General features: G+C 40.9%; 2 protein-coding genes, 1 long non-coding RNA gene and 1 pseudogene across 15 annotated transcripts in view; 2 read left to right on the top strand and 2 right to left on the bottom strand.

The window, feature by feature from the left end:
* LOC699786 (NBPF family member NBPF6-like) overlaps positions 1 to 62,179 on the top strand; it is a 67,903-nt pseudogene extending 5,724 nt beyond the window's left edge. The window contains exons 2-15 of the transcript XR_013414480.1: positions 39,851 to 39,943; positions 43,282 to 43,364; positions 44,956 to 45,533; positions 45,636 to 45,848; positions 47,411 to 47,513; positions 49,162 to 49,376; positions 50,406 to 50,478; positions 51,350 to 51,564; positions 52,605 to 52,656; positions 53,731 to 53,894; positions 54,944 to 55,004; positions 55,766 to 55,935; positions 59,738 to 59,974; positions 61,977 to 62,179. The product of XR_013414480.1 is annotated as an NBPF family member NBPF6-like (transcript). The remainder of the gene's footprint in view (positions 1 to 39,850; positions 39,944 to 43,281; positions 43,365 to 44,955; positions 45,534 to 45,635; positions 45,849 to 47,410; positions 47,514 to 49,161; positions 49,377 to 50,405; positions 50,479 to 51,349; positions 51,565 to 52,604; positions 52,657 to 53,730; positions 53,895 to 54,943; positions 55,005 to 55,765; positions 55,936 to 59,737; positions 59,975 to 61,976) is intronic.
* A 26,095-nt stretch (positions 62,180 to 88,274) lies between these two features.
* HRG (histidine rich glycoprotein) lies at positions 88,275 to 101,161 on the bottom strand. 3 transcript variants are annotated; one of them, XM_015131401.3, is made up of 7 exons: positions 100,858 to 101,161; positions 97,984 to 98,100; positions 97,001 to 97,091; positions 95,228 to 95,394; positions 93,804 to 93,884; positions 91,308 to 91,409; positions 88,275 to 89,462 (listed from the first exon to the last, which is right to left on the bottom strand). In XM_015131401.3, exons 1-7 carry the CDS (start codon positions 101,038 to 101,040, stop codon positions 88,626 to 88,628), a joined length of 1,578 nt encoding a protein of 525 aa, XP_014986887.3. In that variant the 5' UTR covers positions 101,041 to 101,161; the 3' UTR covers positions 88,275 to 88,625. The 3 variants fall into 3 exon arrangements, with proteins under 3 accessions (XP_014986887.3, XP_077848160.1, XP_077848159.1); XM_077992034.1 differs by having other exon boundaries at positions 97,984 to 98,142; positions 100,804 to 101,063; XM_077992033.1 differs by having other exon boundaries at positions 97,984 to 98,142; positions 99,747 to 101,058.
* Positions 101,162 to 101,532: 371 nt separating this feature from the next.
* On the top strand, positions 101,533 to 125,842 carry LOC144339105 (uncharacterized). The gene is made up of 2 exons (XR_013413777.1): positions 101,533 to 101,613; positions 124,996 to 125,842. It is a non-coding gene; the product is annotated as an uncharacterized LOC144339105 (long non-coding RNA).
* Positions 108,098 to 133,853, bottom strand: FETUB (fetuin B). Of its 10 annotated transcripts, none has more exons than XM_077992036.1 (10): positions 133,572 to 133,853; positions 124,705 to 124,996; positions 123,002 to 123,456; positions 120,076 to 120,301; positions 119,620 to 119,730; positions 118,189 to 118,276; positions 115,826 to 115,995; positions 114,696 to 114,797; positions 109,746 to 109,829; positions 108,098 to 108,783 (listed from the first exon to the last, which is right to left on the bottom strand). In XM_077992036.1, exons 4-10 carry the CDS (start codon positions 120,298 to 120,300, stop codon positions 108,415 to 108,417), a joined length of 1,149 nt encoding a protein of 382 aa, XP_077848162.1. In that variant the 5' UTR covers position 120,301; positions 123,002 to 123,456; positions 124,705 to 124,996; positions 133,572 to 133,853; the 3' UTR covers positions 108,098 to 108,414. The 10 variants fall into 10 exon arrangements, with proteins under 10 accessions (XP_077848162.1, XP_077848163.1, XP_014986888.3 ...); XM_077992037.1 differs by lacking the exon at positions 133,572 to 133,853 and adding an exon at positions 130,290 to 130,341; XM_015131402.3 differs by lacking the exon at positions 123,002 to 123,456 and having other exon boundaries at positions 133,572 to 133,774.
* Between the last annotated feature and the right edge of the window lie 10,326 nt (positions 133,854 to 144,179).

Here is a 144,179-nt window from a genome sequence, read left to right as displayed (position 1 = left end):
CCTGGCAATCAATGGGGTGACAGATGTTGCAGCAAGATCACCGTCACATCCTTTTTGTCTCCTTGTTAACTTTCTTTTCGATCCTATTGTAAGTGGGATTGCATCAACTTTTTAAACATTTATTTATTTAGTTAGTTTTTTTAATAAGTTGTTGGGATACAGGTGGTATTTGGTTACATGAGTAAGTTCTTTAGTGGTGATTTGTGACATTTTGATGCACCTGATTGCATCAAATTTTGGATGTGTGCCCTAGAGGTGGCATTGCTAGATCATGTGATAGTTTTATGTGTAATTTTTTGAGGAATGTCCATACTGTTTTCTAATTTTGTTTTTGAAGTGCTAATTTCCTAATTAAAAAAAAATTTTTATTGCTTATTTTTAGTGTATAGAAACACAATTGATTTTTGAGTGTTGACTTTGTATCCTGCAACTTTGCTGAATTTTTTTATTTGTAATTCTAACAGTATTTTTGTGTGGAATCTTTAGGATTTTCGATATATAAGATCATGTCATCTATGAACAGAGATAATTTACTCCTTTCTTTCCAGTTTCCATGTCTTTTATTTATTTTTTCTGTCTAATTGCTCTGGCTAGAACTTCCAGTAGTATGCTAAATAGAAGTGATGAAAGTGGGCATCCTTGCCTTGTTCCTAATCTTAGAGGAAAAGCCATGTTTTTCACCATTGCATATGATGTTAGCTGTGGGCTTTTCCTATATGATCTTTATTATGTTGAGGTAATTTTCTTCTATTACTAGTTTGATGGTTATTTTTTATCATGAAATAATTTTTAACTTTGTTAAATGCTTTTTTTTCATCAATTGAGATGATGAGTTTGCTAGTATTTTGTTGATGTTTGTGCATTAATATCCATCAGAAATATTGCTCTATAATTTTCTTTCTTGTGGTATCTTTGTCTGGCTTTGGTATCAGGGTAATTCCAGTCTCATAAAATCAGTTTTGAAATCTTCCCTTCTCTTTATTTTCAAGAATTTGAAAAAAATTGACATTAGTTCTTTAAATGTTTCATAGAATTTTCCAGTGAAATCATCTGGTTCAGGGCTTTTTTGTTGGGAGGTTTTTGATTATTGATTAAATTTCCTTATTAGTTATAGATCTGTGCAGATTTTTTATTTATTCATAAATCAGTCCTGGTAGATTGTATATTCTAGAAATTTATTCATTTCTTCTAGGTTATCTAATTTGTTGGTGTATAATTATTGATAGTAAGCCCTTATAATCTTTTTTATTGCTGTGGTATCAGTTGTAATGTTTCCTTTTTCATTTCTGATTTTAGTTATTTGAGTCTCTCTGCTTTTCTTAGCTAATCTAGCTAAGGACTTACCAATTTTTTGATCTCATAGAAGTCCAGCTCTTAGTTTTCTTGTTCTTTCTTATTGGTTTTCTGTTCCCTCCTTTATTTTTGCTCTAATTTTTACAATTTTCTTTCTTTTGTTAACTTTGGGTTTAGTTTGCTCTTTTTTTTTGCTAGTTTCTTGAGATGTAAATTTTGATTTGAGACTTTTTTTCTAGTTTAAAGTAGACATGCTATAAACTTCCTTTCAGTGCCACTTTTGCTGTATCTTGTAAGTTTTTGTATGTTGTGTTTTTGTTGTCATTTGCCTCAGGATATTTTCTTGTGATTTATTTTGACCCATTGGTTGTTAAAGTATATTGTTTAATTTCCACATATTTGTAAATTTTCCAGTTTTCCTACTACTTTTTATTTCTAGTTTTATTTTGTTGTAGTCAGAAAAGATACTTAATTTGATACCAGTCTTCTTTAATTTGTTAAAACTTGCTTTGTGATCTGACATATAATCTATCCTGGAAAATATTCCATGTGTGCTTGACAAGAATGTGTATTCTGCTGCTGCTGGATGGACTGTTCTATATATGTCTGCTAGGTCCAATTGATCTGTAGTTTTATTTAAGTCTTGTGTTTCCTTATTGATTATCCACCTGATTATTTGATTCATTGTCAAAAGTGGTGGGGTATTGAAATTTCCTACTATTATTGTGTTGCTGTCTATTTCTTCCTTCAACTTTCATCAATTTTTGCTTCATATATTTGGATGTTGTAACATTTGTTGTCTATATATTTATAATTGTTTTATCTTCCTGTTGAAAGACTTTAATTCTTATATAATAAAATAACAATATAGTGTTCTTCATTGTCTCTTGTGACAGTTTTTGACTTAAGTTCTATTTTGTCTGATGTAAATATGATTACCCTTTCTTGTGGTTTCTATTTGCCTGGACTATCTTTTTTCAACTTTTCACTTTCAGCCTGTATATACATTTAAGGTAAGTCTCTTGTAGACAGCATATAGACGAATCTTGTTGTTTTTCTTTAATTCATTCAGTTATTCTGTCTTTTGATTGTGGAGTTTAATAATTTACATTTCAAGGAACTATTAAGAAAGAAAAACTTACTATTGTTTCTATCTGCCTTGTAGCTATTCTGTTCCTCGTTTCATCTCTTGATACTATACTTTGTGTTTTGTTGATTTTTTGATTGTCATGCTTTGATTTCTTTTTCATTTTATTTTGTGTATTTTCTATAGGCATTTCTCTGTGGTTACCATGGGCTTTACATGAAACATTTTATAGTTGTAACATTCTTACTTTAAGCTGGTAACAACTCCAATTGTGTACAAAAACTACTCTTTCACATCTCTCTACCCTCACTTTATGTAGTTAATGTCATAAGTTACATCTTTATGTATTGTGTACCCATTAACATAATTTTATAACATAATTAAAAATGTTATGTCTTTTAACTTCTATGCCAGAATTAAAAGTGCTTCACGCACCACTGATATGGTTTGGGTCTGTGTCCCCACCCAAATCTCATGTCAAGTTGTAGTCTCCATGTGAGAGGTGGGGCCTAGTGGGAGGTGATTGGATTATGTTCCCCCTTAGTGCTGTTCTCGTGACAGTGAGTGAGTGCTCATGAGATTTGGTTGTTTAAAAGTGTGCAGCACCTCCCCCCTCTCTCTTTTCTCCTGCTCTGGCCATGTAAGATGTGCCTACTTCCCCTTTTGGTATGATTGTAAGTTTCCTGAAGTCTCCCCAGCCACACTTCCTGTACAGCCTGTGTTACCATGAGCCAATTAAATATCTTTTCTTTATAAATTACCTAGTCTTAGGTATTTCTTTATAGCAGTGTGAGAACAAGCTAATACAGAAAATTGGTACCTAGGATAGGGGCATTGCTATAAAGATATCTGAAAATGTGAAAGCAGCTTTGAAGCTGGGTAACAGGCAGAAGTCAGACAGTTCGGAGGGCTCAGAAGAAGACAGGAAGATGAGGGAAAGTTTGGAACTTCCTCGAAACTTGTTGAATGGTTTCAAACAAAATGCTGATGGCGATATGAACTGAGATGGCCAGGCTTATGAAGCCTCAGATGGAGATGAGGAACTTATTGGGAACTGGAGTAAAGGTCTCTTTTGTTATGCATTAGCAAAAAACCTGGCAGCATTGTGCCCCTGCTCTAGGGATCTGCAGAACTTTGAGCTTGAGAGAGATGATTTAGGGTATTTGGCAGAATAAATTTTTAAGCAGCAAAGTGTTCAAACGGTATTCTGGCTGCTTCTAAAAGCCTATTCTTATATGCATGAACAAAGAAATGACCTGAAACTGCAATACATATTTAAAAGGGAAGCAGAGAGTAAAAGTTTGGAAAACTTGTAACCTGGCCATGTGGTAGAAAAAAAAAAACAATTTTCGGAGGTGGAATTGAGGCAGGCTGTAGAAATTCGCATAAGTAAAAGGAAGGGAAGTACTAATAGCCAAGATAATGGGAAAAAGGCCCTGGAGGCATTTCAGAGAACTTCACGGCAGCCCCTGCCATCACAGGCCCAGGGGCCTATGAGGGGAGAATGATTCTGTGAGCCAGGGCACTGCCCTGCTGCCCTGAGTAGCCTTGGCACACTGCTCCTGGCATCTTGGCTGCTCCAGCTCCAGCTGTGGTGCAAGGGGGCCCAAGTACTTGGGCTGCTGCTTCAGAAGGTGAATGACATAAACATTGGCAACATTCATGTGGTTTTAAGGCTGCGGTTGTGCAGAGTCCAAGAGTTGAGGCTTGGGAGCCTCTGCCTAGATTTCGGAAGATGCGTGGAAAAGCCTGGATGTTCAGTTAGAAGCCTCCTGTAGGAGTGGAGCCCTCATTTTGAATCTCTACTAGGGAAGTGCAGAGGGAAAATGTGGGGTAGGAGCTCCCACACAGAGTCCCCATGGGGGCACTGCCTGGTGGCACTGAGGCAGAATGATAGATTCATCGACAGCTTGCACCTTGTACCTGGAAAAGCTGCAGGCACTCAACAGCAGCCCATGAAAGCAGCCGTGGGGGCTGTACCCTGCAGAGCCACAGGGACTGTCCAAGGCCTTGGGAACCCACCCCTTGCATCAGTGTGCTCTAGATGTAAGACATGGAGTCAAAGGAGATTATTTTGGAGCTTTAAGATTTAATCACTGCCCTGCTTTGTTTTGAACTTCCGTGGGACCTGTAATGACCTTCTTTTTTTCCAATTTCTTCCTTTTGGAAAGGGAGTATTTACCCACTGCCTGTACCCTAATTGTATCTTGGAAATAACTAACTTGTTTTTGATTTTACACGAAGAGACTAGTTTTGTCTCAGATAAGACTTTGGACTTTTGAGTTAATGCTGGAATGAGTTAACTCATTGGGGAACTGTTGGGAAGACATGATTATATTTTCAAATGTGAGTCAAACATGAGATTTTAGAGAAGTCAGGGGCAGAAAGCTATAGGTTTGGTCTGTGTCCCCACCTAAATCTCATGTCAAATTGTAATCCCCAATGTGGGAGGTGGGGCACTGTGGGAGGTGATTGGATCTGGGGGTTGGTTTCCCCTGAGTGTTGCTCTCATAGTAGTGAGTGAGTGCTCATAAAATTTGGTTGTTTAAAAGTATGTGGCACCTCCCCCATCTCTCTCTTCCTCTTGTGCTGGTCATGTAAGATTTGCCTGCTTCCCCTCAGCCTTCCACCATGATGGAGTTTCCTGAGGTCTCTCTAACCATGCTTCCTGTAGAGGCTGTGGAACTGTGAGCCAACTAAATGTGTTTTCTTTATAACTTAGCCAGTCTTAGGTATTTCTTTATAGCAGTGCGAGAGTGAACTAATATAACCACTAATAAAGTATTATAGTATTCTGTATTTTTTATGTATTTATCTTTACCAGCAAGCTTTATATTTTAATATACCTTCATATTTCTCTCTACAGTAGTCCCCAATTACCCACAGTTTCACTCTCTACAGTTTTAGTTACTTGCAGTCAACCACAGCCCCAAAATATTAAATGGAATATTTTAGAAATGAACAATTCGTAAGTTTTAAATTTCACTCTGTTTTGAGTAGCATGATGAAATATTGTGTCATCTTGTTCAGTCCTGCTTGGGGTGTGAATCATTCCTTTTTTCAGCATCTCTACACTGTACATGCTCCCTGCTGCTTAGTCATTTAGAAGCTGTCTCGGTTGTGATAATGACTGTCGTATTGCAGTGCTTATGTTCAAGTAATTCTTATTTTACTTAATAATCGCCTGAAGCACAAGAGTAGTTATGCTGGCAATTTAGATTTGAAAAAAAGCTGTAAAATACTTTCTTTAAGTGAAAAAGTGAAAGTTCTCAACTTAATAGGAAAAAAATTGTACATTGAGGTTGCTAAGATCTGTAGTAAGAACAAAACTTCTATTCATGAAATTGTGAAGAAGGAAAATCAGATCTGTGCTAGTTTTGCTGTAGCACCTTAAATTGCCAAAATCATGGCCACAGTGCATGAGAAGTACTTAATTAAGATGCAAAAGGCATTAAATTTGTAGGTAGAGGACATGAACAGAAATGTGTTCAATCGACAGCAATAAGATTTGTTACTATCCATGGTTTCAGGCATCCCCTGGGCATCTTGAAATGTATTCCCCACAGACAAGGGTGGACTACTGTAGAAATCTTATATTTAAACTAGTAGGACTTCCTGTGGCATTTCTTGTAAGGCAGATCTAGGATAATAAACTTCCTCACATTTTATTTACCTGGAAAAATCTTTATTCATCATTTCCAATGGACAGTTTTGTTGGATAGAGTATTTGCTAGCATTTTTTTTTTTCTTTCAGCTCTTTGAATATATTATCTCACTCCCTTCTTTCCTGTGAGGTATCTGCTGAGAAATCCATTGATAATCCTACGGAATTTTCATTGTACATCATGAGTCACTTTTCTCTTGCTGCTTTCAAGAATCTCTCTTTATCTTTGACTTTCGACAATGTGATTATAATGCATCCTTGTGTGGACCTCTTTGGGTTCATGTTAGTCATTATCCTGGTTCTTTATGTTTGGCTGTCCATTTCCTACCTTAGATTTTGGAGATTTTCAGCAGCTATTTCTTTGAATAAACTCTCTATTCTTTTCTCTCTTTCTCTTCTCCTTGAATTCCCATAATGTAGATGGTGTTCTGCTTGATGGTGTCCCATAAGTTTCTTAGGAGTTTTCATTTTTCTTTATTCTTTCTTCTTCTGTGACTCAATAATTTTTTATGGTCTATTCTCACATTTGCTAATTCTTTCTTCCTTCTTGATCAAGTCTGTTGTTGTATGTTGCTAGTATATTTTTCAATTCAGTTATTGTATTTTTCAGCTCTATAATTTTTGCTTGGTTGTTTTCTATAGTTTTACCCCTTTGTTGATATTTTCATTTTGTTTATGAATTGTTTTTCTGATTTTGTTTTGTTGTTTATCTGTGCTGTCATAAATAATTGAACCTCTTTAAGACAGTTATTTTGCACTACTTGTCAAGTAATCAATAGATCTCTATTTCCTTGGGGTTGGTTCCTGAAAATTTATTTTGTTTCTTATTCCCTGTTTCTTTGTATGCCTTGTGATTTTTGGAGTGGGGGGACATGGGAGCTGACTTTTATGCATTTGAAAAAACAGTGACACTTCCCCGTCTTTATGGACTGGCTTTATTGAGGGAAGAACTCACCAATCAGCCTGGCTATAGATTCTGGGGGGCCTCTGAAACCTTTTTTGGGGGATGCGACATTTCTGGGCTTGTGCACATAGTTTCCCAATTAGAGAAGTTTGCTAGTTTGTTTTTCAGGAGCTTGTAATTTCTTGCTTTTTCTAGTGTCTGTCTCTGGTACTGCAGGTTCTCTGTTGCAGCAATGAGCCACTCTCTTCTTTGTTTTCAGGTTCCCAAGCATCCAAAGTATGACAGCTCCTTGTATGCACATAGAATCAGGTTAAATAGACACTAATCTTTTAGGTAGCTCTCTGCAATGTTGGAATGCCTGACATATGCTTACTCTTCTCACTACTCCCTAGGGGGAAGCCATGAGTTTGGTGCCTTCTTCTGATTGTATTGAGATGTCTCAACTTCTCTACGTGGTCTTGTAGGCTCTTTGGTGCTGCAGCAAGCTGCCTCATCTTTTCCTTGCTTCAGTGGCTCCCAGGCATGCAAACTATGTCAGTTCTGTTAGTGCTCCAAGTTAGTCAAGACTGAAACCTGTCCTTCAGGAAGCTCTCTGAAAGTATTAGAATATTGGATACACATTCTACTCTTCTTACCCACCCCCCAGAAGCTGTGAGACAAGCTGAGTTGTGTTGGCTTGGGGGAGGGGAAATTAGGAATAAAGTGAAACAGGCTCTTATCATCTATAGCAATAGAGCTATTCTAGGCCTTCAATCCCTTGAGGCTGCTGTATGTCTTCATTGGTTTCTGGAGTTCTCATAAAAGCATTTTGGTCTGCATATTGTTAAGTTGTATTTTCTCTGGGGAATAAGGGCTGGGACTTTCTATTTTGCCATTTGTCTCTGAAACAACTACTTTTATGCCAAGATTTTATTTAATTTGAGATTTTAAAATAATGCTATACTTTAATTTCTTTTAAGCCACTTATCCCTGAACTAGTTTTTTGAGATATTTTAACCAAAGAAGGTTAAATGACCAAGTAAATTTGGGAAATGCTGGTTTAAACAAGGTTAAATCGATTTCCATTTTGAAAAAAGACCCAGAATCTTTAATATGCTAATAAGCACTGTGAATCTGCAAGAGAGCAAGTACTTTCACAACCCTATTTGATTGTGGAAACCCTTTTCTTTTTCTTCCTAGAGCATTTGATAATATCTAAGGAACACACAAAACATTTCAAAACAGCAGACAGGACACATGGTTGAACCTGCTCTTGGTGTGTTCAGCATTCCATGACGTGTTTAATGAGAGCTTATGTCTTTGGTGTATGTAATGTAATAGTCTGAGATTGGTTAGTGGGCTTGGGACACTTTTAAGCTTGACTCCCTAGGAAAAGGGTAAGTCGGTTCTGTATTTATACAGTAGTAAGGAGACCCTGAGTTTTGATGGGAGGCCAGCTTTTCAAGTAAGTAAAAGCAGGAAGGAGTGTGTAGCTTGAGTGATTCAGGAGAGGCCAGCTGATGGCATGAGTTTATAGAAGCAGACCTGATCTCTTGCAGGGCTAAGAAGAAAGTTCCTGGGCAAGGCCTCGGCAGGCTTCAGTGAAGTGGCAACAGCTGTGGCAAGATACATTTTATGATGACCTTTGGGTGTCGATAAACAATAGTCTTAAAGCTTAGAGGACCGTTTCTGGAGTTCTCATAAAGGCATTTTGGTCTGCATATTGTAAATTTGGTCATGAAACTGCCATTGCAAAATTATAATTGAGACAGTGGAAGAGATCCCACCTAACCAACTCCAACTTGCTTCTAACCTCCAAGCTGTCCTTGTTCATTCCTGGGAGTAGGCTGAACTATGGGAGGAAAATAGTTTATAGTTTGAAACAAAGCCAATAACAGCCTTTCCCCAAAACAAGCCTCCTTCTTGCCTGAGGACTAGGTTACCTTTCTAGGCCTAATAAATTAGCCACAAGATTAGAAATTATGGTTTAGGAATCATGAAGGTGGAAGTGACAAGATTCTGATCCTTCTCAAATTGGTCCTGGGGATAAAATCACTTATTTTAAAAGCTAAGATCAGTGCTTGAGATATTTTGCAGACCCTGCACCACCCAGATCGGTAAAATGACTCATCTGATCTTGTGGCCCTGACCCAGGAACTGACTCAATGCAAAAAGATAACTTCGACTCCCTATGATTTCTTCTCTAACCTGACCAATCAGTACTCCCAGCTCACTGGCTTCCCCCATCCACCAAGTTGTCCTTAGAAACTCTGATCCCCTAGTGCTTGGGGAGACTGATTTGAGTAATAATAAAACTCTGGTCTCCCACATAGCTGGTCCTGGATGAATTACTCTTTCTCCTTTGCAATTCCCCTGCCTTGATAAATTGGCTTCTTTCTAGGCTGTGGGCACGGTGAACATGTTGGGTGCTTAGAGTCACACCATGTGTTTCTTGGGTTAGTGGGGGTGATGAATAAATTCAGTTATAGCTACATGATTTCTCCTGCTACAAAAACTGTGCTATACAGTAGTTCACCTAAAAATGAAGGCCCTTATTTGGATTTTGAACATGAGATGTTGGGTAAAAGAAGTTTGTAAGGTGGATGGCAGCAGCCAGGGAAGTTAAATGGGGGTATACAGCTTTGAATGGGATCCCAAATGGACCCATTTGCATGGAGCCCATGTCCTTACTGCCATCTAGAAGATTGCTTCCTACCTGTACACTATTTACCTGGGATCTTGTTAAAAGGCAGATTCTGCAGCAGACCTGCAGCAGGTCCTGAGATTCTACCTCTCTAACAAGCTCCCACTGTGGATGCTGCGGGTCCATAGAATATATTTTGAATACAAAGGATCCAGAATACCAGAGAGGGAAGGAATCTGCAGCACTGTTTTATACACAGTAACTTTTCTTCTTTTTTTTTTCACCCCCTTATGGACTTAATTAACCAAGGCTGAACCTAGAATATCATTTTATAGAAGGGGGGAAGCTAATACCTAGAGAATTACCTGGGTCTTTCCAAATCATTTGATTAATCAGTGATGCTGGAAGCAGAATACAGCATGTTTTCTAAAAAAACAAACAAAAAAATGTAATTTGAGAACAGTTTTAGATTTACAGAAAAACTACAAAAACAGTATTATAGTTGCTTGTTATTGCTGGGTTTCTCACCTTCTCCCAATAGGTACCAATAGAAAAAGAAACACATTCTTTTATTTTTAAAGTTTTTTTTTTTTTTTTTTTTTTTGAGACGGAGTTTCACTCTTGTTGCCCAGGCTGGAGTGCAGTGGCACAATCTCGGCTCACTGCAACCACCACCTTCCAGGTTCAAGCGATTCTCCCACCTCAGCCTCCCAAGTAGCTGAGATTATAGGCGCTTGCACCACGCCCGGCTAATTTTTGTATTTTTAGTAGAGACGGGGTTTTGCCACATTGGCCAGGCTGGTCTCAAACTCCTGACCTCAGGTGATCCGCCTACCTCGGCCTCCCGAAGTGCTGGGATTACAGTCATGAGCCACCGTGCCTGGCCTAAAAGTTGTTTTTATAGATTTAGGGGGTACAAGTGCAGTTCTGTTACTTGTTACTGCACTTGTACCCCCTGAATTTATAAAAACAAACTTTAAAAATTATATATATTGTGTAGTGGTGAAGTCTAGGCTTTTAGTGTAGCCATTACCCAAATAGTGCATATTGTAGCCATTACCCAAATAGTGCATATTGTACCCATGAAGTAATTTCTCATCCTTCACCCTCCTCCTACTCTGCTACCTTTCTGGGTCTCCAAGGTCTATTATTTCACTGTCTATGTCCATGTGTACACATTATTTAGCTACCACTTACACATGAGAATATGCAGTATTTGACCTTCTGCTTCTGAGTTATTTAAGCAAAAATTACAAGTAAAGAAGCGAAGAAGACATTTGTATTTGTTCTTTTGAAAAATATCTGTTCATGTCCTTTGTCCACTTTTTAGTGGGGTTATTATACTTGTAGATTCTGGATATTAGTCCTTTGACAGATACAGAGTTTGCAAATATCTTCTCCATTCTGCAGGTTATCTGTTCACCTTGTTGATTGTTTTTCTTTCTTTACTGAAGAAAATGGCCTCCAGTTCCATCCATTCATGTTGTTGCAAAAGACATGATTTCATTGTTGTTTTTATGGCTGAGTAGTATTTCATTGTGTGTGTGTGTGGGTGTATGTATATATGTGTGTGTGTATACATATAATGAAATATATATAATTTCATTGTATATATGTATATTATATGTATTTCATTGTATTATATATGTATATATACCCAATGAAATTATATATATTTCATTATATGTATATACACACACACACACACATAAATATGTATATCACATTTTCTTTATCCAGTCATCTGTTGATGTACACTTAGGTTGATTCCATATCTTTGCTATCGTGAATAAGGGTGAAATAAACATACCAGTGCAGGTTATCTTTTTAATAAAGTGATTTCTTTTCCTTCAGGTAGATACTCAGTAGTGGGATTGCTGGATTTAATGGTAGTTCAATTTTTATTTCTTTGAGAAATCTCCATACTGTTTTTCATAGAGGTTGTACTACTTTACATTGCCACCAGTGGTGTGTAAGCATTGCCTTTTCTCTGCATCCCCACCAACATCTGTTACTTTTTGACTTTTCAATAATAGTCGTTCTTACTGATATGGGATGGTATCCCATTGTGGTGGTAATTTGCGTTTCTCTGATGATTAATGACGTTGAGATTTTTTTCATATGCTTGTTGAACATTTGTATGTATTCTTTTGAAAAACGTCTGTTCATGTCATTTGCCCACTTTTTAGTGGGGCTGTTTGTTGTTGCTTTTGTTGTTGTTGGTGAGTTGTTTGAGTTCCTTGTAGATTCTGGATATTAGTCCTTTAACAAGTGTAGAGTTTGCAAATTTTTTTCTGCATTCTGCAGATTATCTGTTCACACTGTTGATTATTTTTATTTGTTTATTTTGCTGTGCGAAGATTTTTAGTTTAATTAAGTCACTTTGTCCTTTTTTGTTTTTATTGCATTTGCTTTTGAGGTCTTAGTAATGAATTCTTTGCATAGGCCAGTGTTCAGAAGAATTTTTCCCAGATTTTCTTCCAGTATTTTTATAGTTTCAGTTTCAATACATCTTGAGTTAATTTTTGTGTATGGTGAGAGAAAGGCGCCTCGTTTCATTGTTCTGCATATGGCAATTCAATTTTCCCAGCACCATTTATTTAATAGGGTGTCCTTTCCTCAGTGTATATTTCTGTCAACTTTGTTGAAGATCAGTAGGTATGTGGCTTTCTTTCTGCATCGCTTTTCTGTTCCATAGATTGATTGTGTCTATTTTTATACCAGCACCAGGTTATTTTGGCTACTATAGCCATGTTGTACAATTTAAAGTACAAATGCCGGGCCGGGCGCGGTGGCTCAAGCCTGTAATCCCAGCACTTTGGGAGGCCGAGACGGGCGGATCACGAGGTCAGGAGATCAAGACCATCCTGGCTAACACGGTGAAACCCCGTCTCTACTAAAAAATACAAAAAACTAGCCGGGCGAGGTGGCGGGCGCCTGTAGTCCCAGCTACTCGGGAGGCTGAGGCAGGAGAATGGCGTAAACCCGGGAGGCGGAGCTTGCAGTGAGCCGAGATCCGGCCACTGCACTCCAGCCTGGGCGACAGAGCAAGACTCCGTCTCAAAAAAAAAAAAAAAAAAAAAAAAAAAAAAAAAATAATAAAGTACAAATGCCTCTAATTTTGTCCTTTTTGCTTTGGATGGCTTTGGCTAGTCAGGCTCTTTTTTGGTTCCATATAAACTTTAGGATAGTTTTTCTAACTCTGTAAAATATGATTTTGGCATTTTCATAGGAATTGCATTGAATCTATAGCTTACTTTGGGAAGAATGGTCATTTTAACAATATTTTTTTCCTCTAATCCATAAGCATAGGATGTTTTTCCATTTGTTTCTGTCATCTACAATTTCTTTCATCAGTGGTTTGTAGTTTTCCTTGCGGAGATCTTTTATCTTGGTTAAAAATATTCTTAGGTATCTAATTTTTTTTTTTTGTAGCTATTCTAAATGAGATTTGCCTCTTGATTTTGTCCTCAGCTTGACTGTTGTTGGTGTATAGAAATGCTACTGATTTTTGCCAGGCGCGGTTACTCATGCCTGTAATCCCAGTCTTTGGGAGGCCAAGGCAGGTGGACCACCTGAGGTCGGGAGTTTGAGAGCAGCCTAACCAACATGGAGAAACCCCGTCTCTACTAAAAATACAAAATTAGCTGGGTGTGGTGGCGCATGCCTGTAATCCCAGCTACTCGGGAGGCTAAGGCAGGAGAATTGCTTGAACCTGGGAGGTGGAGGTTGCAGTGAGCCAAGATCGTGCCGTTGCACTCCAGCCTGGGCAACAAGAGTGAAACTCTGTCTCAAAAAAAAAAAAAAAAAAAAAAAAAAAAGAGAATTGCTACTGATTTTTGTATGTTGATTTTGTACCCTGAAACTTTACTGTATTCATTTCTCAAAACTAGGAGTCCTTTGATAGAGATTTTAGGGTTTCCTAGGTATAAGATTACATTATCAGCAGAGATGATTTGACTTCCCCTTTTCCAATTTGAATGCCTTTTATTTCTTTCTCCTGTCTGATTGCTTTAGCTAGGACTTCCAGTACTATGTTGAAAAAAAGTGGTGAAAGTGGGCATCCTTGTCTTGTTCCAGTTCTTAAACATGATGCTTTCAGCTTTTCCCCATTCAGTATGATGTTGACTGTGATTTTGTCATGCATGGATTTATTATTTTCAGGTATGTTCCTTCAAAACCCAGTTTGTCGAGAGTTTTTATTACAAAGGGATGCTGAATTTTATCAATTGCTTTTTCCACATCTATTGAGATGATCATATGGTTTCAGTTTTTAATTTTGTTTATGTGGTAAATCACACTTATTGATGTACATATGTTGAACCATCCTTGCAACCCTGGAATAAAATTCACTCGATCATGGTGTTGTGAATCAATATTGATATATTATTATTAAATAAAGGCCATATCTTATTCAGATTTTCTTAGTTTTTACCAAATATTGTTATTCTGTCCCAGGCCCCCATCCAAAATGTCACATAACATTTAATCATCATGTCTCCTTTGTCTCCTCTTTGCTGAGACAGTTTCTCAGATTTGTCTTGTTTTTGATGACCTTGACAATTTTGAGGAGTACAGGAGTACTGTCCAAGTGTTTTGTAGAATATCTCTCTATTGAGATTTCTCTGAATTTTTTTTTTTTTTTTTTTTTTTTTTAGTAGATTGGGAAGGAAGTCCACAAAGGTAATGTGTCATTTTCATCATTTTATATAAGGGTATACATACTATCAACATAACTTATCCTTGATTAGCTGGCTGAGCTCAACTTGACCTTGTCAGCTGGCTGAGATAGTGTTTGTTGTCAGTTTTCTCTCCTGTAAAGTCACACTTCCTCACCACTGTCCCCCTTCCTTTTATACTGTACTGTTTGTAAGAACATCATGTGCAACCTACACTTAAGGGGTGGGATGTTATGCTCCACCTCCTTGAAGATGGAGAGTCTACATTAATTCTTTGAACTACTTCTGCATGGGATATTTGTCTCCTTTTATTCATTTACTTATTTATTCAGTCATTTACTGATAGTATGGATTCATGAGTGTTTATTTTATATTTTGGGTTATAATCCAATGCTACTTTATTTCTTGTGGCTCAAATTGTTTCTGCTTTGAATATTTGGAGCTCTTTCAGTTGGCTCCTGTGTCCCTTTGACACACCCCCATCATTGTGAGCTTGTTTGTTTTGAGTATTGAGATTCTGGCACTTTAAGATGATCCAGGCTCATCTTGTATATTTCCTGCCTCAGTCTTAAAATTAGCCATTTTCCCAAGGAACCCTGGTTCCTAATATTGGAGAATGATATTAGAAACTGTGATGATTAATTTTATGTGTCAAACTGATTCGGTCAAGTGATGCCATGATAGCTAATAAAACATTTCTGGATGTGTCTGTGAGGGTGTTTTTGGAAGAGATTAGCATTTGAGTCAATAGGCTAAGTGAAGAAGATCCACCCTTACCAGTGTGGATGGGCATCATCCAATCCATTGAGGGCCTGGATAGGACAAAAAGGCAGAGGAAGGGTAAATTCTCCCTCTCTCTTTAAGCTGGGACATCCATCTTCTTCGTCCTTGGACATCAGAGCTCCTGTTCTCAAGCCTTCGAACTTGAACTGGCTTTCCTGGGTCTTCAGCTTGCACATATTTAAAATATTTCTACATGTAACCATCTGTATCTATATAAGCTAAACCTAAGCTCATATTGATGTCTCCAGCTCTAATCTATTGCCACATAAGTCATTCTAACCTCCTCCCTTGCTTAACTGTAACTTCCCATTCCAACAGTGAGAAAACTGGTTCCCATCATCTGCCACCCGTTTACTTAATTGTTTAATTCCAGCACCCATGTATAACAGTACCAGAATTGTTTACTTGCTACCTCCTTGTTTGTTTACTTGCTACCTCCTTGAGAAACAACTTTATAAACCACAGTACAGTGCCAATTGTATAGTTTCTTCTGCCTTTAGTTTTATAGACACTATTCATTTCCAAAAATATTAGGTCAATATTATTTCCTCCCATCCACTTTAGTAAGGTTATTTCTTACAGTTGTAAATTCTCTCTCTCTCTCTTTCTCTCTCTCTCCCTCTCTCTCTCTATGTATATATAATATATATAATATATTTATATATATTATATATATATATATATTTACATACACACACACACATATATATATATTTAAAACTATGTTCTGCATTCTGTCCTAGGATTTTCCTGACTTCCTATGTGATTGTTTTTATTTTTTTAAATTTGCTTACATTAAAGTCCACTCTTTGTGCTGTTATGTTCAATAGGTTTTGACAAATGCATAGTGTTACATGTGCACCATAGCTCCCATAATCCCCACATGTCACGGGAGGGACCTGGTGGGAGGTAATTGAATCATGGGGGTGTGTTTTCCCATGCTGTTCTCTTGATAGTGAATAAGTCTCATAAGATCTGATGGTTTTATAAAGGGCAGTTCCTCTTTTGGCCTGCCACCATGTAAGACGTGCCTTTGCTTCTCCTTTGCCTTCCATCACGATTGTGAGGCCTCCCTAGCCATGTGGAACTGTGAGTCCATTAAAACTCTTTCCTTTATAAATTACCCAGTCTCAGGTATGTCTTTATTAGCAGCATGAGAATGGACTAATACATCTATCATGACAGCATTGTACAGAATAGTGGATGACATCCTAAAAATCCCCAATACTTTACCTATTCATCTCTCCTCACAATATAATTGATGTGGGTCTGTTTTTGGACTCTCAATGTCCGTATTCTTTTACCAGTACCATGCTGTCTTGATTTCTGTAGTTTCATAAGACCTCTTGGAGTCTAGCAGTGTGAGTTTTTCAATTTTTTTCTTCAGATTTGTATTGCTATTCTAGATGTTTTGCTTTTCTATATAAACTTTGGAATAAGTTTGTGGATATCTACAAAATAATGAGTTGGGAATTTTTTTTTTTTTTTTTGAGACAGTCTTGCTCCATTGTCCAGGCTGGAGTGCAGTGGCACGATGGCTCACTGCACCCTCCACACCTCGGGTTCAAGTGATTCTCATGTCTCAGCCTCTCGAGTAGCTGGGATTATAGGCACCCATCACCACACCTAGCTAATTTTTGTATTTTTAGTAGATACGGAATTTCACCATGTTGGCTAGGCTGGTTTCAAACTCCTGACCTCAAGTGATCCACCTGCCTCAGCCTCCCAAAGTGCTGGGATTACAGGCGTGAGCCACGGTGCCTGGCCAATAATCAGTTGGGATTTTGATTGGGGTTTCATTTAATCTATAGATCAAGTTGAGAAGAACTGACATCTTAACAACATTGAGTCTTCCAGTGTGTTAACACAAATCTCTTTCCATTTATTTAAATCTTCCTTGATTTTCAGCAGTTTTATAAGTCTGCATGTGTAGTAGATATTTTGTTAGACTTATACTTAAGTATTTAATTTTGTTGGGTGCTAATGTAAATAGTATTATCTATGTATTCTAAATTTCAAATTGTTAATTGCTGGTATGCAACATACATTTTGATTCCAGGCCATCTCATGATTTTTCCACTGAAACTTGATATCTGGACAGCATCAGGAGGAAAAAGACCCTATGTTCTTAAATATGAAAATAACATTTGATATTTTCAATGCTATTAGAGTAGGAGAAAGGCTGGCACCCTCTTCCTCTAAGCTTTTGGAAGGCAGCTTGGCTTTGGTCCTTGAGTTCACCTTTGCAGAGGACTGGGTCTCTTATTACCTTGTGATCTGCACTTGTAGAGATATTTTTTCCTGTTAACATTTCTCAGTGACACACAACATTAGCACTACATGGAAGGTAGCAGCTGGCTCAGTGCCTATGTCTGGGTTCTTTTCTCAGACCCCACATTTTGCACATAAAAGTCGGCTTGACTTTCCACTAGAAGTGACACTGAGATTTATGCTGGTTCATAACATTTAACTTTACATTTCTTTCTCCAAAAAAATATTGGAATGGGAGCTATGTCACATTCCCCAGAAACAGGCCTCCAGATAAGGATTTGTGTATAAGTGATTTATGAAGAAACTGTTCCCAGGACAAGCAGGAGAGGGAGTGGGGGAAGCCAACCAAGGATGGGGTTTCAGGGCAAGTCCTCACTTAAGCCTAATTCTGGGGTGTAAACCACACAGCAGAGTTTATCCAGCTTGAAGACAGGGAGCTAGATTTTGATGCTCCTGCACCTGCCAATCACTGGTCATGGACCACCTCAGGAGGATGTAAGCTCCTAGGAGCTTCTGGCAACTCTAGAAGCCTAAAGGCAGTGCTCTGAAGAGATTGCAGGTATAAGCTGTTAGGAATGAGGAATGAAGAGGCTAGGGGCAGGACATGATTAATCAGTGAGAAGATCCAGGGGATATGGGCAAAACATTGACAGCAAATGCCTCCTTTAAGTCTTACATATAGAGAGTGCATGGTGGGTACAGCAGTTAAAACAGGGTTTGCCATTTGATAGTCTTTTCCATTTTCATTTCTCCCTTCTGATCTGAGGTTGTGCCCACAGCCTTTCTCCTCCCATTATCTGATACAGAAAAGATACGTTTACTGTATATTCCTTTGCATGTTTACTCTGGAGACAGACCATCGGTCCATATTTCTTTCTTTCTTTCTTTTTTTTTTTTTGAGACAGGATCTATCTCTGTCATTGAGGCTGGAGTACACTGAAGTGCAGTGGCATGATCATAGCTTACTACAGCCTCAAACTCTTGGGTTCAAGTGATCCTCCCACCTCAGCCTCCTGTGTAGCTGGGACTAAATGTGTGTGCCACCAGCCTGGCTGATTTTTAAAGTTTTTGTAGAGAAGAGATCTTGTTATGTTGCCCAGGTTGGTCTTGAACTCCTGGCTTCAAGTGATCATCCCTCCTCGGCCTCACAAAGTGCTGAGATTACAGGCATGAGCCTCTGCACTCAACTCCTGCTTCCTTTTCTTTACAAGGTCATAGGGCTGCCCACTCACTGTATCACAGCCCAAAGTTTTAGCAAATGAGTATATTTCCAAAAATATATAGCCACTTCTCTTTTTACTGGAAGGTGAGGATTTAGTTTTTCAATTATCCGTGCAGTTTGATACCATTTTACTTTTAATTATCACATCCATAGGGAAACTGGGAGGTGAAAAGTGAGAGGCTAACACTCAAAGGGCCCTAAAATTCCAATGAGCCAGGTTAGTAATGCCCCCTTATTATTACATGTTGACCCCTTCTCCATGGTGTTTGATTAATATGACTCATTTCAACAGGACACATTTCCCTAAAAGTAGTTATAATTTGCAGTGATGTTATTAGCAATTTTCTTACTGATTTTGGATGATGAGAGCCAAAGCACATTATTGATCAATTCTAGAAGCTAAAATTAGTAGCTGAAGGGAGTGGACAAGTGACTCCTTTTCTGTTGGGAGTAAGGGTAAGGAGGTGGCAGGACCTTCAGACCATCTCTCATTCTTGCCTCCTTCAGCTCTTCCCTCTTGCAGGTAGGCAAGACATTGACAGAGGGGGCTGGGCTGATCCATCAATTCCACTCTCCACTTCTGCTCAACATAATTTATATTGGTAATACATCTGTATCCACTGTCTTTGCCATGTTACTGCCTACTAGGTCTGTATTAGTCCATTCTCACCTTGCTATAAAGAACCACCTGAGGACTGGGTAATTTATAAAGAAAAGAGGTTTAATTGGCTCATGGTTCCGCAGGCAGACAGGAAGCATGGTTGGGGAGGCCTCAGGAAACTTGCAAACATGGTGGAAGGTGAAGGGGAAGCAGGCACATTTTCACATGGTGGAGCAGGAGAGAGAGAGAAAATGGGGAAGTGCTACACACTGTCGAACAACTGGATGTCTTGAGAATTCACTCACTATCATGAGAACAGCAAGGGGGAAATCGCCCCATGATCCAATCACCTCCCACCAGGTTCCTACACCAACATTGGGGATTATAATTCAACATGAGATTTGGGTGGGGACACAGAGCCAAACTATATCAGTGCTTCTATCATTTTGGATGCTTCAGGTGTTTTTCAGCAACTAGAACAAATACAAATTAACATATGTGTATACTATCCTGGAGTAATTTCAATGCAAAGAATGATTGTTCTCTTAAGTACTTGTCCAAGACATTATGGATCAGTTTAACACTTTCTTCTTCTTCAAGAAGTCAGACCTCATGCCAAAGCTCTGCCAGTAAGCGATTCTCAAAAGGCAGTTTAAATGTGTGCATTGACAACTATAAATCTTTTATGTTTCCTTGAAGATAACATGAGTTATGCCACAATATTAAAAACTGTGGTAAGTGGATATCTAATCCAATTAAATTATTCTGCTTTACATTTTCTACTACACTTACTTGTAATGAATGGTTGCAAGCTAACACATACAAAGACAGGATTCATGGAGGATTGAGGAGTTTCCTTAGACTTGAGACTTTCAATGCTAAAACTGGGAAATTCCCAGGTGAACCACAACTCGTTGGCAACATTAGATTACGCATACATTGACCTGTGGCACAAAGCAGGCACTGAAGCCAAAGAAGCAGGTTTCTGAATTCATTCTGATGCCACTGCTGTGGGCCAGTGGATGACTCAATTCTTTTCTCATTTTCCACTGTTCAAACTGCTATAAAATCTTTGTGCAAGAGGGTTCCAAATTTACCTCCAGCAGATTCAGATGTGAAAAGTTAACTCCTTTACTTTGCTACTATAGATCCAACTTTTCTCCAGAGCTTTCACCCCTACTAGGGGCTAAGAAATGCCTGGGTCTTCCAGGGCTAATTGGGTGGGCTTATTTTTTCTCTTGTTGGGCACGGACTCCTCTCCATTATGTTCTCCTCTTGGCTGAGACAGCATTTGCCCTGGTCTCTTCTCAGGCTGTGAAAAATATGGTGCAGGCAGAGAAACTGGCTTACTACTAAGAGGACATGAATCAGAAAATATTTAGAAAAGTTAAACTCATATTCATTCAATGTGCCAGGATAAATTTTTCATATTCAGTGTGTTGGTATACATTTTTGCTCTTGGGCCAAATTCAAATATAAATATAACAATGTGGTACAAAGACAGATTTTTTTTTGCTGGTGTTTTATTACTGGGTAGCTGTAGTAGAAGAAAGTGAAAACCAAGGAAGATTAGAATGAAAGTTTTGGAAGGTTCTTCAACCTCACTGATAACGCTCCTCTTCCCCGCCTCTGAGGAAGGCACAACTGGGTTATCTGCCTGTGATCCAGCAAGCTTGCTCTTGTTATGGTGTTTCTGGATTTGGGAAGCTGGCGCAGGGCTCCTTTTTCTATTGCCACTGTGAAAGCATCTTGACTATAGCAGTATATCTGTTGTTACTGATAAGGAAACTTCATCTCTCATCGGCGGTATGCTAGTCATGTATGAGTGTTTTTAAATTCTCCTCCAACAGAATGAGTATATGAAGTTTCACACCTCCTAGAGAATAATTTTATAAAGCCTTTTCTTTAAGAGGCACATTTTTACAGTTAGTTGAATTTATTATCCCAGCAGCAACAGTTAAAGATATTTTTCAGGGGATATTCATCCTTCCTGTCATTCATGCCCAACTGCTAAAACTGTAGATTTACATTTGGCATTTTGTGTTTCTGACTTTTACATATTTAGCTCTCTCTTTTAGCAGGCGAGCATCTTCCAGAGGAGATGCTATGTGAGTTTTGGATGCAATCATGACAAGAGGGATGCTCCAAATGACCCCTGTTTTTCAAATGCAAATTTGATATACAGAAAATCCTTTCCTTTGTCCTCTTTGGCTCTAGAAACATTTACTACTCCTTTTTGAGGCTTTTATTTTCCATTCAAAAGTTCAATATTTGTAACTTTAAGAATCAGATGGGGATGACTATGAACTACATGTCCTATTTGAAAGCAACTTTGTTTTCTCAGTTGATAAACCCTTCACCAAGCCAATCACAGCATGTTCTGCACGTGTAAATTTGTGTCCAGTCATTTAATTATGAAGTGAAACAAAATTTGTCCTCAATCTTATTATTTGGTGTGTGTGAATATTTTTATTTTAAATCCAAGACTGGCATATTCATTTTCTATTGCTGCTTAACAAATTTCTACAAAGTTAGAAGTTTAAAACAACACCATTAATTAGCTCACAGTTCTGTAGGTCAAAAGTCTAGCAAAGCATGGCTGGGTTCTCTGCACAAGGTCTAAAGTACCTTCCTATCAGGATGTTTTGGGAAGAGTTGGTTTCCAAGCTCATTCAGGTTGTTGGTAGAATCCAGTTCCCTGTGGCAGCAGGACCGAGGTCTTGTTTTCTCACTGGCTGTCGGCTGGAGGTCACTCTCAGCTTCTAGATGTTGCTTTTAATTTCCTTTCACACGACCTCTTCTACCTTCAAAGCCAGCAGTGGCAGCACATGGAATCCTTCTTATGTTTGAATCTCTGACTTCTTCTCCCATCAGCTGGAGAAAATTCTGATTAAGTTAGCCCCATCTGGACCATCTCCTTTTCTTAAATTTAACTGTGCCATATAACAAAACTTAATTGTGGGAGTAATATTTCATCATATCACAAATTCCACCCTTTCCAAAGGGCGGGGCTTCTAGAAGGGCGAATGTCATTGCAGGGTCATCTTAGAAGTCCGTCAGCCCCAGCTGGTGATAATGATTAAAAATGATGATCAGTTTCTCATGCATTGAAAAAAATCTCTTGAGTATAGAGATCAGCTGTTCAGAATATGATAATAGGAATAAAAATGTTTAATTTTTATAAAGTAGAAAGGCACCATTACATTCTCTCCATAGAATAAGAGGGAGAACTAGAGAAAAGCAAGATCAAAGAAAAAATAAATTGCTGAAGGGGTGATAAACTTCTGATGTGTGATTCTTCTGTATGATTTTATGATCTTGGAGCTTACAAAAATAACGCATGTCTACTTTGTACTCTTTGTGCTTACCTCTTTGAGCTGAGACAGGTCACTTGAACTCTAGTCTCTTGGCTCTTACCTGAACTTATAGACTCTGGAAAGTCTGATCTTCATTTGGTTCATGAGGATAATTATAGTTCACTCTCTTAAAGATAGCAACTTTGAGGCCCTGTCTCACTCTAGGATGCAGGTACTTGGGTGTGACTGAGATGTGAAGGATCCACTCACTTGGGCAGGATGGAAGACGTGTGGTTTGGGGTGTTTAAGAGATGTATATTGTATTTCCTCTCAGGGTCTTCTCCAGTCCGGGAAACTGACTGACTCTGTGGACTGTTGTTAGATCTCAGGCAGTTTCCACAGGGGGCAGGCTGCTCTCCCTCCTCCATCTGGAAAAGTGAAAACTTCAGACACAACTAAAATTTTTCTTCTCTTTCCAAATGATATGTATGTTGGAAGCAGAACCTAAATGCAAGTCTATTTACAAAGCCATTAATATGTGATGGGTGGGATAGCAAGGTCCCATAGAGGAAGAAGACTTTTCTTAGTCCCTCCGTGATACAAGAGTTCCAGAAGAATGTTCAAAGCACTTAATTATTTCAAACTTGAATCATCTTCTGTAATTCCCACACAGAATCCTCCTGGAGTGGAGAATTGGGAGAGGAGGTGGGCTTTAGCTTTCCCTCCTTGCGTCCCCCTTGTTACCAGCTTTCTTTTTCTCAGCCCCTAGAGGAGCTTTCCTCCTCAAGAGTCCCACTCTGTCTTGCTCCACTCCTTTTAGTTCCTTCAGTTTTTAAACTGTCTGCTTCCTCATCCTTCTTGCCAGCTATCAATCACTCGTTTAATTTTCGTTTTTTGTTTTCTTAGTTGAAACTCTGGAAGGGTGAAGATCCATGAAGGTAGGGGAGGGAATTAAAAAAAGTAATTTGCTGATCTCTGGTCAGACATTTATAAGATAATCAGAGGTTTATACTGCCAATAGAGGCTTAACAAAATTCTTGTATACCATTTTTACATCTATAGAACCACTGATTCTTCCCAGTGTGATTTGAGTTGTTCTTTTTGGTTACCTCAGCACATGCCAAGTCCTACCAATGAGTTGTCTTGACCTTTTGTTTGGGAATAGTGTGTAAGTTTTTCTATTCACAAGCTGTTTCAATAACTGGGCACACATCAGCTTTAGTGTTAATGTCTGTGGTTTTCATTCTCCTTGGACTTGGGAACACCATTTTATTTACAAAAACTTTGGTTTCCAAAAGTTAAATCACATTTTGCAAGTGGTCAATATTAATAAATACAGGATGTTCAACTCAGATCTTTTAAAAGTGATCTAGAAAGAAATAGGATCAAATTATTCTAGACTTATTGCATTCCAAATTGAGGTGTGTGTTGGAGGAGCCTATATTAACATATTTGTTTGACTTTCATGAAGTCAGATTCTTTTTTTTTTTTTTTTTGAGACGGAGTCTTGCTCTGTCACCAGGCTAGAGTGCAGTGACATGATCTCAGCTCACTGCAACCTCTGCCTCCTGGGTTCAAGCGATTCTCCTGCTTCAGCCTCCCGAGTAGCTAGTAATACAGGTGCGTGTCACCACACCCAGCTAACTTTTGTATTTTTAGTAGAGATGGGGTTTCACCATGTTGGCCAGGATGGTCTCCATCTCTTGACCTCGTGATCCACCCGCCTTGGCCTCCCAAAGTGTTGGGATTACCGGTGTGAGTCACCACGCCCAGCCAAAGTCAGATGCTTTGGAGATAAAGGAACTCTAATTTGGTGATTGGTTTGATGTGAGGACTGGCATTGTCATTAGGTTATATAAAAATCATTTATCACAATTTATCTGTTGCTCCAATTTTGATTATGAAGAAAAAGCATTTTCTCCCCAAATATTGCTTAGCAAAGTTGTTATAATTAGAAATATTATATTTTCCCATTCTTTTTTAGTAAGTCACATTAAACAAGTTGCCCATAAATGAGAGTATTGGTATAACAAGGGATAATGAATTGTCACTTGGTAGATGTTGGTGGAGTCTTTTATGTGCTTTCCAGAAATAAAAAAAAAGTGAATAAATAGAATTATTGTGTAATAAAATATGTTGGAAAATACGTGGTTTCAGATTCTTTGCCTTCAGCAAAATTGAAAGAAGATGGAATAAAGTCAGCATCTAGGTCAGTAAAATTAGTTTTTGCTTGTGGCTCACTGTGTGATTTTTAGTATGTAAAAAAGAAGGAATTCAAAGAACTGTGTAACATTGTTATAAAAATCTTTTTATTTCTACTTACTTATGTAAACAAAGTTTCTCAATGCTTTTATCTATAAAAATAAAAATTGGATAAGAAGTTAATATTAAGTTCTTCTTCATTTTATGTTTATAATATTTATTCACAGGTATAAGATGGAATTAAAAATTCCATATCATTAAGAGATGTGTTTATAATAAAAATTTATTTTTTGTGTTTAATAATTATTTTTTAAATTATGTTTTTATTGTTTTGATATTTGCATGAGTAATTAAAATGGTAATTTAAACAGAGGAAAGTTTTAAATTTTTAAATGATGTTGGATTTCTGTTCTCAATTCTTCACTCATTACCTTCGCAATAAAAAGAGTACAATTCCCCCACTCTATTGATGTCGAACCTGTGACCAGTGGAATCTTAGCACATGTGAGGCAAGTAGAGGCTTTAAATTGCTTTTGTGATTTGATCTAACCTCTTGAACTTATGTTACCCACCCTTTCAAAGAACATGTTCAGGGTGGCCCTTGTCCAAGAAAGAAGAGATGGGGAACAGACCTGAATCAACCCAAATTCTGGAACCAAGTTCAGCTGACCTGTAGCCTGAGGGGAGACACCTCCACTGACCCAGGGACTCTGAAGTAAGAAAAATGAATACTTGTTGTTTATACCAGTACCATGCTGTTTTGGTGACTATGGACTTATAGTATAGTTTGAAGTCAGGTAATGTAATACCTCCAGATTTGTTCTTTTTGCTTAGTCTTACTTTCGTTGTGAGGGCTCTTTTTGGTTCCATATGAATTTTATATATTTTTTTTCTAGTTTTGTGAAGAATGATGGTATTTTGATGGGAATTGCCTTGAATTTGTAGATTGCTTTTGGCCAGATGGTCATTTTCACAATATTAGTTCTACCCATCCATGAGCATGAGATGTGTTTTCATTTGTTTGTGTCATCTATGATTTCTTTCAGCAGTGTTGTGTAGTTTTCCTTGCAGAGGGCTTTCACCTCCTTGGTTAGGTATATTCCTAAGCATTTCACTTTTTTTGCAGCTATTATAAAAGGGGTTGAGTTCTCAATTTGATTCTCAGGTTGATTGCTCTTGGTGTATAGCAGAGCTTCTGATTTGTGTACATTAATTTTGTATCCTCAAACTTTGCTGAATTCATTTGCCAGTTCTAGGAGTTTTGTGGACGAGTCTTTAGGAGTTTTTAGGTAGATATGATATAATCATATCATCAGCAAACAGTGACAACTTGTCTTCCTCTTTATCAATTGGAATGGCCTTGATTTCTTTCACTTGTCTAATTGCTCTGGCTAGGACTTCCAGTACTATGTTGAATAGAAGTGGTGAAAGGGGGCATCCTTGTCTTGTTCTAGTTCTCAGTGGGGATGCTTTCAGCTTTTCCCTGTTCTGTGTAATGTTAGTTGTAGGTTTCTCGTAGATGGGTCTTATTACCTTAAGTTATGTCTCTTCTATGCCGATTTTGCCAAGGGTTTTAATCATAAAGGATGCTGGATTTTGTCAAATGCTTTTTCTTCATCTATTGAGATGATCGTGTGATTTTGGTTTTCAATCCTGTTTAAGTGGTGTATCGCATTTATTGACTTGTGGATGTTAAACGATCCCTGCATCACTGGCATGAAACCCAGTTGATCACGATGGATTATATTTTTTATATGCTGTTGGATTCAGTTAGCTAATATTTTGTTGAGAATTTTTCATCTATTTTTATCGGGAATATTGGTCTGTAGTTTTCTTTTTTGGTTATGTCCTTTCCTGGTTTGGGTAGTAGGGTGATTCCGGGTTCATAGAATGATTTAGGGAGGATTCCTTCCTTCTCCATCCTGTGGAATAGTGTCAATAGGATTGGTACCAATTCTTCTTTGAATGTCTGATAGAATTCAGCTGTGAATCTGTCTGACCCTAGACTTTTGTTTTGGCAATTTTATTTTTTATTTAATTTTAATTAATTAATTAATCTTTTTTCGAGACGTAGTTTCACTCTTGTCATCCATGCTGGAGCGCAATGACGTGATCTTGGCTCACTGCAACCTCCACTTTCAGGTTCAAGTAATTCTCCTGCCTTAGCCTCTGAGCAGCTGGGATTACAGGTGCCCTCCACCATGCCCAGCTAATTTTTGTATTTTCTAGTAGAGATGGGTTGGCAATTTTTAAATTATCATTTCAATCTTGCTGCTTGTTATTGATCTGTTCAGAGATTCTATATCTTCCTGGTTTAATCTAGGATGGTTGTATATTTCCAAGAACTTAATCATCTTATCTAAATTTTCTAGTTTATATACATACAGTTGTTTATAGTAGCCTTGAATAATCCTTTGTATGTTTGTGGTATCAGTAGTAACATCTCTCATTTTGTTTCTAATTGAGCTAATTTGGATCTTCTCTCTTCTTGGTTTTCTCACTAATGGTCTATCAATTTTATTTATCTTTTCAAATAATCAGCTCTTTGTTTAATTTATCTTTTGTATCTTTTTGTTTCAATTTCATTTAGTTCTGCTCTGATGTTTGTTATTTCTCTTCTTCCACTGAGTTTGGGTTTAGATTGTTCTTGTTTCTTCACTTCTGTGAGGTATGACCTTAGGTTGTCTATTTTTGCTCTTTCAGACTTTTTGATGCAGGCATTTAATGCTATGAACTTTCCTCTTAACACTGCTTTTGCTGTATCCCAGAAGTTTTGATAAGTTGTGTCACTATTGTCATTCAATTCAAATAATTTTTAAATTTACGTCTTGATTTCATTGTTGACTCACTGATCATTCAGGAGCAGCTTATTTAATTTCCATGTATTGGCATAGTTTTGAGGATTCCTGTTGGAGTTAGCCAATTTTATTTCACTGTGATCTGAGAGAGTACTTGATATATTTTTGATGTTCTTAAGTTTACTGAGACTTGTTTTGTGACCTACCATACAGTCTATATTGGAGAATGTTTCATGTGCTCATGAATAGAATGTGTATCCTGCAGTTGTTGGGTAGAATGTTCTGTAAATATCTATTAAGTCCATTTGTTGTAAGGTGAGGTTTAAGTCCATTTTTTCTTTGTTGACTTTCTGTCTTGATGACCTGTATAGTGCTGTCAGTGGAGTATTGCAGTCCCCCACTATTATGGTGTTGCCAACTATCTCATTTCTTAGATATAGTAGTAATTGTTTTATAAATTTGGGAACTCCAGGGTTAGGTGCATACATATTTAGGACTGTAATATTTTCTGGTTGGGCTAGTCCTTTTATCAATATATAATGTCCCTCTTTGTCTTTACAAGCTGCTGTTGCTTTAAAGTCTGTTTTGTGTGATATAAGAATAGCTACTCCTGTTTGCTTTGGTGTCTATTTGCATGAGATATCTTTTTTCAACCCTTTACCTTAAATTTATGTGAGTCCTTATGTATTAGGTGAGACTCCTGAAGACAGCAGAAACTGGTTGGTGAATTCCTATCCATTCCACCATATTGTATTTTTTTAAGGATGGCAGGGCATTTAGGCCACTAACATTCAATGTTAGTATTGAGATGTGAGGTACTATTCTTTTCATCATGCTATTTGTTGCCTGAATGCCTTGGCTTTTTTTTTTTTTTTTTCATTGTGTTATTGTTATATAAGTCCTGTGAGATTTATGCTTTAAGGAGGTTCTATTTTGGTGTATTTTGAGGATTTGTTTCAAGATTTAGAGTTTCTTTTAGTAGTTCTCATAGTGCTGGCTTGGTAGTGACAAATTCTCTCTGCATATGTTTGTCTGGAAAAGACTGTATTTTTCCTTCATTTATGAAGCTTAGTTTTGCTGGATACAAAATTCTTGGCTGATACTTGTTTTGTTTAAAGAGGCTAGAAATAGGACCCTAAACCTTTCTAGCTGTAGGGTTTCTACTGAGAAATCTTCTTTTACTCTGATTTTCCATTATAGGTTACCTTTATAGGTTACCTGATGCTTTTGCCTCACAGCTCTTAAGATTCTTTCTTCATTTTGACTTTAGATAATCCGATGACTATGTGCCTAGGCAATGATCTTTTTGCAATGAATTTCTCAGGCGTTCTTTGAGATTCCTGTATTTGGAAGTCTAGATCTCTAGTGAGGCCAGGGAAGTTCTCTTCAATTATTCCCTCAAATATGTTTTCCAGACTTTTGGATTTCTCTTCTTCCCTGGGGACACAAATTATTCTTAGGTAGGATGCTTAACATAGTCCTAAAATTCTTGAAGCCTTTGTTCTTTTTTTAAAATTATTTTTTCTTTGTCTTTGATGAATTGGGCTAATTCAAAAGCCTTGTCTTCAAGCTCTGAAGTCCTTTCTTCTGCTTGTTCGAATCTATTGCTGAGTCTTTCCGGTGCATTTTGCATTTGTCTGAGCATGTCTTTTGTTTCGAGAAGTTGTGATTGTTTTCTATTTATGCTATTTATTTCACTGAATAATTTTCCTTTCATACCCTATATGATGCTTTTGACTTCTTTAAGTTGGAGTTAACTCTCTGGTGCCTCCTCAATTAGCTTAATAATTGACCTTCTAAATTTGTTTTCTGGCAATTCAGAAATTTCATCTTGGTTTGGATCCATTGCTGGTGAACTAGTGTGATCTTCTGGGGGTGTTGAAGAACCTTGTTTTGTCATATTAACAGAATTGTTTTTCTGGTTCCTTCTCATTTAGGTCAGCTATGTCAGAGGGAAGTTCTGGGACTCAAGTGCTGCTGTTCAGATACTGTAGTCCCACAGGGTGCTCCCTTGATGTGGTGTTCTCCTCCTTCCCCTAGGAATGGAGCTTCCTGAGAGCTGAATTGCAGTGATTGTTTTTGCTCTTCTGGGTCTAGCCACTCCGTGGAGCTACTGGTCTCTGAGCTAGTACTGGGGAGTATCTGCAAAGAGTCCTGTGATGTGAGCCATCTTCAGGTCTTGCAGCAGTGGCTACCAGCACCCACTCTGGTGGAGGTAGCAGGGGAGTGGAGTGGATAGACTCTGTGAGGGTCCTTGGTTGTATTTTTGTTTAGTGTGCTGGTTTTGTGTTGGTTGGCCTCCAGCCAGGAGGTGGCACTTTCAAGAGTGCCTCACCTGTGATACTATAGGAAGGAAACAAACTTGCCCTAGGGTCGCCTGGTTAAGTATTCAAGTTTTCCAGGTGGTGGGCAGGGCCATAGAGCTCCCAAGAGATTATGTCCTTTGTCTTCAGCAACCAAGGAAGGTAGAGAAAGGCCACCAGTTAGGGGCAGGGATAGTTGTGTCTGAGCTCAGTTACTCCTTGGGCAGGGCTTGCTGCAGCTGCTGTGAGGGATAGGAGTATGGTTCCCAGTCCAATGGAGTTATGTTCTCAGGGGATTATGGCTGCCTCTGCTGAGTCACACAGGTCACCAGGGAAGTTGGAGAAAGCTGGCAGTCACAGGCCTCGCCACGCTTCCATGTATCCTGCAGTCCTAAAGGCTAGTCTCACTCCCACCATGCCCCCACAACAGCGCCGAGTCTACTAGGGCAGCCAGTGACCAGGGCTGAGAACTTGCCACAGGCCACCAGCCTCCCCACTGAGAAAGCAAGCCAACTCACCATTTTTCAGTGTTTCAAGGAAACTGCAGTGGTGATACAGTTCCTTTGAAGGGTCTGTGGTATGCTTTCCTGGTATGTTGGTGTCATTCTTAGAGCAAAAGTTCACTATGTGAGTCTCCACACGCTGCTTTGTCTATCTGAGTGGGATCTGCAAGCTAGTTCTTCCTCCTATCTGCCATCTTCCAATAGATCTCCAAAGCTTCCTAAATACTAAATTAAGCCTAGACATATTGTAAAATAGGATGCAAGGTGTATAATAAAAATCTAAAGATATTATACAAGATTTCTGGACATTTTGAAATTATGGTAAGATCTAGAAGCCATGCCTCCAAGACCCCTGAGTGTATGAGTTTGTTCTTTACTATTAAGAACAGTGAAAATTCTTAATAGGTCTTCAGTGAAAATTAAGAAACACATTCTAAGAGCTTCACTTATTTCAGGTGATCCTTGCTGCTGTGAGGAGAGAAAGAATCCCAGACATCATCAATGCCTACATTTTATATTGCACAGATGTTGCCCTTGTCATCTGATCGTGTCACTGGCCCTTTTCCTGAAGACATTCTAGATATGGTGTTTGAGAGGAGGTTGCAGAGTTTGCAGAAGTTCTGGAGGATTTTTTCTCCCCTAGCTGACATTCAAAGAGAAATTTTTTTTTGCTTGGTTTACAAGAAGGTTGATGTCTCATTAATAGTGATGACAGATTGCAGGAGCTCTAAGACAGCCTCATGCCAAATTTGAAACAACCAATATGTTAATGAAATCATTTAATCTGTAATTACGGCATGTAATGAAAGGGACTGGTGGCTTGGCATTGGCATTTACAAGGTGATCACCATGATATGTTTCTATGAATTACAGATTCAGCAATGTGTGTAGTTTATGAGCAATGAGAGAAAATGATCCATCTGGTCAGTTTCTGAAACTTCTTGAGACAAGAGTAATGTCTTTAATCAATCCAAATATAAAAATTACACTATTGAGTTATTTTGCTCTTCTGCAAAATATATTAGTTATTGTCATATTTCTCTGTTCCTTAGCATTTCCTCAAGGATTTGAGAAACAGAGGGGGTAACACTCTTCAGTTTTGCTGATTATAAATTCGTTAATTTGCAAAGATGTGACAGATGTGGTGCAATTATTTTTCTGTTACAATGCAGAGACAACAGAGCCAGGGCTTTGAGTGTACTGCTTGCACTGACTTTGAAAAATTACTTGAGTTACCTTTTACTGGTTAAGTCTAGAGCCACAATTTGGCCCTAAATAAGACTGCAAACAGAGCATCTGTGAGATTCCTATGAACTCTAGGTTTTTCTATCACTTTTCACAGTGGAATGCAACCTCTCTCTGAACTCTTGTTGCATTGATTTCTGTTTCAGTGGGTCATTAATTGTGCTCGCAAGCTATTTATTCCTTTATGAACACCTTAGAAAGATCTCATGTGTCAGTCTTTATAATCACATGTATGTGTTATATTTGGGTCTACAAGTCAATATATATTTAACAAATCCATGTTTACCGTGACTTTTGGTGTTTTTATTTGGAAGGTGATGATAATAGTATTAATTTTGGTGGTCATGAGGATTACATGGTCAGCAAGTGTGAAGTACCAGCACATTGGTGATCAATGTCAGCTTAAGTGCCTTCTTTCCATCACTGTACATATCTGGCAGGTTCTTTATGGCAGGGAAGGGGTCTTGCATGTAACTGATGCTCCCTTGGTTTTTATGGGTGTGGGGTGATGCCCAGACTTAATCAAACCAAGACTGTGAACTTGTACGTTGAGCATCAACAGAACCAGACAAGTATTAGCTGCATATCATTGTTGTATGGGTTACATATACATTTTCTATTAATATTTCATATTCTTTAAAAATCCACATTTTGAGGAAGAAAGTTATAATTTTGTCTGTCAAATTTCAGCTACTCTTATGGCCCTCAGGTGCACTGCTCTTTGTATTGAAATTTTATCTATATGATTCTGCTAGATTTTAGTGTTACAGCCAAGATGTGTGTATTACAGATGCTCTCTGTGGGTAGCCAGAATTCACAGGGGTGGTAGGCTTGGCACTGGAAACCAAACCTGTTTCTTCTACACCTGCCTCACCATTCTCTGATTGTCTATTTGGGGGATGTTTGAGTGATTTGGGCTGGATAACATGTAGCCAGGTGATCTACAGATAACACATTTTTTTTTTTTTTTGAAACAGGGTCTGTCTGTGTCACCCAGGCTGGAGTGCAGTGACACTATTGTAGTTCACTGCAGCTTCAACCTCCCAGGTTCAGGCAATCCTCCCACCTCAGCTTCCCAAGTAGCTGGGACTATAGTCATGCAACACCATGCCTGGCTAATTTTTTAAGTTTTTGTAGAGATGAGGCCTGTCTATGTTGCCCAGGCTGGTCTTGAACTCCTGAGCTCAAGTGATCCTCCAACCTCAGCCTCTCAAAGTGTTGGGATTACAGGCATGAGCCACCATGCCTGGCTTGGAGATAACACTTAATAAACCTTAGTATGACCTCAGTATTCATGAATACTTTTCATTCCAGCATAAGATAATGTCTAATAGTCATGACCTAGTTCTGGAGTTTATAAAAATATTAGGTCAATTGATATTTTTAGAAAGAGCCACCTCCTCTGTTATTCTTAGAGAAATAACTATTGATGTCAGCACAGATACTATGATAAATATGTTAATTGCAGCTTTGTTTATAATAACAACAACAAAAATTGTAGTTATGCATAATTGTTATTGAGATATCAATCTCTTTGGAGCCTATGCAAAAGAAATTATTCCACTTCTCCATGTCAGTCTGAAAGAAAATCCTGTGAAACCACATCAGCCCTGCAAACTTCTGGCAGGCACAACATCTGGAATACCTCATGAAAATGGTCAGTGGAAGGGGCAGAGGAGAAAGGACTGCATCTATAGAGTATGAAAGTTACTCCTGGCACAATAGTAGCCCCCTTTAATGATAGAAAACAACCATAGAGGCATGTCTTTCCGATGTTCTCAGTAATAACTGCAAGAATGAATGTCTACACCTAGGTGATGAGGAGGTAGTGTGAGGGTGGTCTGGAGTCAAGCGGATATTTTCCACCTGAATTTAAAGATTTCCTAGAGGTCTTAGATTTTATCTTTAAACATTAATATACATTCTGTGTTTTACTCCACAATAATCCATCCTTTATTTTAATATATAAGAAATTTGAAGTTACCGCTTTTAGTGAATTTGGTGCCCCAATAAACTCTGCTGTTTATTATGGACTTTAAGGAGCCTATTGCCTTAAAGTTTAATGTCTGAAGTTGGGTGCAACTTATCTTTTCTTAGACATACTTTCTGTCACTTTATCTTAGAAATAGGTGCTCTGATGATTCCTGAGGAAATGGTAGCTCCTGATGAGGGGGTAATGCCAGATAAGCAGCTTGAAGCAAAGGGAGCTCCCAAGAGTAAATGAAGAGATGAAGAGGGAGGATGGGGGTTGCTCTCAGGAGCACGGAGGCAACATGTCACACACAGTGGCCTGGGTCCTGTTGAGGCCTAGCCTACTCAGTTCTGTCCTAGCAAGAACATGGCCACTCTCACTGCAGCCAGGCATGGACCTTGGAAGAGAATCTGATTCCGGGAAATGAGGTGGGTACAGCACAGATAATATGTAAGGATCAGTTCACCATTCTAGCCGTAATAACAGACAGAATGAGCAGAAACAGGACCTCTGTAATAACAGATGGAATGAGCAGAAACAGGACATAGTCCAGGTATGTAGGGCTGTCTTGAAGGCAGTAAGAAAGCAGGGCTCAGTCTGTGTGTCATTTGGGGCCAGAGCAGAATTTCTGTCTTGGTTCTGGATACCTCGATGGAATAGAAAAACTGAAGCACTCAGGAGACCCTTGCACAGGGGACCACATGGGCAGGCTGGCCTTTTCTGGAGGATGGGATACTATTCATTTTTTGTGTACAATCAGGGTTTTCTACTTTAAAATGAAGATCTAGAAAAGATGATTTCCCAACTCCATTGGCACGAAAGCTGTTGACAGCCTCTGGACTTGTCTGATGTTAGGATAAGTAATCAGGACGGCATTAGGACTGAGATCAGGAACTGATGCTGTGTGCAAGGACTAATGAGGGCCAGCAGAAAGGGGAGGAGGAGAGAACCAATATTAAAAGCATAAGCACAATCTCACAGGCAAAGGAGTTTGAGAGTAATCACTAGTCAAGAAGTACTGAAAAGATTACTCAGAAGTGACATTCGTGGCTGTCTGTGTTGTCAAAAATATATGAGAGTTGCAGAGCTTTTAGCATACTTTCAGCTTGGTCAACATTTGGTTAAGAATGCAAATGTTCAGGCATAGATTTACTGTGAATGAGTCACACACAAATGAATGAGTTTGAAAAGCGGTTTAAAATTTTTCAGATGTTCGTAGTTCATAGAATGGCTTCATCTTTCAAGGAGGTAGATAATTCTTCACTTGTTTTTAATACAAAGAAAAATGTGGGTTCCTTTTTAAGTTCCCATGCCTTATTGATATAATTTTCAATATAAAATATATTTAGACAAGTAATGGTGAGAAAAAATGAGATGCATGAAGTAGGTAGTCAGAGTCTTAGGAATTTATGACTTCATGAAATTCGTTTGAAGTCACATAATTGCATTTGTCAATATTACATAAGAAAACTATGCAAAATGATGCGAGAATCCTGAAATTTTTTAGATGAAGATAAACATTCAAATACTGTATATAACACTATGTAAAATAGTATATTTTGTTTCTAAATATTATGTAAAACATTCATTTAACTAAAAATGGGTTTTTTTTTTGAGACAAGCATGAAAAAAAATTGTATGTAAGTTCCTTGATGCTCATTGTGAATGTCTAACTGACTAATTTTCTGTGTTTTCACATTTCATTCTTTAGAAATCTAGCATCTGATTCCAGGATAAACACTGTAACCTTTATTGAGCAGAAATATTTGATGGTCCTGAAACAGCTTTTATTCTCCTCTGCAAGAGATGTCTGCTGGATGTACAGACTTTCCAGCTTACCTCTTTCAGGGCTGGCTTAAATTTGGAGAGTACTAACCATATTCCCTAAAGAAAGGTTCAAATTGTAGAGTTTCCTCTTTTTGCTTTTTGTAGTAAGCCAGTAAATTGCTTGTTCTACTCTGATGTTTTGGGGAGAGGCATCATCATCATCATCATCATCATCATCATTTTGATCATAACATCAATCTTCATAATTTAAAAAACTGGACAGATTTGTTTACTCATATATTTATATATTGATGTAGTCTTGTGTTATATGTTGACTGGTCACAGAATCAGCTTTAAGTAGTTGCTGACATCATAGGGATGATGAAAGTGTCAGGCAATTCTGCAAGCACACCAAGAAGAATGTGATTGGTGCAAGGCAGAAGTCTTGAACCAGCTCAAATGCTTTCTAAACATAAGCTGATAAATGCAAGCAAACAAACAAGAGTCGTAGTAGCAAGAGATGTACAAAAACAAAACAAAACAAAACAAAACAACACAAAAACAACCCAGGGTTCTAACAGAGATAGGAAAGATGATAGTTTCGTAATATTATGTGGGGGAAACCAACTCTTCAAGTTTGTGCTAAGTAGCTAATTAATGTCAGATTTTAAAAACCCAACGGAGAATTCTGCCTGAGATTGTTGCTGGTATTGTCATTGTCTCAATATTTTGCTATTTCCATGCCTAAAAGAAAGCCATCTTTTAATAAAGCAAAGGTACTTCTCACACTTCAATTTCAATTTGACTTGCTCTGCTATAAATAAGATGTGACCTGAGTAGTGTACCAGGAGTGAATTTTAGCTGGAATTGAGCTTTAACACAGTCATTTGCTGGGTAGCTATTCACAAGGTAATGTTTCTGAGCCTCAGATTCTTCCGTATTCAATTACTGTTTGGTTTATAGGGCCGATTACGTGGATCAAATGAGATACAAAATGTAAAAGCATTTGGAAAACTCAAACAGTATTCACACATGAGTATTCACACATAATCATTTGTCTATTCTGGTAGATACATATTTTTAACATTCCTTACTATTCACTTAAAAATGTTCTTGAATATTCTCCAGATTAATCTGAAATTATTTGGTTAAGTTTTCCAAAATATTTGTTTCTATATTAGAGTGTATTAAATTTGTATGTTAATTTGGGAAGGATTGATATCTTGACCACAATAAGTGTTTTAATTTAGTAACATGATATATTGATCATTTTTATATCTCATGACATAATTTTTCTGCTTATTTATTTTATACTTGAAATTGATAATCTTTGTTTTTAAGCTGGAAATTTAATTCCTTTACATTTACTGTATGTATGGATGTATCTGAGTTTAAATGTGCTACATATTTTGTATTTTTTATTTGTTATACTCATAGTCCTATCTCCTATTTTTTTGTTTAAGTATATTTAAAATTCAATTTTCTCTTATTTGAAAGTTATAGAGTGTTTCTGTTCTTTTGATGGTCACTCTAAAGATCATTACTTTATCAAATTCTAAACAATACTGTTAACTTATTCCAGAAAAAAAAAGGACCTGAGAAAACTTTAACTCTGCTCACCTGACTGATAATGTTACAAGAAATACTGAACTCTTTTCATTCCCCGTTGTACATTTTCTTAACCCTCTCACCTCCTATTTGTGGAAACCGGCCCCGCACTCATGCACTCATAGTCTGAATGCGTGAGTGTGAGGAGGCTAATGACCATTTAGGGATAGAAGCTGCTGAATTATTACTCCTGTTTTCTACCCTTCACTTGCACAATTCTGTGGTGCATTCATTTTACTTCGCTTCTCAGAAAGCCTGGTGAGATTGAGATCCAGTTTTTCACAGAAGAAACCTGGTTAAGAATAATTCATCTTTTGGTTTTCTCTCCTTTCCTGTTTTACTATCCCTAGTCTCCTACTCTCCTCTCCTGAAAATAAATTGCATGCAAGGCTGTGTTTCAGGCTCTATTTTCCAGGGGGCGTTATGGGCTAAAGCGCCGTGTGCTTTAGATATAAGACTTAACCTCATATATTGACCTTTGTTCTTCATTTCTTTTGCACATCTAGGACTGCCCTGGGGAATTTTGACATTCACAGTTCAGGCAGAGAAAGAGGAAATTTAAAAAGGAAATAGTAAAGAAAGAATATAAACTATCTTTATTTGCAGATGATGTGGTTCTATACATAGAAAATTCCAAATAATCCACATACACACAAAAACTACTAGAGTCAATCAATTAATTCAGCAAATTTGCAGCATGCAAGATAAACAGACAGAATTACTATACACTAGAAATGAACAACCTGGAAATAAAATTAATAAAACAATTTCATTTACAATAGCACCCATAAGAATAATATAGCAAAAAATAAATGTATTCAAGATGGAAAAATACTTGTTCATTGAAAACTATAAAATGTTATTGAAAGACATTGAAGACATAAATAAATGGAGAGACATCCTGTATTTAATAAATGGAAGAATAAGTATTGTTAAAATGTTTATGCTGCTCAAAATGATCTATAAATTCAACACATCCCTATCAAAATTTCAATAGCATTTTCACAGAAACAGAAAAAAACAACTCTAAAATTAGAACGGAACCACCAAAAGCCCAGAATAGACCCAGCACTCCCAAGAAAGAAAAAGAAAGTTGAAGGTATCACACTGTCCAGTTAAAATTTATATTACAGAGCTGTAGTAATCAAAACCATATGGGATTGGCGTGAAAAGAGACCAGCGGACCAAATAGCTGAGCAATAGACCCAAGCAGATACTGTCAGCTACTTTCTGACCATGTCCCCAAGAACACACAATGGGGAAAAGATAGTCTCTTTAATAAATGTGTTGAGAAACTGGATATCCAGATGCAAAATGATGAAATTGGATCCTTAGCTCCTAGAAGAAAACCACAGTGGGCTGGGCACTGTGGATCATGTCTGTAATCCCAGCACTGTGGGAGGCCAAGGCTGAGGAATCACTTGAACCCAGGAGTTTGAGAACAGCCTGGGCAAATTCTCAAAATATTGAAAATATGACCCAGCAATCTCTCTTCTAGGCATATATCCAAAGGAAATGAGATCAATACCTAGTAAAAATATCTTCACTGCTATGTTCACTGCAGTGTTATTCACAATAGTGAAGACATGGAAACAACCTAAATGTCCATCAACAGATGACTGGATAAAGACATTGTAGAATATAAAGTGAAATGTTATTCAACTTTTACAAAGAAGAAGATCCTGTAATTTGCACCAAAATTGAAGCTGGAGGACATTATGTTAAGTGAAATAAACCAGACAAGGAAAGAAAAATATTGAATAACCTCTCTTATGTATGGAATCTAAAAAAGAAAATAAAAAGTCAAATATATAGAAACTGAGAATGAAAGAGTAGTTATCAGAAGCCAGGTTGGAGACATGGAGGGGGGAAATGGAGAGATGTTGGTTCAAGAGTACAAAGTAGCTATTATGTAGGAGGAATAAATCCAAAGATATAAAGTACAGCTTGAGGAATATAGTTAATAATAGTGTATTGTATACCAGAAATTTTCTAAGAAAGTATATTTTAGGTGCTCTTACTATATACACATAAGGTAACTATGTGAGATGATGTATATTCTAAATTGTTTATCTGTAGTTATCATTTCATTATGTACATGGGTATTAAAATATCATGTTGTACACCTTAAATTTATATAATAGAAATAAAAGAGCCCAAAGTCTCTCAAATTAGATAATAGACTTAAGTATAAACCTTGAAACTTCAAACTTTCTAGAAGAAAAATAGTAGAAAATCTTTAAAAATATCTAAATGACCAATAGGCACATGAAAACCAAAGTTGCATATTACTACATACGTAGTAGAATGGCTAAAATGAAAAAGACTAAAAATAGTAAGTGTGTGAGAATGCAGAGCAACTAGAAATGACCTACATTTTTCATAGAAATGTAAAATAGTAAAACTACTCTGCAAAACTCTGTTTCAGCTTTTCATTCTTTCAACCAATTCCACTCTTAACTGTGTATACCCAGGAAAAATGAGTGCATATCTTCACTAAAAGAATTATACAAGAATATGCAAAGTTATTTTGTACATGATAGCCGAAAAGTAAACCTGTCTACCATCTGAAAAAATGATAATCAAACTGCGCTAATCTTACAATAAAACATTACTTTGTCAAAATAAAATTAAAGAAAAACACAAACAAACAAATTAGTGGCACGTATAACACCCCCGAGATTGAATCTCAAAAGCAGACGCAGAGTAAGAGAAGTCAAAACAAAAGAGAGTATATTCTATGATTCCATTTTTATGATGCATAAGAAACAAAATTATGACCCCTACTATAGTTTGGATATTTGTGCCCTCCAAATCTTGTGTTGAAATTTGATCCCCAATGTCGGAAGTGGCCCAATGGGAGGCCTTTGGGTCATTGGGATCCCGCATGAATAGGTTAAGGCCCTCCCTGGAAGTGGGTAGTAAGTTCTTGCTCTTTTAGTTCCCATGGAAACTGGTTGTTAAAGAGCCTGGTACCTCCCGTCTCTCTCATGCTTCCTCTCTCATCATGTGATCTCTGCCCACACCAGCTTCCCTTTGTTTTTCACCATGAATGGAGGCAGCCTGTGGCCCTCATCAGAAGCAGATGTTGGCTCCATACTTCTTGCGCAACCTGCAGAATGGTAAGCCAACTAACCCTCTTTTCTTTATAAATTGCCCAACCTCAAGTGTCCCTTTATGGCAACACAAATGGATTGAGACTTACAAAATTCAGAATACATTCTTTATTCAGCGGATCAGTATTGACTGGCAAGGAGAATGTCAGAACTTTTGGGCGTGGTGGAAAATGTTCTCTACCTTGATCTTGGTGGTACTACACAATGCATAATTATGTTAAAATTAATTAAGCTGTATTCTTAAGTTTTTTGGCATTTTGTTGTATGCAAATTATACCTCAATTAAGAACTGTTCTCAGAAAAAAAATGATAAAGACTCTTGAAAAGTGACAATTGAGAGAAGTTAGGTAACAAATACTCAGTGTATAAATAACAGGGATTCCTTGAGAAGAAACCAAAAACAATGGAATAGAACAAACACAAAAAAGCATAATGGAAAAAGATTTTGAAACGTGAAGGTTTGAAACAATATAAAAATGACACATTATTTCCCTGGGAAAATCAGTCTAGAACCACAAACTCTGAGACTTATTCCAACAGAAGCACTATCATTCAATTTGATTTAATGGTACAAGGTTAGTTTTGAAGGCCAAACAGAACTGGTTTCTAATGCTTATTCCTCAACTCACTAAATTTGTGACCTAGGAAAATTTTGTAACTTTTCTGAGTTTTTTCCTCATCAAGAGAAGGATAATACCTGTGTAATAAGATAGTTTAAATAACAGAAAGAAATATGATCACATGACAGTGTACATGAGCCATAGTTAGTTGTTAAGAATATATTTACTCTGAGTTCTCTTTTACCCACTTAAAAACATAGACAAACAATGGAAAAAAAAAAAAAAACAGAAAAATGTTCCAAAATAAATATTCTTCCATAATTTCTAGAAGGAAGTTACAATACACTAAAAAGAGTTAGAGAGGACCTAGTTTGTACTGAGCAACCTTCCCCAAACCCTGAAGCAGGTGTAATCTTTATCTAACACCAGAGATGAAAGTCTTGACTATATCCAACCCCTACAGTCCCCTTTGTCTAGCATTGACAGAGGAAGTCCACTCTAGCCTTAGAAAAACATGGGTGCCCAAGCGTTCCTCAAAGAGGCACTCAACTGTTCAAATTTAAAGATCTGGAGGAATATGTCAAACTGGTTTGGTTTAAGGCCAAGCTGAACTACATGACCAGGCTACTCACCTGAATCAAAGTCAGTAAAAGGGTACCATTCCCCAGAGCTCTGTTGTAGGACATTGGATGCTCCAGAGAGGGGGTGGTGGGCATAGGAATATCAATCAGAAGAAACATCAGTCAATGGACCCAAGGCGTAATTAAATTATGTCCACCTTTAACTAAAACCCAGGAAAGTTCTCATTCAAAAACTGATATTTTAAAGAAAACCTAGCTATAAGTCTTTATGACTTTGGATTAGGCACTGGTTTCTTAGATATACACAAACAACCCCAAATAGATAAATTCAACGTTATTAGAATTTAAAAATTTTATACTTCAAGGGACATTATCAAGGAAGTGAAAAGATAATACACATAATGGGAGAAATATTTGCAAATCATATATCTGACAAGGGTCCTGTATCCAGAATATACAAAGAATTCTTATAACTGAGCAATACAAAAAACAAATAACTCAATTTGACAATGGGAAAATGCGTGTGAATAGACATTTCTCTAAAGGATACATATGAATGACCAATAAGCACATGCAAAGATGTTTAATGTTATTTGTCAGTAGGAAAATGTAAAGCTAAACCAAAATAAGATACTGGGGAGATTGTGGAGAAAATGGAATTCCTATAATTGCTAGTGGGAATATAATATGGTGTGGCCACTGAGCTTGGAATACAATTTGTTAGTTCCTCAAAAAGTTAAATATAAAGTTGTATAGGATGCAGCAATTACATGCCTAGGTATATAACCAAGAGAACTGAAAACAGATGTTCACGCAAAAACATGTAAAAATATTCAAAGCAGCATTATTCATAATAGTTAAAAGTGGAAACATCCCAAACAACTATCACTTGATGAATAGATAAAAAATGTGGTATATGTTCCATAAAAAATGGAATATTATTTGGCCATGAAAAGAATTGAAGGACTGACACAAGCCACCTCAAGGATGAACTTTGAGAACATTATGCTAAGTGAAAGAAGCCAGATGCAAAAGGCCATGTAATGTATTATTCCATATATGTGAAATTTCCAGAGCAATTAAATTTATATAGAGAGAAAGTAGATTAGTGGTTCCTATAAATTTATGGATTGCAAGAAGTGGGAGAATGACTGCCAATAAGTATGGGCATTCTTTTTAACATTACAAAAATTTTCTGGAATTAGGTAGTGGTGATGATTGCAAAACCTTTTAAATATAGTAACAGACACTGAATGGTATGCCTAAAAATGGTGACTTTTATGATATACGAATTATACTTTAGTAATAACAGCAACAACAACAATAATAATGTAAGTTGTCTTTCCACATTTCTCTGCCCAGTATTTTCATGAAAAAATACATCTCACTTTCACAGTCAGTGGCCAGAATATCATGCTGACAGCCTGTTGTGAGGAAATACATTAGATTAAAAAAAGGCTTGTTTTTGTTTTTGTTTTTGCAGAAATAAGGTATAGGTTAGAGAAACACCTACTCAGAAAGAACGGACACAGTTGAATTGGAAAATGTGCAAAAGGGTGTGGGGGAGAGGGGACTCTACCTGAGATCTGGCTCCAGTACTTACAGTGAGGAGAACCTGGCCAAGTTACAGACTCTATACCTTGGTTACTTCATCAGCAAAACAGGGCAAAGTAAAGCTTTCCTCACAAGTCGCTTGTGAAGATCACAAGTGATAATATGTAAGAAAAATCATCTCACAAACTGTAAGATTGATGATATCAATGGGTCCTCAAACTGACTGCACATCTGAGTAACGTTGACAAATGCATTCCAGGCACCAGGTAAGGCACTTGAATCAGAATCACGGCAACGGAGTTGATGGAACTGTATTCGCACTAACTTTCCCAGGTGTTGTTTCTTACTCTGATCAGCTTGGGGGTAGGAACCACTAAGCTGCATCACATCATCCCAAAGCCACGATACAAAAGTAGGCCAGAGCAGAACAACAGGATGTGTTCGTTGCAGCCTCTAAAGCCCAGAGAAACTGGGGGACTCTAGGACACCTGGATCCTTGGGCCCCATTTTAGCTTTATCTGGAGTACAGCAGAGATACAAGCCCTTGGAGACATGTGCTTAAGGCACTGATCGTCCACATTGGAACAGTGAAAGTCCTAGTTTCAAATTCAAACTTTGAATAGAATTTTTTTTTACCTTTTCTGCACAGTGATGAGACCAGTCTTCTCCAAGCCTCTCACCTTACAAGAAAAGGAATCGTTTGGCTAAGAATTCAGACTTCAGTAGAGATATGTAAGTAAGGAGGACTTATAAATAATCTAGCTGCCTAAGAAGAAACTAGAAAGTTAGCAAGTACATTCATGTTTTGGACAGTTGTGCTCGCCAGATCAGAGGCATTCAGACATGAAGAAAAGACCCCTTAGTAAAAGAGAAATAATTCCTTCCTATACTAGGACATTATCGCCAACTTCAGGGAAGTGGGGTCATAGCTGCCTGCTCTAAAGCATGGGTCGCTTTTGCATTTAGGATGTGTTTGACATCCTGACACCTGCGCCCATTTTGGGGGAGGCCAGGGAAGAGCCAGAATTTTTGGTGGTGTTGGACAGTGCATGGAGATTGTTCAGCAGGAGGAGGGTAAGTGCCAGGAGAAAGACCAGGACATGCTGAGAGACAATGAGCAGCACGAATAGGGACAAGTACACGATGAAAACAAAAGTTAATGCTTCATCTTCAAAAACTCAAACCAATTATTTGTCCTTACAAGTAATAAAAAGTATTTTTTTTTATTTACAGGAGAATTTAGTTGCAATATAGAAATCAGAAAAATTTTAAGGCCAGGCATGGCGGTTCATGCCTGTAAGCCCAGCATTTTGGAAGGCTGAGGCAGGTGGATCACCTGAGGTTGGGAGTTCGAGACCAAGCTGGCCAAAGTGGAGAAACCCCTCTCTACCAAAAATACAAAATTAGTTGGGCATGGTGGCACATGCCTGTAATCCCACCTACTCTGGAGGCTGAGGCAGGAGAATTGCTTGAACTCGGGAGGCAGAGGTTGCAGTGAGCTAAGATTGCGCCATTGTACTCCAGCCTGGGCAACAAGAGCGAAACTCCGTCTCAAGAAAAACAAAAACAAAAAAAACAAACAAAAAAAAGAAATCAGAAAAATTGTAAGTTCAGGTGAAAACCCTAAACCATAGCTTCAATTTAATCTTTCTAAATAGAACAAAGAATAAAAACTCCATAAAACATACATTGTGCTATAAAACCCACAATGGATTACGACCTGCACCTTCCTCTAGGGGATTACACATGTACCCTGAAGATCATCAACCACCGCTCACCACATTCTTTTAGTGGAAGACAATCGCAGATCAATGGTGTTAGGCCAACTCAAAAAACAAAACAAAACAAAAAAACACCTAACAAGCAATATTCCATAAAAACCACTCATGGACCCTGATCTGTTTAATATACAGGGGAACTGAATGAAAACAACAAAATAGCCTCAGCTTTATAAGACTTCCCAAGATAGGTGGTCTCTGCATGTTTTCAGGAGGTATGCATAAATGATTTTGATCACTTGATATCTTGAAAAGAGCAATTGTGAATCTAGAATGACATCCATAACTGAGAAGTATGAAATGGAGTATTTAGAGACATTAAAATACAAATCAGCCTATAGACAGTGGAAGAGCTTCAGCAGTAGGGATGTCAAACTGGTCATAAGTGTAGTGAAAAGCCAACGTGCTGCCCCAGTAAGGGAAAAGAAATCAACATAACAATGGGATGCCGCAAGAAGAATATTGAGACAATACAGAAAACATTTTGAAAATGAATCATTCACTCACCTAGTATTATATTCTGCTTTTGGTCTTACACTTTTTAGAGGATACAGAGAAAACTGCAGAAGACCCAGAAAAGCACATCATGGCAGCCTAAAAGTTCCACATCTTTCACTTGCAGAAAAGCCTTCAGATCTGTTTTTACTTAAAGAGAAGGTGGGTGACTTCAGCATAACCATTGAGAATAAAACCTGTTGAGAAATTACTTCTGCCTTGATGATTTTATCCACGTAAGGGATGAACAATGAGAAATATGCTTAGATTTATTGGGAAAGAGATAGGTCTGTTGTATTGTCACAAGGGTACACAAATACTCAGAATGACAGCTGAGGGAGGTGTCCCCATCAGTGGTGACCCTCAGCGGAGATCAGGAGGCCTTGTGTTTCAGCATGGCCTAGGCAGGTGGAAGGCAGGGGCTCCAAGATTCCGTGACATCGCCACCTTCTAATTCTCTTATAGTGATGGCAGACCATTACCTGACCCACTGGACACTACTTCCCTCACTCCCTTCAGAGTCTGAGCTACAGGCAGTGCCTTCTGCTCCAAGCTCTGGCACCTTAAACTTTGTTTTTGGCAGTTAAAGACTTTCAGGTGTTGGGTGTTGATCAAGTTTTTCTGAACAGTAAGGTAAGAATTCCAGTTATTGTCATCCCTCAGTCCTGATTAAACCTGTTTGATTTCACTAGTTTTTAACCCATCTTGTGTTTGAGTTTCTTCTCCCCAGTCACTGGCTCTACCTCTTCTGCCACAAACGTCAGCGTAGCAGAATCTGTCAGCCCTTTGTCCAGTAAGAGAGCAGAAATGAACATCCTAGAAATCAACCAGGAATTGCGCTCACAGCTGAAAATGAGCGAACAGCAGTTCCGAGACCTCAAAGAGAAATTTCTTGTCTCTGAAGCTCCTGCCTACTGTCTGACCAACCAGTTACAGAAATACAGTAAGTTCTACAGGCTCATTATCACCAAAGTGATAAGTGATCACTGTCTTCTCTCTGAGAAACTAAACACTCTTTAGACCTGATTCCTCTCTTTTCTTCATCAAAATAAACTTCATCCTTCCCATGCTCCCAGAAGAGTAGAAATAGATATTTTAATCTCATTTTGCTGAGGACTGAAAAACTGGGCACGAAGTGTTTAGCAACTTTTCCACATTTGCAGTGAAGTGTAGGGTGGGGTTAGAGTTAAAGTCCCAATTATTGATGCCTGATGCAGACACAAAACTTCCAGTTTCTCTCAGTAACAGCCTAAACCATTTTTACTAGGACCCTCTCTGTGCCATTTAAAATCCTGCAGGCAAATAACGTTTAGTCTGTTGGTGTAAATGTCTGAAACTAATGAACTTTTCTTCAATTTAAGCGTCTATTGAGGCCCAATAGGCAAAGCCCTGTGCGGTCCACACTGGGGGAAAGATGGTGATAGTTCACAGTCCCTGCTTTCCAGGACCTTAATGAGGAGTCTGCTCTTAGTAGAACCTGTGGTATCCACAAGTGACAGCATCAGGAGCAGGGACGACCCTGCTGAGAGGGAAGTCCTGCTTCCCAGAGCAGAGGCTCTTATTCCTAAAGAGGAAGAAAGAGAGCGCTCAAGACTCTGCTGAGGTAGCAGTGCAGTGTGGAGAGGAGGGACCCTGGGCTAGTCTCCTGGGCTCCAGTCCAAGTTGTTTATCTTCTTTGTCTCAGTCTCCTGTTCTATTAATAGAGTCCTATAATAATTCCTACCTCTGTAAATTGCTGCAGTGAATTACAGGAACTCGTTCTTGTAAATCTCCTGGAACAGTCCTTGGCACAGAGTAAAAACTATTTATTAGTTATTTGTTCTACTATTTCTAATTTAACACAAACTTTATTAGCATTTGGGCATTTTTTTTCAGGGCCTTATGGTCTTATGCCTCATATTTTACTAAATTGTGTCCAGATATGATTTAAAAAATCTTGGTGATATTTGTGCTTGAAATTCCCAATACAAGGGAACCATCAGTCCCATAGTTCTAGAAGCCTTCCCGAGGGTACAGTAGATCACTGCTTTATGTTCCAGCTCAGTGTTTTACAGGAGAGGCTGCAAGGCTTGGCAAAGTGGCCCAGGATTCAGAGTCAGATCTTAGTGGATGTGAACTCTGACTTTGCCTCATTCCAGTTGAGTCATGTTTTCTAGTTATTTCATGTGCCTTTGAGTTCCTCTTTTCTCATCTGTAAATTAAGGCGTATCAGCTGCCTTGTATTTGGAAGGTTGGTAAAGTTGTGGCGCTTCTGTTGAGGCCCAAAAGGCAAAGTTCTTGCTGGCTGCACTAGGAGAAGCGATGGTAGCACAGAGCATCTGCTTTAAAGAAACCTAAAGAGGAGGCTACTCCTGCCAGACACTGTGGTACCTGTAAGTGACAGCATCAAGTGCTGCCGAGAGCCTGGTACCGGGGATCCTTGTGTCCTTGGGGTGGATCCTGACTCCTCCCCTGTAGGCAGCGACATGTCCAACCTCCCACCGAGACAGGTGTGTCTTTTCTCAGAGTGTGAGGAGCATAAAGGCATCACAGAATCTGTGCTGGGGGAGAAGATGCAGTTCAAGGAGGAGAAGCTGGCAGAGAAGTCGACACAAGCTGAGGAGCTCAGGTGAGGGAGGCTCTGTGTGGTGGGGCAGGCAGGTGGAAGGTGTGTGAGTCTCTGACGGGGGCAGCTCAGCTGGACAAATAAGAGCTAATCCGGGCCAGGAGAAGGGCAGCGATTTACATAGCAGGCACATATTGTGCAAATATTTATAAAACAATTACAGAACAACAATGCTAGTAAATTATGGGCTACAATTGTTACTCAGAACAAGTAACTATTGAGGCAAAATTTGTAAAACACAAAATTAACCAAAGGAAAGTGAACAACTCAGCATTTAGTATACTCAAAATATTGTGCAATCACCACTACATTTTCTCTTTTTAAACGTTTTATTTTAATGTTTGTGGGTACATAGTAGGTGTACATATTTATGGAGTGCCTGAGATATTTTGGTACAGGCATGCAATGGATAATAATGACATCACATAAAATGGGGTGTCTATCCCCTCAATAATTTGTTGTTTATGTTACAAACAATCGATTATACTCTTTTAGTTATTTTTAAATGTACAATTACATTATTAGCTATAATCACACTGTTGTGCTATCAAATGCTAGGTCTTAGTCATTCTATTTTTTTGTACACATTAACCACCCCCATAACCTCAGCTTCCATTATGCTTCCCCGCCTCTGGTGACTATCCTTCTACTCTTTATCACCATGAGTTCAATTGTTTCGATTCTTAGATCCCACAAATAAGTGACACCATGTGATGTTTGTCTTTCTTTGCCTGGCTAATTTCACTTTGCATAATGACCTCCAGTTCCATCCATGTTGCCACAAATGACAGGATCTCATTCTTTTTTATGGCTGCATAGCACTCACTGTAAATAAGTATCACGTTTTCTTTATCCTTAGAATCATCTTCTGACTTACTGCCTTCTCATTCTTTCATTCATTTGAATGTTATTATGTTGACCCTGTCATTCTTCATTCTTTCATCTCTCTGAATAACCTCAGCTATACTTGGCCACATTTCTATGTGTGGCTTTGTGTCTAGTCACTGCATATTGTGCTATGTGTATTTTTATATGGAAATGTTCATGACCAAAATGAGGAACGAAAGGGACAACTTTCTGAAACAAATTTTGCAAGACATCTAGTTTTCTTTACATGGCAAAAAGTTGAATGGAATGTTGAGGAATCTTATAGGAGCACTCTAATACAGAGGAGGGGTTTTAGTAAAAAATTGTATTTCGGCTGGGCATGGTGGCTCACCCCTGTAATGCCAGCACTTTGGTAGACTGAGGAGGGTGGATCACTTGAGGTCAGGATTTTGAGACCAGCCTGGCCAGCATGTCGAAACCCTGTCTCTAATAAAAACACAAAAATTAGCCGGGCATGGTGACATGTGCCTGTAGTCCTAGTTACATGGGAGGCTGAGGCAGGAGGATATCTTGAACCTGGGAAGTCGATGTTGCAGTGAACTGAGATTGCATCACTGCACTCCAGCCTGGGGGACAGAGTGAGACTCCATCTCAAAAAAATAATTTTTTTTTTCTATTTGTCAGAGCCATTTCCCCAAAACTGTTCTAAAATTCTGCCTGGAGGGCTTCTTGAGGATATTCTCACAGAAATCTCTGTTGCAGTTCTTTGAACTGATCACTGATCCCTCTCCACTGTTATATTTTCTCTACTATCCCACCTTAGGCGATACAAAGCCTTAGTTCACTCTCAGGCACTAGAGCTGACCCAGTTGAGGAAGAAGTTACGGGAAGGGAGAGAGGCCTCCCTCTTACTCAGTCAGCATCTCAAGGCCCTTCTCACTGATGATGACCCTGACAACCACCAGGGGCAGGACCTCCGAGAGCAGCTGGCTGAGGGGCGCAGGCTGGCAGAGTGCCTTGTCCGCAAGCTCAGCCCAGGTAAGGTAGTCACGGGCCCTGATAATGCAAAGTCCTAGGCTTATGAGAAGACTCCAGACCTCCACACCTGCACAATGACAATTTTATTAGTCGTCTTTCTTTCCACTAAGCATTAGTGCCATGACATGACCAGGACTTCCTGTGTAGGAAAAGAGATGAGAAAGCCAGGGGTTGGAGGTCACAGTACGGCAAAAGCCTCCTTCCTCCTTGACGGAACAGGCCTTTGGAGCAAGAAGCAGCATCCATCCAGTTTTAAAGGACAGGAAGGAGGATGTGACAGGAGGCAGCTTGTTAGAGTGGAGAGAGCCCTGGACTAAGAATGGATGTTCCCAGGCTCTATGCTCAGCAATGTCTTAGTAACTGTGGGCCAGCAATTTATCCTTCCTGGATGTCTAACTGGAAATGGAGACGAATTATCTCCTGTGTGGTAGATACAGCATTCAAATGTGGGAACACACATAAGTGTGTTTCAAAATAAGACAAAGACCCTCACTGTGTGATATTAGATAAGGTAGTTGATGTGGTAGCATGTGGTGTTAGGAAAGTTGTTAAGACTAGAACACTCTTCATGGAGAGAATTTCCCAGGACAATACAGCAGAAGCTACTTGGAGGGCCTGTGAAGTCCCCTGATGTATCGAGTGGTGCAGGACAGGTTGTTTATCCTCTCCTAAGAGAAAGAAATAGGTTTTAGTGAGAGCTGTGAGGGGATGTGGAGTCTGTGCCTGGGAATCAGATCTGTGGCCAGAAGGGGAAGACAGCTGCTGAAGTCCAGAGAGAAGATGGACAAGGCTCCAGTGATATGAGGCGAAAAAGGTCTTTTAAATTTTTTCCCATGTCATGCTGGTTCTCCAGATCAGAACCACATTGCCAGGGCAAAAAACGTGAGAGCTAAAGATGAAACATGAGGGCTTTCAGTGCAACACTGACTTGTACATAGATGTTCATGTCTCTGTGCTCACATAGCTCACTGTGTTTGCAATGGGTGAAGTGGGAAATATCTGAATGGACATTACTGCATTTGTTTGCAGAAAATGATGAAGTTGGGAATGAAGATGCTAAAGATGAGAAAGTTGAAAAAGTCCAAGGACCACTTGCCTCCAGGTAACAATGAATAATCAGGAGCTGGTAATGGGTAGGTAAAATATGGAAAAGGCCTCAGAAAGAAGACAAGAGAGGTACAGGTTGTCATGGATTCTAGATGCAAGGAAAAAAATTGCAGATTGTATTGATTTAGTGCACTCATTCAACAGTGAAATAGCCCTGTTGACATGGTTGTCTATTTTCTTTGTGGTACTTGGAAGCATGACCTGAGGAGAACTTATCAGCCTTGGGGATTTCCTGCACATACAGAAGAGACCCGTTCTCTTCTGTTATGAAAATCAGGAGGAATTTCATATCTGCTTCCTACACAGTTATCATTAGTTCTTATTAGTTAGGATACACAGCAAAGAGTTAACAAGGAGAGGAATTAGGAAGTAACTAGCAAAGTAAAACACCAAGAAAAGTACCTAGACCAAAAGTACTTGCTTTTCAAATCACAATATTGGAAGAAGAAGGCCTAGAAGTCACACCATCTCTGGAGTCTACAATGGCTCAGCGTGTATTTTCTTGGCCACAGTATGTTACATTCAACCCAACTGAGCCACATGATGTAGCAGCTGTTGGGGTTCTCCATGTGCTGTGTGTTACATCTGCACCATATAGAGATAGCTGAGTCTCTTCCCTCCTTGGATCCTACCTGCCCAGTGCAATGAGCTCCAGCTGCTCTCTTCTTCTCAGGCCCCCATGGCAGCCACACTCTGTTGCAGAGAGAGGAGGATTGCCTTTTCTCTCTTAAAGGGAACCACTCCTTTGGGTTTTGGAACCACTCACTTATGCCTCCTGACAAAACAGCTCGCACTCCCTGGGGTCTAAGCACTCTTGGTTTGATCTTCTGTCACCTCTGTTATCTCTGTACCACCTGGCTCATCAGGCAGGTACAGGAGACTGAAGAAAAGGGAGTCCCTCAGAACTCACTGGAGGAATATCCTGCCACTTGTTCAATTTGTCATGACCCTTCTGACTCCCACTGGCCTCAGAGGAGTGCCAGAATCACATCCGAGGAAGAGAAAGTCAGCTTTGCTCTGGTTGTATGCAGTGAATCTTCACATTACGAAGGAGAGGAGGAAGTGCTAAACATTCTCCCAGGTAGCTTCTATATTCTTCGTCCTTTGTACCTCTGCCTAGGCTGAGAAAGTTCAACTCTGAGGACAGGGCCTATAGATACATATTGGTTTGAATCAGGAAGTAGGATTAAGTATTAAACATAAATATCAGGTGGGTCAGGGGGCTCCCCTCTCCTCCTCAGCCCATGTCATGCCTTAGTCTCTCTGGCCCCAGTGTCAGGTTATTGCACCTCAGGTAGGTGTGATAAACTCATACCCACCTGTGTACAGGAGGTATAGAGGAGGCATCTGTCAGGTATCTGTCAGATTTCTCCTATCTTGGATCCAATGTCTTTTTTCTCCTGTAGTGATGTAATTTGTGTCCCCGAACAATGTCCTTGGAGTATCTATGCCTGTCAAAGGTCATTGGCCGCCTTGCCTATAGATTTGGAGATGTCGTTACCTTAGTTTTATTGCTCTCAGCTGCAGTCTCTATTCTCCTTTAAGTTGGCTTATCTTAGCTTAGCAGCCACCTCAAAACCCGGACATAAACACTTCTATCTTTATCTTGCTTACAAGTTTCCATAAAGCAAGGCTGAGGCCTGAGTTCTCCACCCTACTAATGGCCAATTTTTCTGTGTAACACCGTATAATCTTTTATTATGAGAGGGTTTTTAGAATTTATCCTTCAGTTCAGACTTGTGTATAAATTCCTCTAAACATTCAACAACCATGACATCTACTGAGACAAGTCAATATTGCAGCGACACTTCTAGAAAGTAGTTAATCAAATTCCTGAAGATCTTGGGGAAAAAGTTTTTTTTTAACTGCCTAACAGACACAGGCCAGAGGATATGCAATTATGATGTACCAGAAGAGGAAGATTCTGCCCCATGGGCCTGGACAGCAGGTTCATCTACTTCTTCCAAGACTTAATCTAGGGCATCCTAGAGCTTTTCTGTAAGAATACCATATTCTTATGCTGAGAATGTTAATACCCTTGTGTTATGATTGGACACTAATTTGGTCATGTGTGGAGTATGATTTGCTTAATGTGATCCTCTCTTCTGAATTTATTTGCAGAAAATCAAAATGATAATGAGGAAGAGGAAGGGAAACAGTCAGTGTCCCCCAGGTAACTCTGATTTGTGAGCTGGTTGTTCAATAGTGGCATCTGGAGGATGACATCAGGGAAACATAGGAGTTTATGAATAGGACTATTTTATACATTCAGTTGACTACAAATTATTCTTTTGAACAATGTTTTCTTTTTTCTTGTGGTACTCATATACATTTCAATCTCTCTCTTTTTCTTTCTTTCTTTCTTTTTCTTCCTCTTCTCTTTTTTCTTTCTTTCTTTCTTTTTTCTTTCTATCTCTCTCTCTCTCTCTCCCGTCTTCCTGCTTTCCTTTCCTCTTTCTTCCTTTCCTTTCATTTCCATTCCATTCCTTTCTTTTCCTTTCCTTTCCATTTCTCTCCTCTCCTCTCCTCTCCCTTCCCTTCCCTTCCTTTCCCTTTTCCTTTCCATTTCCATTTCCTTTTCCTTTTCCTTTCCTTTCCTTTCCTTTCCTTTCCTTTCCTTTCCTTTCTCTCTCTTTCCTTCTTTCCTTCTTTCTCTTTCTTTCTTTTTTTCTGACAGGGTTTCACTCAGTCATCCAGGTGGAGTACACTGGTACTATCAAGACTCACTGCAGCTTTGACCTTCCTGGCTCAAGTGATACTCCTGCCTTAGCCTGCTTTCAATTGCTTAATCCCTCTCAAGCATAGTATCCTGCAATCAGTTGACCCAAATGAACTCACCAAACTCATGGATTTTTTGATATCACCTGTCCTCTTCCATGTGGTTAAATCCAGGCTGAGATACACCCTGTTAGGTGTCAACTTGTTGGCAAGTATCTGATCACAAGAGAAGAAAATTGAATAAAACCCCAACTCCATATTATGTCAAAATATGTTGCTTCTTCTTTCTCATGAGCTTCTAATCTGGGCAATTCACTGAACAGGAGCCATCTCTATCTCTCTTTCTCTTTCTCTCACCATCCCACGGCAGCCACACTCTGTCCCACCATGAAGAGAATAATTTGTACCTTTTATTGGGTCAGCCCCTTTGCTTTCTGCAACTGTTGCCTTATGTCTTCTGTCAAATCCATCTAGGAGTCTGTAGTCCCCGGCCCCCTTGGTTTAACCTTAGACCTTCCTACCCCATCAGTCTCAGCAAGGAGGTGCCACAGGTGGCAGAGCATGAAGTCCTCCAAGAGCCACGGGATGAATGTTGTTTGACTCCATTGATTCCCACTGACCCGTCTGGCTCCCATCTGTCTTACAGAAGCACCTTGTACTCATTTGAGAAACAGCAAGTCTGCTTGGCTCTTGATGGGGGAGGAGTGCTCCACTGTGAATGTGATAAACATCCAAGTGATGTCTCAGGTAGACTTCATAGTCCTTGCACCCTGAGCCCCAGAGTGGGCTTAGAGATGTCATCAATGTGCCCAGGAATCATGGGCATGAGTTGTTTTGAATCAGATTCTAGAGTTTAATTTGAAACACCAACATGGGTTGGGTCAATGAGCTCTGCTCTCTTCCTTGTCTCAGACCATGCCTGTGTCATCCTGGGCCCACTATCAAGATATTGGACCCAAGACAGATGTGACAAATTCACACCGACCTGTGCAGCATATTTCCAAGAGGTGTCTGTGAGATGTCTTAATTTGAATACAATTTGTCTTTCCAGCTATTATTGTGTTCCTTATAAATTTCTTTTCCCAACCATGTCCCTTGAGGTTCTATGACTGCCCAAGGTCAGTGGCATCTTTATCTACCTTTCTGTGGAAAATGATACCAAGGTTTCATTGAACCCAGGCCCATTCTCTATGTCTTTGATGTTGGCTTGTTGTAGCTAAGCAGGCCATTGACTTGCTGGTATGTTTCTGGAAGCAAGACTGACCACTGTCACTCCTAGATGCCCAAATAGCCATTGTTACTGTGTAGCACAGAGATTCATTTTGATTCAAGAGTATGTAGATTCCCTCCATCCTTCTAATTTCAGCATCTAAAATGCTGTAAACCGTGAACAACCTTGGTATTCGATGAGGGAAGGCTACATATTGCAGTTTCCTTTCTAGAAAACATCTGGGCGTATTTGCTTTGAATTGGTATGAAAAATATTGCTTACCTGTTTGCACAGTCTCAGGACAGATCGTATTGAGATAATGATCTACAAGAATAGGGAGATTTCACCCCTAGGCTCAGGGAAATCCAAGGCATTTCTATCATGACAGGACCTCAGGCCTCCCAAAATATTTCTCTCACAGTGTCCCGTTCTCACACTGAGGAGACTGATGGCTCTGTGTTAGGATTGGATGGTGGACTGTTCATGGGTGTAGGAGAATCTGCTTAATTTGTCTCTCCCTGTCTGAAATTATTGACAGAACTTGAACATGACCAAGAGGATGTGAAGGACCAAGACCCATCAGGCCCTAGATAACTCCAAGGAACTACAGACAGTTAATTCAGTGGACATCTGGAGACTCTGGATGCAGGAAAAATCAGAATGTGCTGAATATTTGTTCCATCTATTCAGCCAATCATGAAATATTTTTTGTTATTAGAATTGCCTGTTTTCATTGTATAGCTGTATTTGTATTTCCCCTTCTTTATTAATTCATCTCAATTGTACTAATCTCTCTTCAGTTGACTCAGTTGAACTGATCTATCAGAGATATTTTCTGCAGTCCCCTTTTCTATCATTTTTGTTTAATGCACATCTGATGTCTGTGCTTTGGCATTACCACGTGTGCAAGTATTTCACAGCATGAAAATGAATGAAAAAATTCGTATCTTGCTACAATATTGAGAAAAAGAGATGTTGGGGATACAATATCTCTAAGAGTCTAGGAAAACTCAAGAGCCCATGTTCATTTGGCCACTGCATGCTGCTATGAATACAATTTATGCAAAAATGCTGAATGCACCATGATGTCCCTCCATGTGCATTGTGTGTCATGGCTGTTTTGTACAGGGATCATTCCATCTCCTTCGTCCTCAGCTCATTGTCTACCCAGTGCACCGAGCCTCTGCTGCTCTCTTTCTTCTGCCCCAGATGGGGAAGGATTGTTCTATCTCTCTGAGGGGCCTGCCCTTTCCTTCCTCTGGCCCCTCCTGTAGGCCTCCCTTTAGAGCCAGCTGGGCACTGTGGTTTTGCTTCCCTCTGGTGTTTATCTTCAGTCTTCTTCACTCACCAGGCCCAGCAGGCAGCTGCTGGAGGTAAAAGAGCTCAGTGTCACAGAGGACTCACTGGATGAAAGTTACTTGACTCCTTCGATTGAATATGACCTATGTGACTGCCACCAGACTTACAATAGCACCTTGTGCTCATTGGAGGAACAGCTCACCTGCTGTGCTCTGGATTCAGCCTGTGAGTACTTCATCCCAAAGGTCATAAAGCTCCACTGGTCTCCCTTCCAGGCAGCCTCTCTATTTTTTTGTTTCCTGCAATTTGTGCAGGCTGAGACATGACATCCCTGTACTTAGATTGTTTTGAATCTGGCTCTTGGATACAGTTTTAAACACAGACATCCAATGCGTGGAACTTTCCTATTCTCTTGTCCTAGGTGACTCCTTTGTCACCAGGCCCTTTCTCACAAGAGTGGGATGTGGGCATCAAGACAGGCCTGAGAAGGGAAAAGGTGAGTGGCAATTGCAAACACTCGGCCATCTGTAGCTCAGCTGAAGACATTTGTATGAAAGACCTCCTTCTTTAAGATAAGACATCTCTCTTTGGTGAAAGTATGTTGCTAGTTGCATTTCCTGGACAGTGCCCTTCACTATTCTCTAGTCAACCACTTGTGCTGGCAGTTTTGCCCAATTATTTTGGAGGTCTGTTTTCATGATTCCTATGTCCCAGGCCAGATTCTCAACTTCTTCTGAGGTGGCTTCCCTCCAGCTGAAGCAAGCAAGTGTCCCATCCTGCCTGCATGGCCATGGCTTTTGTTCTTTGTGGAGCACTGGTGATTTTTTTCCACGTGTGGGTTTATAATTTCAATCATGTGTCTGGTCTCAGTGTCATAATGTCACATAAGCCATCAAAAACTAGTGTCCCTGATGAGGTGCTGGCCTAACTGATGAGCTAAATCCATCATGTGGTTGGAACCATGTGGTTCCCATCCCCATGATCTCCAGGAGATCCTTCCTCTTGACTGGCTGTCCCACGGGGTAGCAGCTTCATAGGGTGTGTGGAGAAAAAAATCCAATTTTCATTTCTTCCCACTCATTAGATTTTTTTGGCGTTCTGAGAGTTGCATGCGGATTTTTGAGCATTTTACCCATAAAATCATCTTGTGGTAGGAGCAAGTAACTCTGTGATACTCTCCGATATATCTCATTATATTCTAATGAAATTAGCAATTAAAATATTGGTCTTGGATACTATTTCGGTGGGTAAGTGTCTTTTGTGCTAGGACCATTCGGTTTCCTGTTTTCCATTTCTCCTTGAGGTTCAGAGAAGCAAAGACTTTTCTCAGGATCACAGGGATTCATGAAACAGACAAAAATATGCATTTACCTTGTCTCTGTTGTGTGCCATGCTCCTTGCCAAGTGAGCTCTGTCTACGCTTGTCTCTGGCCCATTCAGTGCTCAAGGGACACTCCCAAGTAGGTGGTAGCATCTCCGTGTTAGAGCTGAAGACTGTGTTGAGGCTCAGCAAGATCCCTCACTTGCCCCGTAGGTGATGGCCTGACTAGTATTGGTGGGACCATGGCCCAGTGTCTGCCCTATTCCACAGCCCAGTCTCCATCTACTTCTCTGCAGTGGCTTCTTTCAGGGGCTGAGCTTAGATGGGTGCTTACCCTTTTTCCTTTTGCAGCAAATCGTTTTGAAATACTTTCAAGCTTAAACAGAAAAGCTTCCAGTCTGGTACAAAGAACTCTGGTAGCCCTGGCACAGATTCCCTAAGAAAGAAAACCTTGTGCACTTTGTCTGTCCCCAGAGCCAGCGCCTCCTCCAATCCCTAAAGGGGAAGCTCCAGCTCCAGGAGGCTCTCCCTGGAAAGTCAGTCAGGAGCTGAAAGGTCCTGCTCTCCTCCACCCACTGTCCTCAGAGGTTCTGCTCTGAACTGGGCTGTCCTGGTAAAGCTGCAGGGCTCTGCCTCAGAAACACTCCAGCCAAGACGGGGCTCCCATGAGGAGGAAGGGAAATGCTCAGACACATGTCTCAGAAGTGAGATGTGTGCAATGTGGGACGGCCCTGCCAGGGCATCATGAAACATGGGCCAGAGAGGCCAAATGCTTCTTTGCAGATGATTGGGATGAATGAAGGCACTATCCAGATTGTACAAGGATGCATCCTTTGTGTGGGTTCACACACTATGCGTGAATAGTGTGTATAGGGGAAAGCCTTGACCCCAGCAGCAGTGACACAGGGGGTCAGCTCCGCTGCATCCTCTCTCTGCAGGGAAAACGTTGGTAGAATCAGTGAGAAGACAACCTAAATTATAACTTGATCTTTTATTGGCGGCTTTTCCCTACCTGCCCAACTAATAAAATATACAGTACTTCAGAAGTTTGAGAAAATTCTAAGAATATTCAAAGTATAAGTTTAATAAGATTTGGTAGTCTGAAAAAGAATGATAAAATGACATGATGAAGTTAAGTAGTGATGACTAAAAACATTCCTAGAGCTTGATTCCTGTCCAAATGCAGAGGACAAGAATGGGGAGACCTGGGTTTGAACAGTCTTTACCAACCAGATTTGCTGTTTCAAGATGTTTTCCCCATCAGCCCAATATAGACTATCATGGAATCTTAAAGATGTCCTCAGTGACTGATGGGTGATGATTAGAAAACTGTGTCCTGAGTAACTACGGAGGTCACACCAAGCTGAGAGTAGGGCTTGTGGACAAAGACCAGAGGCCTGGAGGCACCCAGTGCAGAGCTGGGGCCAGTGAGGGGCCATCCTGACTCCAGCGGAGAATTTGTATGAGGGAGTAGTAGGAAGGGATATTGGATGAGAATACGGGCCAGAAGTTAGAAGGAGAACAAAGGCAGGGTCGGGGGTGAGAGTCATGTAGTGGGCAATGGAGAGAAAGTTTTCAGAAGTGAGCGGGAATGTGATAAGAACAGGGTTGTTCTTATCACAAAAAGAAACTGTTGATTCAATTGCCAGTGTAGAGATGGCAGAATCAGAGAAGGCAGTTAGGGAGACTGTATGAAGCCAAGAATGAGTGATGAGAGTCTGATATAACTGCTCTCAGGAAGATGAAGTAGAGTAGATACGTGAAAGACATTTTACGAAAAACTTAAGGAAACCTTGGTGAGAATGAGGATGTGTAGAGGGAGGAGCTCCACAGCAATGTGGAGCAGGTCCTGAGGGCTCCGTCCCCTTCCTAGGCTGACCTTGGATTGGCGGAGTCCATTCGAAGTCTCTCATTAGGCCACCCTCTGAGAATGTGTGTTTTTCTCTCTATGGAAATAGAAATAATTTTTATCAGGGAATACAGCCCCGATCCCACTGGAAAAATGGGTAATATGAAGATTGAGCATTGTGTTACCTCCATAAAGAACCACAAATTCTGATCTGTAGCACTTCTGGCCCCTAAATTTTCATAAAGGGACTGGTTCCTGTATTACATTGCTTAAGGCTGCTAATAACCACTGTATGGCAATAGAATGTATATGTGTGGGGAGGTGGTAAAACTATTGCAGGCAACAGGAAATTCAAAATGCCCTAGGACCCTGAAAAGTTCACCTCACTTAGTATTTGGTATTTAATATTCCAACTCCCTTTTACGTCACTCCCTCCCAAAGCCTCGAGGCTCTAAATATTCCGCTGTTCTTCTTCTCCTATGTGTTTAGATAAACAACTCTTCCTCTCCTGTGTTCTGGAAGCTCTCTAAAACTATCACTCTAGGGTGCAGGGAAAAGATGAATAATAATGAATAATAGGCATGACCTTGTTAGACAATCCAGAGCCTCAGGGGTCAAGTGGGGGTTTTTCAGTAAATGGGTACTCTAGCCTGGGAACCTGTGGTCTCAGCATCCCCAGTCACAGACATGAAAGGTGACATCGCCTTTGTTTACATGATGTCTGTCTTCATGCCCTGGGTCACTGGGTGCACTGGGTCATTTTATGGAGAGGCAGGGACTTCAGAGATGGGTGTTTTGGGAATGCTTAGCAAAGGGGAAACTGAAATTGTTCCTACTAAACCCCCTTCTCCTTTCAGTTCCCACCCAGGAGGCCTGTCCCCAAGGGCCTTGGAGTGGAGACTTGAGCCACCACCTGTCAGAGGTGCAATCTTCACATGCACAGCTGGAGCCAAGCACCCTGGTGCTCAGTTGTGTGCAATTGCAGCTGGATCAATGGTTTGATTATGGCTATAGCATGGCCAGGCAGGGCCCTTCTTCCACCACCTGGACCTTCACAGCCAAAACTGATTCTGGGAACCAATGGCCCTTCCAAGGTAGGGAAGGAAACGGGAATAGGAAACTCTAATCCAGGTGCTGGCTGTCATGGTGTTGTGGGTGGAGGAGACAAGGGGGGCTCTGCATGCTCACTGAGGGTCAACTTGAAATCCACGTTGCTCTAACATAGTGAAGTGAGTAAGGACCTGGGGTTTATGAACAAATCTGCTCTCAGGTCCTGGGTAAGGACCTGGGGTTTATGAACAAATCTGCTCTCAGGTCCTGGGTTTGCCACTTACAGTTGTTCACCTTGGCCAAGTTATTTGTCTTTTTGGTATTAATATCTCGTTTCCTCAGAAATGATATCTACCTGTAATCGTTGTTCAGAGCATTAATTATGAGAATTTCCAGAGTGATGTATTCAATAAGAATTGCTCAATAAACCTATGAATAGATGTTATCTAATTCTTTTATCTTTCTGGCAAATTAACACTCAGAATGTGACTTCACGTGTGTTTTTTCATCTGAGGTAGAACGATTTTTAAGATCTCTACTTTTAAGGGACCCCTCTTCCTTTGCTTTCTCAGTAAGTCTCATTTGCCAATTTCTTCTCTCTCCTTCACCATCCCTTATTAAGCTAATTTCCCCCCCATTAGGCACTTTCAATAGCAATGTATTCGGCACATTTAATAAAATTAGAAATTCTGGTCCCACAAATCAGTCTCCTGACATACCCAGCTTCTTTTTTTTTTTTTTCTGTTTTTACACTCTCCTTGAAATAAAGGGAAACTTTCATATGTAAAGTGTACAAATCAGTTTCTTTCATGATACTCCATTTAGTTCACCATCTCCATTCATCTCCACAGCTATGTCCTCAGTTTCCTTCTCACAAGGATCCACTTCTGCTCAGATTTTCTTCACTCTGGGTCGTGTTCATCCTTACTCTCTGTCCCTCTCACTATCTCCTTCTGGAGCCTCTGTGGCTGCGTGGTGCTCCTCTGTCAGGTGATGTCCCCATCTGAGACATCAGGAAATGCATGTCCTCAGGAGCCGGTGAGGGTCATGTGAAGTGATGAGCACCAGTCTGGCTCCAAGGAGAGGTTTCATGGAAAGTGCTCATTGAGTGTCGGAGCTGCACAGTTCCTGACATGTACTATGATAACTTGTAGTATTTAATCCTCTTTTCTTTCTTCCTGTCTCTCTTTTACTTCTCCATGTATTCCAACAGCTCCAACCAGAACTAACCTTACTGCTTCAGACACTGTCTCTCTTGCTCACTTTCCCCAGAGTCCTGAACATGAACCAGGCTCCAGGCAAGAAGATAGAATGATTGCTTTTTGTTTTATTCTCCTTCACCTGGTGATTTCTTCTTGCTGTCTAACAGGTCATTTGTTTTTCAGTACACCTTCTATCTCATTCTTCTCATGTTTCTAATTGGTTTTTCCAACTTCAACAGAGCAGGATAATGATTATAATATTATGTTCCATATCTTAGGAGATATCGCCTAAGATATGGAACATGATTATGTAATTATTCAATTAGGTTAATATATATTGTTATATACACTTACATCATTTGTCATATACATTATATATATTTGGTTTGTATATTATATGGAGTGTATATATCTGAAATATATATTTATGCAAGTTTTATAAATTCACAAGGTTTAGTCTTCCATAGTTCTTTTCTTTTAAGACATGTTCCTTTAATTTTAATTTTGCTTGATTTTTATAATTCCCCCTTTAAAAAAGCACAGCCTATATCCCGTATAATTTCCTTGCCTTTGCCTTATACCCCGGGAGCTCTTTGTGTTCATTAATTTAATTTTTCTTGAATATTTTTATCAATTGGGGGCACCTTTGTCTTCCAGTAATCTTATCATTAATGTAAGAAAAATCAACAGCAATACAAATCAAAGTGTCTCTACTGGCTTCACCTTACCTCTTGGATGTTCATGTCTAGAGCTACTTTCTTTGATACTCCTCTTGGGTAGAAGAGTAAGTCACAGTAAGATCGTGGATAATAGTGGATCTTGATGGCTGTGGTTTTATTTTCAGAGCTGGGTTTGGAGCCTTCCCTTGGAATGAAGAACCCTCCCCAACTGGAGGGTGATGATCTCGAAGGTCCAGCTGACAACACGCATGGGTGTCAAGTCATTGGCCACGTCCATGCCTCAAGTGTCCTGAAACAGATTATCAAAAGAAAACTGCTGTTGAGCAAGTTCAGACTGGCATGCAGATTCCCTCGCCTTCAAGCTTAAGGTACAGAGGTAATCACGTCAATGGCTCTTTGATGCACTCATTCCTTATTTATCTGTCTATGATGACAGCTCATTCTCCCAATACATTTTTTTGGTCTTACTTCTGTGTCCCATGGGCTGCCACCCTGCCAAGCCCTCCCATCCTCATCTCCTGTTTGCTCTCTGAACTCTACTCTGTTCCTACTGTTGTTGTCCTGATAGTCCCTCTCATGGCAACAGGAGAGACTGGTTCCACTCTCCTGATCCAAAGAGCATATGTTAAGCTGCTGAACAGCAGTCCTTTGCCTGAAATCACACACTTTTTTTTTTTTTTTTGGCGTATTTGCTTTTCCTTCCCCAAACTCCATTGCTTCTTTCTGGAGGGAGCATTGCCTTAATACATCATTTACACGTAGACTTTCCTCTTGGGTCTGATTCTGAGCAACCCAACGAAATCAATCCTTAATCCTCACCTTATACATGTGAATGAGAAGTGCTAAAACTGAGCACAAAGAAGTCCAATTAGAAATTAAATTAGAACCTGGGTGACAGGTGGGCATTCTCTATTGGCCTGGAGTCATGTTTGTCTTCACCCTTTAGTCAGATATGCAGCCTAGTGCCAACGTGAATGGAGTTTTCAGGGACTCAGTGTCTGCACCTCATGGACTCATTTGAGCTGACATAAACTGGAGGACATTTATGGCACCCTAAAGGGAAATCAGTCCAAAAGTAGATGCAGAGGGCAGTACTTCAGAACTGCACCGATCATGAGGTGCATCCTAATCTCCCTTTAAAAATTTCCGATTTAAATGCAACTCAGGTGAATTTTGAGGCCAGGAAACATAAATGAGCATTTTATAATCCAACTTTGGGCAAAGTGAGTCTAGGGTCCAGCTTTATGAATACCCAGGATGGTAGACAATAATAGAGGACAATCTGTGTCTTGGATTAGCCCAGTTGACAAGAGAGTAATTTAACTGAAATAATTAGAAGGAAGAATAAAGTCCATAGAGCCACTGAGAATGAAGCTAATTGTGAGAGAAATGGAGAATGGAAAGAAAATGATGGGGAATTGGGCTGCTACATTCGGTATCTCTAAATCCTGCTGCCATGCAATAAGCACCTGGTGAGATTTCATTTAACATGAAATCCTTGAACTGACACCTTGAGATTCTCACTTAACTGTTCTGGGCATGGTTTGGGCATCACTAGCTTTCAAAAGCTCCCATGTGATTCTAATACACAGCTAAAGATGACTAGGACTTTTGATCTACTATGATCTCAGGTTATCAACATGGAAGTGCCCCAGATGTGTGACTACTTCTTAGAAAAGGCTAAATATCCATCAGTCATTGATGAGATTTGTGTTCTCATCTCAACAATACCGTTTGTATAACGTGGTTAAAAAAAAAAACAAGAAAAAAAAGAGAAAATGGGTGGATTAGACATCTTTACTTGAAGCACTCTTGCTCAAACTCTTTTGAATATAAGATAAAATAAGAAATAATTAATACATTTAAACAAAGCATGCAGAAAACAGTTTCTCCTTTTATAACACATAATGAAACTTAGTATTTTCCTTTTAACTTGTAAAATAAAACATGCAGTTTGCATTTCCCCACATTAATTTCACAGTTCACTAATGGGTCCAGCACTACAATATGAATACTTTATTTTGGTCAATTGTTATAATTCAGTAAAATCCTTTAAGAGAACTCTTAAGTCTCATTCCCCTGAAGAGAGCATAATAGTAAATTCAAACTGAAACCCAGGAAGTGAATGTATACATGTACTTCCTTATGCCACTCTTGAAACTGGCATAAAATACTAAAAAGAAATCTTTCCCATAAAAGTACATTGGGGAAAAAAAGACTGGGAGGGGAAGGAGAACCTAGTAAAAATATAATCCTTTTCAATTTCCACTTTTGAAATTCATTGGTCTAGATATTGAGAATATTTCTAGAAATGACTTAAAGTGTAAGTAGGTGTGGAATCAATTTCAGAGAATTAGGGACAATAAGTTGGGCCTTGGTTACAATACCTGCTCTCTCTCTTTGTTAATTCTACTTTGAGTCTCTACTTTTTCCTTTCTTTCCTGGTCCCCTTTGGATAACACTTACAATATTTCTCTGTTAAACCTTATTCCTGTCCTAGCCAAGGTCACCAACAGGCTCTAATGACTGTTGAGACCTCCAGATTGAAGCATCTCCTCTCTCTTCCTCCAAACTTTATGAAAAGAGCCTGAGGCTTGGGTTCTAGTTCCAGGCTTGTCAGTAGGCAAGTCATGTCACCTTAGTTAAATGTTAGCCACATGGCATCACTGGCTCCTCTATTGTTAAAGGCAGAACTGGACTTAGATGTTGTCTGAGGTCCCTGCTGGCTCTCACATGTAGGGTTCTTCTCATAGCCTACCCACTCCTCTCTAAAAGGCTGAGACATAAGTTATAAGGGGGTGGGTTTCTCTGCAGAGGGTCCTCTCCTTCCTGAAGTCCTCTGTTCCCGAGTGTGCATGATTGATTCTGAGCACACCCTCACAGGGAGGTGTAAAAAGATATCACTTTGCTCCAGACAAAGGGGATGAAGAGGAAAGTGGTTGATATTACAAGCTGCTGGTGGGGTGAGGGCAGGGTGCCTATATTCTGCACTGCAGGCTGACTGTAAATTAGGGGATGTTTTCTTCTAACTTGTGGATAGCATTTGCCCCTTTAGCAAGCCTGAAGCTCACCCTTCAGCTTATCCTCTCTGCAGGAGTTCAGTTTGCCCCTGGGCGTATCACCACTTCGCAATCCCTCCAGACTCAGCAGTCAGCAGGACCTGACAAGGACTCACTTGGTTTTCTTTTTCTTTTTTCCAGATATCAACTACTGTTGGAATTAGGGAAAGAATAAAAATAAGCCACCAAAAGTAGCTTTTCCACCTGATGAAAATACCTAAAACCGCAAATCAAGTATAAGAATGTAATATTGATTTAACATACAACCTTCAACAAAAATAAAGTTTATACAACTCACTAGGAAATAAAATGCATGTAGAATTTATCCTGTTTGTCAACGTAATTCTTCATGAGTCACAAGTATTATAGCCAAGAACAAAACAAACTAATGAAAAGCTGAATGAATCAGTTTATGGTTACTCTGATTTAAAAAACATTTCACAAAAAAGATGTAGCTTTCCAAACAAACCCATTTGATAACCATGATCACAACTAGATTTTATTCTAATTTATAAAACAAAAACATGGTTAGATAGGCACATGATATCAAGAGTCTTCAACCTAGTGGATTCCATTTTATTAAGAAAAAAAATAAAGAAAACAAGTAGTCCTTAAATTTTCTTAGCTCTCTATAGCATACATTGTATAACATTAAAGTTTTGCTTCCAAAAATATGTTTCCATGTGGTCATGGTATTGTCCAGTACTATTAGGGCCAAAACACCAAAGACATGAGAAGTTTAATCACTGACTTGTCATTTTTCATAAAAACTAAACATTTCCTTAAAGGTCTGGAGTAAAATCTTCCAGGCATTTTAGTGCTGAAAGTCATTTTAAATTAAGTGCGAAATAAAAGCTACAAAAAGTCTGAGTTCTTTCGATACAAAAAGCTGTGTAGCTGAAGTTGTGGGCTTCTTTGACATACATAAGCAGTTTCAAGAAAATATTTGCTCAGGTAAGGAAATAGAATTTGTCTGCTTTCACTTAGCATACGCTCCAGTCCATGTCCTGCTTATACAATGTCCTCCTTATACCATGTCCTGCTTATACCTGCCAGAATTTCTAAAGAACATTAGAATCGATATTTCTTTCCTTCAAAGAGCATCTGTAATTCACAGTACAAAACAGTTCTAAAGTCCTGCTCCGTCTGTCGGACTCTTATACTCATAGACAGTCAGAAGCGGAAGGCCTTAGAGTCCATGAACTCCAAACCCCTCTTCTTATTTTACAATCAAAAACACTGGCATAAAGGGGTGTTATTAGGTGATTTGCCTAAAGACTCACAGCTGGTCATGCTCTTCCATGGGCCCACAGCCCTGCTGAGGTATCTCAAACTGGGTTCCCAGGAACGAGTTGAGTTAGTATTACTCAAGGTCAACATCATCTTCATGAATCTCAAGGCAAAAGCTGCCCTTTCTCTTCTGCTGTGTTAGCTCAGGCATTGGCTGCCCTGAGTGAGCAGAGTAGGTGGAAAGTCAAAACGATAAGAGCAGGGTAAAGGTGCCCTGTCACTTAGCATATCAGATGAACGTCTGGAAACAGCTGGCTCACAGTCATTCCGGTGTTTCCTGGATAGGACCGAACAGTCAGATTCTTGCACATCTAAGACTAACTAATACACACGTGATGGTTAGTACTGAGTGTGAACTTGATTAGATTGAAGGATGTAAAGTATTGATCCTGGGTGTGTCTGTGAGGCTGTTGCCAAAGGAGATTAACATTTGAGTCAGTGGGCTGGGGAAGGCAGACCCACCCTTAATCTGGTGAGCACCATCTAATCAGCTGCTAGCGAATATAAAGCAGGCAGAAAAACGTGAAAAGGCGAGACAGGCCTAGCCTCCCAGCCTACGTCTTCCTCCCATGCTGAATGCTTCTGCCCTTGAACATCGGACTCCAATTTCTTCAGTTTTGAGACTTGGACTGGCCCTCTTTGCTCCTCAGGCTTGCAGACAGCCTGTTGTGGGACCTCGTGATCGTGTAAGTTAATATTTAATAAACTCCACTTTATATATATATAAACATATATATATAACATTTATAACACATATATAACGTGTGTATATCTATATATATAAGTTCTGTCCCTCTAGAGAACTCTGACTAATAAAACACAGCTGTAGTTTCCTGAAAAATGCCAAAAGCAATATGTGAGTAGCATGCGGCAGTCCGGAGGTTTTTTTCCTTTTTTAAATATAAGTAATATCTACCTTTATATCTTACACAGAATTCTCACTGCTCTCCACATCTTTTCAGATGTCCTACCTTTATGTCATTTGACACATTTGAATAAATAGCTTCAATTAGTTATTTCCAAATCTTCTTTTTATGTGGTCATGATGTTTCTTCTGCCCTTGAGCTTTAAGAAGCTATCACTAAATGGCAGTGGTGGTTTGGTGGAGCTGTTGAAGTGTTGAAGGGACACACCAAGAAGTATAGGTGATGATGGCTTCATCAGGGCCCCCAGTCTGTTCTTGTTGTGTCCTCTCATCCAGGTCTATTCCTGAGCGTGAATTTCCTGCTTTGATGTCACTTTGCCCAAAGCTAAATCCTCTCTCTTCTCTTATGAGCCAGCTGCTGCTCCACTTCCCTTGTCTTTGTCAGTGGCACCACTAATTACATATTGCCTTAGACTCTGGGGTAAATCATGTAAACCTATGAGGTGTCTTACTTGTCCTTGCTTTTGCTATCCAGTACCAGGCCCTGAATGGTCTTTCTTGGCAACATCTCTCTCTCTATTCCTCATTCTCATTGCTGTAATACCCACTGCCCAGGTTTGGCCTTCATTGTCTCACACCTGCATACATAAAATAGCTTCCTAGTTCATGTCCCTGTCTCTTGCCTCAGTAGGCACACTGAGTCCTCTTCACACCCACCCACTTTCTATGGTAGCTCTCAGAGGTAGCTCTGTGCTGGTGTATCCTGTGCCTTAACATGTGACAATGAGTCTGGAATGGGACTAATGGTCACTGACTTACTGGTTGAATCCTAAATTCCTGCACACCTGTTTTCTACAACCTACAGTGCCCCCCTCTCTGATACTTTAAGAAGGGTAGAAGGGTGAATTGCTCTGCTTGTCCTCTGTAGTACTCCTCGTCTGTCCTTCTGATTTCAGTTGTTCCACTAAAGGGAGAGTAGGTTATTTTGGGATAGAAGAGGGAGGCTTCAGTTCTCTCCATAATGTCCATTAGCCCCTCAAATCCACTTCAGGTAGGAAAATAATCTAAAAGTGAAGACAGTAAGTTTGCTTTCCCTGAAGATAAGCCCAGTTTCTCCTCCCATCTGATGGCAGCTCCAGAGCCGACATAGATGCAGCCCCTCTGTGTATATTCAATGGCTCCCTAGCACCCTTCTTCCTGATTCTCTACCCATCTAGAAGGGCTGTGCGATGAATTCACCAGGAATGCCTTTACGCAGACTCTTTTCCTATGCAAATCCTGCCCATGCATCACTACCCAACTGAAGCCTCCTCCCATGCAATCCTAATAGATCCCACTTCATTAAATTGCCCCAATACATTTACCACTCCTGTGTTCACTTGAATATTTTAGGGCTCAGAACAGGACACCCCACAGTATGGTGCCTTGGCATGTTGAGCCCCTTGAACTGAAAGAAACCAAAAGGAAACCAAATCTGGCCTCAGAGGCAAGATCTGTCTGACCCGCTCTCACTCTTTGTTCTCCTACTCTCCTTTCTCTCCCATGGCAAGCCATAGAAACTAGAATTCCTCTTCCCACAGGCAGGTCACAGAAAGGGGAATCCCTCTGCCCCAAAGTGGTCATAAAACCTAAAATATGACTCTCACCTTTCATCCAGGCCTTTCTGTGTAGGAGCTGGCCATAAAATAAATTCTCTAACCTACTCTGTCTGCTAGCAGGTCCTAAGATCTGCATGCCAGATGGGTCCTGCCCCATACCTGGGAGCAGGAAATGTCGCACAGAGGGGCCATGGAGAACTGCAGCTGAAGGCCTGCGGGGTTTCCCTGGTGGTCTATTACTATTGGATCTTTTCTTTTTTGTTGGATCATGTTGCTGTCCAGTCTTCATGGAGTCTAAGTTTAGCAATGGACAGTTGTCCTTTGGGTCTTTGGGCCTTCACTCTGAAGGCTCCCATGTTGTGGAAACTTGGATTAAATAGATATGCTCTGCTTTCTCTTGCTCACCTGCCATTTGTTGTAGGTAGGTCAGCTGTGACCCTGAGGATGGGTGAGGAAGGGCATTGCACTTTTGCCCCTACGGTGGATATAGTGTTTTGTATTCACCAAGCCTAAGCATCCTTTTTCATAAAGTTAGACTATTCAGAGAGAGGAGTTTTAAAAGGTAAGTTAGAGACATGTGCTTTTCTGTGGTAAATGTGGGTCTTTAAGTTTTACAAACATAAAGGTTGACTTTTTGTTGTTGTTAGGATCTCCAACTTGCTAATTGATTCTCCCTGGAGTCACTGCAAAAGGGTCACTGGGAACAAATGGGGCCTTTGTAGGGGTGGGGCAGGAACATGAGCTTGGCAATAAGTCCAACCTGGATTCCAATCTAGCTCTGCTACTTACCTATGTGATCCCAAGCAAGACAGGGTCACCCAACTTTTCTGAGCCTTAGGTAAAATCACGATATCTTAACAGGGTATTTTTTAGAAGTGAATGAGGTAATATATATGCAGGACCTGGTGATTAGTTCTTATAAACTATCTCTAATACTAGGGAAAGGTGTCTAAGAATCCCTGCCTGACTGAAATAGGTTCAGGTTCATAGTCATGGGACAAAGTAGATTGTAATGGTGAGATGTGTGGAAAACATGTAGAGTGGAAGAGATTTTGTGGAGTTATGAGGCAGAGACAAAGGAAGAGAATTAGAAATGGAGATGCTGAACCCTGGGAGGATGGGGAAATGCATGAGGGAGCACTGTCCAGGGGGAAGTGGACAGGAATGGTCAAGGCTGACCAGCAAGTGTGTTTCCCATGAAGACTCAGAAACAGGCCTGGCCACTGTCGTCCGGCAGTGTCATCGAGAAGACAGCATGTGGCTTTGGAGGAAGCCAATCAAAGTTCTAATCCCAGTCCCACATTTTCTGACTGTAAGATCCTAAGCAAGTAATTCAACCTCTTTGGTTCTCCTCTTTCTTCCCTAAGAAATGGTGATTGTACAGCCCATTTTCCCTACCTATGTCCCTTTCCTCCTTGGAGTACAGGCAGACTTCATTTCCCCATCTCCCTTGCATATGATGTGGCCATATGACTGAGTTCTAGGCAGTGAAATGTGAGCATGAATCATGCATGTGCCTTCCAGGCCTAGCCCACAGAAACCACCTTCATGATCCTCCACTCTCTCCACATGTGGGCTGGATGCAATGGATCCAAGAGACAATTCTGAGGCCAAGGGGAGAGCAGAGCCACAGACGAAAGGAGCCTGGCACCCCAAATCACTGTTTGGATGGCCGCCTGCTGATAACCCATATTGACCTGTAACATGAGAGAGAAGTCAAATTCTCCATCAGTAGGCCACTGAGTTTGTTTGTTCCAGAAACTGACCTATTTTGATACAATGATATTTTCTGTATAAGGAACTTGTTGGTAAAGATGAAATTACAAAACAAAAAAATCTTCGGAGTCACAATGAATGTTTACTGTACCAGTTCATTAAACAAACATTTATTGTATCCCTAGTATGTGGGAGTCACTAGTGAACAAAGAAAAGCCTGTGCTGTCATAGAGTTTATTGGGGATGAAGAAAGAAAGAATCAATAGATATTTCTAGCCTGTAGGATTTAAAGAATGGTTGTATCACTGACAGCAAAGGTGATGGTAAGAAGTGGGAGAAATTTTCTAGAGAAGAGTGAAGAGTTTGGGCTTTAGAATTTGAAGAGACACTACTATTATATTCAGTCTGTGAACATCATTTGTGAAAGTTTTTTGAATAATTGCAAACAAGATACATAGACTTTTTAGCCATGATGACATAAAATGTCTAGAAAAACAATGATCGATAGTGTATTGTGCAAAACCTCTAGTATAGAACATGCTCCTAGTGCGGGAATTGTTTCTTATCCGATTATTCCCCTGCAGTTCGGGTGTGCATGGGAAGAATGCACTTAATTGAAATGAATTGAGAGCTTCAACTCCTCTGCATTCCAGGTAATATTGTCATTAACTCAAACAGTGTTTATGAAAGTACTTTGTAATTTATTAAACTCTACTCCAGGGCTTGTGCGGGAGGATATGTTCTGAGTTATTAACCTCTGTATCTTTTGTCCTCTCTGGGTCTCACCTTTTTCTCCTCCCCAGGACTCACCTTTCTCTTTTCCTCAATCAAGCAGCTGACCTGGTGTCCAAGCCCCCAGGAGGAATGGGATTCTGCAGGGCCACATTCAGCTGCATCTGCCAGTGTGACTACACTGTTTGTTTATGGATAGCGGCTGTTCTGATAGGTTGTTGTTTCTGGTCTGATTGGTCAGTGCTTGTTTCATATTGGTTATGTAATACTCTGAATATCACCACTGTAGTTGGAAAGTATAGAGAATCTGATTCTTTTTGGTTGTTTCAAATGGTCGAGCCTCAATTTGAGAAGGAAAAAGAAAGAAAATTACAGTGTGAAAAAGAGTCTTCTGGCCCTAAAAATAAATAAAGTGAACTTACCTGAGACTAGAAAGAGAGTCCTTAGCTGAGGGAGAAGATATAAGAAGAAGAGTCGGGTGAGGGGTCTCTGAGGCAGAGGACACCTCTGCCTTGCTTTCTGGGCATGCAGCAAGGAAGGCAGCAAGGTCCCAGGGAGAGATAGCCATATGCCATACCTTGGCAGTCATGTCCATTGCTAGTGTACAGACACTTCTGCATTTACAGTTTGCTACAGAAGTAGCAGATAAACTGGACTCAAAGAGTGATGTGAACAGGGTTTGTGACTATCTCTCAGCAGGGATGACTGTTGGACAAATTATCAAGGATCTGACCTCCTGATTCCACCACCTGAACAGCTTGGCAACTGTGTGAGATCCTAGAACTATGGCCCAATGTGGAAGGTAGCAGGGCACAGCAAGCGAACTCCAAGAAGGACTGTGGTTAAATTTCCTGTTAGCCCAATAGGATGGAAACCTGAGATAGAAATTAAATTTGTTCTGAACATAAAGTGACATTTCGTGTGTGCCTGAATTTATGGTCATGATTCATGCTAGCAAGTTTCTTTGCAATTTATAGCCAGAGGTTGGTTTGCTTCATGATTGAATTTAACTTATTTTTCCTAAAGGAAATTTAGATGACTAGAAATAATCGCTAGGAGAGAATTTAGGTCACTTTAATAATAATAATAGTTTAAGTACCATATTTTCTTGCTATGCCCAGGTATAGCCCAAGTGGTAACAGAGATTCTAGAATTAGCATTAAGTCCAGGAAAGAAGGAAATTCTGAGGGGTATAGATTTCCTAAAGTGATGTAGTGGTGAGTGACAGAATTAACTACTAATTGGCAGCACTGAGCTCTTCCCTCTCCTTTCCATTTGATCTATTCTCTCAGGCCATCACCTCCACTATCCATATTTTGCTTCATCCTGAGTATGCAAGTGAAGTTAAAAGGAACAGTGATTTTCCTGAGTGTTGGTCATTTAATTTATGATTCTAATTCAAACTATTATACATTTTTCCTCATCAAAAAATTGCATTTTATTTTGGAAACGTATATCCAAAAACCTTGAATACTTCTGGAAACTCACTCTTGAACTTCCCTGGACATGATTCAGAGGCAGATTGAGGGAGGGTTGAATGTCTGGCTTTAGAGGGTTGTTGTCATGCAGCAATGGGAAGAGAAAATCAGCTTCAGGAAATGGAAGCATCTCACCTTTCCTTACGGGAGGGAGTGGGTACACAGATCCAGTTTGTCTGCAGTGGAAGCAACAGTGTCCTTTACCTTGGGCTTGTCCTTTTGAGTGACCAGGTGGTGGGCTGTGGCCATGGCAATGGTGACCTTGGGGACATTTACTATAGGGTGGTGGGTTATAGGGTCCATTGTCACAGAAATCACGGCCATGGTGGTGTTGTGCATAGGAACAGTGTCCTTGGAGATGGCGTCCATGGGGATGATGGTCATGAGGATGAAGCTCACTGGAATTATGATTATGAGAGTAAATTTGGGTTCCAATCATGTTAGAAGAAACATGGTTATATCTGGATTCAGAGTGATGTGAACAGGGTCCCAACTATTCCTCAGCAGGGGTGACTGTTGGACCAGTGATCAAGGATCTGACCTCCTGATTCCACTACCTGAACAGCTCGGCAACTGTGTGAGATCCTAGAACTGTGGCCCAACTGTGGAAAGTTGGGGCCAATGTTGGTCTGTGGACGGTAATAGCGAGGCAGTAGTGGAGGGGCAATAGTGGAGGAGTCCCACCTTGAAGTGGTTAATGTCTGAGTCATCTTTTTCATCTGCTGGAAGTGGGCATCCGTGTTCATGTGGCTTCTCAGGATGACGACGATTTCTGGATCCTTAGGGCTTACGTGGAGGCTTGGCAGTCGGAGAATGTTCACGCCCACCAGGATGGAGGGGATAGGCCAAATGGGGTTGCACGCAATTGATGATTGTACATGTCTGATGAAAGACACAGAAAAATAAATATTATCATGTGACACACAAAGAGAAGCTAGACATTCAACTTCTAAGAGAAGTTAGACATTGGATTTAGACCAGTGGCACTCAGATTTTGGATTCCACAAATGAATTTGGAAAGTAGGAAAAAAAAAAAGGGTTCTAAAATTGTTATGTAGCCCAATTGATATTTAAAATATAAACAACAACTATCACCTACCACTATCACTGTTTCACAAAATGAGTGATATTTTGATAACAAAGATGAGGAAAACCATAGAAACTTCAGAAGCACCATGTGAGAGTAAAGAATAGTCCTTAGATGGAATAAATGCTAGATACAAAAGTATTACAAGAGGGAGTCGGTACACAGATCCAGTTTGTCTGCAATGTCTGAAAATCTTTGTTTTTCCATTTCAATACAGAGTGGCAAGAGTGTATTATGTAATGTCAACCATCCGTAGACCAATATTGGAAAACTGGTGAATTATAATTAATATTCTTGAAGAGGTCTGAGGAAGTTGATGGTATCAATATTTCTTACTTCCTAAGGCTGAACACTTAACCTCTTCCATCTCCTCCTTGTTCAGAGTATAATGTTTAAAAATCTGTGGAGCATGTTCATAGTGACTTTCCTGCCCTTCCTTCCTTCCTTCCTTCCTTCCTTCCTTCCTTCCTTCCTTCCTTCCTTCCTTCCTTCCTTCCTTCCTTCGTTTTTCTTTCTTTCTTTCTTTCTTTCTTTCTTTCTTTCTTTCTTTCTTTCTTTCTTTCTTTCTTTCTTTCTTTCTTTCTTTCTTTCTCTCTCTCTCTCTCTTTCTTTTCTTTTCTTCTTTTTTTTTTTAACTTGGGACATAAATATTTGAATTATTTTCAGTTTTGTTTCTCATATAAAAAATTCCACGAAGCAAAACTTTGTACTCATGTAAAAAATAGAACTAAGATTTCTGGGACAGATGTAAAATATAGTTTTGCATCTTATTTTATATACATTTATATAATAAATTTGAGGCTAATTTATTCCCCTTAGATTCTGTGCCTAATAATAAAAGCTAGGAATGACTAAGTCTCAGCACAGGAGTCCTGACTACAAGGAGCATTTTCAAATTCATTCAAGGTTGATTGAATAGGACATGATTTTACTTTTGTGCCAAATCTTATTTCTCCCCAACTCCTGGAAAAGTTTTTATACTTTTGGTGTGATATTAGCATTTGCACTCCTTTCTAAATATTGTTCCATAACCTTTCCCATAACAATGTGTCTTGAAACTCTTTCAAATGCACATGAGTTCAAACATTCTTTGAGCAGCTTCACTGTCTTCATTTCTTATATGCTTCACAATTGATTTAATGTTACATTTTCTGAATGTGTGACAAACATCAACCAGCTGCTCTGAAAACAGCCCTGGGTGGGAGCACTTGAGTCCTTGCAGAGTGAGCAGGGAACTGTCTAATTCCAGTCACACCACTGGGTGTGGTGAGGTTTCTCTGAGCCTCAGTTTCCTACCGTAGTGCAAGGAGGTTAATATGGGATGATTTGTAACGACACAACCCTCATTTGCTCTTGTCTTTCTCTATTTCCTCTCGGATTTTCCTTCCTTTCTAACAGATATTCACTGCCCCCACACCCTCCAAAAATTTTTTAAAAATTGCAGGAGAGCAGTTCTTCCAGGAGAGCAGTACCTGCTGCCTGACTTTTGTTCCTCCAAATGCTACAATGGGGCCCTCAGATGAAAAGGTGGCTTGTCCAGTGAGGCAGGTGGAGAGGGGATGCCATTCAATTCCTGCTGCCAGGTTGGAGCCTGAGCCCTCAGACTCCAGTTGGATGTTAGTGGAGACTCAATACTCTTGCAATTCTCTGGGCTTGGTCCACTCTGAAAGAGGGAAAGTCATCATTTTCTCCTTTGTACTTCTCAAGGGCTTTGTTGACTTGTTTTCTGTAGAGCTTAGTATCCTTGAGGGAATCTAAGAGGATGGGACTATCCTTGGTATTGGCCAATGCTGAAGAGACTAGAGAAAGAATATGGCAGTGTTGCAGTTAAGGTTTGAAAATGGCAATGGGGGCTCAGTGGAAGGAAGGACAATAACTTTCATTTTACAGATGGACAAATGGAAGGTTGGGGGATGTAAGTGACTTCTTCAAGATGAATCAGCCAACCAGCAACAGAGCTGAACTGCTGAACCTTCCTTCCTTTCCTGTGATGCCCAGTCTCAGTTGTTACCCCTACTCATGATGCCTCCACCACTGCTATCATCAAGTGCTAATATTTTAAAGAAGTCCTCCTGTGTTTGTCAAAAGGGAGGAGGCATCATTAATATAAAATTTTGCACAGAGAGAGGAGAAGATATAGAACCTTTCTTTAAAACAACCCCCTATAGCAGTAGCTTGCCTATCGAATTTTTGTATATAGAATCATAGTGAAATTTGCCATTAAAAATTCTGTGATAATTCATTTTTAAAAAAGTAAAAAAAAAAAAGAACATGGAAATTAGTGTCAACACTGTTGGTATAGAGTCCTATCTTCATCGCACTTTGGCTGTGTTCCTGAGGGCAAGTCATTAAACCTCTTCCAATAAGAATTATTTTATTTTGTAAGTTGACAGTGTCATAATCTATATTTTATTGCCTTGTTGGGAGGTTAAATGAGATAACAGGTATCATTGCTTTGTAAACTGTAGAGTAATTCATGGCATTTAAACATTGATGTCAATATTTATGAAGTGCTAAGAATAATCTGCAGAGCGTGCTACATGGAGCATCTTATTCAATTCTAACAGGAATCCTGAAAGCTAATGCTGTTACTATCCTCATTTTACAACTGAGAAAAGGTTAAAAAATTTAAGTAACTGCCTTCTTGTGTAATCTTACACAGCTACTAAGTGATGAGGTTCATATTCAAACTAAAGCCAGCCTTACCCAAGCCTATGTCTCTGTAGTGATGTTCTTCTACCTCTCATAAATCTCTACTTTTTTTTTTTTTCTTTTTTTGAGATGGAGTTTTACTCCATTGCCCAGGCTGAAGTGCAATGGTGCGATCTTGGCTCACCGCAACCTCTGCCTCTCGGGTCTAAGCGATTCTCCTGCCTCAGCCTCCTGAGTAGCTGGGATTACAGGCATGCGCCACCATGCCTGGCTAATTTTGTATTTTTAGTAGAGACAGGGTTTCTCCATGTTGGTCAGGTTGGTCTTGAACTCCCGACCTCAGGTAATCTGCCAGCCTCGGCCTCCCAACATGTTGGAAGTACAGGTGTGAGCCACCGTGCCCAGCCAAATCTCTAATTTTATGTACTGAATTTTCTTAAAGGAAGATGTACCAGTACCAGGGAAACCTGTCTCCGTTCTATTTTCTGAAGAGTGAGTAATGGAGTCCATGAGGGCAGGGACCCTTTCTTTCATGTACACTATGGCATTATGTGATGTATACCAAAGTATGATTGAATTTGTATTAATCAAGAATTAATTAGCAATTTGACAAATTACCACATCAGAACTTGTAGTGCAGCTAAAGTCAATCACTCTGAGATCCTGAGACTCATGGGAATGTCTTGTAGCTATTTCCTTACATTGTCTGATCACCAGTAAGAAGGAGGCTCTTGAGGCCTTGCTGAGTCATTGCATCCTGCCTTCCTCAGATCAGATATGAGAGAGTAAAAAGAAGCAACATCCTCCTACTGTCCATTTAAAATGCATTTGGGGTTTCCTTCATCAAAGTTTGTCTCAAAACCTGCATTTTCTTAGTCAGTTTCTGTGTGCTACTTCCTGTTGGCACCAAAAATCCTCAGGAGAACCAGTGAGAAACTATTTAAAGCATCATGGCCATACCCCAAACATTTTCAAGGGAAAAAGTGGTGAAACTCCTAGGAGTGTGAACATCTCATTTTCTGGAAATGAAGTCTTGAATCTTTGCTTGTTCATCTTCACATTCTCCACTTGTGTCAGAGACTCTGGCATTTGAGTACCCACCTCCCACATGCACAACAAAACCCTCTTCCTCAGTGTATGAGGAAAGCATAGAAGCAGACCCGAGTCTTCACATGTCTCCTCATAATTCGCAACATATCCCTTTGGCCATTCCTGAAAATAGGACCAGTGTTCATAGGACACAATTACAAGTTCATGGATTCTTATACTCATAGATGGTCAGGAGCGGAAGGCCTTAGAGTCCATGAACTCCAAACCCCTCTTCTCATTTTACGGTCAAAAACCCTGACATGGAGGGATATTACTAGGTGATTTGCCCAAGGACTCAGAGTTGGTCATGTTCTTTCATGGGACCACTGCTGAAGTATCTTGAACTGGAGTATCTTGACTCTCAAGAGTATTACTCAAAGTCAACATCATCTTCATGAATCTCAAGGGAAAAGCTGCCCTTTGTCTTCTGCTGTGTTAGCCCAGGCATTGGCTGCCCCGAGTGAATGGAGTAGATAGAAAGTAACAATGAATAGAACAGGGTAATGGTGCCCTATTTACCTAGGGTATCAGATGAACACCTGGAAACAGCTGGCTCACAGTCATTCCAGTGTTTCCTGGATAGAACCCGGCCGTGATATTCTTGAACATCTAAGGCTAAATAATACACAGTTGCATTTTCCTGAGGAATACAAAAAGCAACATGTGAGTAGCACGTGGAAGTCCAGTTTTCTTTTTCTTTTTCTTTTTTTTTTCTTTTTCTTTTCTTTTTTTTTTTTTTTTTTGAGATGGAGTCTCACTTTTTCGCTAGGCTGGAGTGAGATGGTGCGATCTCAGCTCATTGCAACCTCCGCCTCCTGGGTTCAAGCGATTCTTGTGCCTCAACCTCCCAAGTAGCTGGGATTACAAGCACATGTCAACATTTCTAGCTAATTTTTGTATTTTTTAGTAGAGATGGTGTTTCACCATGTTGGCCAGGATGGTCTCAATCTCCTGATCTCATGATCTGCCCTCCTTAGCCTCCCAATTCTTTCTTTCTTTCTTTCTTTCTTTTTTAAATAAAGGACATATCTCTGTTTATATCTTACACAGAACTCTAACTACTCTCCTCATCTTTGCAGATGTCCTACCTTTGTGTCATTTGATGTGTTAATTTGAATAAATAGCTTCAATGAGTTATTTCCAAATCTTCTCTCTATGTGGTCATGTTTCTTCTGCCCTTGAGCTTTAAGAAGCTATCACTAAATGGCAGTGGTGGTTTGGTGGAAGTGTTGAAGGGACACACCGAGAAGTATAAGTGATGACGGCATCAGTAGGGCCTCCAGTTTATTCCTGCAGTTGTGTCCTCTCACCCAGGTCTACCGCTGATCATGGATTTCCTGCTTTGATGTCACCTTGCCCAAAGCTAAATCCTCTCTCTTCTCTTACAAACCAGCTGCCTCTCCATTTCCCTTGTCTTTGTCAGTGGCACCACTAACAACATATTGCCTTAGACTCTGGGTTAAAAAGTGTAAACCTATAAGATGTCTTCCTTGTGCTTGCTTTTGCTATCCAGGACCAGGCCCTGTATAGACTTCTTGGCAATGTCTCTCATGTCTATTCCTCATGTTCATTGCCCTGAATCCCACTGCCTGTGTCTGGCCCTCATTCTCTCACACCTGCATACATAAAATAGCTTCCTAGTTCATGTCCCTGTCTCTTGACTCAGTTTCCCCAGGCACATTGGGTCCCCTCCCCACCCACCCGCTCTCTACGATAGCTCTCAGAGGTATCTCTGTGCTGATGCATCCTGTGCCCTAACATGTGTCGACGAGCCTGGAATGGGACTAATGGTCACTGAATTACTGGTTGAATCCTAAACTCCTGCACTCTTGTTTTCTACAACCTTCAATGCCCACCTCTCTGATACTTTAAGAAGGGTAGAAGGGTGAATTGCTCTGCTTGTCCTCTGTTGTACTCCTGGTCTGTCCTCCTGATTTCAGTTGTTCCACCAAAGGGAGGGTAGCTTATTTTGGGATGGAGGAGGGAGGTTTCAGTTCTCTCCATAATGTCCATCAGCCCCTCAAGTCCACTTCAGGTAGGTGAATAATCTACGTGAAGACAGTAAGCTTGCTTTGCCTGAAGATAAGTCCACAGTCTTTCCTTCCATGTGATGGCAGCTCCAGAGCCCACATAGACCTTCTGCAATCCCTCTGTGTATATTCAACGGCTCGTAACACCCCTCTTCCTGATTCCCTACCCTCTTAGAAGTGATGTGCCATGAATTCACCAGAAATGCCTTTACCCAGACCCTTTTCTTATTGCATTTCCCACCATGCATCACTGCCTGGCTGATATGGTTTGATTCTGTCCCCACTCAAATCTCATCTTGAATTCTTATGTGTTATGGGAGGGACAAGGTGGGAGGTGATTGAATCATGGGGGCTCTCTTTCCCATGCTATTCTTGTGATAGTAAGTCTCATGAGACCTGATGGTTTTCAAAAGGGGAGTTTCCCTGTGCAAGCTCTCTTCTTTTGTCTGCCACCATGTGAGACGTGCCCTTCACCTTCCACCATCATTGTGAGTTCTCCCCAGCTACGTGTAACTGTAAGTTCAATAAGCCTCTTTAATTTTGTAAATTGCCCAGTCTCAGGTATGTCTTTATCAGCAGCATGAAAACAGATCAATACAGTAAATTGGTGCCAGTAGAGGGAGCACTGCTGAAAAGTTACCCAAAAATGTGGAAGTGACTTTAGTACTGGGTAACAGGCAGAGGTTGGAACAGTTTGGAGGGCTCAGAGGAAAATAGAAAAATGTGGGAAAGTTTGAACCTTCCTAGAGACTTGTTGAATGGCTTTGCCCAAAATACTGATAGTGATATGGACAGTAAAGTCCAGGCTGAGGTGGTCTCAGATGGAAATGAGGAACTTGTTGGGAACTGGAGCAAAGGTGACTGTTGTTATGTTTTAGCAAAGAGACTGGTGGCATTTTTCCCCTGCCCTAGAGATTTGTGGAACTTTGAAATCGAGAGAGACGATTTAGGGCATCTGTTAGAAGAACTTTCTTTTTTAAAAATTTTTATTTTACTTTAAGTTCTGGGATTCATACGCAGAATGTGCAGGTTTGTTACATAGGTATACATGTGCCATGGTGGTTTGCTGCACTGATCAACTCATCATCTAGGTTTTAAGCCCTGCATGCATTAGTTATTTGTCCTAATGCTCTCCCTCCCCTTGCCTTCCACCTCCCGACAGGCCCCACTGTGTGATGTTCCCTACCCTGTGTCCATGTGTTCTCATTGTTTAACTTCCATTTATGAGTGAGAACATGCGGTGTTTGGTTTTCTGTTCTTGTGTCAGTTTGCTGAGAATGATGGGTTCCGGCGAAAGAAATTTCTAAGCAGCAAAGCATTCAAGAGGTGACTTCAGTGCTGTCAAAGGCATTCAGGTGGTTTTTCTTTTTTTTTTAAATGGAGTTTTGCTCTTGTCATCCAGGCTGGAGTGCAATGGCATGATCTCTACTCACTGCAACCTCCGCTTCCTGGGTTCAGGTGATTTTCCAGCCTTAGCCTCTGGAGTAGCTGGGATTGCAGGCACCTGTCACTGCACCCAGATCATTTTTGTATTTTTAGTAGAGACAGAGTTTCACCATATTGGCCAGACTGCTCTCAAACTCCTGACCTCTGGTGATCCACCTGCCTCGGCCTCCCAAAGTGCTGGGATTACAGGCATGAGCCAACATGCCTGGCCAGCATTTAGTTCTATAAGGGAAGCAGAGCACAAAAGTTTGGAAAATTTGCAGCTTGACAATGCAATAGAAAAGAAAATTCCATTTTCTGCTGAGAAATCCAAGTCAGCTGCAGAGCTGAATGTTAATCCCCAAGACAATGGGGAAAATGTCTCCAGGGCATTTCAAAGATCTTCACAGCAGCCCCTCCCATCACAGATCTGGAGGCCTAGAAGGATAAAGTGTTTTTCTGGGCCAGGCTCAGGGTCCCCGTGCTGTGTGCAGCCTAGGGACTTGATACCCTGTATCTCAGCCACTCTGGCTATTGCTGAAAGTGGGCCAATGTAGAGCTTGGGCTGTGGCTTCAGAGGGTGGAAGCCTCAAGCCCTGGCAGCTTCCATGTGATGTTGAGCCTGCGAGTGCACAGAAGTCAAGAATTGGGGTTTGGGAACTGCCACCTAGTTTTCAGATGATGTAAGGAAATGCCTAGATGTCCAGGCAGAAGTTTGCTGCAGGGTGGGGCTCTCATGGAGAACCTCTTCTAGGGCAATGTGGAAGGGAAATATGGGGTCAGAGCCCCCACACAGAGTTCCTACTGGGACACCACTTAGTGGAGCTGGGGGAAGAGAGCCACCATCCTAAAGACCCCAGAATGGTAGATCCACTGACAACTTCCGTATGGCTGGAAAAACCACAGACACTCAATGCCAGCCCATGAAAGCAGCTGGGAGGGAGGCTGTACCCTGCAAAGCCACAGGGGCAGAGCTACCCAAGACCATGGGAAACCACCTCTTGCATCAGCATGACCTGGATGAGAGATATGGAGTCAAAGATCATGGAACTTTAAGATTTGACCACCCTGTTGGATTTTGGAATTGCATGGTGCCTGTATCTCCTTTGTTTTGGTCAATCTCTCCCATTTGAAATGACTGTATTTACCTAATGCCTGTAACCCTATTGTATCTAGGAAGTAACTAACTTGCTTTTGATTTTACAGGCTCATAGGCAGAAGGGACTTGCCTTGTCTCAGATGAGACTTTGGGCTTTGAACTTTTGAGTTAATGCTGAAATAATTTAAGACTCTGGGGCACTGTTGGGAAGGCATGATTGGTTTTGAAATGTGAGGACATGAGATTTGGGGAAAGCCAGGGGGAGAATGATATGGTTTGGTTCTGTTTCAACCCACATCTCATCTTGAATTCCCATGTGTCGTAGGAGGGAACCCAGTGGGAGGTGATTGATTCATGGAGGCTGGTCTTTCCTGTGCTATTCTCATGATAGTGAATAAGTCCCATGAGATATGATGGTTTTAAAAAGGGGAGTTTCCCTGCACAAGCTCTCTTCTCTTGTCTGCTGTCATGTGAGGCATGCCTTTCAGCTTCCACCATGATTGTGAGGTCTCTCTAGCCACGTGGAACTGTAAGTCAATAAACCTCTTCCTTCTGTAAATTTCCCAGTCACAGATATGTCTTTATCAGCAACGTGAAAACAGACTAATACATTGGCTGAAGCCTTCTCCCATGCAATCCTACTAGACCTCCCTTCATTAGATGGTTCCAGTACATTTACCACTCCTATGTTCACTTGAATATTTTAGGGCTCCAAAAAGGATAGCCCACAGTATGGTGCCTTGGCATGCTGAGCCCCTTGAACTGGAGGAAACCAAAAAGGACCTCAGAGGCAAGATCTGTCTGACCCGCTCCCACTCTTTGTTCTCCTACTCTCCTTTCTCCCCCAAGGCAGACCATAGAAACTAGAATTCCTCTTCCCACAGGCAGGTCACAGAAAGAGGAATCCCTCTGCCCCAAAGCAGCCATAAAACCTAAAATATGACTCTCACCTTTCATCCAGGCCTTTCTGTGTAGGAACTGGCCATAAAATAAATTCTCTAATCTACTCTGTCTGCTAGTAGGTCCTAAAATCTGCATGTCAAATGGGTCCTGCACCATAACTGGGAGCAAGAAATGTCACAGAGAGGCCATGGAGAACTCCAACTGAAGGCCTGTGGGGTTTCCCCTGATAGTCTATTGCTATTGGATCTTTTCTTTTTTGTTGGACCACACTGCTGTTCAGTCTTCATGGAATCTAAGCTTAGCAATGGACAGTTGTCCCTTGGGTCTTTGGGCCTTCACTCTGAAGGCTCTCATGTTATGGAAACAGATTAAATAAATATGCTCTGCTTTCTCTTGTTCACCTGTCGTTTGTTGTAGGTAAGTCAGCTCTGACCCTGAGGATGGGTGAGGAAGGGCATTGCAACTTTTGCAGTCCTACAGTGAATATAGTGTTTTGCATTCACCAAGCCTACGCAACCTTTTTCATAAAGTTAAACTATTTGGAGAGGAGTTTTAAAGGTAGGTTAGAGACATGTGTTTTCCTGTAGTAAAGGTGTGTCTTCAAGTCTTACAAACATAAAAGATTGACGTTTTGTTGCTGTTAGGATCTCTTGCCAATCTGACTTGCCAACTGATTCTCCCTGGAGTCCCTGGAGAGGAAGGGGCAGTGGGAGCCAATGGGGCTATTGTAGGGATGGGGCAGGAACATGAACTTGGCAGTAAGTCCAACCTGGATTCCGATGTAGTTCTGCTACTTACCTATGTGATCCCAAGGAAGACAGGGTCACATAAAGTTTATGAGGCTTAGATTTCTCACCTGTAATAAGTGGAAAATCATAATATCTTAACAGGGTGTTTTTGAGGGGTGAATGAGGTAATTAACAAATGTGCAGGACCTGGTAATTAGTTCTCATAAACTATCTCTAATCCTATGGAGAGGTGTATTGGGGGAAAACCCCACCCTCAATATTCAACGTGGGTTCTTTTCTATCTCCCTAAGCTTTGGCTGGTCTGAGAAATAAAGAGAAAGAGTACAAGAAAGAGAAATTTTAAAGCTGGGTGTCCGGGGGAGACATCACATGTCAGCAGGTTCCGTGATGCTCCCTGAGCCATAAAACCAGCAAATTTTTATTAGCAATTTTCAAAAGGGGGAGGGAGTGTATGAATAGGGTGTGGGTCACAGAGATCACGTACTTCTCAAGGTAATATCACAAAGCAAATGGAGGCAGGGTGAGATCATAGGACCACAGGACAGGGTGAAATTAAAATTGCTAATGAAGTTTTGGGCATGCATTGTCGTTGATAACATCTTATCAAGAGACAGGGTTTGAGAGCAGACAACCAGTCTGACCAAAATTTATTAGGCGGGAATTTCCTTGTCCTAATAAGCCTGGGAGCGCTATGGGAGACCGGGGCTTATTTCATCCCTTCGCCTTCGACTGTAAAAGACAGCCACCCCTAAAGTGGCCATTTCAGAGGCCTACCCTCAGGGGCCATTCTCTTTCTCAGGGATGTTCCTTGCTGAGAAAAAGAATTCAGTGATATTTCTCCATTTGCTTTTGAAAGAAGAGAAATATGGCTCTGTTCTGCCCAGCTCACTGGCAGTCATAGTTTAAGGTTCTCTCCCTTGTTCCCTGAACATTGCTGTTATCCTGCTCTTTTTTCAAGGTGCCCAGATTTTATATTGTCCAAGCATACATGCTCTACAAACAATTTGTGCAGTTAATGCAATCATCACAGGGTCCTGAGGCGACATACATCCTCCTCAGCTTACAAAGATGATGGCATTAGGAGATTAAAGTAAAGACAGGCATAGGAAATCACAAGGGTATTGACTGGGGAAGTGATAAGTGTCCATAAAATCTTCACAATTTATGTTCAGAGATTGCAGTAAAGACAGGCATAAGAAATTATAAAAGTATTAATTTGGGGAACTAATAGACATCCATGAAATCTTCACAATTCATGTTCTTCTGCCACGGCTTCAGCCAGTCCCTCCATTCGGGGTCCCTGACTTCCCACAACAAAGGTGTCTAAGATACTTGCCTGACTGAAATAGGTTCAAGTGCATAGTCATGGCAGAAGGCAGATTTTAATGGGGAATTGTGTGGAAAATATGAAAAATGGAAGAGATTTTGTGAAGTTCTTAGGTTGAGAGGAAGGAGGAGAAGCAGAGATGTGGAAGCTGAATGCTGGGAGGATGAAGAAATGCATAAGGGAGCACTGTCCAGGGGGAAGTAGACCAGAATGGTCATGGCTGACCAGCAAGTGTTTGCAGTGAAGACTCAGAAACAGGCCTGGGCATCATCACCGGCAGTGTCATAAAGAATACAGCATGTGGCTTTGGCGGAGGCCAATCGAGGTTCCAATCCCAGTCCCACGTTTACTGACTGTAAGATCCTAAGCAAGTAATTCAACCTCTTTAGTTCTCTTCTTTCCCTAAGAAATGGTGATTGTACAGCCTATTTTCCCTACCTATGTCCCTTTCCTCCTTGGAGTACAGGCAGACTTCATTTCCCCATCTCCCTTGCATTAGGTTTGGCCATATGACTGAGTTTTAGTCAGTGAAATGTGAGCATGAATCATGCATGCGCTTTCCAGGCCTGGCCCACAGAAACCACCTTTATGATCCTCCACTCTCTCCCCATGTGGGCTGGATGCAGAGGATCCAAGAGACAATTCTGAGGCCAAGGGGAGAGCAGAGCCCCCAGACAAAAGGAACCTGGCACCCTGAATCACCATTTGGATGGCCATCTGCTGATAACCCATATTGACCTGTAACATGAGAGAGAAATCAAATTCTCCATCATTAGGCCACTGAGTTTGTTCCAGCAACTGGCCTATTCTGATACAATGATATTTTCTGTATGAGAGAGTTGTTGGTAAAGATTAAATTACAAAACATATTAAACATCTTAATTTTTATTTTTATTATTAATTTATTTGGAGACAAGGTCTTGCTCTGTTGCCCAGGTTGAAGTGCAGTCATGGGATCTTGGTTCACTGCAATTGCCGCCTCCCAAATTCAAGTATTTCTCCCACCTCAGCCTCCATACAGACATGAGCCACCGTGTCCAGGTAATTTTTGTATTTTTTGGTAGAGATGGGGTTTCACCATGTTTGCCAGTGATCCACCTGCTTCAGCCTCCCAAAGTGCTGGGATTATAGGCGTGAGACATTGTGATCAGTTATATCTTCAGACTCATAGTAAATGTTTAATGTACTCGCTCATTATACAAACATTTCTTAAACCCTTAGTGTGTGGCAAGCGCTTTAATGAACAAAGCAGACAAAGTGTTTTCTGTTATAGCATAAATTGGGGATGAAGAAAAAGGGAAAATCAATAAACATTTCTAACCTGAAGGATTTTAAGAATGGTATCACCACTGACAGAAAGGCTGATATTAGGAAGTGGGAGAGCTTTTCTGGAGAAGAATGAGGAGTTTGGACTTTAGATTTTTTAAGAGGCATTAATTATGTTGCCTCTGTGAACATCACCTTTGAAAGTTTATGAAATATTTGTAAACAAAAATTGATACACTTTTTAGCTGGGATGACATAAGAAGCCTAGAAAAGCAGCTGAGGGCATTGACTCACGCCTGTAATCCCAGCACTTTGTCAGGCTGAGGCAGGTGGATCATGAAGTCAGGAGTTCAAGAGCATCCTGGCCAATATGGTGAAACCCCATCTCTACTAAAAATACAAAAATTAGCTGGGCGTGGTGGCGGGCACCTGTAGTCCCAGCCGCTCGGGAGGCTGAGGCAGGGGAGTCGCTTGAACCCAGGAGGCAGAGGTTGCAGTGAGCTGAGATTGTGCCACTGCACTCCAGCCTGGGTGACACAGCAAGACTCTGTGGAAAAAAAAAAAAAAAAGAAGAAGTCTAAAAAAGCATGGTGTATTGTTTAAAACCTCTAGTAGAATATACTGTCTCAGGGTGGGAATGGTTTCTTATCCCATTATTCCCCTGCAGTATTGGGTGTGCACAAGAAGAATGCACTTAACTGAAATGAATTGAGAGCTTCAACTCCACTGTATTCCAAGGAATATTTTCATTAACTCAAGCAATGTTTATGAAAATACTTTATAAATTATTGAACCCTACTCCAGTGCTTCTGCGGGAGGATACATCCTGAGTTATTAACCTCTGTATCTTTTGCCCTCCACGGGTCTCATCTTTCTCCTCTCCCTGTTCAAGCAGCTGACCTGGTGTTCATGCCTCCAGGAGGAATGTGATTCTGCAGGGCCACATTCAGCTGCATCTGCCGGTGTGGTCACGCGGGTTGTTTATGGATGGTGACTGTTCTGATAGGTTGTTGTTTCTGGTCTGATTGTTCAGTGCTTGGGTCACGTTGGTTATGAAATACTTTGAGTATCACTATTGTAGTTGGAAGATAGACAGAATCTGAATTCTTTCAGTTCGTTCAAATGATTAAGTCCTGATTTGAGGAGGAAAGACAAAGAGGAGTACAGTGTGGAAAAAGAGTCTTCTGGCCCTAAAAATAAACAAAGTGAACTTACCTGAGACTAGCAAGAGAGTCCTTAGCTGAGGGAGAAGGTATAAGAAGAAGAGTGGGGTAAGGGGTCTCCGAGGCAGAGGAGACCTCTGCCCTGCTTTCTGGGCATGCGGCTGGGAAGACAGCAAGATCCCAGGGAGAGAGTAGCCATATGCCATACCTTGGCAGTCATGTCCATTGCTAGTGTACAGACACTCCTGCATTTACAGTTTGCTAGAGAAGTAGCAGATAAATCAGACTGAAAGAGTGATGTGAACAGGGTCGTGACTATCCCTGAGCATGATGGCTATCACTCATGATGATGATCATTGGTCCAACAGTCACCCTGGCTGAAGGATAGTCACTCATTCCCACCACCTGGACAGCTTGGCACTATGTAAGATTCTAGAACCGTGGCCCAACTTTGTGTGGAAAGTAGCAGGGTAGGGCGAGGGAACTCCAGGAAGGACCGGGGTTAAATTTCCCACTAAGCCAGTAGGATGGCATTCTCAAATAGAAACTAATTTGTTCTGAGCATAAAGTGACATTTCTTGTGCTCCTGAATTTATGGTCATGATTCATGTTAGCAAGCTTCTTTGCAATTTATAGCAGAAGTTTGTTTGCTTCATGATTGAATTTAGAACTTATTTGTCCAAAAGAAAATTTAGATGCCTAGTAATAATCACTAGGAGAGAATTTAGGTCACTTTAATAATAATAAATAGAGAGAGGGTGGGAAGCAGGAGAGCCCTCGGAAAAAGAACTAAAGCATGCTGGGCTTAATACCTAGGTGATGGGTTGATAGGTGCAGCAAGCCACCATGGCATGCATTTACCTGTGTAACAAACCTGCAAACCCTGCACATGTGCCCTGGAACTTAGAAAATAAAATGAAATAAATAATAATAATAGTTTCAATACCATACTTTATTGGTATGCCCAGGTATAGCCCAAGCAGTAACAGAGACTCTAGAATTAGAGTTAAGTCCAGGAAAGAAGGAGATTCTGAGTGGCATAGATTTGCCTCAGGTGATGTAGTGGTGAGTGACAGAATTAACTACTAATTGGCAGCACTGAGTTCTTTCCTCTCCTTTCCATTTGATCTTTCTTCTCAGGCCATCTCTTTTCCCATTCACATTTTGCTGCATCTCCAGTATGAAAGCAAGTAGAAAAGAACTGTAATTTTCAAAATTACTGGTCATTTTATTTATGATTCTAATTCAATGTATAATTCATTTTCCTCTTCAAAGGAATCACATTTTATTTTGGAAGTGAATGTGTGAAAAAATTGGAAACTTGTGAAAACTCACTCTTGAACTTCCCTGGACATGATTCAGAGGCTGATTGAGGAAAGGGCTGAATGTCTGGCTTTAGAGGGTGTTTGTGGTGCGGCAATGGGAAGCTGGGAAAATTGGCTTCAGGAAGTGGCAGCACCTCACCTTTCCTTAGAGAAGGGAGTCGGTACACAGATCCAGGTTGTCTGCAATGGAAGGGACGGTGTCCTTTACCCGGGCCTCGTCTTCTTAAGTGCCCAGGTGGTGGGCCGTGGCCATGGCAATGGTGACATTGGTTATGGGGTGGTGGGTCACAAGGTCCATAGTCTTGGAAATCATGGCAGTGGGGATGGTGTCCATGGGGATGGTGCCCATGGGGATGGTGCCCATGGGGATGGTGCCCGTGGGGATGGTGTCCATGGGGATGCTGTCTATGGGTACCGTGTTCGTGAGGATGGTGTGCATGGGGATGGTGTCCATGAGGATGGTGTTCATGGGAATGATGCTTATGGGGATGGAGGTCACTGGAATTATTATGAGGATGTCTTTGGGCCCCATTCGTGCCAAAAGTGGCATTATGACATCTTGAGCAGGACATGGGCAATAGTGGAGGAGTGCCTTGTGGAAGTGGGGGTCCATGTAAGTGATCTCTTTTATCTGGAGGAGGTGGGCGTCCATGTTCGTGTGGCTCGTGGGGATGACGATGATCTCTGGATCCATGGGGCTTGAGTGGAGACTTGGTGGTGGTAGAAGAATGCTCATGCCCACCCCAGTGGAAGGGATGTCTCAAATGAGGCGGTACACCATTGATGTTCCCATGTTCCTGGAAAAGAACACAGAAAAGTGCCTATCGTCATGGAACATAAAAGAAGATGTTAGATACTTGACTCGATTTACACCAACGACTCCCAGATCATAGATTCTACAAATCAATTTTAAAAGGATTACAAAAAAGGATTCTCAAATTGTTATCTAGCCCAGCTGATATTTAAAATATAAACATAAGTATCATTTACCACCATTATTGTTTCACAAAAGAAACGATTTTTTTTCTAAGACTGAGTCTCACTCTGTCACCCAGTCTGGAGTGCAGTGGTGTGATCTCTGCTCATTGCAACGTCCACCTCTCAGGTTCAAGCAATTCTCCTACCTCAGCCTCCCATGTAGCTGGGACTACAGGCCCAAGCCACCATGCCCACCTAATTTGTTTTTCCTTTTTTTGAGACAGAGTCTCGCTCTGTTGCCTAGGATCCTAATTTGTGTATTTTTAGTAGAGATGGGTTTTACCATGTTCAATTCCTTGTTTCAAGTGATCCACCCATCCCAGCCTCAAAGTGCTGGGATTGCAGGCGTGAGCCACCATGCCCAGCCTGGAAGGAAATTTTGATTAAAAAAAAAAAAAAAAAAAAAGAGCCAGAAACACAATATCAGAGTAAAGGATTGCCCTTTAGATGGATAAATGTTAGATATAAAAAACTCCATTACCCTTATTTTTTTTTCATTTTTATTACACAGAGTGGTGAAACAATATTATCACCTGGCACCCACCTGTAGACCAACACTGGAAAACTAGTGCCTTATAACTGATATTCTTAACTGAGACTTAACGACATCAACATCCCTTACTCCTAAAGGTTGAACACTTGACCTCTTCTCTCTCTCCCCTGTTCGGAGTTTAATTTTCAAAAAATAGCTACAGAGGCTGGGCGTGGTGGCTCACGTCTGCAATCTCAGAACTTTGGGAGGCCAAGGGAGGTGGATCACCTGAGGTTGGGAGTTTGAGACCAACCTGACCAACATGCAGAAACCCCGTCTCTACCAAAAATGCAAAGTTAGCCAGGCGTAGTGGTGCATGCCTGTAATCCCAGCTACTCAGGAGGCTGAGGCAGGAGAATCGCTTAAACCCAGGAGGCGGAGGTTGCGATGAGCTGAGATGGCACCATTGCACCCCAGCCTGGGCAACAAGAGCGAGACTCCATCTCAAAAAAAAAAAAAAAAACCGACAGAGCCATGTTCATGGTGACAATCCTGCCCTTTGTTTCTTTTTCTTTTTTTTAAATTTGGGATTGGATGTTTGGATTATTTTCAGTTTTGTTTCTGATATGAAAAATTTCATGAAGCAAATCTTTGTACTCACGTAAAAATAGAAAAAAAATTTCTGAGACAGATGCAAAATATGATTTTGCATCTCATTTTATATACATTTACATAATAAATTTGAGGCTAATTTATTCCCCTTAGATTCCGTGCCCAATAATACAAGCTTAGGGATGACTAAGTCTCAGCGTCAGAGTCCCGACTACAAGGAGCATTTTCAAATTCATTCAAGTTTGGTTGAATTGGACATGATTTTAATTTTCTGCCAATTGTTACCCCTCTCCAATTCTTGGAAAAGTTTTTACACTTTTTGTGTAAGCTTGCAATTGCACTCCTTTCCCCAGTTGTGGGGTATTCTCTGTATCTTTTCTTGCATGTCTGTGTCTCTCTTTCTGTCTCTCTCTGTCTCCCTCTCTCTCTCTCTCTCTCTCTCTCTCTCTCTCTCTCTCTCTCTCACACACACACACACACACACACCCATACATAGAGCTTTAGGAACCAACAACACTATTTGTGTACATATGTCACTTAATCTGGCACTGCCACGACAAAGTCTGCTTAGACAACCCACCTGAGGGTCGAAGACTTCGCAGTTTATGACAAGGTCTTTCGGGCTTTCCAAGTCCAAGGCTTCTACATCATAGAACAAATCTGCTTTGCAGAATCCAAAGACCTACAAAAGAATGAGGAGCCTGTTAGTGTGTGTGTCCAGGTGGTGTGAAGATGACCAGCCGGAGTTAGCTTCCAGACATTCAGAAAAGGAAGAAGTGCTTCAGAAAAATCAGGGTAACATGATCAGACAGCCCCACCAGTTGTTCAGCAATCTTTCCTCACCAAGCTTTGGGGAAAGTGCAGATGGCGAAGGGTATCACTCAAGTTGCTGTGTTTTTTTCATGAGCAGGCACTGGCACTGGGCTTCCCAAGGGTGGTGGGGAGGAAAACCACATCATTGCTGCCTTGCCTTTAGGCCAACCCTTCTGCCCTGGAGACCTCAGTTGCCTGTGCCTAGGACAATGAGGAATGGTGCCAAAGAGGGATTTTTACAACTTCAGCGAGTCCCTTGGAGGAAAGTGTTGGACAGGAGGGAATCTGTACGGCATAAAGATGGGTTTTCATGGACATTGTCAAGGCAAGTGTCTGCTGACTCCACCCAAGTATGGGGGCTACAACTGGATGGCACTCCTGTGCTCCAGCTCCTAAACCCACCTGTGAAAGATCGACTAGGACAAGAGGACGGCCGTCTGCTAGAAGAAATTGCTAAGCACCGAGGTTCTGAGTACAGTTTGGGAATCAGAGAGACCTGTGTTAATCCTGGCTTCTCCATTTCCTAGTTGTCTGAGTTTGGGAAAGTTACAAAAGATTTCTGGAAGTCAGCCATTGTAAAATGGGGATAATACTATTTATTCACAGGTTGTGGGAGGGCTTAATTAAATGAGAGGATGGTGTAAAACACTTACTCCTGAGCCTCCTCTTCAGCTCTGATGCATCAGGTCTGGGGTTACATTATCCATACCAAAAGGGTTTCTTGACCATAGGAATAAGGGAGAGAGGTGTCTTTTCTGGTGGCCACTAAGAAGGATTCTAGACCTGGTTCAGTTTGGATATTAGAACAGCTAACAAAGGTACTAATGGATGGTTTCTCCCTTTTGACCAGGGAGAATGTGTTGTTAAACCTCAGAAAAATCTGGACTTGACATCATAATTAAAATTCCATTTCCTAACACTCTCTAGCTAAGTGCCCTTAGGTAAGTGGTTTTAATTTTAGCTCCCCTTGTCACAGGAAAATGTAGGCAGATACTTGCTTTTCCTTGTTAGCAGGATTTTCACGAGGCTCTGACCTGATAATAATAGATGTGGAGGTGTTTCTTTAACTGTAGATCACCATGCAAATGCCAGGTAGTATTAATAATGTCTTCCTGCAGGTACATGGGAATCTATTGGTAAATGATTAGAGGAAAAATCCCACTGAACTTTGTATAAGAATAACTAAGTTTTAATCTCAGCTTGGTTGTCAACATCAGCAAGAGCTTTCCTTTGCTGAGCTTCAGTTGCCTCCTCATTTGTCGAGTGGGATTCTGTGAGTATCAATGATGTGGAATTAGGAAAACCACTGGGTGTAGGGTCTTAGTACAAGTTGCTATAGTTCTAACTAAGCCTTTAATCTTAATGAGTTAGAAACTTAGTTTTAAGTTTAGATATATATAATGTATATTATAAAATCATGTTCTTATGGTTCGCTTATGTTCTCTGTGCCTCAGTTTCCCTATCTGCTAATTTGGGAAGAAAGTAGCATCTATCTCATATGGTAGTGTGAGGGTTAATAAATTATCACAGGCTGGGCGTGGTGGCTGATGCCTGTAATCCCAGCACTTTGAGAGGCCGAAGTGGGTGGATCACCTGATGTCAGGAGTTTGAGACCAACCTGACCAACATGGTGAAACCCCATCTCTACTAAAAATACAAAAATTAGCCAGGCATGGTGGTGCATGCCTGTAATCCCAGTTACTTAGGAGGGTGAGGCAGGAGAATCACCTGAACCCGGGAGGCGGAGGTTGTAGTGAGCCGAGATCGCACCATTGCACTCCATCCTGGGCAACAAGCGCGAAATTCCGTCTCAAAAATAAAAGTTATCCTGTGTGTAAATCACTTAGAAGAGTGCCTGGCAGGTACTAAGTGCATCCAAGACGATACTTTGTATTTCACAGACATTTCTTCCTCCTTCTCCTCCTCCTCATTTTCTCCTTCTTCCTCTCCTTCTCCTTTGTCTCCTTCTTCCCCTTCTTCCCCTTCTTCCCCTTCCTCCTCCTCCTCCTCCTCCTCCTCCTCCTCCTCCTCCTCCTCCTCCTCCTCCTCCTCCTCCTCCTCCTCCTTCTTCTTCTTCTTCTTCTTCTTCTTCTTCTTCTTCTTCTTCTTCTTCTTCTTCTTCTTCTTCTTTCTTCTTTCTTCTTCTTCCTCTTCTTCTCTGTGACTCTAGTCAGTGATCATAGACATTTCTTTTTTTTTAATTATTATACTTTAAGTTCTAGGGTACATGTGCACAATGTGCAGGTTTGTTTCTTATACTCACATTGGGGTGTCTGGGGAAATAGTGTCTGGAGCAGTTCCGCACAGAGAAGTCCACGAAGTAATTGGTTCCTTCCCCTCCTTTCTAGAACAGATGGGATCAAAATAGTTTCAAGAACAGACAAAGAAAGTGGGGAAAAAAAGCAGTAGATAACTATAACTACCATTCAATATTTTTTAAGGCAGTATGAGAATTCAAAATCATCAGTATGTGTCATTTTTTAAAATGGTTTCTGCCTTTTAAAAATGTATCACAGGCCGGGCGCGGTGGCTCAAGCCTGTAATCCCAGCACTTTGGGAGGCCGAGACGGGCGGATCACGAGGTCAGGAGATCGAGACCATCCTGGCTAACACGGTGAAACCCCGTCTCTATTAAGAAATACAAAAAAAACTAGCCGGGCGAGGTGGCGGGCGCCTGTAGTCCCAGCTACTTGGGAGGCTGAGGCCGGAGAATGGCGTGAACCCGGGAGGCGGAGCTTGCAGTGAGCTGAGATCCGGCCACTGCACTCCAGCCTGGGTGACAGAGCGAGACTCCGTCTCAAAAAAAAAATAAAAAAAAAAATAAAAATAAAAAAAAAAATAAATAAAAATGTATCACATAAGTGATAAGGTGAATACCATTTCACTGAAAAGGTTCAAGTAATAAATACATGATGAAGTAGAGTGTGAAAAATCACTCCTCCTGCACTCCAACTTATTCCCAGAGTTGTCATTCTCATTTATTTGATGTGTTTCCTCTTCGAGTGTTTTCCTAGATATGTTACACATACACAGGTAGATCTAAGCGTTTCATATAAATGGGTTCATAGTCTAAGTACTGTTCTATAACCTGTGTTTTCCTATACCAATATGTTTTGAAACTCCAGTGCGCATGGGTCCAAACGTTCTTTGAGCAACTGCATAGTACTCATTTCCTTACTTGTATGTAACACAATCTATTTAACGTTGCATTTTCTGAATGCATAGCAAATGTCAACCAGTTGCTCTACAAGACAGTTCTGGGTGAAAGCACTTGGCTCCTTGTAGAGTGAGCAGGGAACTGTCTAGCCATAGGCACATTACTGGGTGTTGTGAAGTAGTTTCTCTGAACTTCAGTTTTCCATCATAGTACAAGAGTTAGTACTGGATGATTTGTAATGACACAACCCTCATATGCTCTTGTCTTTCCCTGATTCCTCTTTAGATTTTCTCTCCTCTCTGTCAGATGTCCAATCCCCTACCCACCCTTCAAAAAATAAAAGTGTTTGAGGAAGGCAATTTTTTGGTATTTTTTAAAATATCTGCTGCCTGTCTTTTATGGCCCCAAAAGTGACAAATTAAAAGGCAGCTGGTCAATTGAGGCAGGTGGAGAGGGTGTGCCATTCAGTTCCTGCTGCCAGGTTGGAGTCTGGGCCTTCAGACTCCAGCTGAACCTCAGTGGAGACTCACCACTCTTGCAACTCTCTCAATTCGGTCCACTCTGAAAGAGGCAAAGTCATCATTCTCCTCTTTGTACTTCTCAAGGGCTTTGTCGGCTTGCTTTCTGTAGCTCTCAGTATCCTCAAAGAAATCTACCAGGACGGGACTATCTTTGGTATTGGCCAGTGCTGAAGAGACTGGAGAAAGAAGATGGCAGTGTCACAGTTAAGGGCTGGAAATGTTAATGGTGGCTTGGTGGCAAGAATGACAGCAACTTTCATTTTACAGATGGGCAAATTGAGGGTTGGAAGAGCTAAGTAACTGCTTCAAGATCAATCAGCCATTTGGCAACAGAGCTAAACTGCTGCTTCTTCCTTTGAGTCTTTCTGATCCCAATGTCTGTGTTGTGACCCCTGCTCATGATGCCTTCACCAGTACCATTGACAAGGTGCTAACATATATGTGTATATATATATGACATTTGCTAATATATAAATATATATTATCTATTATCTAATATCTATTATATATTTATATATTATCTAATATATCATACATTTATGTATTATATAATACATATTATATATTTATGTATTAATATGACATATATTAATATATATATTAAACAATAGAGATGGGGTGGAGCCACATTGCCCAGGCTAGTCTCAAACTCCTGGGCTCGAGCGACTCTCTGGCCTCAGCCTCCCAAAGTGCTGGGATTATAGATGTGAGCTACCGCATCAGGCCACTAATATTTTAATAAGTTCTTCCTGCTGTTGCCAAGGAGGAAGATGGAGCATTAACACAGAGTTTTGCTCAGAGAGAGGAGAAGATACAGATCATCCTTTCTTCAATGCAACCTCCTGTGGCAGTAGCTTGCATTTTTGTATTAATATCATATTTGGATTTGCTATTTTAAAAAGGAATTCTGTGATGATTCTTTCTGAAAATGTAAATTAAAAGGGTATGGAGGCCAGGCTTGGTGGCTCACACCTGTAATCCCAGCACTTTGGGAGGCCAAGGTGGCAGATCACCTGAGGTCAAGAGTTTGAGACCAACCTGACCAACACGGAGAAATTCCATTTCTACTAAAAATACAAAATTAGTTGAGTGTGGTGGCATATGCCTGTAATCCCAGCGACTTGGGAGGCTGAGACAGGAGAATTGCTTGAACTTGGGAGGCGGAGGTTGCAGTGAGCCAAGATCACACTATTGCACTCCAGCCTGGGCAACAAGAGTGACACTCCGTCTCAAAAATAAAAATAAATAAATAAATAAATAAATAAATAAATAAAAGCTATGGAATTTAGAGTTAACACTCCTGGGATAGTGTCACATCTTCACAATATCTTGGCTTTGTTCTCGAGGCCAAGTCATTTAACCTCTTTGAGCATCAATTATTTTGTCTTAAGTAGAAAGTGTCATAATCTTTACTTCATAGTCCCAAGACTTTACTTCCTCCCAAGACTATACAACTGGCAGATGATGACTCAAGCTAAAGCAAGTCTGAATCCAAAGCCTATATCTATAATGATGCTAACCTACCTCTCCTAAATCTCTATTTTCATGTATTGAATTTCTTTAAAGGAAGGTGTACCAGTACCAGGGGAAAATTGTCTCCCTTCTATTATCTGGAGAATGAATAATAATGAAGTCTATGAAGGCTTTTCTTTCATGTACATCATAAATGTATATGAATACATCTGAATATATATGAATACATATGTACATGGATGAGACAAATACCACTGTGTGATTGAATTTGTATTAATCAAGAATTAGCAATTTAACAGATTACCATACCAGAACTTGTGGTGCAGTTAAAGTCAATCACTCTGAGATCCTGAGATTCATGGGAATGTCCTGTAGCTATTACCTTACATTGTCCGATCACCTGTAAAAAAGAGGTTCTTGAGGACTTGCTGAGTCATTGCATCCTGCCTTACTCAGGTTGGATGTGAAAGAGCAAAAAGGTGACGCAACATCCTCCTACTGTTCATTTAAAACACATTTCTTTCATCAAAGCTGGTCTCAAACTGTGCATTTTCTTAGGCAGTTTCTGTATGCTGCATCCTGTTGGAACTCAAAATCCTCAGGAGAACCAGCAAGAAACTATTTAAAGCATCATGACCATACCCCAAACATTTTCAAGGGAAAAAGTGGTGAAACTCTGAGGAGTGTGAGCCTCTCATTTTCTGGAAGTGAAATCTTGAATCTCTGCTTATTCATCTTCATGTTCTCCACCTGTGTCAGAGAGCCTGGCATTTGAGTACCCACCTCCCACATGCAAAGCCAGATCTCATTCCTCAGCGTATATCCTAGGCGCCGAACAAGACCCAATTCCTCACTACAAGTAATCCCTTTGGCCATTCCTGAAAATAGGACCATTGTTCATAGGACACAATTACAAGTTCATAGATTCTCATACCTGTAGACTGTCAGGAGTGGAAGGTCTTTAGAGTCCATGAATTCCTAAACTCACTTCTTATTTTACAGTCAAAAAACACCGAAGTGGAGGGATGTTATTAGGTGATTTGCCCAAAAGGACTCACAGCTGGTTATGCTTTTTGATGGGAACACACACCCTGCTGAGTTGTCTTGAACTGGGTTCCCAGGAAAGACTCTCAAGAGTATCGCTCAAGATTAACACCATTTTCGTGACTCTCAAGGCAAAAGCTGCCCTTTCTCTTCTACTGTGTTAGCCCAGGCATTGGCTGCCCTGAGTGAACAGACTAGATAGAAAATAAGAATGATAAGAGCAGAGCGAAGGTGCTCTCTTTACTTACTATTTCAGATGGACGTCTGGAATCAGGTGGCTCACACTCATTCCAGTGTTTCCTGGATAGGACCGAGCAGTCAGATTCTTGCACATCTAAGGCTAAGTAATATACAGTTGCATTTTCCTGAGGAATGCCAAAAGCAACATGTGAGTAGCACATGGAAACCTAGTGGGGTTTTTTGAAATTTATTAAAGCTATATATTTATTACTAAAACAGAATTCCTATTCCTCTCACTGTCTTTGCAATTGCCCTACCTTTGTGTCATTTGATCTATTGATTCCAATACATAATTTCAATGAGTTATTTCCAAAATTTCTTTTTAAGTGGTCCTGATGTGTCTTCTGTCCATAAACTTTAAGAAGCGATCACTAAATGGCAGTGGTGGTTTAGTGGAGGCGTCATCACCTATACACGCCTAGAAGTGTAAGTCATGACGACCTCATCAGGGCCTCCAATCTGTCCTTGTAGTTGTGTCCTCTTGCCCAGCTCTATTACTGATCATGGAATTTTCTGCTTTGATGTCGCTTTGCCCAAAGCTAAATCCTCTCTCTTCTCTTACAAACCAGTTGCCTCTCCACTTCCCTTGTCTTTGTCAGTGGCACCACTAAGAACATATTGCCTTAGACCCTGGGGTAAAACATGTAAACCTATGAGATGTCTTCCTTGTCCTTGCTATTGCTATCCAGTACCAGGCCTTGAATGGTCTTTCTTGGCAACGTCTCTCATGTCTATTCCTCAGTCTCATTTCCTTGACTCCCACTACCCAGGTCTGACCCTTGTTCTTTCATTCCTGAATACATAAATAGCTTTCTACTTCATGTCCCTGTCTTTTGCCTCAGTTTCCCCAGGAACATCAGGACCCCTCCCCACCCACCCGCTCTCTACCCTAGCTCTCAGAGGTAGCTCTGTGCTGATGCATCCTATACCCTAATATCTGTCGATGAGCCTGGCATGGGACTAATGGTCACTGAATTACTGTTCGAGTCCTAAACTCCTGCACACCTGTTCTCTGCAACCCACAGTGCCTCTGTGATGCTTTCAGAAGGGTAAATTGTCTTCTGTAGTACTCCTTGTCTGCCCTCCTTAATTTCAGTTTTTCCATCAGAGGGAGAGTAGGTTATCTGGGGAGCTTAGAGGCAGGCTTCATGTCTCTCTATAATGTCTATCAGCTCCTCTAGTCCAGTTTAGGTAGGTGTGTAATCTAAGTGAAGACAGCAATCTTGTTTCACCTCAAGACAAGCCCACAGGCTTGGCTCCCACCTGATGGCTGCTCCAGAGCCCACGTGGAACTTCTGGAACCTACCTGCTTATATTCAATGGCTCCCTAACACCCTTGTTCCTGATTCCATACCCACCTAGAAGTGGTGGTGCCAGGAATTCACCAGGAACACCTTTACCCAGACCTGTTCAAATCCTACCCATGCATCATTACACAGTGGAAGCCTCCTCCCATCCAGTCTTACTAGATCTCCCCTCATTAAACTGCCCCAGTACATTTACCACTCCTTTGGCCACTTGGCTATTGTTGGGGTTCAGGACATGGTACCTCAAAGTATGGTACTTTGGCATGCTGAGTCCTTTGAACTGAAGGAAATGGGAAGGGCCTCAGAAGCAAGATCTGTCTGACCTTCTGCCCTTTGTTCTCCTACTCTGCTTTCTCCCCCAAGGCAAGTCATAGAAATTAAAATTTCTCGTCTCCAGGGCAGGTCACAGACGGCAGAATCCCTCTCCCCGAAAGCATCCATAAATCCTAAAATATGAATCTAACCTTCCCCCTGCGTCTTTCTTTGTAGGAGCTGGCCATAAAGAAATTCTCTGACCTACTGTGTTTGATAGTAGGTCCTCAGATCCGCATTCCAGAGGGATCCTGTCTCATACTTGGGAGCCAGAAATGCCACACAAAGAGGCCATGAAGAACTCAAATAGACAGGCCTTGCTGGGTCCTTCTTTCAGTCTACGACTCTTAGATTACAGCCTTTTGTCCCATCACACTTCTGCATTCTGCACACTCTTCGTGGATTCTAAGTATACAAGTGGCCAGTTTCTTTGGATATCTGAGTCTTCATTTATGAAGACTCCTGTGTCAGGTAAACCTTGGATTAAGTAAAGTTGTATGTTTTCTTCTTCTTCTCCTTCTCCTTCTCCTTCTCCTTCTGCTTCTTCTTCTTCTTCTTTGAGATGGAGTCTAGCTCTGTTGCCCAGGCTGGAGTGCAGTGACACAATCTCGACTCACTGCAACCTCTGCCTCCCGAGTTCAAGCGATTCTTCTGCCTCAGCCTCCTGAGTAGCTGGGATTACAGGCGTGCACCACCATGCCCAGCTAATTTTCGTATTTTTAGTAGAGACGGGGTTTCACCACGTTGGCCAGGCTGGTCTTGAACTCCTGACCTCATGATCCGCCTGCCTTGGCCTCCCAAAGTGCTGGGATTACAGGTGTGAGCCACCGCGCCTGGCCTCGTCTACCAGTTTTATTTCAGGCTAAGTTAAGAGCCTTAGGAGGGTTGAGAAAACTTTGCCTTCTCTCTAGTTTATCCGAGTAACTAAAAGTTACTGTATGTGCCTGTATGTGCCAGCATATTATTAATGCCTAGAGGCCAAGGCCCATAGTTTATTCTAATGTTTCTCTGGCAATACTTAGCACGTAACTGGGCTCAGCATAAACGCTTATACGTACCCACAAATCGAATCATAGTTAAGGGCACACTAATAACAAATCTTAGTTTGAAGGAAAAAAGAACAATTTAGAGAAGCCACAGAAACCAAACAAAAAACTCTGACCAAAGCCATTCATTGTGCAAAGCAGTAAGCCTAGGGGGTAGAGTCACATTTGCCCCCATGCATAATCTCCCAACTCAGCTCTGCCAATGGCAGTTCCTCACCACTCTGTCCAAGTGGGCATCAGCAACCCGCAGCAATTGGAAAAGGTAGCCATCCCGTCGCCTTTTATTGATCAGGTCTAGAGCTTTCTCAGCCTCCGGCTCAATAGCGCTGCAGTCGGTGGGACTCACAGCACACGAATCCTGCAGTGTGATCAAAAGCAGTGCTGCAATGAGTGCCTTCATTTTGTTAAATCATCCTTTGCTATGATCTGCCACTGCAGAGAATTTTATACAGACTTTCTGAAACACACGCAATTGATTAAACAAAACCTTGATACATTTTTGTTGTGTAACTGGGGGTGTTCACCTTGACCCTGGGTTCAAATAACCATCAACAAGCTGTAAATGATTAGCGGGTCTTGGGGACAGAAAGTTGAGAAATGCTGCTGATGAGTGGGTGGAACTGTGATCTGCACAAATCTGGATTTTTCTAGTAGATAGCAGATCTAAAGTATGTCTTTGAACATAAGCAGTGCCTGTGCTGGTGTAGGGGGTGGGGCTAGGGGTAATTTTCCTCTATCTGCCTGTCTGTCTCAGCTGGAAATCTCCATCATCAGTCAGTGGATTGATGGATCAAGGCACTAAAACTCCTCAGTAGAAGGCAGCTGCATTATCTAAGGGAGGGAACATGTTAAACAGGTACCATTATAAAAGGAAGTGACTTCAGGTAAAATAGAATAATGAAGAGGCTGTCATTTTGAAGTCAGATCTGAATTTTCAACCTGGCTTTATTACTTTCCTACTGTGTAATGCTGGGTAAGCAACAAAACTTCTCTGATTCTTAGTTTCCTCGTGTCTGTGAGAGTCTGCAGTAATGTTTCTCAGACTCGGCTTGATATTAGAATCACCCCAGGAGCTTTAAAAAGTCCTGATGTCAAGGACTTCTTCCAGGACAATTTAATCAAAATCTCTGAGAGTGGACTTTGGTATTGGTAGTTTTAAAACTCCTAAGTAATCCAGTGTGTGCGGTCAGGGTTGAGAATTATTGGGATTCTAGAGAGAACCGAAGAGAGGGAAAGGATTTGAAGAGAGAACAAAAAGGGAGGTATATGAAAAGTAGATCTCATTTCCACAAGTCTCAGGATTAATGAGTGCAACATGTTTTGAATACTGTTTGTGACTGAACTTTTAATGTCAGTAACCCTGGCTTTTAAATACCCAATGGGACCAGTCCAGTGTAACGGAGAATGACAGGAATGTATGGAATCTGGTCAAGGTGTTATTAAGAGGCTCCAACCCAGTGGGGAAGGGGAAAGCTATTGATTAAAACAAAAACTATTTTGAGTTCCTTAATGAAGTTTTTCTATTATGGCTATATTGGCTGCACCCTAAATGGGGTGTCCTGGGTGAACCAAATGCTGGTATAGGAAAAGGAATGGGAATGTTGAGGGGATGGGAAGAGGCATCAAGAGCAGGAATATAATTTTCCTACCGTACTGTTCTGCTGAGACTAAGGGGTACCTCAGGGATCCATGCCTCCTCTTCCTTTATTGAATCTTAAAGAGCCATACAGTACTAATGATGCCATTCTGGCAACTGGAGTGGCTTCAGGGGAGAGAGCACATTAAGGGTGCTGGGATGGTAATGGTTGGGAGGAAGCTGAATGGTAGTGAGAGAGACACTCTGTCCTGAGAACCCTGATCCAGGAAGTGACATTTGGCTTTGGGGATGGTTCCTATTAAGCATTTAGGGAACTAGAGAGTGGCCTCAGATGGAAGTGCTGACTTTACACGGGTGGTATCTGGGCAGACTGGGCGGGTAGAATATTCATCTTCACCTTTTCTTTTTTTTTTTTTGAGACAGAGTCTCACTTTCTCTGTTGCCCAGGCTGGAGTACAGTGGTGCCGTCTCAGTTCACTGCAACCTCCGCCTCCCAGGTTCAAGCAATTCTTCTGTCTCAGCCTCCCAAGTGCTGTGACTACAGATGCCCACCACCACACCTGGCTAAATTTTGTATTTTTAGTAAAGACAAGGTTTCACCATATTGGTTGGGCTGATCTCGAACTCCTGACCTCAGGTGATCCACCTGCCTCGGCCTCCCATAGCGCTGTGATTATAGGAACGAGCCACTGTGCCCTGCTGTCTTCACATTTTCATTCTGCATTTAGGTTATTTCTGTGTGTCGTGGATATTTTAACAGAAAAAAGAGTTAGCTAACGAATTTTTATTCTTTAAACCTTTTTGACTCATAATAGAACACATGCTCTTTGCAAAAAATGTGGAAAATACAAAAAGCATAAAGAAAATTCACCTCTAATTCTACAACCATGAGGAAAACCAACTATTTATAACGCATAATTACTTCATATACTTTTTGCTATTTGAATATATGTAATATATATGTTTTGCATCATTAGAATTATTCTGTACATACAGGTGTTTCTTTCCCTCCACTGTAGTTGAGTATGTATTTACTTATAACCTCTATTTTTTTTTCAGGCATTAATAGAAACCATATAAGCTTTATAAATGCTTTTGTGTTTTTATAGGATTTTAAATTTTTGAGTTATTTTAAGTATATAATTTTTAGTCATAAACATAATCCCTGCAAAAAGTAAAAAAGCCAACAATATTTTAGAATATTGTAAAACAAAAATTAAGTCTCTTTGCTCCATTCTTCACTCCCAAATCCTTTCCCAAGAGAAGGACTTTTAACAATCCCTTGCTATATATGGTTTAAATATTGTATTTTCCCTTAAGGGTATACCATGAGGACTTTCTCAGATCATTAAATATTCTTCAGAAAGATTATTTTTGAGATTACGTAATATTGCATGTTTTATGTGTTAATGTATTCAACATTCCCCAATTTTTGGCCATGCATATTGTTTCCAATTATTTGTTCTTATAAAAAAAGGATGAATTCCTGTCCTTTGTAGGGACATGGATGAAGCTGGAAACCATCATTCTCAGCAAACTATCGCAAGGACAAAAAACCAAACACCGCTGCTGGGCGCGGTGGCTCACGCCTGTAATCCCAGCACTTTGGGAGGCCGAGGCGGGTGGATCACGAGGACAGGAGATGAGGACCATGCTGGCTAACACAGTGAAACCTCGTCTCTACTAAAAATACAAAACATTAGCCGGGCATGGTGGCGGGCGCCTGTAGTGCCAGCTACTCGGGAGACTGAGGCAGGAGAATGGCGTGAAACCGGGAGGCGCAGTTGCAGTGAGCCGAGAGTGTGCCACTGCACTCTAGCTTGGGTGACAGAGCGGGACTCCGTCTCAAAAACAAACAAACAAACAAAACAAACAAACAAACAAACAAAATCAAACACCGCATGTTCTCACTAATAGGTGGGAATTGAACAATGAGAACACTTGGACACAGGAAGGAGAACATCACACACTGTGGCCTGTCATGGGGTGGAGGGAGGGGGGAGGGATAGCATTAGGAGATATACCTAATGTAGATGACGAATTAATGGGTGCAACACTCGAGCATTTTTTCAGATGTTCACTCACCAACATTATACTAGAACTTAAAGTATAATAACAATATAAATAAATAAATAAATAAATGCTACAGTGGACCTCTTTGTAAATCTCTGACTATTTCTTTGAGAATCACTAGACTGGTTGACAGAATTTTATGACATTTGATTTTTTTGTAATAGGAGTCACTTTTTAAAGAAAATACAGTTTTTATCAGGCTTAATGTATCTATTTTGTTAATTTACTTTAAAAATGGGCTTTAATTTTTAGAGCAGTTTTAGGTTGACAGTACAACTGAGTGGTGAGTATAGAGTTTCTACCCAGCCCCTACATATTCCCCTCACACTCACAGCCTCCCCTACTATAAACCTCTGAACACTAGCAGTGCATTTGTTACAGCTGATGAACTTACAGCGACCCATAGTTATAGCCTAAAGTCTATGGCTTACATTAGCGTTCACCCTTGATGTTGCACATCTGTGGGTTTTGACAAATATAGAATGAAATGTATCCACCATTGTAGCAGCATACAGAATAGTTTCACTGACTAAAAATCCTCTGTGCTCCACATATTCCATCCCTGTCTCCTTGCTAACCACTGGCAACCAGTGATCTTTTTACTGTCTTCATAATTTTGCCTTTTCCAAAATGTCATATGGTTGGAACCATACAGTATTTAATCTTTTCAGATTGGTTTCTTTCACTCAGTAATATGTATTTAAGCTTCCTCTATGTCTTTTTATGACTTGATATTTGTATTCCTTTTTAGTGCCAAATAATATTTCATTGTCAGGATTTACTTACCACTCACCTGGTGAAGGACAGTTCGTTGCTTCCAAATTTCAGCAATTATGAGCAGATCTGCTATGAATATCCATGTGTGGGTTTTTGTATGAACATAATTTTCACATCATTTGGGTAAATACCAAGGAGTGTGACTACTGGATCATATTATAAGAGTATGTTAAGTTTTGAAAGTAACTGTCAAACTGTCTTCCAAAGTGGCTGTACATTTGCATTCCCAGCAGCAATGAATGAGAAGTTCCTTTTGCTCCATATCCTTGCCACCATTTGGTATTGTCAGTGTTCTGGATTTTGGCCATTCTGACAGATATGTAGTGGTATCTCATTGTTATTATAATTTGCATTTCTTTGATGACATATGAAGTTCACTGAAGTTCAGCATTTTTACAGATGTTCACTCACCATTTTTTTTTTTTTTTTTTTTGGTGAGGTTTAAATCTTTTGCCCATTTTTATTTTTATTTTTTTAACTTCTATTTTTAAGTCCATGGGTACATGTGCACATTTGTTATACAGGTAAACTCATGTCACAGGGGTTTGTTGTACAGATTATTTGTCATGCAAGTACTAAGCCTAGTACCAAACAGCCATTTTCTTCTGATCCTCTCCTTCCTCCCACCCTTCACCTTTGAGTAGGCCCCAGTGTGTGTTGTTTCCCTCTATGTGTACATGTGTTCTCATTATTTAGCTCCCACTTATAAGTGAGAGCATGCGGTATTTGGTTTTCTGTTCCTGCATTAGTTTGCTAAGGATAATAACCTTCAGCTCCATCCATGTTACTGCAAAAGACACGATCTCATTTTTTTAAAAATGTTTTGCCCATTTTCAAAGTGGGTTGTTCATTTTCCTCTTGTTGAATATGTTCATTTTAAACATTCAGCGGAGGTAACTCTTAATATTATATAACTAGAAATACTCAGCTCCTGAAATTTTGTTGTAGAAGATTAGTGTTAGCAATTGCAAACTACTGATGACTTGAATGCAAGAGCCTCAGATCAGTAATAAATGCAGCATTTTGCAACTACTGACAAGGATGCAGATTAGCTTGTCTGCATGGAGTCTGCAGAGTAAGAAAAAAAAAGATCAAGGACCGAAAGCCAGAGAAACAGCATCTAAGAGATGAGCCAGAGAAGAGGAGCCCAAGGTGGGATATGAGGGGGAGTGGTCAGAAAAGTGGAAGAAAAACCTAGAGGATATGGGACAAAGTCTCCTTAAAAAAGTCTGCAGAGCAAGCAAGGTCAGCATTGTCAGATGCTTGAAAGTGTAAGTAAAAGTGAACAGATTTTTTTTTTAATTTAAAATAAAAGATTGTGAGGGAACACCAAGTCAGTGGGTTATAGGAAAAGAGATGGATTCACGTTACAGTGACCTAAGGAATGAAGAGGTGGTGGGGCAGTGGCAAGCATGGGAACAATCTAGTTTTTCATGAATTAAGCCATAGAAAGAGAAAGGAGGTGGTAGGTAGAAGGAGAAACAAAGTCTGAGGCCCTTCCCCATCCTTTTACCAGTAGAGAAGGGCCTTATAGAACACCCCTTGGGAAACCCCAGTTGAGGCTCCTAATGGTTTCTCTCTGTTTGCCTCAGGCCCATCCTTTGACTTTCTCTGCCTAGTCTTGTCTCCCAGGCTGACTCCAGGGAATTGAATAACCCAGGCTCTCCCTGCTGGTTAATTTACCACTGAGTTCAAAGAGCCATTGGGAGGAGGAGACTGGAAGGAAGCAGGAAGGTAGGGAGAGGGGAGGGTGCTTATTCCCTGCTCCTTCCCGCTTCAGCACTAGGTTCTGCAGGGGCTGCAGCCCTCCACCAGGGCGGCTCCTGCAGGTGGCTTCTCCACAGGATAGTTCCAACAGAGCAGAGAAGCCAGCCACTCCTGCTCCTGCTCAGCCTTAGGTGGTGAAGACTCCCTGCTGACGCTGTTGTCCAGGTGCCTCAGCATCCCTTGACCTCCCCTTCACCTGGGCCACAAGCCTTCACTAAAGTTCCCTTCACTGAAGTCTTCTTCTTTTTTTGAAATTGAGTCTAGATCTGTTACCCAGGCTGGCAGCGTACAGTGGCATGATCTCAGCTCACTGCAACCTCCACCTCCCAGGTTCAAGTGATTCTCCTGCCTCAGCCTCCCAAGTAGCTGGGATTACAGACGTGTACCACCATGCCTGGATAATTTTTATATTTTTAGCAGAGACAGAGTTTCACCATGTTGGCCAGGCTGGTCTCGAACTCCTGACCTCCAGTGATCTGCCTGCCTCAGCCTCCCAAAGTGCTGGGATTACAGGCATGAGCCAACGTGCTGGGCCAACTGAAGTCTTTTTAGTTGAGTCACCTGAGTACAATTCTGCTTCTTTCAGACCCTGACCAACAGGGTGTAAGACCCCATATGACACCCTCACATAATCGCTTCCTTCTTACGAGAAGCAGATAAGAGGAACAGAGTGTGAATATTGTCTACTTCTCTTATGCTAATTACGCCGAGACCTGTGTGCCTCTTCTAATAGCCGCCAGGATAGAGGACAATAGCTGCATCTGCAAATTCTCTGTCAAAATGTCCAAGGTCCTATCTGGTGTGCATGTGTGCACGTGTGCATAGGTATTACTGAATGAGGGGAAATTGGTCCTGCAGTGTTTGAAAGATGGAAAACATAGACTATAATTGAATGCTATGATGGACCCTCCTCTATCTGTCCCAGAGAAATTGTAACAGTGATGAGAACTGTCACGGTCTGCTGCTCCCACAGTGTCTAGCACAGGCCACATGTGTACTTCTCTTCCATGTGCCCCCAGCTCTAAGTGAATTACCCCACTGTTGAGACCTGGAGACTTCCAGACAGATGAAAAGAGGTAGAAGTTTGGAAATGGTATGGGCCCTATGCAGCTAATACCTGTCCTGGAATTAAAGGGAATTTAGGGACTGAAACTGCTGGGCATTAGTTTCTCATGCCTCCTGGTGTTAGGGAATTGTCTCTACTCACGCAATGCTTTCATGCTGAGATTTGAGCACACATATACTGCTGAAAGGATAAGTACCTTTATAAGTGAGTGGCTGGAGACATAAGAGAGGCATCTCTCCATGGCATGAGACTCCTCAGTTTAGGAGGGGATGCAGCCCAGGGTACAAGGCAGTGTACAGGGTAGAGTGCAGCCCAAGCAGGGGGTTCAGTCTCATTATTTCCAATCCCAGTCAACATGCTGAGGCGAAGAAGAGTCAAAAAGGTGTCCTTCATTAGCCACTCTCTACGTGTGCATGCTCTGTCTCTGTCCATTGTCCCCATCACCTCCCATTTCATGGGTGCACCATGCCCCTACAGAAGACTCTGTGTGATTCTCACGGCGGAAGGACAAGAGGGCTGGCATCCTGGGCTGGCCCAGGGCACTCAGCAGTGCGTGCTTTTTCTCTGGGGAAAGGCAGGACAACCACCTTCTTCTCCATAGGCTCCAGGAAGAGGAAGGAAAGATCCAGGCTTTCTCCCTGGGGATTCGTGGTTAGATCCAGATGCACAGGAAAGGCCTCCTGAGGGTCCTTTTCCTGGGAATTGTTATCATCCAAGTCAGGAAGATATTGGACAGATCCTCTTGGCCCAGCTTTGGAGGGGGAGTCTGTGGGGGGTGTGTTTTTCTGCTGGGATTCTTCCACCTTGGAAAGGTTTATAGCTTTCTGGTTAACAGCAGAGTTTTCACTTCCAGTGGCTGGAGCCTGGAACGAGAACATTTTTAAATGCAGAGTTCCACAGGGAAAGTCCTCCCATGCCTAGTACCAGCCTAAGCTGATCTGTGCCCTTCTGTTGGAACATTTTAAAGGGAGAGTGGGTAGAGGGATGGGCCTCCTGGTGAAAGGGTTAAAAAACAAAACAGATAACAGCTGGGGGAACCAAGACCTGTAGAAACTTGACTGTGGGACTGTGAGTCTCACAATTTCAGAGCTGAATAATGGCCCAGAGAGGTTCAGTGACTCACTCGAAGTCTCCAGCAAGCTATCTTTCTGTTCCCAGTAGTGGCAGCAGCAGGTGCCTTTCCTTGATTGTTTATTCTGCACCAGGCCTTGTACAGCACCCTTCATTCAGGTCCTTTCATTTGCTTCTCACAAGAATTGGAATGATGCAGTGTTGCAATCCCAGTTTATAAATGAGGCAACCAAAACTCAAATAGGTAAGTATGTGCCTGTTACATAGCTCACAGGTACCAGAGCAAAACTGGATCCCAAGTGTCCTGTTTCAACTGCCTTAAATATACCAGGCACAAATACACCTCAAATATAAACTGCCTCTCAAATGTAACAGGCTACCTTATAATAAGTGCGCAATAAACACTTCTGGAAAGGGATTGAACATTTTCTTGGAAATAACTTCTCCCTGTGGCTTGAGGTAAGGTTTCTTTGGGACACTGAATTTAATGTCTCAGAGGCTTGAATCACATCCAAGCCAGCAGTTCTCTGTTTCTGAATTTGTCTGGCTTATTCTGCAGGACCATATTGTGACTAAAACAAGGCTTAACAGGTCTTTGACTAGCTATCCTGTGGGTGTGGCCTCAGGGTAGCCTGTGGAAAGTGGTGAGCAAGGTGGTTGGGAAAATCAAAGGAAGGAGGGTAAGGTAGTGGCAGGTAACTATCGATAATCTGCTCTTCTTCACAGAAAGACGGGCAATTAGATTGAAAAATACCTGTGATTCAAAGAAGTCACAAGTCACAGAGACAAGTTTTTCCCAGGGTTTTCGGATCAGAGAACCTTTGCAAAGACCAACAGGCTAAATGACAGAGAGTATTGAGTGAGTATGTCATGTGAGTATTACCAGTGATCATAGATAGAAATCAACTAGCTTTCTGCTTGTGTAGATACACAGCCAATCAACATTTTTATGCTTCTACTATGTAATGGGTAGACTCTAAGTCAATTCTTTCTAGATCACCCCTACCAAGAAATCATCCAAATTAGGCTAAATTGCTTCAAATAATGAGAAACTCCGTATTTCTTGAGGAATGAAACTCTGTTTACTAAACAAATTCTTTGTGTTGAGTGGAAAGTTATGTCTATACAGATTCTACCTCTTGGCCTTAGTTCTACCCTTGGGTCAGCTAGAAAACGTGTTTTCATCTTTTATGTAGCAGCCCTTTAAGTATGTTTCACCTGAGATTTCTCTTCTCAGACAAAACCACTCTCAGCTCCTTAAATTTCTCTTTACTTAAAGTAAAGTAGCTTTGTTTCCTTATTACAAATGTAATAGTTAGAATATAGATAAATAAAAGAAAATAAAGACCTGTAAATTGCCTGAAAGATACTTGTTACCTGCAGTGATTTGATTTCTTTTCTTCCAATCTTTTTTCGTATGCATATACATTTTTCTTCTACAAAATAGTCATATTATATTTATTACTTTATAACTCTATTTTGTCACTTAACAATATATTGTAAAAACCCTTTTATGGCATTGAATGGTCTTCTAGGGTTTTTAAAAGAATGGCTACCTAGTATTCCTCTGTGATGTTTAACAAGCTCTCTTTTGTTGGACAGCTAGATTGAATCTAATTTTTCTGTTATTTAAACATTGAAGGTACATCTTTTCATGTATTCCTAGTTACTTCCTTAGGATAAATTCCTAGAAGAGGAGTTTTAGAGTCATACAGTGTGTACTTTTCAAGCATAAATAGAATATTACAATAAAATGTTGCCTCAATTTCCAAAGAAGAGCTCTTAAGTATATCCGCATAAAATTTACTAAATTTGCCTAAAAATAAACTAAAAATAGAACTACCATTTAATCCAGCAATCCCACTACTGGTTATCTATCCCCCGACCCTCACCAAAAAAGAAACTACTATAAGAAAAAGACAACTGCACTTGTATATTTATCACAGCACTATTCATAATAGCAAATATGTGAAGCCAATGTTGTGTCCATCAGTGGACGATTAGATTAAAATGTGATGTGTGTGTGTGTGCGCACACACCATGGAATACTGCTCAGCTATAAAAAAGAATGATATCATGTCCTTTGCATCAACATGGATGGAACTGGAGGCCATTATCCTAAGTGAAATGACTCAGAAACAAAAAGCCAAAATCCACATGTTCTCACTTAAAAGTGGAAGCTAAAGAAAGGGTATACATGGACACAAAGTGGAGTAACAGACACTGAAGATTCCAAAAGGTGGGAGGGTGGTGAGGGATGAAATACCATCCTGAGCTGGGCGCGGTGACTCACGGCTGTAATCCCAGCACTTTGGGAGGCTGAAGCAGATGGATCACTTGAGGTCAGGAGTTCGAGACCAGCTGGTCAACATGGTGAAACCCTGTGTCTACTAAAAGTACAAAAATTAGCCAGGTGAGGTGGCAGGTGCCTGTAGTTCCAGCTACTTGGGAGGCTGAGGCAAGAGAATCGCTTGAACCCAGGAGGTGGAGGTTTACAGTAAGCTGAGATTGCGCCTCTGCACTCCAGCCTGGGTGACAGAGCAAGATTTGGTCTCCAAAAAAAAAAAAAAAAAAAAAACACAAAAAACAAAACAAAAAAAAACCCACCCTGAATACAATGTACACTATTAGAGTGATGGATACACTAAAAACCCAGACTTCACCTCTATGCAATATATTCATGTAAGAAAACTGCACTTGTATCCCTAAATCCACACACACACAAAAAAAGTGTTTAAACAGATTGCCTAAATATTACTCTGTCACTCAGCTCCAGAGCATATGAAAAAAAGACTAGAAATTCCTTAAAGTGGGAAAATCCATTAAAGTACGAAGTGTCTGGGGAATGGTGCTTCAGCCTTTTCCTTCTCTTCATCACCAAGTCACAAAGAGGAGGGGCTCTCAGAGAACCTTCTGGAGAAATTACAGGTACTCGCACCAAGGAGACCTGGCCACTCCCACCCTAGCTAGGATTTGCTGAGCTACCAAAGTTCACAGGCCTACCTGGTGCTGACACTAGAGTGGATCACAAAGGGAGTTTATGAGTGTGCTGAACATGTGAGCCCTAGAGGCTGGGAACACATGTGGCATCCAGATTTAAAAAGGAGAAGTAAAAAGCTATCTCTTTCCAGGTGACATGATCATATAGAAAATCCTAAGAAATCCACTAGCAAACTATTAGAACTAATAAATGAGTTCATCAAGGTTACAGCATATAAGATCAATATAAAAAATCAATTGTCTTTCTACACACTTTCAATGAACAATCCAAAAATGAAATTAAGAAGACAGTTTCATTACATTAGCATCAAGAGAACAAAATATTCGGAGAGTAAATTTACCAAAATAAATGAAAAGTTTGTACACTGAAAACTACAAAACTTTGTCGAAATAAATTAAATGAGTTCTAAACAAATGGAAAGATACCACATATTCATGGATTTGAAAACTTAATATTGTTAAGATGACAGTACTTTTGACGTTGATGTACAGATTCAATACAATCAAATGTATCAAATTTCCAAATGCCTTTTTAAAAATAGAAATTGGCAAACTGGTCCTAAAATCAGCGCGAAAATTCAAGGCATTAAGGATACCCAAAGCAATCTTGAACAAGAAGCACAAATAGGAGGACTTAAATGTTCCAATCTCAAAATGTACTACAAAGCTATATAGTATTCAAGACAGTGTTATACCAGTATAAGCTTAGAAGTGTAGATCAATGGAATAAAATTGAGACTAAAGAAATAAACTCTTACATTTATGGTCAATTGATCTTCAAGAAGTATGCCAAGACAACGACATGGGGGAAAGAATAGTTTTTTTAACAAATAGTGCTGGAAAAATTGGATGTTTGTATGCAAAAGAAAGTTGAACTCCCTGCCTCACACATGTACAAAAACTCAAAATGTGTCATAGGCCTACATATAGGGGCTTATTTCTTTACTTTCAATTTTATTCCAATTGATCTACGTATCATTCTCATACCACCAAGACGTTTTCTTAAATACTGTAGTTTTGTAGTAAGTTTTGAGTTTGGGAAGTATGTCTTCCTATTTTTTTTGTTGTTGTTGTTCAAGATTATTTTGGCATTCTGAATCCCTTGCATTTTTACACATAGAAATCTTGGTGATTATGGATTAGGCAATGATTTCTTAGATATGACATTAAAAGCACATTCAAAATAAGAAAAATATATAAAAATAGAACTTCATCAAAATTTAAAACTTCTCTATTTCAAAGAACATTGTCAAGAAAGTGAATAGACAACGCAGAGAATGAGAGAAAATACTTAAAAATATGTATCTGATAAGGACATTGTATCCAGAATATGTAAAGACTCTTATTATTCGACAATGAAAAGACAAGCAACTGGATTTTAAGTGGGCAAATGATTTGTGTAGACATTTTTCCAAAGAAAACATACTAATAGATAATAAACACAATAAAAGATCTTCAACATCATTAGTTATTAGGAAAATGCAAATAAAAATCATGATGAGATACCAATTCATGCCCAGTAGGATGGCTATAACCAAAAGAAAGATCATAATAGGTGTTGGCAAAGATGTAGAGAAATTGAAACCCTCATACATTGCTGATGGGATTGCAAAACTGATGCGGTCACAGTGGAAAACAGTATAGCAGTGAAAGGGTTAAACATGGAGGGTTTTTGTTGTTGTTGTTGTTGTTTTTCATATGACAAAAACTCCACTCTAGGTATATACTCAAGAGAAATGGAAACATATGTGTACATAAAAACTTGTACACTTGTTCATAGCAGGAAACAATTCAAATGTCTATCAACTGATAGATGGATAAACAATAAACAATATCCATGCAATAAAATATTATTTGCTAAGGAAGAGGTAAAACTACATCTATTTATAGATGGAGAAGCTTTGAGAACACTATGCTAAGTGAAAGAAGCCAGAATCAAAAGACCATATGCTGTAGGATTCCATTTATATGAAATGTCCCGAATAGGCAAAGCCATAGAAACAGAAGGTAGGTAAGTGGTTTCCAGGGCCTTGGTAAGGTGGCAATGGGAAATGACTGTTAGTGGGCATGAGGTTTCTTTTGAGGCTGATGAAAATATCTAAAATAAGAAAGTGGCGATGGTAGCACAACTCTGTGAACATACTAAAAACTGCTGAACTGTACACCTTAAATGGATGAATTTTACAGTGTATGAATTATTTCTTAATAAAGCTGTTACTGTAAGTAAATGAGAGGAAAGTATTCTTGGTGCATTTTGCCCAGTTGCACTCCAACACATTGTGCCAGGTTAAATTCCCACCAGTTGTGTTTCAGATGGCTTCAAGGCATACTTTCCTTCTTGGATGCCTCTTTGAATGAAGGCCTATTTGATTTTGTCCTTCTTAAAGAGTGGTCCAAGGAATGGAACACCATGCTGTATTACAAACGTAACTGGATTGCATTAGACCAAAGCAGGGCCATTACCCATCACTGAGATGTCTGTGTTTTACAGCTCTATATAATCACTTTTGCAACTGCTGATGAAAATTGCACTTACAATTGAATGCAGTCTGGATCTGTCTAATCTCTAACTAGTCTAACTTGCTCCTTGAGGGGAAGAAAAGCATCTCATGCCTTATGACACCTCATATGTAATTTATGCTCCACAAACACTTAGAGATGATCTGTGAACACTCAAATTATGAAGACATTCAGGAAAACTCACCACAGAGTCGGAGGACTGAAGTGAACAGCTGCTGATCTGGGATTTGGTACACGGTGATTCTTTAATTAAGTATTCCACAAAGTAAGAAGGGCCAACCACCCACTGTTATGAGACAAGAGCTGAGATGTAAAAATCAAACATTTCTGCCTGGGGAGAAGACTCAGGTTTGACAGCATTATATCTACAGAAACAATACATCACCAGAGGCATTGTCAAGGCACATATCTGTTGTTCTGCAAATCCCCACACTGATCAAACCATGTACCATGATTTAGTTACTAAAAAAACATAATCTCACACCTTTCTTCCCTTCTTTAAGATTTGAATGGGCCCTAAACACCTTCTTTTGATTTATTTTTCCTCATGTAGAATTATCTTTTAAATTTTTCTGCTTATGAAAGAAATATCAGGCCAGGTACAGTGGTTCATGCCTGTAATCCCGGCACTTTGGGAGACCAAGGCGGGTGGATTGTTTTGAGTCCAGGAGTTCGAGACCAGCCTGTGCAACATAGTGATACCCAATCTCTACAAAAAATACAAAATTAGCCAGGTGTGGTGGTATGCACCTGGAGTCTCAGCTATTTGAGAGGCGGAGGTACAAGGACTGTTTGAGTCCACCCTGGGTGACAGAGTGTCTCTGTCTCAAAAGGTAAAAAGAAAGAAATAGACAGAGAGGGAGAGAGAGAGAAAGAAGGAAAGAAATCAACATAATTTAAATACAAATGAGCCTTCATTTTCTCTAATCCATAACATTCAACACCCAGTCTAGGCCTTAAAATAGAGTAAAAGTGATGTTGTAAAGTGGTCCATGATCAGTCACATTTGAGAATACAGCAGTAAGTGGTAAACTTATGGACAATCCCCCAAGGAGACTAGGAGTTCATTTCTCTTCTTGCCTTAAGGTTAGGGAAGCAAAATCAAGCCACCTGACTCTTGTAGAAATGCCATGGAATCACTTAGAAACTGAAGCGTGATAGAGTGGGCATCAGGTCTATCAAAGTGGGGAAAGCAGAGAAAGGTATTTTGGTTCTAATCAAAATAAGGGCCTTGACATTCTCCTCCCAGCTTAGGAATCTACAGCAACAGTTATGAGACACACTGTGTAATTGGCTTGAGCAGTTTAGCCTTACCTGGCTAGAAGCCCTGGTGACTTTGAAGAGAGAATACTGCTTGGATGTGCTCTCATTGTTGTATTTCGCAAGAGACTCAGTGGCAGCCTCCAGCACTTCGTCACTGGAAAGGTCAGTGGATGTGGGTGCTGGGCAGTCAGGGCATGTCCTGTGAATCTTTGGTTTTGAAACTGTTGATGCCAATAATATAAGTTTTAAAATATTATTAATTTTCAAAAAATCATATGACTGTAAAGAGGTAAGGATGGGGCGAGGAAGACATTTTCTGGAATAGAAGTTAGCTGTCAGCAGTGTTTTCTGTAATGACCGTGTATTACTTTCATAATTAAAAAAGAGACCAAAACAAAGTTTTCGTCTCACATACATTTACTCTGAGAATTTTGTTCAAAGACACGTAATATAGTATATTAAAATAGGACCTTTTCCTCCAACTAGTTCAATATCTTTTCTCATTATTGACTCTGTAAAGTAGACTGAGTGTCTTCAGAGGTTGGGAGTTCATTACTACCATACCTTATTTACCTTGCAGTCCCTAACACTGAACATCATATCTGATACATAGGAAGTGCTTAGTAAATGCTTGTAGAATGTATGGATAAGTGAAAGACATAGTAGAAGGTGGAAGCGCACCCTGTTTGGTTAGAAATGCAAGTGCGATCTGTCAAAGGATACAAAGTTACAGCTAGATAGGGGGATAAATTCAAGTGTTCTAGACCACTGTAGGATGACTACAGTTAACAATAAGATAAAATTTCAAATAGCTAGAAGCAGGATATTGAATATTCCCAACACAAGGAAGTGATAAAGGTTTGAGATGATGGATATACTAATAACCTAATCTGATCACAATACAGTATATATATGGAAATATCACTATATATGCTATAAATATGTACTATTATTTATCAATAAAAAATAAAAATAAATAATTTTGTTTTTAAGAAGAAAAATGCAAGTGAGCCTGAAAACAAAACTGATCAAGTCATTGTGTGACTGGATAGAATGATCACCCCAAGCACAGCCAGATTTCTGTTTGGGAGGAGCTGAGGGCAGCAAGCCTAGTGTGAAAGTCAGGATACAGAATTTATCTTGAAGCTGCTTTTGCAGAGCAAACACATTGTTTTTAGTAATTCTGTATTTATCTGCATGCACTTGGGGACTGGTGGAGATAATGGGGGACTTACATCCACAGCTTGTCACTCCTGAATCATCACCACCTGTCACTTCCTGATCTTCCGTAGCTCTGATGCCTATGACTTCCATTTAAGTCCTGAGACTGTTTGCTATTTGCTGTCCTAATTTATTTTAGGTGAATCTTGCCTTCACAACCAGGAATCTTAAACTGTGCCTAACAAAATGTTTGCTCGCTTGCCTTGTTATTCAAAGCAACCAGCAGCATTCTCATCTCCTGGAGGTTATTACAGATGCAGGATCTCAGGCCCTGACCCAGACCTATGGAATCAGAATCTACACTTGCACGGGATCCACCAGGGGAGCGACACACACGTAGTTGTTCGACAGGGGACCAAATTCTGTTTTCCCGCACTGTGGATGCTCTCTTTCCAAAGACTTTCCCTTGAAAAAAGGAAGGTCCCAAATGAATGCACGTGCATATTTCAACTGTCATTAAGTTTCAGCTTCATTTCTAGTCCAATTATTTACTTAACAACATTACTGACACCTTCTACTTGGTGGGAACTGAGGAAGGGTGCAGCCGGAGGAAGAAAGGAGAAACTATTCTACATGATATAAGATATGCGACCCCCAAATCAAGGCGGTGCATTATGTGTTCCCTGAGTAGTTTAGACAAAGTTGTATAGGAATGCAGATTACAAAAGCACCATTCCTTTCTAGAATAGAGAACACTATGGAAGAAGCGGTGGTGGTCCTTAAAGAATAGGTATGTTCCAAGGTCAGAGGTCATTGGGGAGGGCATGCTCAGCAGAGGGAGAGGCACAAGCAAGACGCGGAGACTGGAAAGTGCAGTGCATGTTCAGAAAACAGTGTGGCACCCAGTAGAATGGAGTGTAGAGTTGGTGTAGTCTGGGAAATAATGGCAGAGATAGTCAGAAAGGAAGCCTGAGGAACAGTCATAGAAATTATACCATTTATTTCGGACTGAAAATGTAAGATCTGATGCAGCATATAAATGTAGAGGTAATTGAGTAAGATATACTGTGGGAAGAGGAGCAATATAGGATGAACTTCAGTAAGGAGGTAAGTACTGGAAATACTAAGAAATTGGCATTAAGAATAAACAGCAAATAAGAATGAGAGATACCCTACACACTCTTGGCAAAGACCTGGTTAAGTACTCTTTTCCATCCTTTATTAAAACTAACAAAATCATAGTGATTGCTTACCTGGGCGAAGAGTACAGTTATAAGCAGCTAAATAGAGAACTCTACTTGGTTTGTTGTTATAAAATATTGCTTTGCATTGACCATAAACCTGAAACCAACAAATACATTTTATGACATAGTGAATGCAATTATGAGTTTTTAAAATACCTCCAAAATCAAAGTCAGACATTTTCTTTTAAAGTAATTAGAAACTTAAGAACGAATTTTGTGGTTTTGGCTGGGAGGAACTGCAGTTGATGATCAAACTGTTTAACCTTTTCCTAGGACACAGCTAGAATATGTTTCCCAGCCTCCCCAACAGGTGTGACTGTGTATAATTGAGTTCTAACCACAGGAAGGTGAGCAGAAATGAGGTGTAACCATTTCCAGATCTGGCTCATAAGGGTCTCCCATGTTGTCTCTGTCCTCAACGCTCTTTCTCTGTGCACAGCTTGATACACATGAGCAGGTAACCATGGAAGTCATGAGCTGAGGCTGGCAGAGTCTAGAGCCACAGTGTGGAATAAACTTGGATCTCAAATTACCCCTGGAGCAAAGCCCCCATCTAATCAGGAACTTCTACTTTCAACTTTCCATGCATGAGAAATGGACTTCTATCATGTTAGAGTCAGTATACACTTTTTGTGTGTGTGTTTTAGTAGCTAGTGTCACCATAACAAGTATAATTCACAACAGGATATTCACTTTTCAAAATCAAGGTGGGTGCAGTTTGACCATGATGAGGTTATATGATTAGGAAAAATATCTTGATCATATAATTTGCTTCTAAACATTTATATCACTATCCTGCATTCATGTTGTAAAGTTTTATATCAATTAATGAAAATCTTCCCAGGATAATTAAGAATCAAATGAAATGGATTATCTATTTTCAAGTCTCTTCTATGATCATCTTTAAAAGATTAATTCTGAGGCCCTTTATGTTCTGTGGTTCCAGGAAATCCTTACATGGCACCCTTGAGAGCTTTCATACTGCATATCATCCATTTTCCTCCCCTCAAACCTGGCATCGGTGTTTATTAAAACAAAGGAAAATAAAACAAATAGACAAAGCTCTACCTCCATCACTTCTGCAGTCTACATTAACCCCAAGTCCAGAATATTCACACCTCAGGTCTTTTTCTCACAATTTAAACACTGGTTCAGAGCCTAACGGAAGGTCTTGGAGGTTAAAAAAAAAAATCAAATAACTTGGGAGCAACTTTTCCATTCTGTTCTGCATGACCCCAGTGGGACTTCTCAGAAACCCCTCTCATGAGTTATACTTTGTTCTGTCTAGAGCATTAGAATAAGCTCATGGGCACCTGCCAGGAGATTATAAAGTGGGCCATTTAAAAGATGGCAGACGTTGAGCACCCTTTACCCTGTAGAAAGAGGGCACTTACTTGCTTTCCATAGGGCCCTTAATGGTTTATAAAAACAAGCACTCACCGATTGATAAAATGGCGTCATTCCACAGTCTCGCCATGCCTTCTTACTGAGCACATGGCAGTCAGTCTCTAGCACATCCAGTGTGAGATAGAACAGAGATCCCAGGTCATCCTGTGGGAAGGGTAGAGAAATACAACACATTTCACAGGAAGCAGAAACCGAGAAAGACCACACACACAAAAAACCCTGCTTTATGGGAAAGCCAAAGGATGTTTGTGGAGATACCCTGTAAACTGCTGAATCTGACACAAGTGTCAGAGTAGGATCACTGTTAACATGTGTTTTTATTAACAATAAGTGCATTGTCGCTGACCCTGGCAGAGGATGACAGAGTGTTCTTGGCAGGGCTTCCAATACGGAAAACACCTGCCAACATGTGTCTCTGGGTTCCCTCACCCTGGCCAGTCTCTCCAGCTTGCCCACATTCCTGCCCGAGTGGGGACCGTCATTACTTGCCTGTCTGTGTTCCTGGGCATCGTTCACTCGGTTGAGACTCAGCACATAGCCGTCCTTTCTGTCTTTGTTAATGTCCCGCAGGGCAAAGTCTGCAACTGCTAGCACATCTGAGTCATTGCAGCCTCGGGAGAGCAGAGCCCAGGGGTTGAGGACCGGCAGGGGCGGAGACCTTGCTCCGCAGCACAGGATGAGGGTGCAGAGTGCCAGGCGAAGGGGCAGACCCATTCTGTGGAGAACAAGGCCCAGGATGGGTCAGTTTGTGGAGCTGTAGGGACTGGCCAGCTTGTGAGGCTCTTTAAGGCAGACTTGAGCAGTTCTTTTTATAACTGGAAAAGCTAAACAAGTTGACCTTGAATTCTGGACTTGGATTTTCCTAAGAAAGTACTTTGGATAGAATTTGCCAATGATTCTAACCTTAGACCCTTGAGCAACCTCATATCAAACTGTGCATACAAACAAATTTAAGTTTCCCAACTGTTTCCCGAGAAATCATAACATTTTTTCAAGGCTATTATGATTATATTCTGATTTGCAGATCCCCTCCTGAATAGGAATATGGAGGACTGTCCCATTCTCCCCTGTCCCCTAGCATCTTTGCTGTGGAGATCTCCGTGGCCACTCTAATAATTTTCTCAGGCCCCAGTGGTGCTTGGTGAATTCAGACTTCCTGGCTGACAGTCTGTGTGCAAAGCCCTTGTTAGATCAGGAAGGTGGCGGAACCCCTCAGTCATCTGCCAGAAGCACAGTTGAGATTCGTTAAGCACTTCGGCCATCTGAGTGGAAAGTGTTCCACTTATCATCATTTAGGTTATTTTTAAACAATGACTTTACTTAAGAAGAAAAAGTCAAAGAGATATCGAAAGTTCTCACATCATATTTCAAGCCTATTCTTCCTTTTATGCATATGTATGCAAGCAAACTCATTAGGAGACTAAAACCCCATACTCTTGCTAAAAGAAAGATACTGAAGGGTGGGTGGGTGGCGACACATTGGTTGGGACTGTTGCCTTTTTTTTTTTTTTTTTTAGCTTCTATTTGTGGTTCAGAAAGGTTCTACTTATTGGGACCATACAAAAGATAATTATCTTTTAAAAACTTTCTATTTCAACAAAAAACACATATCAGCAGTAGTTTGTCATGAAAGAAAAGAGACAAAATGGGAAAGGAGCCTCTAGATGAGGTTATCACGGAAGGCATTCTATAAAGCCCTAGTCCATGAGATGAGTAACCACTCCCTAACTCTCTCCCTACTGCTAGCACTTCTTCCTTCTTCCTGTCCCCGCCCAAGGATTCTGTGTTCGAATAAGTTTAGGAACTGCTGCATCCCTCTGTGTGCTTGCTGGTACACAGTGGTGGCTATTGTGTAATCCTGATAGTTACTTATACCTCAACAAGCACTTACTGAGCAACTCCACAAACGCCAGGAACTGAGATAAGATTCTGGGGGGAATTGAGGGTTAATAAAACTTTTAAGAATAATTAGATACAGTCTGAATATGTCCCCAAAGTTCACATGTTGGAAACTTTACCCCAGTGTAACAGTGTTGAGAGTTGGGGCCCTTAAGAAGTGATTTGTTCATGAGGGCTCCACCCTCATGAATAGAATATGCCATTATCTTGGAAGTGAGTTCCTGATAAAAGGATGTGTTTGGTCCCCTTCTCTCTTCCTCTCACCTATGTGATGCCTTCCACCATGTTATGATGCAGCATGAAGGCTCTCACCAGGTATAGCCCCTCGATCTCAGACTTCCCAGCCCCCAAAACCTTGAGCCAAAGCAATTTCTGTTCATTATAAATTCCCTGGTCTGTGATATTCTGTTATAACTACACAAAACTAACTGAGGCACAGTCTTAATTAATTTCTGGAGGCAAATAGTTTTTGAGGATTGATTGAAAAACCCAAATCTAAAGATCCCAGCTCCATGGATGTGGGCCGTAGGCATTGTTTTCAAACAGGAACAATACTAGGAAAATGGGTACAGAAACCAGACATTCAGATTCTGGGGCACAACAAAGGCTTAGCTTCAGCCAGTGAGGAGAAAAACATTAATTGAACTTGAGCTATGTGCAGAAGGATGTGGGGCCTGAGGACACAGAACAAAGAGGAGGAGAATGGTCTGGGGCCTGAGGAATATATTAGACTTATATAGGTGAAGGCCATGAGTGCAACTAAAATAAAAGGCAGGACTCAAACAGATAAAAAGATCCATTAACATGGAACTTGTGCACCACCACTTATGCACCTGGGTTTCAACCCAGTCTCAAACAACCTGAGTCAGCCTCCTCCTAGGCTGTGGAGTGTGGGAACTCCGGGAGAGGAAGCAGGGGAAGAGTCCAGCCTTTGGCGTCAGGCAGTCTTGGGTTTAAATTCCACCTCTTCCACTGCACAGTCAGAGGGCCTGTGACACTGGGTGTGCCACACAGCATTTTGTTTCCTTATTTATACAACAATGGCACTCCCAGCATATGTATACATGCACAGTTGCACCCGCCTGTAGAAGGAGAATGGAGTTCCTCTTTCCCTAGAAGCCCAACCCAGGTACACTTGTGTTTGGTTCCCATCATATATGGGAACAACTTTAGTACCAGCATGAAAGTTTAGTTTCAGCACAGGAGTGAAGAACAAGGCTGTGGAGATAGATCAATCTAGGCTTTGTCGAATCCAGTGCTGTCTAATAGAAATACAATGCAAGTTACATATTTAATTTTAAAATTTCTGGTATCTGCATTCAAAAAGCAGAAAGAAACAGATGATATTAATTTTAACAATATTTTGCTTAACCTATCAATCCAAAATATTATAATTTCAATATGTGACTAACATAAAAATTATGAAAGGCACAGTTTACATTCTTTGTTTCACAATATGGCATACCCCAATTTGGACTAACCACATTTAAGATGCTCAAGAGTTACATGTGGGTACCTTATCAGACAGCCCAGGTCTAGCTCTTGGGAGCCTCAGGCTCCTCCCGTGTAAAAAGGAGTCTCCATCTCCTGAGGTTGCAATACGAACTTATCACAGGCGAAGTATGCAGAGGTGCTTAGCACAGTCTTGGTGCACAGGACGTCCAGAGACAATGTCCGAGGACAGCTGTCAGTGCTGTGACTGTACCCTGTGGTCCTCACTTTGTCTCCCACAGTGCAGATTCTTATGTGACTCTGCCAGTGGCCTTTTTCTGGTTACACTTGAATGGATGCATCTCCAGGTGAACCAGGTTGGGATAAACAAGGCTGATTTTCCTTGAGTGAGGAGGGAGAAGGAGGGGGCTTCCTGGCCTGCCCACCTCCTGACACAGGTGTGATCCAGGGCGGTGACTTAGGATGATTGATTTGAGAACAAGGAGAGATCAGACAGGTGAGACATTGTTGGCTGCAGAGCTGGGAGACACACAGCACACATGATTAGGCATCCAGAGAATTAGAAATCTAGGTACCAAGTCTTGGCCTAAGGAGACGGGGTGTGTACTTAGCAAAACTGGACAGCAGCCATGGCTCCAAAATACCAGGTGGGTGCTGCCTGGTTCATGATGGTCTCTGCGGCTAGTTGGTGTGTTTCTCTCTCTCTTGCCTTTCCTCCCTTTATCTTTTCTTCCTTCCACAAACACTGAATGAACATCTACTCCATCAACTGCCAAGGCCCAGCACTACATATGACACTGATATGCTTCAGTGTGTGCACAGCCCTGTGCTAAACACTGTGTGTTCCTTCTCTCATGTAAGCCTATGACCAACCGAGGCCTGTAGTTACCATTATTATTCCCATTGTGCAGATAAGGAGACTGAGGAAGAGAAAGGTTACATTGCCTGCTTGAGCTCTTGCAGTCAGGGTTGGCATCCAACCTACATGGCTTCAGAGAAGAAGGCATGGTTCTTGCCCTCAAGGTGTGGATGCTAGGAATGCACCAGGGGGAGAAACTAGTGCTGCTGGGGAAGTCCAGACAGGCTTCCTAGAGGGGGTAACATTCACTCTGGGGCTTGAAGGAAGAACAGAGTATGCCTGAGGCACAAGGCAGGGAGCGTATCTAACAGAGCGTTACTTTTCCTGCAGGAGCTGTAAAGGCTAAAACTGTAAATCACATCAGTTACTTTCTATGTCCTTGCAACTTTTGCAGCTGTCTCCTCTGTTATTAGATAGTATTTGCTACTCCCAATCCACCTGCTAGCCTCAGGGCTGCCTTTTGGCAGTTTGTCCTTGACTCCTTCCTGAAGTATCCTATGTTTGGAATCTCCCTCTCTCTCTTACTTTTATCAACCATATTTAGACAATGTATGGAAAAAATCAAAATGTTTAGAGTCAAAAATCAAAAAAATTTTCAGAATCAAAAATATTCTTAGGGCAAATCTGCCTTATAGCATCAAAAGTGGGATTTCCTCCACGAATCCCTATGTCAGTATGGCTAAGAGCACAGGGGTTCAAATCCCAGCTCTGCCACTCATCAGCTGTGTCCAAGGATGGCTTTCTCACATTCTCTGAGGCTACAGCTAATCCACAGGATGGACGTGAAGACCAGGGGGGATTTTATACACTAAGTGCCTGGCATGCAGTTTGCCCTTAGTACTTCACCGAAGAAATTCTAAAAGATAAGAAGGGGCAGGTAGGATCTTCAAGCCATATCTCATACTCACAGTTGTGCTGGTTTATGAAAAGATGTCAAGGATGCCGTAGGCACAGTCCTTTCAGGGAAGCAGCCCCTGAGCCAGGGCCTCAGCTTTGCCAGTCACACCTTCAGGGTTCCTGAGGAGCCAGAGTTGCTCAGGTCTGGGGGCGAGTACACTGACCCTATGCATACGCAACTGATGTATAAGCCAGAAGCCGGTTTGTTAATTTGTACTGGAGACCGATGCCTCTCCTAGTGTCTCTCCAGCTGGGCTGGACAAATGCTGACAAGTTCTTCCTCTCTGATTGTCCTTTTACAGCCTGCAAACAGATTGCATCGTCACTTCAGAACACCTGGTAACAATACAGGTGGTTAGCTGGACTCCAGTGCTGGGCATACACCCTGAATCCTGAATTGAAGGCAGGGTGATAAGCAGAAGGCTAAGCTATAATTAGGTACAGTCTTTTTCTCGGAAGCTGCCCCACACCTTGGACACACCTGGGCTCTTCCCAGATTACTTAATCAACATCTTTACAAGCCAATTCAGAGAGTGCAGCCACCCTGTAGATGGACTGCTTCAAACAGTGCTGCTGGTTCTTATGGGTGTCACTCCCAACGGGTAGTTTTATTGCCAAATTCCATCATAACCAGTACTATCCATACCCTGACCAAAGAAGGAAACACCACCGCCTGCCTACTGTATGCCAGGTACTGTGCTAAGTGTGAGGTATGTACATTTCATCCTATGAGGCTTTGTTGGGAGGTGTCTTCATGCTACTTGACAATCGTGTCACCTCAAAGCATGTGTCCTTTCAAATACCCCACATGTGATAACATCTGCCAAATTAACAGAGTGAGGATCTAACAGCAAACCGTATCCTCATGGAGAGGTCACAGCTCTGGCACATTTTCTCTCAGTGGAAACTCAGCTATGATTCAGTTGCTTCTTTCCTGGATTTGTCCCGAATATTGGATATTTTTGAAGTTTTGATGAAGAAATAAAAGTATATGGGTACAAAAATTAACTCAAAATGGATGAAAAATTTAAACGTAAGACCTCAAACTATAAAAATCTTAAAAGAAAACCTAGGAAATACCCTTCTAAATGTCAGCCTTGGCAAAGGATTTTTGGCAGTCCCCAAAAGCAATTACAACAAAAACAAAAATTGAAAGTGGAACCTAATTAAACTAAAGAGATTCTGCACAGCAAAAGAAACTACCAACAGAGTAAACAGACAACCTAAAGATATGGAGAAAATATTCACAAGTTATGCATATGACAATATGTAAAATATGCATATTCTAATATCCAGAATCTGCAGGGAATGTAAATCAACAAACAAAAATGAACAAACCCCATTAAAAAGTGGGCAAAGTATATGAGCAGACTCTTCTCAGAAGAAGACATACAAGCAGCCAAGAAAACATGAAAAAGTACTTATTATTACTAATCATCAGAGAAATGCAAATCAAAACCACATTGAGATACCATCTCCCACCAGTCACGATGACTATTAGTTAAAAGTCAAGGCCAGGAGCGGTGGCTCATGCCTGTAATCCCAGCACTTTGGGAGGCCAAGGCGGGCAGATCACAAGGTCAGGAGTTCGAGACCAGCCTGACCAACATGTTGAAACCTCACCTCTACTAAAAACACAAAAATTAGCCAGGCATGGTGGCGCACACCTGTCATCCCAGCTACTCAGGAGGCTGAGGCAGGAGAGTCGCTTGAACCTGGGAGGCGGAGGTTGCAGTGAGCCGAGATTGTGCCACTGCACTCTAGCCTCGGCAACAGAGCAAGACTCAGTCTCAAAAAACAAAAACAAAAAAAAGTCAAAAAACAACAGATGCTGGTGAGACTGCAGAGAAAAGGGAATGCTTATACACTATTGCTGGGAATGTTAAGTTAGTTCAGCCACAGTGGAAAGCAGCTTGGATATTTGGCAAAGAACTTAAAACAGAGCTGCCATTTGACTCAGCAATCCCCTTACTGGGTATGTACCCAAACGAAAATAAATCACTCTACCAAAAAGACATACGCATTTGTATGTTCGTCACCACACTATTCACAGTAGCAAAGACATGGAAACAACGCAGGTGCCCATCAGTGGTGGAATGGATTTTAAAAAGATGGTATATATACACCATGGAATACTACATAGCCATAAAAAAGAATGAAATCTTGTCCTCTGCAGCAACATGGTTGCAGCTGAGGGCCATAATTCTAAGTGAATTAACACAGGAACAGAAGACCGAATGCCACATGTTCTCACTTACAAGTGGGAACTAAACATTGAGCACACGTGGACATAAACATGGTAACAGTAGACACTGTGAACTACTAGAGTGGGGAGGATGGGAGAGGGTATGGGTTGAAAAACTACCTATTGGGTACTATGCTCATTATCTAGGTAGAGTATACCTAGGTGAAAAACCTGCACAGGTACCTCCTGTGTCCAAAATAAATAAATATTGAAAAAATAAAACTCAATAAAAACATCAATAATTTTTTTTAAAGTATATGGGGGCAGCATGATTTATAATCTTTTGGGTATATACCCAGTAATGGGATGGCTGGGTCAAATGGTATCTCTAGTTCTAGATTCTTGAGGAATCATCACACTGTCTTCCACAATGGTTGAACTAGTTTACAGTCCCACCAACAGTGTAAAAGTGTTCCTATTTTTCCACATCCTCTCCAGCACCTGTGGTTTCCTGACTGTTTAACGATCGCCATTCTAATATGTAACAAACCTGCATATTGTGCACATATACCATAGAACTTAAAGTATAATAAATGAAAAAAGAAAAAGAAAAAACAAAAGTATATGGGGGCTGGGCACAGTGGCTCACACCTATAATCCCAGCACATTAGGAGGCCGAGGCAAGAGGATTGCTTGAGCCCAGGAGTTTGAGACCAGCCTGGGAAATATAGGGAGACCCCATCTCTACAACAATTTTAAGATTACCAGATGTGGTGGCCTGTGCCTGTGGTCCCAACTACTCGGGAGGCTGAGGTTAGAGGACCGCTTAAATCCAGGAGGCAGAGGTTACAGTGAGCCAAGATCATACCTCTCTATGCTGGATGATAGAGCGAGACTCTGTCTCAACAACAAAATAAGTATATGGGGACAGCCAAAATTGAATGGAACAAGGAGGAGGTATGTTCAATGGTGATCTCATTAAATCCTATTGAAGGAAGGTATATCTAGTAATAATTAAAAGTGAATTCTAAATATGAGTAAAAGAAACAATTACTCAAAATTTCCAATACTCTGCTCAGAGTATTTCTTTAATTTTGACTTTTGGAATCATGTTAGTATTTTATATATTTAAAACAAAATCAATGAACAAAGATAGGGGAATGGAAACTAAAAGACAAACAGAAACAAATGAGCCTAAATGTGTTTCAAATGAATACTAGACACAATGAAAGGGGAAAAAAGAAAACTGATCCAAGTAACTTTTGTACACAATTCTTTGATTACAGTCGCCCTCCATATTTGTAAGTTCTACATCCTTGGATTCAACCAATGAAAACACTTGAAAAAAACAAAAAACAATATAACAATACAAATAATTAAAAAGCAATATAGTGTAACAACTACTTATATAGCATTCACGTTGTATTGGATATTACAAGTAATCTAGAGATGATTTAAAGTGTATGGAAGGATGTCATAAGTTATATGCAAATACTATGCCATATTATATAAGGGACTTGAGCATTCCCGGATTTTGTTATCCTTTGGGGTCCTGGAACCAATCCCCCACAGATACCAAGGGACAATTGTATATATCATCAGTCTGAACAACAACAATAACAAAAAGAAATGGAAACAAGTCTTGGAATCTACTTAGTAGGTTTGTTTTTCCACAGTGGAATGGGTGTAGCAATTCCTAAAACTATTTATGTGTATCATAATCTTGAGCAAATTAATATTTGCTTGAAAACCAGGATTCTCACTGTGAGAGAGAGTGACAATGAGAGAAGACAAGAAACTCTGGGATCTTGGATTGGTGCTAGAGGTAGCAGAATGAAACCATAATTTTACATGAACCCATATGAAATTATTGTTCTTTCCAACTTTGTCCCCTGAGAAGGCCTAGAAGCGAGAATATTCCAGTACCAATAAGCCCACTTACTATCAGAACTTGGTTTCTAAATCTGATTCCCCATGAAAAGCAACCAAAGCTCCTTGAAGAAATGACTGATTCCAGGAAAAGGGAGAGTATAAGTTGATCCTGTGCAGAAGGTGAGGAAGGACTCGAAGAATGATAAGTCCATGTAAAAAGAAACCACTTGAAGAGAATCCATTGTGAAATCTAGGACAATCGGAGCATCATAACAAATAATGATAGTAGTGAATTACAATCCACTGAACAAAATAGCAAACTATGGGTCCATACTGATACCAACGGAATAAGAAAGAAGGAAAACGGCCGGGCGCGGTGGCTCACGCCTGTAATCCCAGCACTTTGGGAGGCCGAGGCAGGCGGATCACAAGGTCAAGAGATTGAGACCATCCTGGCTAACATGGTGAAACTCTGTCTCTACTAAAAATACAAATAATTAGCCGGACCTGGCCGTGGGCGCCTGTAATCCCAGCTACTTGGGAGGCTGAGGCAGGAGAATTGCTTAAACCCAGGAGGCAGAGGTTGCAGTGAGTCAAGATCATGCCACTGCACTCCAGCCTGGGCAACAGAGCAAGACTCCATCTCAAAAAAAAAAAAAAAAAAAAAGATAAACTGTTTGCTTATGATAAAATGCCAATTGCAAAATATAGAAGAGATTACAGTTAGAAAATCACCATTATTTTGCAATCATCATTGTAATAACAAATTCAGGCAAGAATCATCAATGTATGTTAAAACTACGGAGTAAAAATTTGAAATGGGAGAGGTTATCTACATAGTCTCTGAGTACCTCCCCACAGATTACTTAATAACTGTAAAGGGAGAAATTATAATTATATACCAAAGGAACCTGGAAGACATCACTTTAACCAAATAATCAAAATCAACATCACCAGTAACAAGCCAGACAGATACCATGTGTTTCCTGATGCGATGCACTGAGAAGGACACAACATCACTTTTATGGTATTCCAGAGGGGACAGGTAACCTACACTCATCATGAGGAAAGATGAGACAGACCCAGTCGAAGGGCATTCTGCAAGACAACTAGCTTGTACTCTTCCAAAATGTCAATTCATGAGAGAGAAAGCCTCAAGAAATGTTCTAGATTAAAGGAGACTAAAGAGACTACGTAACTAAATGCAACATGCGATCAGTTTGATCCTGGATTGGATCTTGAGATAAGAAGGAAAAATTCCTCTAAAGAACACCATTGGGACAGTTGGCAGATTTTGTAAATGCAATGGAAATTATGTAATAATGTATACATGTTAAATTCTGTGAGTTTGATAACTATGCAGTGATTATGTAAGAGAAAGTTAGACCCTGAGATATTTAGGGATAAAGAGAAAAGTGTATATCTGCAACTCATCAAAGAATCATAAAGTGTTAGAGGTTGAAGGGTCCTTAGAGAGTCAGTAGACCATATCCTACTTTCTTGAAATGATGTAACCAAAATCTAGAGAAAATGAATTACCTGCCTAAGACCACACATCCAGCCAGGAGTTGAGCCCAAGACTCTCTGGCCAGGTGTTTACAGTGAGTGCATGATATTGGTTATTCTTGTTCATCATGGGTCAATACTCAGACAAATACATTGTTATCCATTAACTACAAGCCAATATACACCCCCGCAGCTTTGACCTAGCTTCTGCTAATGCAAAGGTCCCTGGCCTCTGGTGGGCTTACATCAGAGGACAATGACCCTGGGAACTGATTTATTTTCACCTTTCTCAGTGCTGACCATGGTCTCAAAGGTAGGTGCTCTCAGGAGAGCCCTCCGCTGTGTGCTGTAGTGGAAAGGGCTGGAGCTTGTAGTTGGGTAGACCTGCTGGATGAGATCTGTTACTAGCTGTGTGACTTCAGGCACAGCTACCATTTATTTTATCTGACACTCAGTTTTCTCATCAGTAAAAATGGCGACAACATGCATATTTACGAGACTAAATGAGATCATGTATGTGATATATGCCCAGCCAACAGTAAATCTTAGTAATTGGTCATTGTTTTCTTCTTTCTTTTGCTCCAAAAGTATTTATGACTATGAATGGAGCTGGGTGGAGGGCTTGGAGAATTCACTACAAGTTATTTAAACTTTTTTTCTCATTAGAAGAATATTACCAAAGTGATATGCACCTTATAGAAAAATTAAAAGCAAATAAAAAGACAAAAATATTTGACCACACTGTTAATAGCTGACGGATGTCCTTCCAGACTTTCCTCTATGCATATATCACATGCATTTTTATACAAAAATACTGTATTAGTACACTTACTATATGGTAACTTGCTTTTAAAATCCAACAATAGCCAGGCGCGGTGGCTCACGCCTGTAATCCCAGCACTTTGGGAGGCTGAGGTGGGCAGATCACAAGGTCAGGAGATCGAGACCATCCTGGCTAATATGGTGAAACTCCGTCTATATTAAAATTACAAAAAAATTAGCCAGGTGTGGTGGTGGGCGCCTGTAGTTCCAGCTACTTGGGAGGCTGAGGCAGGAGAATGGCGTGAACCCAGGAGGCGGAGTTTGCAGTGAGCTAAGAATAGTGCCACTGCACTCCAGCCTGGGCTGCAGAGTGAGACTCCGTCTCAAAAAAAAATAATAAATAAATAAAATACAACAATAGATCCTGAGCATCTTGACATATGAAATAATCCACTTCTGCAATTTAATTTTTAATTATTACACAATAGTCTGTTGACAGGTGAGTCAGTTCTTCAAGCCAACTGTCTTTGATAGACAGGTCGATTGTTTCCAATTCTCTGCTATTATAAACAATGTTGCAATTAACATTCTTGTGGGTAGATCTTTGTTCATATCCCTAATTATTTGCTTAGTACAAATGCCTAAAAATTGAATTACTGGGTCAAGGGCAATTCTTACTGTTAAAACTTCTGATATAATTTGCCATCTTAGGCCTGGCACAATGGTTCATGCTAGTGCTTTGGGAGCCCAAAGTGGGTGGATCACTTAAGGCCAGGAGTTTAAGACCAGCCTGGGCACCACAGCAAGACCTCATTTCTATAAATAACCTTTTAAAAATGAGCTGGGCTTGAAGGCATGTATCTCTGGTCCCAGCTACTCAGAGGCTGCGGCGGTAGGATCACTTGAGAACAGGAGTTTGAGCACTTAGTGAGCTATCATTGCGCCACTGCACTCCAGCCTGGGTGATGGAGCAAGACTGTGTCTCAAAAAAAAAATTAATTAATAATTGTAATAATTTGCCATATTGCTCTCCAGAAATACTATAACAATAGCATTCACACCGGCAGTGGATAAAGCATTAGGAAATGATCTTCATTTGAATGTTCCAAGCACAGTAAACAAAAACTTATCTTGAAAGGGTAGAAAGGCCAGGAGAGGTGGCTCACGCCTGTAATCCCAGCACTTTGGGAGACTGAGGTGGGCGGAGTTTGAGACCAGTCTGGCCATTATGGTGAAACTACGTCCCTACTAAAAATACAAAAATTAGCCGTGTGTGGTGGCGCATGCCTGTAGTCCCAGCTACTCAGTAGGCTAAGGCAGGAGAATCACTTGAACCCAGGAGGCAGAGATTGCAGGGAGCCGAGATGGTGCCACTGCCCTCCAGCCTGGGCGACAGAGTGAGTGTCTGTTTAAAAAAAAAAAAAAAAGTGCAGAGAGAGGCTGTGAAGCTTGACTTTCTGGGCTTCTCCATGGACCGGTGGATCAGGAGTTTAGGGGGTAAGAAAAAAGTTCCTTCATTCAAGTAATGTCGTAAGTTCTTCTCCAGTGAGTGAAGTAACTGCTCTGTGATAGGCACTGTGCTAGATGTTGGGGATAAAAATTTAAAAAGCTAGCTGGGCACAGTGGCTCATGCTTGTAATCCCAGCACTTTGTGGTGCTGAGCTGGGAGGATCGTTCGAACCCAGGAGTTTGAGTTCAACCTGGGCAAAATAGCAAGACCTCATCTCTTAAAAAAAAAAAATTAAAAATTGGCCAGGCATGATGGCATGCACCTGTAGACCTAGCTACTCAGGAGGCTTAGGCAGAAGTATCACTTGAGCCCAGGATGTCAAGGCTGAAGTGGGCCATGATTGTGCCACTGCACTCCAGCCTGGTGACAGAGTGATACCTTGTCTCAAAAAGATAATAAATAAATAAATAAGTGCTGCCTAGTTTTCAATCCTCTGCATTGTAACAATTGAAGAATCATTTGCTTGAGTGTGAGATAACAGATATCACAGGGCTGCCAAGGACCCATCAGTGATCACAGGGAGGACAGCCTCTCTGATGAGAACAGGGTAACACTCTTTGAAATGAAATCTCATGTGACATTTGAGATATCTGGCTTGTAGTGTAAAATTTGTGACAATTCTTGCTGTCTATGTGCTTTAGCAGGTAACAACAAAATTGCTCAAGTGCTCTTTTCTCATTAATTTTAAGTAAACCAGGCCCCAAATATTATGGGTAAATTTTTTTCTACTGTAATTGAGATTATATGTGTGTGCTTGTGTGTGTGTGTGTGTGTGTGTGTGTGTATGTGTGTGTGAGAGAGAGAGAGAGAGAGAACTAGAAAGTGGAAGGGAAGAGGTGAGAAGAGGCATGGTGAGGTAACGACAAGATATAAGGCCGGAGTAGTAGTCAAGCAAAAGCCTGAGAGTCTTCGGTGCTGTAGTGATTAGAATAGCATACTAAAAGTACTGGGGAATCACTGCAGTTTTTAAGAACTAGATTCTCAGAAAGATTATTCCAAGTAGCAGCAATGAAAGGACCCCAGCTTCTCCAGGATACCCTTACCAGCAAGGCCATAGGCAACCAAAACAGACGTGGGTGAGGGTCCATCCTTGTAGGGTCTCAGCTCATGCTTGCGGGTTCCAATCTGCTGTCAATTCCCCGTACTTCATATCCATCTTCTCTTTCTGAACACCTGCCCTGTGGACTTCAGGCTCCAGCATCAGATACAGAGACAGCCTTACAGGGACTCTTTATCCAGCCCCCACAATTGCATAATCCAGTTCCCTACAATACCTCCCTGGTTATGCTAAACCTGGTTGAACCCTGAGTGATACAGTTGTGAATGAGAAAAGCCTGTGAGGAGACACTGCTGAAGAGGTGGAAGTGACAGTGGGAACAGAGAGGAAGGACTGGATCTGAGATATGATGAGGATTTAGGAAATCAAGACCTGGTGACTCACAAAATATGGCAGCAAGAAAGGGTGAGGGATCAAGAATGACTCCAGAGTTTTCAGGTTATTTGACCGAGTCAAAGAGTTGAGCTACCATTACAGGAATAGAGCAGATTTGGAAGGGGGAGGGGATGGGGACCTGAGTTTGAGGCTGTTAAATTTGAAGAATCTGAGCGATCTCTAAGTGGAGTCTCATAATATGTGTTGGATGTACGGACTCAAGGCTTAAAGGGGATAAGCAAGATCATCATTAGCCAGAGGTGGAGGCTAAAATCTTGGGAGTGGGTGAGCTCATTCTGGGAGAGCAGGTAAGGCAATGAGATGAGAATGAGGTGGAGCTCTGAGAAAACTAATATTTAAGGAGGAAGCAGAGGAAGATGAGCTAAAAGAAAAAGGGTCTGAGATTGAAAGGCTGCAGAGGAGAAAGACAGGCTCCATAGGCCAGGAAGGACTGCATTCAAAAACGAAAGGCATGGTCAGAGGGTCAGATGCCACGGAGACCTTGAATATAAAGGGCTAAACGTGTATCCATTTGATCCAGAAGTTCCCCCGTGATCTTTGTTGGTAGTAGTTTCAGAGGAGGGGTGGCAATAGAAGCCAGATTACTGTGGAAAAAAACAAAAAAACAAAAAAACGAATAGGAGTTCAGGAAGTGGAGACAAGCAAGTATAGACCATTGCTTATAAAAGCTTCTTTATAAATGGAAGGAAAGCGAACATTAAAAAGAAGAATACAAGGTTAAGGAAAGAACTTTAAAAGAATAAATAGAAGGCCAGGCACAGTGGCTCACGCCTGTAATCCCAGCATTTTCGGAGGCCAAGGCAGGCAGATCATTTGAGATCAGAAGTTGAAGACTAACCTGGCCAAAATGGCTAAACCCCATCTCTAATAAAAATACAAAAAAAAAAAAAAAACCCACAAAAATTAGCTGGACGTGCTGGTGCACACCTGTAATCCCAGTTACTTGGGAGGCTGAGATCAGAGAATCGCTTGAACCCAGGAGACAGAGGTTGCAGTGAGCTAAGATGACACCACTGCACTCCAGCCTGGGCGACAGAGTGAGACTCTGCCTCAAAATAAAAAATAAGCCGGGCGCGGTGGCTCACGCCTGTAATCCTAGCACTTTGGGAGGCTGAGGTGGGTGGATTGACTGAGCTCAGGAGTTCAAGACCAGCCTGGGCAACATGGTGAAACCCCATTTCTACTAAAATACAAAAACCTAGCTGGGCGTGGTGGTGCATGCCTGTAAGTCCAGCCACTAGGGAGGCTGAGGCAGGAGAATCATTTGAACCCAGGAGGTGGAGATTGCAGTGAGCCGAGATCGCGCCATTGCACTCCAACCTGGGCGACAGAGTGAGACTCTCAAAAAATAAAATAAAATATATATATTTTTGGGATAGAATCTAGATAGAATAAACTGAATTTACAAGAGTGGATAAGATTACCAATGGGAGCATATAAAGTGAGAAAAATAAAGGTGAAAATCTCAGGAACCCCAACATTTTAGAGGCAACTGGAGGAGATGGAGGCAGAAAGAGCTCCAAGTAGGAGGTAGGCAATAACGTCAAACGCTGCAGAGAGACCAAATAGCATAAGAAGGAAAAACAAACCACTGGGTCAATGGTTTTGGCAATAAGAAGGTCAACAATGATGTTTTCCAGAATAATCTTACTACACTGTGTGAATATAATGTATTGAGATGTGATGAAGAGATAATAAGTTATCTCTTAATAACTAAGACAGTTATAAGTCAGTATTTTTGGGAGAGAGAAATGATAAGGCCAAGTGATAGCAAAGGTTCAGTGAGATGGGCATACTCGGATTTTGGAAGTGTAGATTTGCAAAATCTGTTTGTAAAGCACTTCGACAATACATGTCAAGAGTTGCAAGATATTCACATTATTTTGGAGTATTAGTTCTATTTTTGAGACTCTACCTTTGAAAGTATTCACACATATAGGAAAGCTTTTATGCATAATAATATTTATTGATATGCCATTTACAACCATTAAAAAGTGTCCATCTAAATGTCCAACAACAGGAGAATGGTTAAGTAAACTTCCATTTATGTAACAGTGAAAAGGGGGCTTAACATGACTAACTCCATTTTTCTCCCAATCTCCCTGCAACTACCCCCAAAATGGTATCTTTTAGGTTAATTACTTTTGCTTATCTTTGCACATAGGCCAACCTAACTATGGGAGGCATTTAGTTTGCAGTTTAACTGTTTTTTTTTTTTTTTTAAACTGAATTTTGCTCTTGTCGCCCTGGCTGGAGTGCAGTGGTGTGATCTCGGTTCACTGCAACCTCCGCCTCCCGGGTTCAAGTTATTTTCCTGCCTCAGCCTTCCAAGTAACTGAGATTACAGGCACCTGCCACCACCCCCAGCTAATTTTTGAGTTTTCAGTAGAGACGGGGGGTTTCACCATGTTGGCCAGGCTGGTCTCGAACTCCTGGCCTCAGGTGATCCACCTGCCTCAGCTTCCCAAAGTGCTGGGATTACAGGCATGAGCCACCATGCCCAGCCTGAAGTTTAAAGCAAGGATGATAATAGTCTCCTCCCAAAACTAACTCCCAAGGAGAAAAGAAGGGTGTACACACAAGTAACAATGTTGCATTAAAGATATATAAGAGCATTGTGACCTGGTCAAGGACAAAGAAGTTTCACCTCCTCAGACCCTTGCTGCTGCCCAGGTGCCTGTGGTCATTGGTTATTTCTTTACCTCAACTGCCTCTCTTTTCTCCCTTACCCTAACATAAAAGGAGCTTGAAATGCATATTAACTTAAGATGGCTTTTTAAGACGTGAGTCTGCCCATCTTCTCAGTTTGCTGAGAAGAATAAAGAAAGAATGAATATTGCTCTAAGAATAAAGTTGTTTTCCTTGCCCCAGTGCCTTGTCTCTTGAATTACTGGCTGTGGTGCAGAAAGTGGTACCAGCTTGAATTTGTCTACATTTGATGGATACCAATTAGCCATCACAAATGACGCCATGATGTTTAGTGATACAGAAAATGTTTATGTTATAATGTTAAGTTGCAAAGCAGACAGACAATTGAAACTACACTGCCGTGACACAGCGCTGTGTTTTTTAAAGCAGCCCTGTTCAGCGGTGCAGGTGGGAGGCAGAAGGAAGGTAATGCAATGCAGGAAAATGTTAATGGTGTTTGCATTTGAGACATGGGATTGTGCGAGGCATTTATTTTCATTCCTTCAACTTCTCGGAGTTTTCCATCATTTTTTAAGTAAATATGTAGCATTTAGAAATTTTTAGAAATAAATGTTTTTTAAAAGGAGGCTTGGTAGTAAAACAAAAGGGGAAATAGGGAAATGGCTTGAGAGGAACATAGAATCAGAGGATAGTGATCTTTTAGTATGGGTGTCATCTGAGAGTGTGGTCAGAGGAAAGGGTGACGCTGGTGTAGGTGGGAGGGATGCTGGGAAGGGTGAAGTGGTCAGGGAAGGCGAGGGTGGGAGGAGTAACCAACGTAACAGAGGAGAAAGATACTTCCTCTGAGCCGGAGAGACGGAGGTGAGAGTGGGTGACTTCAGAGATATATTAGAGGGAGTTCTTACCTAATAGCTTTTATTTTCTTTGGAAGCTGGGAGATTCAACTGTTGAGGGTTGAGATGTGGAGATGTGATTAGGATTTGAGAGGGGAAAATATGTAGGTGAGTCATTGTGGGGAGGGGGAAATTAAGCCATGAAGACGTAAGAATAATGGTGGCGATCTGAGGGGATCCCGCCTGAGGATGGAGCGCAAACTTTGTCAGGGCAGCAAGAGCCATGCTTCTGGAAAGCCCTTCAGTGAGACCTGCAGGGTGGGAACAGGAACAGAGAGAAAGTCCAGCTGGAGTTGGGCCCTGATAAGGCATGTGGTCTGGAGGACAGAAGGTTAAGGTCTGCAGAGGATGCTTACATGAATGTCTTTGAAATGACCAATGTGGAGTTGGGGCCAGAAGACAAGGAAGTGAAGCCAGGAAGTGTCTGACACCTTGAACAATACCTAGGACAGAGGGATGGATGCTCGCAGTGAAGCTGATCAGGAGTGAATCAGAGGTGGACAAAAGGTGGCTGAGGGCAGAGTGAGGGGGACGCGAGGTCTGCCATCCAGGAAGAGGACCACTAATTCATGAGGGTGTGACTGAGGGAACCAGGGGGTGGCAGAAACGCTGTGGAGGTAGAGAAGGCAAGATAGAAAGAGATGCAGATGTTGGATGGACAGGTCATCAGCAGGGGTGTTGAAGGTGGCTGGGGCAGGGGCATTGAAGGTGGCTGGGGCAGGAGAGGAGAGAATTAAAATGGATCAGACAAGCTGCCACATGTATATTACACAACGCAAAACAGATCAGAAAGAGCTTTGTACCATAAAATAGGTTCAGAAAAAGCTGAGGTTTTCCTAGTTGGGGCTTAGGGGAAGGCTTCTGAAGAAAAGGGTATTTGAGGTGGATGTGGAAGTAACATTTAGACTTATGGTGTTGGGAAATGGGGCAAGAGGCAGTACACACAGGGAGTAATATGTGGTCACAGAGGAACAAGAAATCCCAGGTTTGTTCAAGTAAGATCTAGTAGGTGATCTTACCTGGTTAGAGCATAGTATTTAAAGGAAATAAGATGGAGAAGGGGAGGAAACAGATTTTGTAAAGCCTTGTTGAGTCCTTCCTCCAGGCAGTGTACCAAGAGGTAGAGAAGTGAAAAAGAAAGTCAGGACTAGGTGCTATGGAAAGTACAATGGAGGATGAGATGGAGATGATAAAAACACTATCGCCCAATCCAGTTATATCCATGGCTTGTCTCAGTGGAGACCTAAGGAAACATAACCATGTATGGGCTATGGATGAGATGGGATTCCAGAAAGGGGCTGGCAGCTATCCAGTTCAGAAAAGGCCTTCCATCCTCCAGAGATTGCCATTGCTTCCTGTATTGAGGGCCTGAGAGCTCATTAATCCCATGGCCTGGTCTTGACCTGAATCATCAAACTACAATCAAGGCAGGCTGCTGCCTACTCATTCTGTACTCTAGCTCCTGAAAGCTCGATATGCCTCAAACAGAACCCTTTTTTTGTCTGTCCTTTCTCAGCAGTATCATCTCTTTTCACTTTCTGCTTCCTCTTCCTCGACTTGCTGTACCATCAGGTATGCCTCCTTTGCCCGAATCCTTCTTCCATGCCTTCTGAAATTTCCATGCCATAGTGAATAAAAGACTACCTGCCCTATTAACTGAGTCACTTTCTGTGCTCAACTCGAGTCTCACTTTTGCTCAAGCACAACTTCTCCATAAGAACTCTGGAATGGATGCTTATTTTTAGTAACATTCGTATCCTCCCAATTTCCCAATGTTATTTCCAGGATATTAATCCTCTGTGCTCACATAAAACCTTTTTTCTCGGCTGAGTGTGGTGGCTCACACCTGTAATCCCAGCATTTTGGGAGGCCAAGGTGGGCAGATCACCTGGGTCAGGAGTTCAAGACCAGCCTGACATGGAGAAACCCCATCTCTACTAAAAATACAAAATTAGCTGGGTATAGTGGCACATGCCTGTAATCCCAGCTGCTTGGGAGACTGAGGCAGGAGAATCGCTTGAACCCGGGAGGCAGAGGTTGCGGTGAGCCGAGATAGCATCATTGCACTCCAGCCTGGGCAACAAGAGCAACAAAACAAAACAAAACAAAAGAACCCTTTTTCTTTGAGGACCATGCCACCTAGCTTGCAGACACTTTCCTCTTCCTGTTTGGGCCATCTTCTGACCTACTGGCCTCTCTGTGTTGCTAACATCTTCGTCTCCTGGCTTACACTTCTGCCCTCCACCTTTACCTTGTCATTATTCACATGAATTCATCTTCTGTACAGACAACACCCTTACTTCTTTCTCGCTTGACCAGCTTGACACCAGAAACCAGCACCTAACTGCACGTGAAACTGATCTACTCTTTGACTGCCATTTTCTCCCCAACTCGATTTCTTCTTATTTCCACTGTTCTAGGCCACCCTAGCAAACTATAGCCAAAGGTCAAATTCAGCTCACTGCCAACTTTGTAATAAAAGTTTTATTGGAACACAGCCATGCCTATTCATTTGTATATTGGCTATGGCTGCTTTCTTCCTAAAATAGCAGAGTTGCATTGAAATAGAGACCAATGGCCCATAACACCAAAGATATTTACTATCTGGTCCTTCACTAAAAAGTTTTCTAACTCTTATTCTAGACAAACATAATAAAAATATCTTTCAATGAAAGTAAAACTTGAGCATTATAGAAAGTTTAGGAAATAAGAAAAAGCGTTAATACAACAAAGAAAAGCAGCTCCCCATTATTCCATAATTTGGATATAATCACTGTTAGTATTTTAGTTTTTCTTCCTGTTACTTGGTAATTTTTTTATGTCTGTCTGTATGTATATATTAATATGTCTATATATGTAAATTAATTTTAGAAAATCAGGATTAAACCACTTCATAACCCACTTTTTTCATTTCAAAATATATTAACAATGTTTTCCTACATGAATTGTTCTTTTTTTCTAACATGATTTTAAATTTCTGCAAAGTAGTCCATGGAGTGAATATAGCATCATTTCACCAGCCAGCCTCTACCAGTACAGACTTTTTAACTTTTTTTTTATACAAAGTTTCGCTCTTGTTGCCCAGGCTGGAGTGCAATGGTGCAATCTCAGCTCACCACAACCTCCGCATCCCGGGTTCAAGTGATTCTCCTGCCTCAGCCTCCTGAGTAGCTGGGATTACAGGCATGTACCACCACGCCCGGCTAATTTTACATTTTTAGTAGAGACGGGGGCTTCTCCATGTTGGTCAGGCTGGTCTCGAACTCCCGACCTCAGGTAATCTGCCCGCCTCAGCCTCCCAAAGTGCTGGGATTACAGGCACAAGCCACCATGCCTAGCCAGAAAGTTTATATTGTTTATAATCTACTTTCCTTCAAATAGTGCTGTGATGAACGTTATGAACTTTCTTAGCCTTGGCAGGCCATATGAAAGGAGGGTTGAAGTCACCAACTGCTAAATGCTGTACACACACACACACACACACACACACAGTGATAAGAATGCTAATGAGGCAGCATTGTATTTCACATATTCCCACTGGTTCTTGGTAGCTTTTGGGTAGAGGTGGGGAAAGGGCTAGAGGTGGTAAGAGTGGTATATGCTATCACCAGTGATGTTTTATAAAAATGATTATTTGGGGGGGCGGAGCAAGATGGCCGAATAGGAATAGCTCCAGTCTCCAGCTCCCAGCGCGAGCGATACAGAAGACAGGTGATTTCTGCATTTTCAACTGAGGTACTGGGTTCATCTCACTAGGGGGTGCCGGACAATCGGTGCTGGTCAGCTGCTGCAGCCCGACCAGCGAGAGCTGAAGCAGGGCGAGGCATCGCCTCATCTGGGAAGCGCAAGGGGGAAGGGAATCCCTTTTCCTAGCCGGGGGAACTGAGACACACAACACCTGGAAAATCGGGTAATTCCCACCCCAATACTGCGCTTTACCAAGGGTCTTAGCAACCGGGCACACCAGGAGATTATATCCCACACCTGGCCGGGAGGGTCCCACGCCCATGGAGCCTCCCTCATTGCTAACATAGCAGTCTGCGATCTAATGGCAAGGTAGCAGTGAGGCTGGGGGAGGGACGCCCACCATTGCTGAGGCTTAAGTAGCTAAACAACACCGCTGGGAAGCTCGAACTGGGTGGAGCTCACAGCAGCTCAAGGAGACCTGCCCCTCTCTGTAGACTCCACCTCTGGGGACAGGGCACAGCTAAACAACAACAACAACAACAAAAACAGCAGAAACCTCTGCAGGCACAAACGACTCTGTCTGACAGCTTTGAAGAGAGCAATGGATCTCCCAACATGGAGGTTGAGATCTAAGAATGGACAGACTGCCTGCTCAAGTGGGTCCCTGACCCCTGAGTAGCCTAACTGGGAGATATCCCCCACTAGGGGCAGACCGACACCCCGCACCTCACATGGTGGAGTACACCCCTGAGAGGAAGCTTCCAAAGCAAGAATCAGACAGGTACACTCGCTGTTCAGCAATATTCTATCTTCTGCAGCCTCTGCTGCTGATACCCAGGCAAACAGGGTCTGGAGTGGACCTCAAGCAATCTCCAACAGACCTACAGCTGAGGGTCCTGACTGCTAGAAGGAAAACTAACAAACAGGAAGGATACCCACACCAAAACCCCATCAGTACGTCACCATCATCAAAGACCAGAGGCAGATAAAGCCACAAAGATGGGGAAAAAGCAGGGCAGAAAAGCTGGAAATTCAAAAAATAAGAGCGCATCTCCCCCTCCAAAGGAATGCAGCTCATCGCCAGCAACGGATCAAAGCTGGACAGAGAATGACTTTGACGAGATGAGAGAAGAAGGCTTCAGTCCATCAAACTTCTCAGAGCTAAAGGAGGAATTACGTACCCAGCGCAAAGAAACTAAAAATCTTGAAAAAAGAGTGGAAGAATTGATAACTAGAATAATTAATGCAGAGAAAGCCATAAACGAACGGACAGAGATGAAAACCATGACACGAGAAATACGTGACAAATGCACAAGCTTCAGCAACCGACTCGATCAACTGGAAGAAAGAGTATCAGCGATTGAGGATCAAATGAATGAAATGAAGCGAGAAGAGAAACCAAAAGAAAAAAGAAGAAAAAGAAATGAACAAAGCCTGCAAGAAGTATGGGATTATGTAAAAAGACCAAATCTACGTCTGATTGGGGTGCCTGAAAGTGGGGGGGAAAATGGAACCAAGTTGGAAAACACTCTTCAGGATATCGTCCAGGAGAACTTCCCCAACCTAGTAGGGCAGGCCAACATTCAAATTCAGGAAATACAGAGAACGCCACAAAGATACTCCTCAAGAAGAGCAACTCTGAGACACATAATTGCCAGATTCACCAAAGTTGAAATGAAGGAAAAAATCTTAAGGGCAGCCAGAGAGAAAGGTTGGGTTACCCACAAAGGGAAGCCCATCAGACTAACAGCAGATCTCTCGGCAGAAACTCTCCAAGCCAGAAGAGAGTGGGGGCCAATATTCAACATTCTTAAAGAAAAGAATTTTAAACCCAGAATTTCATATCCAGCCCAACTAAGTTTCATAAGTGAAGGAGAAATAAAATCCTTTACAGATAAGCAAATGCTTAGAGATTTTGTCACCACCAGGCCTGCCTTACAAGAGACCCTGATGGAAGCACTAAACATGGAAAGGAACAACAAGTACCAGCCATTGCAAAAACATGCCAAAATGTAAAGAAGCTAGGAAGAAACTGCATCAACTAACGAGCAAAATAACCAGTTAATATAATAATGGCAGGATCAAGTTCACACATAACAATATTAACCTTAAATGTAAATGGAGTAAATGCTCCAATTAAAAGACACAGACTGGCAAACTGGATAAAGAGTCAAGACCCATCAGTTTGCTGTATTCAGGAGACCCATCTCACATGCAGAGACATACATAGGCTCAAAATAAAGGGATGGAGGAAGATCTACCAAGCAAATGGAGAACAAAAAAAAGCAGGGGTGGCAATCCTAGTCTCTGATAAAACAGACTTTAAACCATCAAAGATCAAAAGAGACAAAGAAGGCCATTACATAATGGTAAAGGGATCAATTCAACAAGAAGAGCTAACTATCCTAAATCTATATGCACCCAATACAGGAGCACCCAGATTCATAAAGCAAGTCCTTAGAGACTTACAAAGGGACTTAGACTCCCATACAGTAATGATGGGAGACTTCAACACCCCACTGTCAACATTAGACAGATCAATGAGACAGAAAGTTAACAAGGATATCCAGGAATTGAACTCATCTCTGCAGCAAGCACACCTAATAGACATCTACAGAACTCTCCACCCCAAATCAACAGATTATACATTCTTCTCAGCACCACATCACACTTATTCCAAAATTCACCACATAATTGGAAGTAAAGCACTCCTCAGCAAATGTACAAGAACAGAAATTATAACAAACTGTCTCTCAGACCACAGTGCAATCAAACTAGAACTCAGGACTAAGAAACTCAATCAAAACTGCTCAACTACATGGAAACTGAATAACCTGCTCCTGAATGACTACTGGGTACATAATGAAATGAAGGCAGAAATAAAGATGTTCTTTGAAACCAATGAGAACAAAGATACAACATACCAGAATCTCTGGGACACATTTAAAGCAGTGTGTAGAGGGAAATTT

The sequence above is a fragment of the Macaca mulatta genome, chromosome 2 (assembly GCF_049350105.2).
Source record: "Macaca mulatta isolate MMU2019108-1 chromosome 2, T2T-MMU8v2.0, whole genome shotgun sequence".
NCBI classification, from domain to species: Eukaryota; Metazoa; Chordata; class Mammalia; order Primates; family Cercopithecidae; genus Macaca; species Macaca mulatta.
The sequence above is the reverse complement of the archived record's forward strand: the minus strand, read 5'-3'. Positions and strand labels throughout refer to the sequence as shown.

Excerpts from the sequence above, each read along its gene's own strand:
- HRG (XM_015131401.3), bottom strand. The coding sequence starts at position 101,040 with ATGAAGGCACTCATTGCAGCACTGCTTTTGATCACACTGCAGGATTCG. Across the intron at positions 95,395-97,000 it reads TAACTGCACCACAAGTTCTG|TCTCTTCAGCACTGGCCAAT; the intron begins GTATGGTAATCT and ends TTCTTTCTCCAG. Across the intron at positions 89,463-91,307 it reads GCGAAGTCTTCGACCCTCAG|GAACATGGGAACATCAATGG; the intron begins GTGGGTTGTCTA and ends GTTCTTTTCCAG.
- FETUB (XM_077992036.1), bottom strand. The coding sequence starts at position 120,300 with ATGGGTCTGCCCCTTCGCCTGGCACTCTGCACCCTCATCCTGTGCTGC. Across the intron at positions 119,731-120,075 it reads ATGCCCAGGAACACAGACAG|GATGACCTGGGATCTCTGTT; the intron begins GCAAGTAATGAC and ends CCCTTCCCACAG. Across the intron at positions 108,784-109,745 it reads GTGACTTCTTTGAATCACAG|GCTCCAGCCACTGGAAGTGA; the intron begins GTATTTTTCAAT and ends TTCTCGTTCCAG.